Genomic DNA, 144,179 nt, shown 5'->3' with positions numbered 1-144,179 from the left:
TCCGATGCCATATCCACACCAGTGGCAGGATATTATCTCTGTTTTAAAAAATAAAGAAAGAGTAATATGCATCAATCACCTAAACAGAAAAAGAACATCTTTTTCGTGATGATAGACTTCAGTAAATAGAGAAAAAACAGTGAACCAACAATAATTTTCAAATGGTCTATTAAAAACTGTTGATATATATATTGCTCAATATAAATGTTACATTATTCAGAATCATACGAATATAGGATGTTAGGAATGTCAAAAACAGATAACATTGTCCTTTTTTTTTGCAAATGGAAATTAAGCACATTAATAACATTTGTTGATTCACACATTTCAATTTCAATCCATTGAAAATGTCATCATTTTTTAAAGAGTGCCATCTGCTTGAACAATAGATATAGGAAAAGAAGTTTGAGAATTTGACATGAAGAGAAAAATATCTCTTTAACATACCTTTATCACTCTTAGTAATGTTTCTTTTTATAAACTATTGAATTATGTTACAAGCTACTGAATTATCTACTGAATTATGTTTGAAAATACGTTTTGATAACAAAGTTGTCATTTTGTTTTTATGAACTTAACAAAAGTGTCCTTACTTCCAGGAGACAATGTCCACATTGACGCTTCACTCGCTAAGAAAATTCCTGGACCGCCCCTTCTGATACAGTGGATGAAGCGTCCGGAACATATACCCGGCTGTCCCAAAGGACTGGAATACCTCACAAAAATGGATCAACTTATCGTGAAACAGCAAATGGAAAATCTTGAAGGTATTCTATATTATATATGTCATGTAAAGCATATTTTTAATAAGGTTTAAATACATGTCTATAAAGCAACATTATAAAATGAAACGACAGTACAATAATACTCTATTGGCACTTTGCCAAAATAGAACAAAACGTCTTTAGCACATATATATAATATTAGTAAACCCCTAATTGACATTTTTAAATAATGATTGTTTTAAATACAGTCAAACCTGCCCTTGAGACCACCTTTGTATAACGACCACCTGCGTAATACGACCACTTTCTCTGGGTCTCAAACGGTCAACCCCAACACAATCTATCGTATGTATAAAGATCAATTGACTTTAAAGGCATTTCTTTTCTTGTTTCATTAGAAGGTCTTTATAAACAGGTTTGACTTTACTGCAGAAGCGTTCCGCAGCATAAGAGATATATTTCATGCATTTATGGCATCATTCAGAAAGTCCTCTGTAAATATTACAGCACCGGGAACGTAAATAATTGTGTATTATGCCAAAAATGATGGGCGAATCGCAACTCATGCCTGAAATAAGCATAACTTTAAAACAGTTCCGTTTTAAGCATCTTCCGTCACTGTTAAACAATTGAATCGGAAGGGGAGATACCTCTGTGGAAAGGATGGGCGGTCACCATTGTTGGATGCACCCTAGGGAAATATGATATTGTGTTTCACCCAGGGAAATTCGATGTGTTATTCCCTGGTCATGTTCTGTGTTTCAATTAATTACAAACTCTTTTATCAATATGAGATATAATGATATATTTTAAAAGTTCATTTCTAATTGAATATTTTACAATTTATAACAGTCTACTTAGAAACTCCGTAATAGAGCTTTAAACCCTTGTGTGCATTGTAAAGGACCCCACACCAGCCATAACACGTTTGTGATTAGCTATAGACTGAAGGCTATTACATAATGTACTAGTCTAATAGACAACACACACAACACGATAAAGCTAACAGGCTATGATACGTACCAACAATCATATTCGAAATTAATAAGGAAAAGATGAAATTTAAACAAAACAAAAACATTTACAAGCTTAAGCTAAGAGAAGAACGGGACCAATAAGCGATATTTTTTACCTTTATAAATATAATTTTAAGACCATTTGCAGAATCGTAGAATTGGCTAAGTGAAAAGTTGTAACCAACACGAATATAATGTATCACAAGGCAATGAAGCAAAGAAAGAAGTGAAAGAGAGTATCTTAAAATTATCTTTAAACTCCTTTTTTCTGTGTAAGGTTATCATAAGGAAAACTTATTTCGTGATACCTTTAAGCAGATATTTTGGAAAAGCTTTGAAATCACTGTCAAGAGAATTGTTCATTTATATTTTCACACTCCTTCATATATATCAAAACAAAGAAAATAACGTAGTTACCTATTACAAGTATTTGGAAGTCTGCTATGTTGATAGAGACAAACAAGAGTAATACCACACGTGCAGTTTCTCAGAGATTAATACCTAGATTTAATCAAAGCGATTTACCTATTTTATTTGCCGTATTATATCTTATCTCTTTAGTAAAAAAACAATCAACAAAATCAATTATATAATGTTTTGTATCTTATAACGTCGTAACGAAGGCTATGCTTTTATCTACATAAAACATCATCACAAAAACTTAATCATGTTTTAACGTTATTGACAACTCCGTTTTGTATCATTCGTTTTCAGTATTTACGGGTTGGGAGGCAGCCAACAAATACAAAATACTTAATAGCGAAGGCCAGCAAGTCTATTTTGCAGCAGAGGGTGAGTCAGACGTACCAAGATCTCTTTGTTTAATTGTCAATGTTATGACACCTCAAAAACTAAAATCGGTTAAATGGAATTTCATATTATTTTCCTTTAATCAAGCATGCAAAGATCTTAACATATTTTGCTTAGAAGCATCAGTCATAAACATTCTGCAGGTGCGTACGTATTAGCATGTAAAATGAATTTGTTAATTAGAAATATTCAATTGATCAATTAAGAACTAAGTGAGAGACGTGTTCAGAGGCTAATGGAACACAAGTTTATTTAATTATAGAAGTTGTAATACAAATGGTTTTATTTAACAACATACTCATTCTTTATTGAAATGCACATAATGATAAATATAATGTGATCAGAAAATACTCTTAAGACTGTCCTAATTTGACTTTGACAGAGTCTGGCATGTGTGAGCGGCAATGCTGTGGTTCTAACCGTGGGTTTAGTCTTCACATTACAGATAATTCAGGTCAGGTATGTAAAGATACAATCTCATGGAAGATACATCACAGAAGGGAAATAAATATTGGGCCAGGTGCAATTGCACCCAAGAGATGATCTAGTTGTTTTTCTTTCTTCTCTCGCTTTTGAATGACTCAGTATCAGCAATTGGAATTCAATCAATGATCCTTAGTTTTGTTATCAAAGTTTATGCGGACTTGTTAGGCAAGCCCTCGTGAAATATTCATCATTTTGAAAAATATGACATCATGCTAAATACCTCACGTACGAATCTAAGCAGATGTGTGTGTTACATTCAGTAGAAAATCATTACGACTGATTATTACTTATACATTTCGATCATATATTAATAATATTCTTCATATTAAATGGACACGCTCTCTCCAACGAAATGCTTAGGACTCCACCTTATAACATAAATGGGCAGTTGAGTTATTTCACATGGATATCAAGAGGATTAATTATGTTTCTATGTTTTTGTTATTTATTTTAAGTATACATACAGACCAGTTAGGGGATTTATGACTCACGAGAGCATTAATGTAAAAAATGTACTTTCATACACACTCACGTGCTTATGTTGGTAGGAAATCATCAAGTGTGCGAGAGATTTTAAATGCTGCGCAGGACTGTGCTGGCTGGCGAATTTCGATGTTTGGGCGCATGAAATAGCGGTAGAGGCTCCTGTCGGAACAGTCGTAGGATATGTACGACAAGAGTAAGTGCAGAATAGAAACGGATGCTCTATAAGTAATTATTATCATTTTACATTCAATAATAGAGAATAGCAGATATCAATTTTAGCGTTCTTGCTTTCGAGGTATATGCATTTATGTTTCAATCAGTTTTCGACATTTTATTATTTTGCGAACATAGAAATGTCTCGCGAAATCGCGAAAATATCAATACCGCAAAAATAAGCGTTTAGTTTTAAAAAATGTGCTGAAATCGACAAATTTCTCTTTTATAACTTCCAGAGCGCTAAGCTAATGATTAGAATTAACTAAACGAAAAAAAAAAATAAAAAAATCGAGGTATGCATTAAAAGGCGGTTTTTCTAGGGAACATATTAAGAGTGTCACAAATGAATATGACATGCAAATTGCTACATGTACAGTATTAGGTATTAGATACGTTTCCATATGCGCAATAAAACAAATAATCTTTGGTTATATAAATTATTGAAGTGTTTACTCGATTAAACGTGAACTAATGGCTTGAGACAAATCCAGACTAAACGTAAATTTCCAAAAAAAACTTCCCAATGCTTTATGTAAATCTAAATGAGTGTTATGATTTTAACGACCTCAAATTCAAATATTACGGACCCACATCATGGTTTCGTTGACCAAGTAGTTTGCCATGTAAATCCTTGACAGATATAATAAATACAAATGCAGTATTACCACAAGTAAAAGTATATTGTACACATATACACCTAAATCAAATTTATAAAAGATCTTCGTATCTGATCTTAGAGAGTTGCATCAATGCTATACATAAAATGATATTCATTCAGGTGCTTCAATTAAAAAATAATTGCTACCTTCTCCTTAATTACAGGCGAAGTTTTTGGACACCACACTACAGTATCAGGGATGCTGACAGAGAGACAGTATTTCATATCAAAGGCCCTTGTTGTGTTGTAAATGGATGTTGTTGGGACCAGGAGTTCGTTGTAAGTATCCTAAAATAAGGTTAAAGGCGCACTACTTTCTGAAACGGCGTTTAGTTTTTAAAAATATATGTTATTAAAAATATGTATTATATTTCCCAGCGTCGTCCTAATTACCGAGCGTTAGTTGACTATCACTGCGTCAGACGACTAAACCCGAAATGAATCTTCACTGTTAACATAGTTTACGCAAGAGATCTTTCATTTGTTTGGTATTGTTACCTCATCTTAGGCCATCGATATATATTTCCTTAATTTATTAATGTTTTAAAGAAACTTGACTTTTTTGTTTCGGAAAGGTAGTGGGCCTTAAATAGAAATGTCGGTGCTAAGTATATGGTTAAAGATCGACTACTCTATTTGGCACCCGTGTATCTTGGGTGGAAAAGCTGGACAATAGAAGCGGTTCGGTCCATCGTAAGGGTAACATTAAGGGTTGTAACACGAAATCTAATATAATAGAGAATACTTCATTGAACTAATTACTAGTAGATAGTCTATCTGATATAAAATAATCGACATTAAAATTAAAATCAACAAATGATATTACTTTGCTGTACATTTTCTATTATTTAATTATCACAAATCAATTAACACATTTACAAAATACATACTTACAATAAAATTACTAACCAGCATAATTACGGACATAAGAAACGATATCTTTGGATCTAAAAGCGTTAGGTTGCATGTGTTCACGAGTAAAATTAAAAAACACAATATACGGGAGAAGATACGGAACGCACTGATAAAATGTAATTTGCATATCGTGTGGTATCGCATGTAATTTGCATATCGTGTTGTATCGCTTACATCTTTCGATAAATAAGATTGCGTTAGCCTTTCGAATAAAAACAACATAGAAAAAAATGAACTTGATAGTTAGGCGGACGTCAGCGATTTCTTCCGCTTCTTTGTCATTTCATAATGCGTACTTTCTATTAACACGGATCAACAACTTCCGTATTTCGTATTCATAGCGAAAATTACTACGAGAGAAACATTGATAATTTAATGCCTTAGTCTGAAATGTTCAAATAAAGTTAAGGTAGGTAATGCTGACACCGCTAATCCTTTAATTACCCAATCCTGTATAAACACAAGATCATGAGCAATTATCCGTGTAGGTCGGCGCAGTCAGGTGTGACACAGGTAAAACGATTCTCAAGGGCCGAACACCGGTTCGACGAATGTTTCTCATCAGTTTCTCATAAGTCCAACATCATTGGAAAGCCAAAAAAGGCTTGTAGATATATATAGTGATATGTACAATCATGGTAAAATATTTAAAGTGATTGCTTAAAACCCTTAATAGTATGTCCTAGGTTTTTGTATAATATACTGTTGTTCCCAAGTTGATAGTAAAAAAAAAATCGTGGCGTGGTTTTTCCAGTGCTTGTTTAATCTATGTTTGAAAATGTTCAGGTTCTCACATTGACCACATCAACAGGGAGAGAATTCGAGGACTCCACTTTCCTATTACTGAAAACATTTCTGGCTGAATTGTGACGAAAGGGTTTTTTGTAGAGTTTTTTTGTGTTGTGACCTCTTGTACCTGTGTGTCTCATTGGAGTACACATGTTCTCACTGGTAACAATGTCGATTTTGTCGATTATTTTAAAGGCTTCCACCGTATCAGCCTCAGTCTTCTATACTCGAGTGTTGGGATACCCAAGGTTTTTAATCAGTCAGGATAGGAGAGATCTTTAAGGTTAACAAGTCTTTTTGTACCTCTTCGTTGGACGTTTTCTATGGTTTTTATATCTTTTTTGTCCAGGGAGACCAAACGACAGAACAGTATTCCAAATGAGGCCTAACCAGAGTCTTATACAGTGTTTTAAAGGTTTGGTTGTCAAGATATGTGAATGTTCTAAATATGGTACCCATGATTTGGTTTCCCTTTGGTGTAGCTTTGTTAACTTGGTTCGTAAATTTCAGGGTATTATCCATTGTGACTCCCAGATCATTCTCACTGTTGGTTTTCCCAAGCTGGATTCTGTAGTTGCCATCCTTTATGCAGTACTGTCTGTTAATGGGAATATTGCCAATTTACATATGCTTGCATTTTTCTTTATTTAACTTCATTCATACAATTTGGTATCATCCGCAAATAGTTTGGCGACACAATTCACCACCTCTGGGATGCTGTTGACATAAATTAAAAATAGTACACCGCTCTTTACTTTTTTGGTTTTGGAGCTTGTCCCATTTATAGTAACCTTTTGTTGTAGTCCCGATAGATATTGTTGTATCCATGACAGAATTTTGCCTCCAATTCCATAGGATTGTAATTTATGTATGAGAAGTCTATGGTACCTGCAGAAGCTGTGTTGCGCAAGACTTGCCTGGCGTAAATCCATGTTTTTCTGGTGACAATAGATTGTTGATATTTACGTATTCCATGATTTTGTCACTTATAATCCTCTGCATGATTGTACAGGGTACAGATGACAGACTAATATGACGATAATTGTTTGTATTCTTTATTGAGCCTTTCTTGTGTATTGGGCAGACATTCACTGTGGTCCATTGTTTTGGCAGTACACTTTCCTCGATTGATTTTTTGATTATTGATGTTAATGGCTTTACCATGGCGTCCTTTGTTTCTAATAGAAGTTTCGGATGATTTTCCGATCAGGTGATTTATTTGGTTTTTGTTTAGATAGTGCCTTTAGTACTATTCCTCCGTGATTTAAAAAATTTCCAGTGGACTTGGTTTATTCCTCAGGGTTAACGGAGGTATATGGGTATTTCCGTCTTTCACAAATACACTGACAAAAAATTCGTTCATAACTTCTGCTGTGTTTCTTCGTCTGTTTCTGTAAGGTCTCTATTTGGGTTATTGACTCTTGTAATGGTAGATTTTGTCTTTGTTTTTGATCTGAAATAATTCTGGAAGAGTTTTGGACTGTCCTTTACGTTTTCATCTATGGATTTTTGATAAGATCTTTGTGATTTTCGCAACAGTCTTGTGGCTTTGTTCCTGGCAATTTTGTACGATTGATAGTTGTTGTCTGTTTTGCAGTGGAGATACTTCTGTAACGGGATTGGACTTGGTCGATCATCGGTGACCATGTAGCTCAGTCGGTAGAGCACTCGGCTAGTGTTCGGAGGGTCCGCTACATTTTCTCCTCTCCTGTTACAAAATTGGCGCCCAACTAAATGGCCCACGGCGGTGGTGTTTGGAAGGGTCTCGTGTGTCTTCGAGGGCGAAGACTTCGAGAAAGGAGGGAGTAGTGTAGCGGGATAGGACTTGGTCGATCATCGGTGACCAGGTAGCTCAGTCGGTAGAGCTCTCGGCTAGTATTCGGAGGGTCCCGGGTTCGAATCACGGTCTGGCCGCTACATTTTCTCCTCTCCTGTTACACTTCTTTACAGCAGATATTGCATCTTTATCGAAATATGGTTTGCGGATTTCATTGGGTCGTCTCTTGTATAATGGTACATGTTTTTTCAATAGTGGAAGATAAAATATTCATAAGGTGTGTCCAATGTTCATCCGCATCCATATTTGAAGTATCTTCTGATGCGTGTTCAGCCAACTCTTTGTTAATAGATACATAATTACCTTTAAGAAAGTTGCATTTATCGATGTTTTGTTCCAGGTTTTCAGCATAGCATAATAGGTCAAATTCTAACATTAGGTCATCAATTTTACCTAAACCTGGGTTGACCTTGATGTTTGTAATCATTTTTCATTTGTTAGGATGAGGTCGAGTAAAGAAGGAATTTAATTCTCCCTAATTCTTGTTGGTCTTTTGACATGTTGGGTGTAAAAGCAGTTCCTTGTTACCTCCAGCAACCTCGTGGCGATGTGTACCTCACCTAAAGAAGTTGTGTTAGTATTCCAGTCAATTTCTTTACAGTTAAAATCACCCACCAGTAATATGTGCGAGAAGCTACCAATAGAGATGGTTTCCAGTAGATTTGTTAGTTTATTGTTGTTATCTTCATTACTGTTAGGGCTTCTATCAATGCAGCATATGGCTAAATTATCTCCTCTTCTCAGTTTTATTCTACATATAACATACTCGTCGAAAGTGGAGTTAATGTCTACTGCGTCATGGGTAATAGATGATCTAATATGTAAATGGCCACGCCTCTTTTTGAAGATTTTCCAAAATAAACACTGTAGTTGTCGATGGAATATAACAGGTTGTTTATGACATCAATGGAATATTTTGGATAAAGTTCCGTTACACATATTATATCCGGGTTTTTTCCCCTGTAATTTCTACTTCCAGTTCAGTTTTCTTTGATAGTGTTAACGTGTCCACATTACTGTATAAAACTTTAAGGTTTGCCAATCCTTGATAGCGGTTAAAATTCTTAAAAACTGTATTCTATGCCCTCTCTACCGTTAGTGATGTTGGTTCATCATCTGTGACCTCAGTAATTGTGGCGTTTCCTGTTGTGTCAGCAAAAGTTGATGATTCCGCATATGGGAAGGTTATGTCATCTCTATGATCTAGTAGGGTCTCTTGCGAGTATAGGTCATCTGACATTTGGGTATCATGGTTAGAAAAACTTGTCGCCATAGTTGGAGCTACAGGGCTGAAAGGTATAGTGTCTGAGGATTCTTTGGTGACAGCTCCTTTTGGGGAGGAGAAATATTTGGAAGTGTAGTCCTGGGCCCCTTTGATGTGCTGTTTGACTGTAGGTTCAGTCTTTCTCTACCCTGAATGCCTTTAGATTGACGTCTCGGTGTAAACAGTTCTATATATTTTAGTATTGTTTCAGCACTGAGAGAGAGAGGGTTTTTAGGTGCTCCTATTTCTTCTCTCTTTTTCTTTTTTCTTCTCATTGTGTTTTTGTTTGGTCACTTTTCAGGATAACCTTTTTCAAACGAGTCGGAGCCTTATCCGATATATATCGAGCGTTTTCTAGGAATGCCTTCCTCTCTGACTCTTCTATCATTACTATAAGAAGAGGTCTGGTCTTGGCAGCATTGTACTTTCCCATTCTGAATTGAGTGGTAAGATTTATGTTTTTACCGATTAAGCTTTGTGTCAGATCGTCTATATCCTTTTGGTCATTAATTTTCCTGTCCATGTTGTTCTGGTCAGTCTTTTCCGGGACATTGAACAGTATGATATTTAACCTCTTGTTCTTGCACTCCTTTAACTCTTTGTGACGTTCATCAACTAACTCTTCTGTGTTTTGAATTCACTTTTAATTCCCGTTGTCACCGATTCTTTTATACTATCAATTCCAGATTCAATTTGATCTTTGTGGTCTATTTCAAGTTTGTCCAATCGAGACTCAATTTTGTTGAAACGGTGATTGGTACTGTCACAGAGTTTCCTTTGGTCTGAACCCATCCCTATCAATGTTGGTTATAACATGGCACATGTTGAGCACGTCCAAAGGAAATTTTCAAGTTCACCGTTTACTATACAGCCGTACATGTTGACAAAAACACTGTTCACATCAAGTTGTCATCAAGTCTTGAATCACAACGCCCACATATTTCATTTTCAGAGTTTTTGGATTTTGTTTATCTGCTTATCTGTTTTTGCGTCCACCGGTCTCACTGGTAAAACTGCTTGTTTATCAGCCATGTTTGTGAATGTAAGTATCACTAATAAATGACCTGACTATATTTGACCAACAGAGTGACGAGTGTACTCCTCACCAACTCATGTTATAGGCTATTGTATATATATTGACAAAAAAGATACTGTTGCTGGGCTGATGAGAGAAAAAACCACAATATATTGATCGGGATGTAGAATATTACTGGTATAAATAAAGTGGTACTAAGCACTGTTGTGGCAGGTCAAAACCTACCTACACTTCATATGTATTAGTCTCAAATTGTTAGACATTTACTGTGACTACTGATAGTACATGCAAAAACAACACATTAATCATTTAAAACAAATGCATAGATTTCATACAAAGATCTGGTCACAGTAAAGGGTGGCAGGTAACCCCACCTACAACATATACTGATACAGCACAGTCACGTGGATGTATGAAGTTGTGTATATTTGTAAAACATTAATGTTAACTATAAACAAAGAAATTACAAGATCCAAAAAGGTTGTAAAGCAGTGGCTGGTATTTCCCACCTACTCAGTGGAACATGTCCTTAATCATGTTTACAGGTTAGTATATGTCAAAATATTCCTTATGCAAGAGTATCAATTATCAATGTGCCATTTATGTAGGTAATCTCATATACCTTATTATTGAGTGGAGAGATTAGTGACTTACAATTATCCAAGTCAGTACATATATACAAAAAAAAGCAGGGAATAATGTGGTGACAGGTAAAACCCACCTACACACGGATAATATACAATATATAGATTACATAATTAAATAAAGTCACAATCCTTTTTCGGGCTATCTCTAAAGCTGGGACCTAGTCAGACATATAGGGAAATATAGACTGGTTAGTTTGACAAATAATGCACTCACAAATGTATTAATTTCAATTTTAGATATAATGGTGGTGGGCATTACCCACCTACTCAATAGAACTTCATAGTTTTGGATTGCAGTATGTACAAAAGAAACTGACGAATACATGGGTAAATACTATATATTTGATGAAACGGGGATATATTTCTGTTCGAGGAATGAGGGGTATTCGACGAATTACGTTAGTTTTTATAAGTATGCGAAAACAACCCTGCATTTAAATTTGTCCGCTAAACCTCGACAGTTTACAGATATTTTGAAGAAGGTGTTTTAGCATATCTTAATTAAAGGAGTCAAATACAAAGCTTAAAATATTTGTACAAGTAATGTGTAAGAAGCAAATCATTGAGAAAGTGAATACAATTATAGCAATAATCAATCCACTTGTCCTATTATTTTGAGAGGACATATGTATATACAAGAATATACTAAAGCCTACGCAGTCCTATGTATTCACCTGCCTATAATGTGTACTGGCTTTAAATGATTTAAAACCTGGTATGATAATGACTAAACTGAACAACACCAAATCTGTAAGAGAAAATTGAAGGGATGATCAGAATGTGCAGTTTGTAATTATTGCCTCATTCATCCAAGAAGCTTATATCATTAGCCATTCCTGGTTTGCTGAAAAATGAAGTATTGAAAACACTGCAATTCGCTCGCTATTTCCATTGGTAGTTGTCAATAATTCATGCGTCAGTAATGGCTTTCAGCTATTGCCTTTTTATTATTGTATAATCACATAAGTAAATTTCTCTGATTATTACAGTTACCTCCTTGCGAATAGATGTTCATTGTGACGTCATTATTTTGTGAGCGAAACTCACGTCGTTTACCCTGAAAAGTACGACGTTATGCTTGCAAACACATGACGTTACAATCAACATCTATCTGCAAGGGCAGTTAACTCTGTAATATGATAATACTGAATATGAGCAAACCAAATTACTTTGTGATACTGTGTTATCTTATGGAAGGTTCAATTTCTAAATTTATAATAAGATATAGAATAATAATTAAAAGCATTACATTTCATACAGATAAAATTAAATATTATTCTATACTATGCCATGTATATCATAAGTCTATACATGCATACACCTGTATGATTTGGTACTATATTTAACTCATTTCCAGAGACAGTGAAATGCCGATTTCTCTGTCGGAGACACTGAAATGTATTGCCAGTAGGTGCAATATTAAGTCATTATGGTTTGTCGTGTTTAGATATTTAGTGAGCGGAAATATTTGCTGTTATATTAAAGCCTATTAGATATAATGAAGATCACTGCTGTAACACTCGTTTTAGTCATAAAATGATAAAGATGTCAGCATCATTTCTCTCATATTTACGGAAGTAACATCCCATTCAACACTGATGGCGCGTGAGGCTGTATCACACGGCTACGCATGCAGTACAATTTCATGACGTCACTAAATTTCTATTTTCTTCACGTATGTTAACTTTGTTTTCAGAAATTATGCTGACGTTATAAGAATGCAAACAAGGGACATTGCGTTAAAATATCATGCAATTTTCATGTATGAACAATTGACTTACAGTTGGAGTTTTTCCAAAATTCCTGAAAATGGCAGGTTATCATAAATTACATGTACTTGTAAACAAAACCTCGAGATATGAGAGAAATATTTGGATGTGAATGAAAGGGATATTCTTCCTTCGGGATCACAAGATGTAAAAATGTTTTAAATCCCTCGACAAGCTTGGAGTTTTACTAGATGTTATGACAATCACGTAGAATATCTATATCCGTTGTTTACGTTGCTGTCTATTATCTAGAGAGTCACAAACGTCTATTGAGCGGGCCTGGTCTTGGCTGTTGGCACATATTGGTTATAACTGTTTTGACACACGGAGTCTTACTTCGGTAGACATAAATAACTCGATTTCTTAAATAAATCACAATTGAAAATTTTTGATAACAATGTATATTCTTTAACTGCAACAATCACATTTCTATCCTACACCATATTCTACCAAAGCTACCACCTTCGCCCCAACATCAGATTTCAACCGGCATTTGGGGTTATTGGAGAATATTGGCCATTATTGGTGCGATTATTGGCGAGTTTACCTATTACTACTAATAATAATGAAATAGATGTGTTTGGAACTACACAGGAGCACCAATAATTAGGATTATCACTTGTTAAATGTTCATAATCAATCTACTTATAAAACTACTTACTATAAATCGTGCATGCAGTTTGATCACACCTCTTGCATTCAATAAAGTCAGAAAGTTTCGAAAGTAAGACAACGCAAACTCTGACTGAAAATACACAATACTTATTTACTTTTATCGGGAAACTAAAAACAACAACAAAATGCACTTTGATATAAAATGTATGTCATATTCATGTATATGATACTATAAGACTCTTTCATATGTGGATATGAAGGATATGATATTCTACCCGAGGGTCACAAAATGTAATAAAACCCGAGGCTTGCCGAGGGTTTTATAACATTTTGCGATTCCGAGGGTAGAATATCCCTATCGTTCTTATAAACGTATGAAAGAGTATCTTTTTCGCGTTTAATTGCAATTTTACTACTATATTTTCCGCCATTTTGAAAAAAAAAATCGAAAAAAAACTCCTGATTTCTTTCCATACATGCGAATATTCATGATATTTTCAACGCAAATCCCGTTGTTTATTTCTTTCAAAGTAAATCCAGCTTACTTTCTGCGTTTTAGATGGTTAACTTCAATGTTAATGAACTCTTGTCCCCTCCAACCCAACATACCAGCCGTGGTTGAACTGGTCGGCTGGATGATGTTACACAATGGAGATATCCTCAACCATAGACAGATCTTAATTACGTATTGTGGGTCCATTTTAGAATTGCTACCTACGGATACGAATTGGAAACTGCCAAATTAATTATTAACACGAAAACGATAATACATTATTTTGAGTAATCATCTTCCATTTATCAATTTCTGATTAATAGGGGAGACGACGATTGTTCGTTATTCTGTCTGCTACTCAATATTGATATTTTGTGAGTAATAATTGAAATATGATATGCGCTATTTATATGTTATGTAACAACGTACGAAAACAGCTTTTTGTGATTTCAATTAATGTCATGAAATACGAGTTGTAATTCACACCGTGTCAAAGCCCCCTGATCAAAATTCCAAAACAAGTATCTAATGCGTTATTTTGTCATTGTCTCTGAGCACTATCACCATGTATGGTATAACCTGATCAATTGTGATGCAGAATTCCCGAACGGACAATATGAAATACCCACAGAAATCCACCTACATGTATCAGGTGTAAACTAGTCTCCAAAGAGCTGTAGTACAACAAACCATTAAAATGTATTCAAAATAAATAGGATTGCTTCCCTTCATACTAGATATTTCAATATGATGAAAACATTATGATTGGAAAAATAAGCCAAAAGGCCCTGTGTAGATAAGTTTTCTGTTAGTCTGTATATGTTTGTTACCCCAGCAATAAATATTGCATGTACTAAATATACAGTCATCATGGATTATAAACAGAATTGTGAATACTGTACCTGAAATGCATACTTTGTGTATTCGCCATCCATACACGTGTTCATTTTTAATCAGCTGTTTATTGATTATAAGAATGTGTCGGTTTTCCTGACACTATACATGTATTGACTTATCGACGGATACATGTAGTCAGATACGTTAGAAAGAAACACGTACTATGCCTCGAAAATGCATAGTAATTATCATACTTGTAGCTCTGTTGTATGAATATCACATGAAATCAGGCTGACACAGGTGTATAGCGACAGCTGATAATTAATATACAGTAAGCATCGTAATGTCTACTAATGGTTAGCTGACTCTGAAACTCCATACTGAAAACAATTTACTAGAGATGTAGAAAGTCATTTATGATTTATAGGTTTCAGCTATACCAATGATTTCCTCAGTTATTGGACAAATCGAACGAAGAATGCCAGGGACATTGCGATGACCACCGTGTCCTACTTATGAGAAAATTGTCGTTGTATAATTCGAATATTAATTTGATACTTCATGATTATGATGCATTTAGTCCGAAAGATAATGAAAGCATACGCCTGACAGTCCAAGAATATATAAGAAATACTAATCGTTTTGCTTAATCTAACAACATTTATTGGTTGCTGAATGATAATTGCTGCTATTTCATTGCCAAGACTTGTTTTCGTGATATTTATCTAAAGACCAATAATGTTTAAATGAATTTGTAAGATATTTATTGTAAAATCATTATTATTTTAACGATATACTTATCTTGCAAATTAATATGCATACAACCGCAGATATGGATAGTGGCTTTAAATTCTCTTTTCTCTTATAAACCGGTTATGATGCTGAACAAACAAAACAAAATGTATTAAATGAAAATTGAAGGGATGATCCCTTTAGAAGCATTTTGTTTTATATCTGCATCAAATAAGTGTCAAAGACGTAATATCAACAGGATTTTCCAGATGACACGGGATCCAATCAAACGTAAATTTGTTGGATACGAATTACTTCAAATGGTAAATATGGGACAAGGAAGTAATTCCAACCGTGTGTACAAACAAAATTTTCGAGGCGATCTGCCCCTTTATCAAGACATACAAAACGAACACGATTATATGATAGGATACGAACAGTAATGCGGGACAAAGTATATATATAAAGTAATTATTAAAGGGACATGAACCTTATTTAAGTTGTTCTGTATGCTTAGATATGGTTTTCAGATGTTTATTGAATATTTTATTACAATGATTGGTTATCTAAAACGGCAGGAAAACGTGGGGAATACCTACCTCAAAAATGATAATGATCATATTCTAGTTTTGGAACACAAAACGAAAGCTGGCCGAAAGCGAGGTTATAATGAACGACAAACTTGCTGACATGACAAGAGATATTAGTTTTCCATATTTTAAGATTATTTTCTAATTTGCGATGGTTGACAAATGAAGTTTAAGCCATATTTGTTATAAAACAATTTATATATAGCGTAAGAATGATAAGTCAAAACTCAAACGAGACTTTTCATTCGACAGGGCACCGCGAAGGGAGGTTCCTGACTTATTGCACGTATGTACATCACGCAAGTATAAAGTGGGGAGTTGCTCCCGTCTCTTGCATTTCAGCGATCCATTTATGTTTACCTACTTTCCAAATTGCTCTGTTGTTGACAGCACATTCAAATGTGTCTGTGGATGCTGTGTATGGACACATCATGCACCATTTTTTGTTGCATGTCTGGAATGAACCCGTTTGCGCAGCAGTAGCAAGAGGAGGAAGTTTGCTGCTCACTACAAGGTCTTTTACATTTTTTGGTCTGCGGTAGGCTAGTGGCGGTGGCTCTTGGAAAAAACGGCTAAGTTTTGTTGATGACTCAATGATATTCCAGTGGTTCCTGAATGTTACCACACGGGAAAACAATGAGTGGCAGTTCTGGTTTGGTATATAAAGAGATTGGCTCCATCTAGGGCACGGACCTTGTCGATTTCTTGGTCGATCAGACGCGATTTGTATCCTCTAGAGAAAAGGTTGCATTTCATCTCTTCGCACCGGCGTTCGAAGGTGATATTGTCGGACACTATTCGACTGATTCGTAAAGCTTGTGCATAGGGAATGCTTCTGATGGTATGCAAAGGATGACAACTGGTGGGACGGAGGTATAGATGAGAATCAGAAGGTTTGGAATACAAGTCAGTACTAATGGCCCTTCAACTAAGGTGGATCTAGTGTCTAAAATATATTGGTATCTGATGATATATCGGCAGTGAATTTGACGGTATTGTGGAATGTGTTGGCATGTTCAATAAATTCATCGAGAGATTGTCGGTTGGAGGTCCATTTTGATTTCAATATCGTCAATGAATCTGAGCTAGCTGAAAGGTTTGGTTGGGGCTGATGTTAAGATTGCAGATTCAATGTGTCTCATGAACACATTGGCATACGAAGGAGCCATCTTGGTGCCCAAAGCTGTACTACCACTGATTTGCAAGTAGTTGTCGTCATTTAACTTAAAGTTGTTAAGGGTGAGAACAAGTTTAAGGAGATCTACTAAACTCTGGGTCGACGGATGGTTAGACACACGTCTGTCCCATGCCGCACGACAGGCAGCAATGCCGGCCGCGTGCGGGATGTTGGTGAAGAGAGAGATAACATCCATCGTAACTAACAGAGTGCCATCTTGTAGGTCATGACAAGGCGTTTTATTCAAGTAATTAGTAGTATCTTTTAGATAAGATGGTATATTTCAACAATGGGGCGCAAATGGAAATCAATAAACTAAAATATCTTTTCGGTAGGGTGGTCTATAGAGTTGATGATTGGCCTGCCCGGGTGGCCAGGTTTGTGAATTTTGGGAAGGAGATAGAATTTGCATGTTTGAGCATTCTCTGGTCGTAAAAATCTCGCTGTGTCTTCGTCAATATCTCCTCGGTCTAAGATCCTTTCTAAGGTGTCATTGACCAGTTTGGCGTGTTCCTCGGTGGGGTCCCTATCCAGTTTCTGGTAGAATTGTGCGTTAGAGAGCTGACGATTTGCTTCTGTAATATAGTCTCTCCTGCTCATTATTACAACTGCCGCGACTTTATCTGCTGGTTTGATGACAATTTCAGCATTTTTTGTAGTGAATGAAGTGCTCGGCGTTCTGATGTAGATAGGTTGTCTTTATTGATCTGGGCACGATCATTGTGAGCAGCAACTTCCTCCCTCACTGCCTTGATCTATGCTTCAAGGACGGGCTCTCGACTGGGTGGTGGGTTCCAAGCGCTCTTTTTCTTAAAGGGGTTGATGGGGGTGCAACAGGAGGTGGAGCTGGTGGTCTATCATCAACACCATCTGAGTCATCATCACTGGCAAAACGCACACGTAATCTGAGAAGCCTGTAGAACTTTTCCATGTCATCAAAGAGTTCGGTTTGGTTAACTTCTTTGGGAACCTGGCAAAAAAAAGGCCTTTGGTCAGAAGGGCAGTTTCTGCAACAGTTTGATGATGGTCAGAAAGGCTGACAACTGTGTTGCTTGTAGAAGATGGTTGTAGAAGGCTACATCAAATATATATTCCCAAACAAATGTCACTTTACATTTTTTATATTTAAATCAACTTAAATCATCTATGACAAATGTTCCTTTACAAACATGTTTATTTACATCAAATACTTCCTCGGACGAATGTCTCTTTACTCCCACGGACAAATGTCCCTTTACAAATAATTTTATTTACATCAAATACTTCCACGGACGAATGTCCCTTTACATCAATGATTAATTACATCAAATGAGTTCACAAACAAAGGTCCTTATACAAACGTCTTTTTATATTTACATCAAATATATCCTCGGACAATTGTCCCTATACAAACTAGTGATTCTTGTTTACCTCAAACATGTCAACAAACCGATTATGTCTTTGTAAAGTAACACTGATAAAAAATAAAAAAAATAAAAATTAAAAATAAAAGATGATCAGATGTCCATTTAAGAACATTTTAAACATGTAATTAAATTGAAAGACAAATAAATATGAGTAGCTTAGTATAGTATATAAATGAAAATACAAAAATAAGACAGTTCAAAGTGTTCAAAGAGATATCTCCGATGTTAAAATATTTTACTTTATAACCTTATACAAGCGAATATGTCGGAGACATCAACCGGAGTGTTTGTATGTGGCTAATATATTACCGATAATGAATAAAAAATGGGAAAATGCATGAAACAAAACTTCCATCCCCACCCCATCCGTCAACCCGTCGGTAACCAGACCTCCACCGTCAATTCATCCGTTCTGTCTCTTACTTACCAGTCAATCCCTTGTCAATATATCCGACTAATATCAGATCCACGAGCTCGAGTCCAACGTTCCCCTCGGGTCACCAGTATACACTCCATCCTCATCAGTCCATCCGGCCTCTGTCAGACCCCCAAGTTCAACCGTTCCATAGTCTGACAGATCATCAGTCACATATCATTCCTCAGTCAGTCCATCCATCCGGCTGTCAGACCATCAGTTCTAAGTCTTTCCCCAGTCAGTCCCTCCATTCGCCCGTCAGACCAACAATCTCAAGTCATGTCCCAGTCTGTCCATCCATCCATCTGTCAGACCAACAGTCCCAAGTCATTTCCCAGTCTGTCCATCAATCCGTCTGTCAGACCAGCAGTCACAAGTCAGTGCCCAGTCAGACAACCCAGTCCCAAGTTATTTCTGTCAGACCCATAAGTCCATCCATAACCCACCAGATCGTAAATCTACAGTCAGTTCCCAGTCAGTCACCTGTCTATGTGTATGACAAAAAGAAAAAAAACCGTTTATACATGTCTTACAAAGACTTAAGTAATACGCTAAAACAAGATGATTGTTAAAATTAAGTATCTGCTTAATTACCGTTAAAAAGATTATCACTAAAACAAAAAAATGGGTAAAACATACCTATACGATTGTAATAACAGAATGAGTATTATACATATTAAAATAAAACACAGATATATGTTATAGGATTGTATGTATATTCACTAATATCATATACTTGATCTTTACATGTGTCCATGTCTTCAAATGACATTGGATGTCTGCAATTGGTTGTGCCGAGCAGGAAGTTTTTTCAACTCATATGATGCACAATACACTAAAGACGTGAAATTATACTACAGCGTTTGCTGTCGTAAATGCTAAGGTACAAGATACAAGTTTTATCATCTACCTTGGTTTCTTTCTTTATTATAAAGCATAAACAAGGACGTGAAAACCACGAATAGATGCCTTAAACTAGATTGGGCAGTTTATGTTTACATTTCTTACTGGAACCGGTAACTGAAACCTTCAAATGTTTTCTAACATGACCAACTGATTAGGTTCTTAATGAAAATCAAACCTTTTTTGTATTAAAGCTAAAAAAATACCCTGAAACAATATTTGATCCTATATGAAACAAAATTTTCCCGAGAATCTGCTTATTTGAAGTGGTTTTCAGGTGTAAACTATGAAGTATAAAAATCAGAGAGTTATGCGAAGTTATCATGACGTCACAATAGTGATGAACGGATGAAGTTAAACAATTGTGCTCCAATGCTTATAACTAATTTTTCAGACTATTTGATGAAATGAAATACGTTTAAACAAACAATTCCATTGATTTTCAAATGTATTACTTTCTGATTTTTATTAATTTATTTAAATTACAATATTTTAATTGTCAAAGTTGAACAGCATACAGTCGTTTTGATATGTCATGACTTTTGGAAGGTCAATGAATGCAATGAGACTGGTTTCCATTGTCCGACATTTCACTTTAATAAATCATGCGATTGGAGTAATGGTCTTCAATAATGCCTTGCAATAATTGTATAATGTGTGGTCACATAAGAAATTTGTTTGTAATAAAAGTGGAAATATACCCATTATCTGTTTTATCATTCTTTTAGGAAGATAGATGGGCTTTTTCTGATCGCATGCTTTAATAGAAATGTACACTGTTACATCATTGATTAAACCGTAAAATGACGTAGTTTTGTTCGGGATTCATCACTGAACGTAAATTATTTATAAGACGATTGTGAGATGACAAAGGTACATGTATATGTTGCAATATCCTAAATCTTACTCACTAATACACATCCACCCGTATATAGTTTACTGGTTTAAAACGATTTTTCTCTTATAATTTACATGTGGAAAATATCCCTATAACTATTGCGTAATATTATTTATGAAAAGGGATTCTAATATTAAATTTTGATTTTGTATGATAGCATCAATCGCTTTAAGGTGGTTCTTAGCTTATGTATGTAAAATAGGTAAATATCAAATGATGCTTGCCTACATTATACAAAAATAACCAAAAAATAAAGGTCAGAGGTCGATACGCTCCGTTGAAGACGATTCTTGGGTCTTGGTTATTAACTTAGCATGTTGTTTGCTAGATCAATACCATCCGATACGAAGCTAATTATATTGCACAATATACCTTTGTATACAATGTATACATTATTCATAGCCATTAACATTTGTTTTTTTTCTGTATGGAGAACAATAAAAATAAACATTAAAGAAGTATTGATTAGCGTTTATTGTCCCACAGGTGTGACATCTGACGTTTACATACATTCATACATTTGTAGGTGAACGTTTTATATTAATATATATGTATAAGTCGTTCGTCTGGCTTTTTTGGGGAAAAGAAAAGAGACATAACAGGGATTTTGTCACAAACATTTTCTTTTTTTATTTTGATTTTTAGATCACCAGGCCTGAAAGACAGTTGCACTTTTGTCATGACGCGTTGTCCATCATCGTCCGTCTGTCCATCCGTCCGTCCGTCGACAATCCATTGTTTATCCGTCAACATTTCTTTAAATTGCTACTAGCCATACAGTTCTGCATGGATTGTAACCACATTTGGACGGAAACATCCTTTGGACTTGACTTGTATAAGTGTAAGTCCTGACCTTTATGGTGCAGGAGGGAGGGGCCTAATAGGAGTAATCAGTGCTAACTCCGTTAAATTGCTACTAGCCATAAAGTTATGTATGATATCAAACCACATTTTGCCCAAAAATGCCCTTATGGGAAGGGTTGGGTCTAAAAGGAAAATGAATTCAATCTAGGAGGAAATAAACACCGAAGCTGTATTACGAACATTCGGCATAACACACCATATATGATAAAGGACCAATTTGGTCAACTCATTGATTAGTTATTGATGTAAAAACAATGTCGAAATGGCATGGAGTGAACCCTGGTAATCTGCGATCATTTGGTCATAGGGTGACTATGCTTATAGATTGTACGTTTTTGAACACTCAAGCATTGTACGTCCGTCACTTGGCATTTTTAGCCATTATGAATGCCAACTGGACAAAGGCAAATTCCATGAAGCCCGGCTTCATTTACATGCTTATACGTTAGATAACAATTTTATGATGAAATCCGCAAACATTTTGCATCTATAGTGAATAAAAAATTCATTATTCTCAAAAACGGAACAGCCTTTTGAACAGACATCTTCTGTAATAGCTGGCACGGCAATTGTGGCATCTCCATGATAATGACGTCACAATAAGCAGATGGCAGTTCATAGACTGATGAATACAAACTGTGCTTGGTACGGTTACGTAGTAGGGTTGTAGTGAAAAATGTAAATATATTGATTTATTGCTCTATTGCAAATGTTGCGATTGCCGTTTTCTATGAGCTCAGATAGCTTATCTGTGTGTATTCAACATCAACCTAATGCTGATTGCATAACGTTAAGTGCAGTTAAATTTGAATGTACATTACTGACATTAAATTTGATTCCTCAAACGTTGTGGACATTACTGGAGTTAGCGATGACGAAAGTACTGTGTTCAGTGTTACAAAATTATCTTGAACTAAAACATGCCATGTTAACAAAATACAGGATATCACGTTTTATCCCCGTTTATTATATATCTACAAGTACATACCATCAGTAATGACCATGTGTAATTATAATACAAAAGATTTAACGCGGTTTCGAGGACATTGATGATAACTACCTATTTGGACGGAGAAACGGACAGAGGGACTCGTGTTCCAAAATATCTAAGACGAAAAGAAAATAATTTTCCAAGCTTTTATTGTACAAAAAGAAGACACACACAATATGACACAATTTAGACATGTGAGAAATAGCAAATATTGTTAATAACTTTTAAAGTCAGACAGTTACGCAAGTGTTAGATGCAAGCTACTGTTTTTGTCTTAAGGTTACATGTGCCGTATTTTTCATACCCATGAATCATGAAGCGCTTTTCATATTTTTTCACCACCAAAACGTTACCAACATGAAAAGTATTATAGCCTTTACAATGCATTGCTTTTAACTAAAGTACAAAATAAGTAGAGCTGAAAAATCACTATAAGAGCTTAAAATCACTATATTTACATCTACAATGTACAGTGCATTGACATGAGTACATAGGTCAACCAGGTAAAGACGCTAGGTATGGACTACAATTTTATTTCAAATGTTATAGTGTTAATAGTAATTGTAAAGTGATTTCTGCAGGTATGTTTCAATCTTAACATACATAAAAAGGCATAAAAAACAAGTTTTTTTTCAGCAAGTAAATTACGTGTTCTAACTTACGTTCTTAAGGCATTATGCATGATTGTCTGCCCATTTTATTGATTTCCACAGCTTAATTCATCAAACCTTATGATTTTCAATAGATTAATGAGGTAGAGAATTTTCGCCCAGTAATGGCACATATTTTTTTAAAAAAGAGAGTATCGTTTTATCAGCGAAAAAATCTCATAACAAACATTGTTTAGAGATATCAGACATCATTGATAAAAATATATTATCACCGCTAGGGTAGGCGAACCAAAATTACTGGTTAGGATTTTTTTTTCAATATATTTAACACCAAAGATACCTTAGAACGTACTTCTTTACTTTTTATTAATCTTACTTCTCCCCTACATGATCCTTGCTGTCGATGAGCCGTTCAGTTCAAACAAAGTAATCAATACCACAATTATGTTTCATGAAGACTTAGAGTTAGACTTAGAGTTCCCTCCCTTAGAGTTCCCTCCCTTACTCCATCGCATAATCATCGTTCATTTCATCTCTTCTTTTAGATCAAAACTAGTCTTGTTTATTACTTACATATGTGTACCTTGCATTATTGATATTCCTCAGCAATATCTATCGGGTAATGTTAATAAAGTATAATGTATTCGTTTTACGCAATTACTTTTGCGTCAATATTCCAGGGAAGTAGGGGAAATTAAAATATTTTGTCTGAAATGTCAGTTACTGCAAAAATGTCTTCACACTGAGATCATCTTTTTGTTTGATTTTACGCATTAAAACATTGCGAATGAAATAGGTTATAAAATATGATTTTGTTTATTGGGGTATGGCCTTAAAAATACAGTTTCATGGTAAGGGAGAAAACTAATGATTACTTCATGAGTTATTTGAATTAATATATATGTTTTAAACTCTTCAAATTATTTAAACACCAATCATTGATAACCTTATCAAGCTTACATTGCTATTTTATGTTGGTAACTATATATATAATGATTATATATTATTATTTATTTTTAAATCAAAGATATTGAAACTGTTTTTTATATTTACATGAAGTTGATACATACCAATCTAATTAAAATTAGACGTGTAACGTAGTTGTTCTGTATAGCTGTAGTTGGTTCTGTGAAAATAGTTAAGCCATCAATAAGGTTCAGAAGTTTATTTGGTTATCATGTTTCATAATTCAAAATATACAATCGAAATCAATCAATCATAATTTACATTGTAGTAGTTTGAATACAAGTTATTTTTTAAGTGTTGAAGTGATGATAATATTGAATAATTAATTCTTTCGTTTTGGGGAAACACTCATAAAATGGGGGAAATATTTTTTAAAAAGGTAGAGTACATAATATAAGCTTTGCGAGAAAAGGAGCCGACGGGAAGATTAACAATAGTAAAAATTAATTAAAAGTAATTAAATAAATTGACCAACTACAGTAAAGGAAGATAATTCCTTAATATGAAATATCCCAATAATAGCAAAATGCACAATGATTATATCTTTATTTATGAATAAAATTGCTAATTCTAAAACAATAACCTAGTTCTGGCTAACACATACATGACTTCAACATCTAATAATTTAAAATTAACCGCAAGTGTTTAAGGTAAATAGTACACGACTATTGTCTCAAAATATATCATGTCTGTTCAATACGATTCACTTTTCAAATCCCAATAATCTATATTCCAATACAATAATCAACATATGCCGATAGCATTATAATTTTCTAATTATATTTATAAACTACACATCGAGTTTAAAAATACATTGTACAATCATATAACTTGATAAATCACACTGTGTTATTAAGTAGAAAATAAGAATTAAAAAATGAACAATTAACAATTTGATAAAATATACAAAATGAGTAAGTAACCGTAGTTGTAAATAACATAGAGTGTCTTACCTGGAATAATAGTCAAGCCATCAATAAGGTTCAGAACTTAATTTCTTTCGCCGTATGGTGCCAAAAGTGTAAACAATATACTCTAGGACAATATGATAGCTTCCGCTATCATTTAAGTAATCTATCTATTTAACGTGTGACTTCCTATGACTGACATCTAAAGATGACTCAAACATCCGGAAGTAAATATCTCTTTTAATTATACATGTCCTTGAGAACAATTTAATTCGACTTCAAATATATTGTAGACTAACTGATAAGCTGACGTGATATTTTTCTCATATTAACTCTAAATGAAATGTGTTACAAACACCGATAAAAATATATACACAATATCAATCTAACTATAAAAATTTACTTTTCAAAGTTCAATATATTTACAAATAAGCATTAGTTTAATAAGGGTAAAATATTCCTTATGATATATTCGTCCTCAGACCATAAGTTTCGAGTCAGTCCCAACTCAGTTCATCCGACAGCTGTCAGATTCATCAGTCAATCCGTTTGTCTCTAGTCAGACCCCGTCAGTCTTCAATGAGACCCCGTCTGTCTCAAGTCAGTCAATCCGTCCGCTTATAGATCTCTTTCTCATTAGATTCAATATTTCCCTTATTGCCTCAGTAGGGCGATCAAGTTTTGTGTCTGTTAATCCGTCGTTCTTTTCTTAGTTCTAAATTTCGTTTTTCTTGTCCGAAGTTGCATGAGAATATACTTCGTTTTACGAAACTGAACATTTACTTGGATCAAAAGGAAAACACTGGTGTACGCGTTGACGTTAAGAGGGCAATATTATTCCATCGATAGCACAGACCCCGGAATCTTTTGAATAATTCAAAGACATCTTACAGGTTCTCTTGTCACAGTCAGAAGTCATGTGGGTTTTGTAAAATTGGTTCGAAGGCAAGATGTAAGATGCCCTTTATACATTTCTAAAAGTAAGATTATGTTCATTTATTGATAGCTGAGTATTGGTTTTGAAAATCAATCATCCTAGATTACAGCAATGGATTTTTTGGAACATACATATGTGTTTGGTATCTCTACCGAATCATCATTTTCGTCTCTTTTAAAGGATTAGCTGCCACTTGTGGGTCTGGAAAGAACCTCCACCGAATAACCTCATCATCCATAGTAGATTTCCTAAAAATCCCATTCAGCTGGGCATGGTAACAGTTGTTATGCCACCAACCACTTTTGTAGGATTGACCACAGTGTTTAGGAGATTTATCGTTGTCCCTATCCAACGTGCTGAACTGACAGTTATTACTGAACGCCATGGCATCATCTAAACATGAAAGATATATGTTTAAAAGTGAATGATAAATCACACGTAGACTTGTCCTGAGAATTCGATGGATATTTGCCATCTAATGTGCGATACGGGGCACATTGCTCAAAACATCAAGCATTCAACATGTTTGAATAATTTACTTCTTCATTAAGTTATATTATAATAATTCCACCTTAATAACATCGTGTTCACTGCGCCATACAAAAGTTGAGGACAATAATGTTGAATATTTCCCCAAAATTTCCTTTTTTTGAAAAAGCAATAAATGTGGCTAATGTAAGTATTTTAAATTGAAAACATGACGAATGTTAACTTACACGTTATGTTTCCGGAAAAGCCATTCACAAGCAATTTGTAATTTTGAGATTCATCATCAACCTGAAAATGGGAGTACTCTGCATATGCCCTTTCCCCAGTCAAAGCTACAACTTGCACACGCAGGATCTTAGAGATTCTTGTAAGGAGGTGAAGGTTATCGTTACCTGTAAAAGTGAAGACCACCATTTAAAGGCTTTTTAGGCTGGTTCCCGAGACAAATACTGATGTCAATATTAGTATAATACACAAGTCGTTTTTCACAAGCTCATTGCTGGGCTTGAATTGACCTTTCGCCCTTGTTCTGTCCCCTGTCCGAGACACATTCATACGTTTTTAAGGCATATTTTCTGCTCCTGTTTACCACTCAACATAAAAAAGTAGAGCGACTGTGTTTGCCCGTTGTCAGTATAATGGGATTGGCGGTGGTGTGTTTCATTGGCCTCAGAACAATGACAAGAGTTCCACGCACTTCACATACGCAATACACCGTTTACTTGGACGACTATTTTGAAGTGATCCTGATTGTTAATCAAATTTAATACACCAACCATTCAAGCAACCAGCATCATTCAAAAAGTCATATGGAGGATCCATGGGTGATTTGACACTATAGGAATTCATAGAAAAGCAGTTAAAAAGTAAAAATTAGCTACACAATACAATCATCGCCACTCACCGAGCCAGAAGTCTCCTTGGAGATCACCAAATCCATTCTTGTAATCATTCCATGGACGATAAAAATCGACATCTCCCTTTGTTCGCCTTTGGATCACCTAATTAAAAAATGTAAGTGCATATTTACTAACAAGAAAACAGAAGCCCGTTTGAAAGGCTTCAATACCAAGTGATTGACTATTCCATGATAAAGCTTTTTTAGACTATCGAGCAAGTCGTAATGGTGACTGGCGAATATTTAGCATGTATCTAGATATATAATCTGATGCAATTGAATAATTAAACGTATATATGATAGCTTAAAGTTTTCTTTTCAAGCATAGTTGGATGAGCTGAATGTTCATTTTGGCATTATTACAGGATTGTATCATACACAATGCATAACAGGTATTGCAACCATTTTGGCCGATTTTGTCTTTACGCAATATAAACATTGTTATTTTCCTGTGATAATCGATACTTTTCAGTCGCCCCTAATGAATACTAATTATGGTTTCGGATTGGTTGAATAGATCCATACAATGTATGTTGTGTATAGGTTCATTTATAATACATGTACAAGTTCTACAGAACCAGGTAACACATATCAACTATGCACATCAGATAGTAACGCCTTTTCATGTACAATGTACCAAAGTCATATCGCGATAGAGAATAGTGTCCATTTTAAATATCCAATGAGTTCATATCGTTGGTTAAAGTTTCATATGATACGTGTTTTATGTTAATCATACTCACAGTCCATGGTCCATCTTCAGTATCCATATCACAGTATACAATGGGGCCCTCTTGTCCTATTTTGTATACACCAGAGTTGTCTCCAATCAGGTCTGCGCAACTGTTAATAATCACTGAAATAACGAATTCGAAAGGGTTACCATACTATTTATATTCAAAAACATAAACGTATGATAATTATAATTTGAAGGGTAGTATGTAACAATGTTAGAGTAACTGTAACAATATTGCATTCATAACATATTCAAAAACTTACAATTAACCAACATCTAAAAGAGGAAAATATTATTGCCTTCCTCTTTTCGTTGTGTAGTTTCAGGATTACAAAGTGTAAGAAGTGGCTAGTGCTGTGTAAAAGCTAAATTAAATAGATACAACCTATTGATAAATAACTTCGTTATTCCCTAATATATGAGGTATAGTTTTGGAACAGATACTTTGAAAGTCAGCAAAAATCCTGATCTTTTTAAAAATTTCTCCCAAAATTCAAGAAATCCCAAAAATTTCTATTGGTCCCAAATGTGTTTCAATTCTGAAAACCTTTCTTTGTCTCAAGAGTGTCTCTACCGAAATGATATTTGGGATTTATTCCTCCCAGGAGGGGTTCTGCCAATATTGGTTTTGGGACCGATCTTAAAAATCTGTCTTGGTCCCAGGAGGATTTCTGCCAAACTAATTCAATGTCTTAAAATTAGTTTAAGCTAAATAAATTTGAAATTTTGGGGTCCTATGCAGTCTTCTTAAGTTGTTTCTTGCTTCTTTATATATAAGATGTATTATATATCTGCAGAATTTTTCACGAATGGATAAGTAGCACTTTCCTATCTTCAGTTCGCCCTGAAGCAATACACGTAATTGATAGTTTAAACATGTATCGTCGGATACATATTCGGATGGTTTTGATATCAATATTAGGTAACTATAATTATAAAATGCAAATTTGTGAAAATGGACAATCTTAGATAGACATTAAACATTCCGAACACACCGAGACATTCACACTTCATCAGTTTAACAAAACTTAAAATTATGATATTACGGTGACACAGGCGATCGCATCCGAATATACAGGGAGCCTCAAGCTCGGAACTTCAGAGACGGGAACAGTGGTGTTTGCTTTACAGAAGAAGGAATAGACATTACGTGGTGCGGTGCTAGGTGCGTTCAGTTACAGTGTGTGTCATAGGGTATGCGGTCTACTGTGTCACCTACTCTATATCAACAATGTTAGCTTATATATATATATATATATGTTATTTTGTTACACTATTTAGTTTTGTATCAGATATAGCCTTAATTATAGCTTTAAAGAAATGCCGAATCAGTTTTACAATGTAAATGTAATTCTTATGATGACATTTCATACAAATACATACCTTTATACGGACATGCGGGTACGAGTACTTCATAAAACGATATATGTTTTGTAATTCTTATCATAAATTTAAACCTTGATATTCTTCATCATCATTTTCGTAATATATTTGCGGTCATTACATATTTCATCATTCATGTATTACGGGAGAAGACGGAGTATAAGTTATTCAACTTGTGTCTGATCCCATTTGTATATATGCAAATAAAATATGTTTAAATCAAAACAAAACTGCATGGAGCGCAACAGTGTTAATTATTCATGCTCGCCAATACCGTAACACACTGCCGCTTTGAATTCTCGCTTGTCGCAGTTGTTTGCCAAAAATGACGACACGAATATGACGCCACCTGGTTATATCAGGGGCCATAAGCAAAGTGATATTTCTAGACAAGAGTCGTCACGGACTTCGTTTCAAGCGCATTTCATTGCGCTTGCGTCCAATGCAACCAGTGTTTTTATCATAAAAAGCATAACATTAGATAAATACTAACACATAAATAGTATATTTAAATTATGTTTTTATCAAATTTAAAAACAATAAAATGCGCATTAAATGCTATTGCCTTAAATACTGATATAAATTTGCAATTCTGGTAGATTATGTTTCTGTTTCAATATATCAGGCTTGATAATAAAGTAAAATAAATGCCTAGTATGTAACCAACTACCATGGCATATTTTATCATCGATAAGTTTTTTTATTTGGTTCGTGGAACAAGAAAAAAAAAAACAAATCTTAATATACAATGCACATTAGCAAATTGATATTATATAAAATGTGAAAAATCTCAATCAATTCTAATGCACACATGTGTTTGAACGTGTATATTCCTTGTTTTTACAAATGATATCATGAAGAAAAATATTTAAAACTTACCTTTGTTAAAGTACAACGTCCGTTGTGAGATTTCAGCATGTGTTGACCTTTCAAAAAAGCGGGAGTAAGTCTCACATGTTGAGTCATATGTCGTGTACGAAAAAGCAAAGCATTGTTTAGTTTTGCAATATTTGGCACAGATTGCATAATTCAAAATCCCAGAAAATGAATCAAGTTTGTATAAACTTTGATTCCCTAGTGCCACACGAAGTAGTCTTTTGCTAAGTTGCGGAAATTCAAGCCTGGTGAAAGATTCTACTGTTGAAATGACCAAAACTAAAATGCGTAGTTTCAAATCCATTGTTGCCACGTTAATCAATGTCTACCCAGCTATTTTCCATCATTCATCGTGGTGAGTGGCTTCTGGTTATACATCATACACCTCACAATATACAGTCGTTGTTTATCTTTGGCTCGTCGACTCTCTGATGACTCCATTTATCACAGAACACTTGAAATAGGCGAAGTACTCTTTAGCTCAGGTTTGGAAATACAGCGCTAATGATAGACTCAACTGTTCATCAATCTTTTTTCATTGTAAACCTCGTATTTCATTATTTACTCGTGCATTTTCAAAACTGAAAGCCGGTGAGTTTATTCTGAATAATTTACACTTCAATACAGTGTATTATTGCAATACAGTTATACCGTAGACAAATTATTATTGCTGGTCGGTGAAATCCTCTGTCTGAGTCAATGCCAAAATGAATACTCTTCTTATTACAGAAAATTCCAAATAGGCGTGGTTATATAGTTGTAAATCTCTCACCTGTAGCCAACCATAGTCATTGTTATACAAGCGGTTACTAAGCAGCCAAAGATCAAGAATGATAAGTAGTATGTGTTGCGACACATATAAAAAATGCAACCTGTGTTTCGATATATATATATATATATATATAAATACACTAACATACCGTGAAGTTTGTTTTCTACCTAACTCTCATTCTTATGAAGCTAACGTGTTGAAATGCAGTGGTTTTTGAGCTACTCATTAGAGCCGTGGCGTGTTTATCGGCGGTTGTCAAGGTGTCCGACCATTTGAAATCTGGCCGTTTTCCGACGTTTCGGGATACCTAGTGACATTTATACGGCAGGATATACATGTATATTGTATGATAGACCACATTAAAGATAAATTATCTGTCTTCCGTCGATAAAGAGTATTCTCATTGTCACATCTTATATAGTTTGTTGATAATCATATTTTTCTGAAATTGGTAGTGTTGTATAGCTAGAACAAATAACCCGGCAGGGTATGAATTCAAATCTGTTACCGATAGTGTTGCAAGCCACGATGTGATCCACTATACAGTACCCCTCGTGCAGCTCCCATGACCAAAACCTTACCACTCAATGGACCGTTCTTTGTCGGTTTTAACACCACCGTGGTGAAGGTCACTCTTGAGACACGCGTTCAATGACACTTTAACGTAATTTACCGGATTGTGGCTGGGCATGTATCAATGCTTAACATGAATAAGATGACTTGTTGATCCACGTGTTTTATGTTCCATCGTCACGTTTCTGTATTGATCAACTGGATAGAATATTATTGTTCATTGACACAATACATAATTAATAATGATTTTAAGATGCAAAAAAGACTGACAGATGATCATGATGCGATATATAGTCAGTTATTGTCCATAAACAAAGCAGTTATGCCCAATTGTTTATTCCTTCAACGGGTCGAATAATTCACAATATACAAAATACGAAAAAGAAATAAAAAATACATATTGCGTGCGAATATGGAATAATATATTTTTCATTAACTATATATCTGGTAATCAATTGGTAACATCCACAAACTAACAGCAGTCCGTAATAATACTAACAGAAGGGGATGAATGAGAATGAATGCATATGTCCTGGGAGCGAGTGAAAAAAGGTTTAAATAGCAGAACATATATCAATAAATTTAGAAAATAGTACTAACGAAAAATAAATGAACAAATGTACGATGATGAATTGACTTCGTGTCAGAGGCACGGAATATAATATAAAACGGATAACTATTATAAGATTAACAGAGCAATCTGACAAATACTAATTCCGCTGTATTAAAGATTAAGCAATGTCATTCAATTCTTAAAACATTGGTATGATTTTGACAATGTTATGTATAGATACATGACAAGCGCCAACTCTACTTACTTACTTATTTTCAGCAGTCCAATATGTAAACTGTAACTGTTAAATATATATCTGTCAAATACGTCCATTCGTTAGCGTAGTTTAGCTACAGGTAAACTAACAGTCACAAGTAATCATGTATTATTAAAAAAACCAATGGATGATATCATAGCTGAGTTTTAATACAAATATATATTATTAGCATGCACTTCCACATGCACGTGCATGTGAGTTAACATGTGAATTAGGACTTGGCACATGTAATTCTACACTGTTCTCAGGATATTTGTAAATGTTAGAGACATTTAAGTTGAAAGTGTTTCAAACCCATGATTAGTATCATGTATTTTGTTCCTACCATCATTTTGGATACCCAAGGGGTTATTATCACTGTCATCATATACACCCCTGGTACATGTCATAGTAAATCTGAATTCATTTCAGGATAAATTATTATTATTGGCATAGCTTGGCGACCATTTTGACATGCTATTTTTTTCATTAGTTATCTAGGTCTTAAGCTGTGAAAATCATTCGAAGACAAATGTGTTGTAGACGACTAAAATGTCAAAATTCCCCCAAAAATCCCGTAGTAATTCAGATAGGCATCTTTCAGTCACAATACCATTGAGCGAACAAAAAAGGTCTTATTTTTACAAGGTTTACGCAGGCAATGTGAATTTCTCCAAGATGTTGCAATTGAGATAGTGGGTTATAAATTAACACATTCAAATAATTACTTTCCACCATAATCCTTAAAATTGACATTTAATCGTAAGATCAACAATCAAGAAGTCTAGAGAGCCTGTATCGCTCACCTGGTTTGCTATGCAAAGCCCATCACTCCTGCACCAGGGGGTCAAAGCCAAGATTTACACACACTCTGTTCCAACGTCACCAACCGAACTATATGACGTGTAGCAATGTAAAGGAGGGAATACTGTTAACCCATATTTAGCCCTACCCACACTGTCCATGGAAAAGGGGGATGTTTGTTTTCAGAGCCAACAAATTGTGTAACTCATCCCCCAAAATATGTTTGAATGAATGATACAATACCTACCAGGTTACACTCTGATCATTTCATTTTACATTGTTTTTGTTTGTTCACTGTCATAGCAGTTTCATGAGAACCTAGATCATGTATATCGAGTATACATTGTATGCGGGTGAATGCATATTATTGTGTAATTTCTAAGATACACGTATCATTGCAAATATATCTGTTTCCTCTTAACAAAACAATTAATGAATTATACTTTTCAAAAAAGAAACACATACTGAATTTTGAGGCTGATAATAAATAAACAGAAATGAAAGAAAAACGATATTTTATATAGAAAAGGTAATTGAATGTCAAAACAATTTCTTAATTTCAAGTTCATTGCATATTTTGCAGTTCATGGTCGCTTAAAGTCAATATCGTGTATGCCCAGCATTAGCATCAATAACTGATTGACAGCGTTATCCTATCTATGACGTCAGATTACAGATGACTTGTTGTGAAATGTTTGCCCTCTCTGCCCGTAATACATTCCGGGCGGTGCAAGATGTCTTTGTCTGACGCGTCTGTCTAGTTCATCCCATGTTCAATGGGGTTCAACTATGACAAAATCTCATCTCCGCCGCTACTGTGGCCAAACTCGATGAACCCGAGTCTATTGCAGTCTGGTTTGGCGATGGCTTTGGATCTAAATTGCACGGCGAACATGACGTCTGGCTCGTATGTCAGCATCTCGCACACAGTTCCGAACTGTTTGGTCTGAGATCCTACGCATCCCATGAATGGATGATCGCGTAAATGTTGAACTGATGTAGCGATCCTGAGCTGCAGTTGTCAACATTGATTTGCATGACCTTGGAAGGTCACGGGTTGATCGATGCTGTCGATACCTTTCCAAAGGCGAGAGATGGTACTCTGGGACACGTTAAAGGTCGTGGCTACTGCTGTCTGCGATTTACCTGCTTTTAACCGACCGACGTAGCATAACTCATCCGTATAGTTTTATATCATAATCAAAATTGAAACTGATTTCAAAACCGAGAACTTCTGTCTTCTATAGGCTGTCTAAGTTTTATGTGAAATACACGTATAATCAATATATACATGCCGCCAAGCGAATCGGGAAAATCAAGCAAAACCAAATTCTGCCTAAATCAAGGACAGTCCCCGTAAATGACCTTTAATTAAAACCGGTTCGTTTTAAATGACATTTGGGTATTGTCCTAAAACTCACACATAACAATTGAAATGAAATAAAAAAAAATCATTATTAGAAAAATAATTGAAATATTTACTATGTGTTTCTTTTTTGAAGAGTATATATTATAATGATAATTGTGTTAACATACTCTGATCGTAGTTCCCCTTTTCTTAAAACTGTTGTTATGACATTTCGCCAAAAATTCGTATAATGGCCCCAATCCTGTCGTCTTTGAATTAATAAACCAAAAATAAATTTCTTCTTACACATTACTTAAACATAAATCTTTGAAGTTTTATATTTGACTCCTCTTACTTAAAGAGGTTAAAACAACATGTCGCAACTATTTGCAAAAGTAAAAGTTCAGAGATAAGAAAACTTCAGAGATAAGAAAACTAACATTATATGGGTACAGGATGTTCATTTCACAGAAGAAACTACAAATCATATAAAAATGAATGTGGTTATCAGTGCTTCTTTTTTATTTCTTTTAAACCTAATTTTACTTAAAACAATTTCTAATTCAAGATTTTTTTAAAGTTTGGTAAGAGATATGTAATTCTCTGTGGAGATTTCATCTTGCTTTTAGACACTTCAATGTAGTAAGGATTATGACAGACCTAAACTCTATGGCAAGAGAAAGGGTACTGGAAACCGTAAAAAAATAACATTAGTTGACAATGAAGATCATAATGATCTGAAATGTGGAGAAAAAAGATCCAGTTAAGCAGGCACGTATTTATGTTTTTATTTGTTTGTTCTTTTCATTTCAGAAACTCTTCTTTCTATTATAGTAACATGAAATTTCGAGGCCGGCTGCAGGTCAGACCATTTATTTTTAAGTAAAAATATCTAATACAACTTATAGATTTTAAAGCTAAATGGGGGTTTGGAATTAAACAATAGCCTGTTAAAAGATGCGAATTATATTAAACTAATGAAAAAGCTATGTATTATGCTTGATGAGGGAATTCAATTTGCTACAACTGATCCTGTCTTTCTTGAGACATTACTTGCACATACATGTAATTATACAAGGTGCAATGTAACTCAATGCATGGGTCAGTTATTTAAGGATAAACCCAAAGAAGCACGAGGTAAATTACATAAACGCTTCGCGTTTACGTAAAATTTACCGACTGCTCCATTTGGTTTATCATCTCATAAACAAAACAAAGTAAGAGGTTAATCCTTATATTTACAATATTTTCTTTAAACAATAAAAGCAACAACAACATCAGATACAATCATTTTCCATGTGTTATTCGCCGTCAAAATTATACTGCCGTCATGTTTATCCATGCACAACTGCCATTCATAAAAGGCGCGCTGTTGACTGACAGTTTCATCCACCCTTTCTTCTATATGACGTCACATAAAATAGTTCTGATATTTTAGTTATTTTATTCAGGTCAAAAAGCAATAACACATTAAAAAATAAATTTGTTTTATTGTATTTCTCCGATTATCTCGTACATGCGTTATTTGTAAACATTGACACGTGATTTTGTGGTATGTCAAAGAAGTCCGTTAATATTTGCATGTATCCATTCGCACCGAATCGGGTCACGGCACTCAAGATATTGGGGAATAAACATATCTGCTCCAACTTAGTTTATCGATAGAGAAACAGTGGCAATTGTATATGCCAAAATAACGCTCCTGCTACACCAACAACTCCCCACGGACTTTACAAGGTAACGTTTATTTCTCCTAAGGGCGACATTACATATATCACGTGTGTATAATAAACTCTAACTAAAGGAAGTAATAAAATACATATGCCAAATCAGCAGTATTATTTGGTCAGGAAAGTAAGTCGTTATTGACGATTGTGTTCAATGTTGATGGTAACGTTACAAAAAAAAAAAAAAAAAAAATTGTACGCTTTTTTAGAGAAAATCAGGATTACCGCTAATAAAACCATATTCACACAAACAAGCACTCACTCATGTACCTAATAAAACAAGATTAATAAACATACTTATCTGGTGACAAAAAATGTTCCGAATCTTGTGGACTTACTAAACTGAAATTTGCATGTTTTGCATATGGTGCCAAAATTTATAAACTGTTTTGCATATGGTGCCAAAATTTATAAACAACACAACAATTTACAACCCAACAGTAATAACTTAGGCTTGCTAAAGTTGACAAGCAGCATGGTAATATACGAATCAACCGTAATACCTAAAGTTAAGCCCGATGCATTTACTTATTTATGTTCAAGTATACATTCGAAGTGATACACTATATATAGGGATTGGATTTCGTTTTTATGTTAACCATGCTTGTATGGAGCAATTCCTCTAAGAATATATTCTATGGGGCGCGTTAGCGCCCCATATTGAATATATTCTTAGAGGAATTGCTCCATACAAGCATGGTTAACATAAAAACGAAATCCAATCCCTATATTTACACTCACACGACTTTTTATTTATATTTTATGCAATAAAATCGTCATTTGAAAGTGACGTAATTATTCAATAAAAGTCGGTCAAAAGTGGGAGGAGCTTACTCATTTGAACAGCGAATGGTGACGCTTCACGTAAGGTAGAATTATTCATCCGCGACGACAAAAAAGTTCAATATTTTAGTGTAAAATAAACATGACAAACAAAGTAAATTTCAGAGATAATTTTATTTAATCAGATCAGAACTTTAAATATATATTCAATTTTGCTAAAAGTTAATATATAGCGTAATAACAAAGAATTTGTACACGGCCACATGTGTGAACTCGGTGACCGTTATTGTGCAGCGAGGCGAAGCTGACGCACGCTTACACACTTTAGTTTGCCGAAGTTGGCAAAACACCGATTTTCAAGTAGCTCAATGTGTTTGAGATGTCGTCTGACTTGACGGTATTACATCCTTGGGAGCCATGTGATTATATAATCTACGCTTAGATCCATATCGCCATCGATAGATGAAACAAATTCACTTGTGTTCGATGGCTACAATGTATTTGTGGTGACGCGGAACTGTCAACACGTGGATTATTAGCGGTGCATGTTTTATAATACACATGATTAAATACTCAAAGAACAAAGACAAGAGGATATGTTTATAACTGACCTCTATCAGAGGGTCTCACACCCGTCCACCCCAAAGGCTCGATCGTAGGACGAACATAGGCACAGAGGTAATGTTTACATTTGACACCCATCATTTTTAACAAAAATGAAAGCACGTCGCCCCGGTCGGGATATTTTTCCGTTTCTTTATACAATTGTTAATTTAAAAATTGTTTGAATCATATATAAATATAAAACATGTATATATTGTTTACATTTTTCCAAAATTCTATGAAAAACAACAATATACACGTAATGTTGCGTCAAAATGTAAACAAAGCCATGTGTTTCTTTTTAAAAAAAGTAGTCCTTTTACGTTGCACAGAACATTTCCTTACGCAAGTTCAAAGTTCAATGTTACCATGCAGTTATGGTAAACAAAATCGGCTAGTATTAGCGTATAGTGACCAAGCCTAGCAAGTGTAAATATATAAGCATACAAAATACTACTAGTTTTTTCATGGCCCAAAACCTTACGGAAGATGATTTATGAATACTTTAGATGCTAGAAAACAATACTTCCTACGTTATCGACATGCAAGGTTTGTCACAGAATATCAATTTTCACCAATTCACAACGTTGAACGATTGACTATCGCCCTTATTTATATATATAAAAATATATAAATGCTGGAAAACAATTCTTCAATGTTATTGACATGCATGGTTCGTCACAGACTCTGGCCAGTACATATGCCTATTTTGGCAAACCTCGGATGTATCGAATACCCTATATTCCTCGAACTATGAACCGGTCCCCTGCAGTTCGAGTTAATGGGGTTTTACTATATGCAAAATCAATGTCCGAGTATAAATGAGATAGTATACACAGTATTTTGCTAATGTTTTGGAATTTCCATGGAAATTTTAGTGCATGATATTTAAAAAACAATATTCCTAGAATGCCTTAATTATATGATAGATTTTTGACTTGGAATTTTTATTGATAAGGTTTTGAATTTCTTTGTTTTTGGAATCAGAGTAATAAATTGGATTAAAGTATCTCCTTACACTTGGGAATTTAGATATTAAGTTCGATGTTAATAAACATGAGATTCCCTCACTGAATTTTGAAAAAAAACCCACTTAAAACAGCATTTTGGTCTGATAAAACAGATTGGTGGAAAGTGGTAAAAACTGTATTAGAGCTTTATCTGTAAGAAATTGTGATGTTTTGAACGAATACACACTTTGTATTCTCCCTTTCTCTATCTACTCCTACCTACATATTCAATGTAGCGCGTAAAGCGCTACATGTACATGTAGAATATATCTGTATCCCATTGCGTTCATACCACCTTTAACGCAATCAAAACACTGTTCAATCTCTATATTTACATAAATAAGGGTACTTTTACTTAAAATTTAAAACGGTGATGGTTGCTAAGTTGGGTAACTACGGTAGTCAGGATGACCGAAGATATAGTTCCGATTGTTGAATGTTATAGCTGCAATTTGATTTCAAATATAACAATGACACCTTTAAATTATTTTTAAATTATGTTTTTTTTTTCAATTTGATAATATATCAATAATGTCCATTTCGGATAAAAATTGAAATTAGAGAGGCGGGACAACTATCGGTATGTATCGTTGTTAGGGTAGTGATATGCGGTCCGAAGTGGAGCGAGCCGCCATATTTGATTTTCAACGGAGGAAAGTAACTGTGATATAACCTATTGATGGGATGACCATTGAGCTGCTGAATGTTTGTTATGTATGTGTCGGTCTACGAAAGCGAAATAGACTAAAATCTATATAGTCATGACTCTTATTTTGTTGTACGGAGGATAGGCAAGTGTTTGCATGGTGTGTGTAGGCCTATTTTGTTGTACGGAGGATAGGCAAGTGTTTGCATGGTGTGTGTAGGCCTATTTTGAATGCAAAGACGTTGGGGGGGGGGGGGGGGGTAAAGCTGATGATACTGTTTCGGATAGGGTATTAGGCCTACCTGTTATGTTTTGTAATTTTTCTGGAAACCTGTACATGACCTGTTAACCTATTGTTCCCTTAGACGACCCAAGAATTGTTCTCCGGCAATCAGATGTTCTGTATATTTATGTGAGATGAGTGACCTTACACACATACTGACGTAACTACTGTATGGAATTTCCCCGAACATTCCCGAGGAAAGCCCCACGGTTGTAGCCTTGACCAGCGATTCATTTGGTTGATTATTACCGTTACAATGCCTTAACACATCTTTTGTTTTGATGTCAAATACATATATTTAATTAGATCTAATAGAAACTCTTTATTGTTATTTTGAAATCCGTCAAGACTCAACTTATGACGCAAAATCTTATCGAAGCGTGAACAAGAAGTAGTCCGAACCTGCACTGCGTTTGTGTTCTTACGCCATTGCGATTACGCTAATATGAACGCATCTACCCTCTCACTGACTATATAGAGGCATATGTATATATATATATAATATGTATACCATCCATTTACTCAATACAGCCCTTTGAAATTTCTGATTGAAAAGTTTTTGTGTGTAGCCGCCATGTTAGTATTTGTGAAGTACAATTGTTTTCTCGGCGTTGATTGGTCACTTTATTTTCAAACGCCAATCAACGCCGAGATACACATGTGTCATAAGTAAATGCCATACGTAATAATACAAGAAATCTTTCGAGGAAATCGATTATAACTTTTTGTGAACGGACAAACGTACAGACGGGCATATGCACGAAAAAAAAATTAATTGCATTCTTTAAGAATTTATTTTTAAAGAAGAAGACACATACAGCATATAATACGTATAAATTCATGTTTTCTATTCAGACAGGCGAGACATAAATTCATATTGTTAATACTGCATAAAGACAATCAATTAACACAAGAGGAAGGTCCGAGCTACTGTTTTGTTTGAAAGTATCGTTTTATCAGCAAAATAACATTTTATAGCAGACATTGTATGCAAATATCAGATATTATTACAAACTTAGATATTAGTTCGTCTAAACAAACTATTCAATTGATATCTGATGCAAACTGAAAATGTGGAAAAAAATGGATTATTAAAAGGAAAAACGTATTTGGTCAAACTAAAAAAAAATAGAGACATCATCACCGTTAGGTAGGCGAACTCAAAAAAGACAAACATTAAAACGCAGGAGACAAACAATATGTTCAACAACGAAGATGTTTTAGTACGCACTTTTTACTTTTTTATATTAAGTACGTTAAAAAAGAATGAATCCTTGTTGTTTTTAATCTAGAAGTTTGGCACGAAATGATCCTGTCTATCGATGAGCCGTTAAACATAAACAAACACACAAATCAATCAATATTACAAGTTTGTTTCATAGAGATTAGGAGTTCACTCCCTTTAGATGTTTAATCTTTCTCCCTCGCATAATCATCGTTAATTTCATCTATTCTTTGTATAATTAGAAAAACAAACTGGTCTTGTTTATTATTTAGATTTGTGTCTGCATTCTTTTTGTTCTTTTGCAATGTAAAGGAGGGAATACTGTAAACCAATATTTAGCCCTACCTACACTGTCCCTGGAAAAAGGGGATGTTTGTTGTCAGAGCCAACAAATTCTTTGTTGTTTGATTAACGCATTTAATCCTTGCGAATGAAATATTTTATAAATAGCGTTTTTACCGTATTGTGGGCTGACCTTAAAAATGTGGTTTCATAAGGGAAAAAGTCATGATTTCCTCATGCAGACGTTGAATTATAATATATGCCTTAAGCTCTTCAACCATTTTAACACCAATACTAAATAACGTTTTCAACCTTTTATTGCTATTTTGTGTTTTATCTATGTAGTAATTGATACATATGTTTTGTTATTAATTTTAAAAATAAATGTATTGATATGTAGGTTACATGATTATAGGCGCAGCGGATTCAAAAAATAAAGGGAGAAAACTCTATTAAGACCCTTACCAATGACATATAAGTGCTTCTATTGTGCTAAAATGCTCTATATTGAACAACCGTTTCTTGCAAATTTTTTGAATGCATGTCAATTTCATTCTGTATTTTTTGTTACCATTTAATTTCACAATTTTGATCTATTTTCGTTTTTGTGATGATTTTTAAGAACATCTTTTATACCGCATCACCACAAAACATTAAATATAAAGAGAAATGGAATATTTTTTTCTGATAAAGTAGTTGACATACATGTGTATATCATATCTGTTAAAATATGTCATAGAATATATGGTTTAAGATTCTTATTACATGTATTGAACCCAACACAAATATCGTTCTATATTAAATTTATATATGTGTCAACCCACAAATGTCCCTTTACATTTTTTTCTCAAATTTTCTTCAAATACATATCCACAGATATAAACCCCCTACAAACATTTTATATCTACATAGAATAATCATGTATCAGCGGACTGAATTTCGCTTGCAGTGTCAAATGGCGTCAGAACAACATCCGACAATAGAAGCCATAATTCTACTAATCTAATGGTATTAGTTTATTAACATGAAGATAGTCAAATCAAACTGAGCTTTATATCAACATCACTTAACATGTCCCTTTACAAAACTGACATCAAATATAATGACGGACAAATGTCTCGAACTGTCAAAAATGTAAAATCCATAAAAAAGGGGTATAAATCGAATTAGTCTATCACTAGTAATAATTGCTATTTTAATGATATTCAATAAACGACATACATGGAGGTAAATACATGTATTTAAGTGCAAAGCTTCAAAATAGGATACTTTTAAATATGAAGTTTACAATAGTTTTTAATTATAACAGGTATGGTCTAAGGACTGGAAGGATGAAGTAGGGAAAATCAGCAAGAAATGGAGCGGGTTTACGAAGGAGCAGTATTCAGAGGTGGACAGCTTCGGCATTAACTGTAAATATTTGTGGTACTTTTCTTCTGCACCCTCGCTTAACTACTATAACAGTCAAACTTGTCTATATAAAATTACAAACGGAGAAATAACGAAACGCTCTTTATATTCTTCGTTATACACAGGTCAAAATATAATGTTTGGGACCCACAGATTTGTTATTAAACACATTATCGCTATACAGTGGTGTTCAGTAAGGCTGGTGAATTTACTACATAATAAACAACACATGTAGGTTCACTGCAAGTGTTATTAGTTATAATGATAAAACCTATTGTTTATACATATATTTGATTTTCTATCCATTTTTGTAAATATTGTATCCGTTTTGTTGTATACCGTGTAAAACATTATGATCTTGTTCCCTTTCAATCGATAAGCTATCAATTATCACACTGATGTTCTAAGCTCGAACTTTTGTGATTTTAAACATTGGCTATCGATAAAAAAATCTTTAGAATTCCTAAATTTCCGGTCCAGACAAATACAGATGATTGGTAAATAAGGAGAGCTTTATATATTGATATTTTTCCACTTTCTAGTTCCCCTGGATCTGGATGTCAAGATGAAGGCCGTCATGATGGGAGCAGTGTTTCTCATGGTATATATATTTCTTATCTCGAATACCTTACATATCTGGAAATATGTATTCAGATATCGATGGTAAATTCAATGTAAACTTGTAATCGGTAACTGAGAATTATTTTTTAAAATTAAAGTGATTTTACCCAGTAATCGCTAGTATACATGGTATCGTATTGACTGAATGTAAGTAGATCTATTTCGTGTACATTTAGTTGTAATATATAATCAATCCTGTTTATAGGAATTAAGTCAGGCAGTAATTTATACTTGTACCTTGATTAATTCAAACACTATTTTTAGCGTTTAGCTCTTCATTAAGATGATGAAATGGAAATATGTTACAATTTATTTCAGAATAATACATCAATTTCAAAATGGCAGACTATAACTAGGTTTATGTTGGTTGTCGTTTGGCTTAGTTAAACTTATTTAAACTTAGCGGTATTTCAAATTTATTGAGAAACATAACTTAAAATGCTATGGCCGGACGATGCATTATTTCAAAATTATATCTACAAAGGATTTAATTTGTATTTTCAGGATTTTATATTCTTTGAACAGAAGCAGAACTTACACCATTGAGGCAGCAGCGATCTTTATAAGTATAAGAATGATAAGGGAAAAGGCAGTGTGAAAGAACATTAAAAGTTGCACATATATCGGACACAAAGAAGTTATAATGGAAGTTAGACTAGTTTGTTTTACTGTGATATGCCAGAAAACACACCGTGGTAAACTATACGTAAAATGACCGAACTCGCTTCCTGTCCGCCATTGCATATTGTGGTCGGACGTCTTGTGTGGCGACCTCTGATCATTGCCTGAGGAGTAAAGCAACATTTGTCAGGAACTACTCAAATCGCTATTGAAATAATGCCAGGTGCATGCTCCTGTCTAAAAATAATTTCATCAACTCCTCAGTGGTTTTGCATTGCAGTTGTTTAACGAACGTGGCATTGGATACGGTTTACATGTAGTGCCTGTTTAAGCGTATTGCTATACGATTTTAAAATTCAACGGTATCAATGAAAATACTTATCAATGTCGTGATTTTTTTTCTAAATATTTCTTGTTATATGTTTCATTAGGAATGTCGAACAATGCATTTATGTCATATTTTGCTTCATGGTTATGTAACAAAATTAACCTCACTGAATTATCCCTTTAATTACAAAGATTAACGTTGGTCGACAATATCATTTTGTAAATGTTAAAGTACATTTGTGTATTTTTGATAACAAATAAGTTTTAAACAAGTGACTAAGGTGTACAAAGTGCTTGAAAACCTATAAAATATCAAACCCGATAATTTAGAAACGTTAGTACTAATCATATGTTTTTACGTTACATTATGTATATATGCATACTTATTTTGTCCGACTATTTACAAATAAAGGCTATTATATTGGAGAGACACTCAAGCATGTTTAATAGACGTCAAAAAACTCTCATTCTTTCGAGTGTGTTGTTCTGTTATCTTTCTTTTTTTCCTTTCAATTTAAATATCAAATTAATAATGAATTTGACAAAATATAAACAGAAGAAACTTTTAGAATGATCCAATGTATACAATTAAAACAGAAGGGTCAATTAGATCGAATTAGTAATAACTTTGATAAAATGCGGACTTTAATGCAAAAAAGAAAAAAAAAGAAAAATAAGTAAATAAAAAAAAAATAAAAAAAAAATCACCACAAAAACAAATACCTACTGAGACTGTTTCCTCAAATTGTTGTCACTAATGGATGGAACGAGTTACGTAAATATAATGGTAGCAGGCAAATTTTCAAATTCACAAAAACAACCACATCGACTTCATTATTTTCCTCTTATGTGGCAACATTGTGTTCTGTGGACATAAAATGAACTAGACCAAGTTTTAGGTGGACTCTCAAAATCCACCACATATAGCCCAGTTTGGTTTGTGACACAAAAACCTTTTTATAGATTTTCTGATAGTTTGACCCTATCAATGTTGGCTGACACGCGTTTTACAGCCCTCCGCAAAGCTGTTTATCTACTTTAAGGGCAGTAAGGGTAAATTGCTGCGGCTGAGAAAACTTTAATGAGCTAGCCGGTCTACCAACGCGTCATCCGTTTCACCATGCTCTGCTGTCTGCTGTAGATACTGTATATTTATAGAGAAAAACTACAGAGTCTTCTACTATTTTTTGTAAATATCTGCAGTGGAAAACAATGACAGGGATATCCCTGCTTTGGGCTTTGTTCTGGACATTATCCCATACCAGTTTGACCCTTTGATGAACACTGATAATTCTATTTCTACGGAGAAGGGGGTTAACATCGCCAGATGTTTCAGATACTGATCAAGAGAACCAAGAAGGTAATCCAGAGGATCGGTTGACAAACACAGTATGGTTTGTAATACACCTATTATTGTTTTAATTTATTGGCATTAAATATAGATGTGGATGCCATTATGGGTATTCATCAGATAATTTCTTTTTAATATGTGGATATAATCTGTAATATATCTTACATAATTTTTTTTTTTTACATCAAAATCATCCATTGAGAACAATTAATGACTCCTTTTATTACATTATAAATGCATTTGTATGCTACACCAATTTTACATACCTACATATACATTATGTAAAAACATACATGTATCTCAATAAAATGTCTTTTATTAATTAACATCAATGACAACAATGTGTGATATACTTTATTACTATGTCAATAAACAATTGAAGAATTCAGTAAATAAGGATTATATTCTTAACAACAGAGGAATGTATAATAATGACATTGGTTACTACTGTGAGACAAAGCTAATTACATGGTTCAATTACCAAAGTCAATTTTTCCATTTTATGTTTTGGATACATATTGAGTTATCTTTTTTTTTTTAATTTTCAACAGGTGCTCATGTGGTTTCTGTGATCCTATGGTTACGGAATTGGAATCTACGGTGTGCTGTCGTGAGATAAATGCTGTCAATTAATAATTAATCTCTGTAGAAGGTTTATATTGTTATTAATTTTACTTATTGCTATGCTTATTATTTACTGAATGTTAATTTTGTTGCAAAAATTTATATACATTTCATCTATCCACTTCTCTATATTATGTATTTACATGACTACATAGCCAGATACTATTACTGATATTATGCAATTATTTATCTAATAATGTGTACTGTAGCATTTGTATGAGTAATTAGTAGCAGACAATGGCGATGATAAATTTTCCTTAAATTGTTACAAGCAAATACACGTTTAAAACACGTACATTCCATGTATAATGTTTACTAACAAACAGAGCTAAGTAAATGTACAATAAATACCATGATCAGGTCATACATAACAGGTCAACTTTTCAAACATGAATTAAATTGACCCTGAAGTAATTTAATGCTTCCATATAAAACCCCATTCACACAAACGATGATTTTCTGTCAACTCAAACAGGACTTTTATGTAATGCAACCATGCATTTTGAATACTCTTCTTCTTTGGGAAGCGAAAAAACTTGTTTTATTTTAACTTGTTTTATTTCTGTGATTCTTATAGCAGCCATAAGCAGCACATTGCACCACACTGGATTCATAATGACAGTCTGTAATTATTTCATGTGACACAAAGATAACTGTAAGTTTAGGTGTTTAGCTCTATGCTCAGCAGCGGTGAGCCAGTCGGTGAACCAGTGACGCATGCTGGCCAACAGCCTCGTTATCGCAATAAATTTTTGCATATCGGTCAGCTGCCCAGATGGTCCCATGTCTAGCCTGGTATCTCGGTGTGTGTATTTGCCATCCCCATGAAGTGGGCTATTTCGGAGAACATAAAGGGGGCCCAATCCATAGACAACTTATCACTTTTTGTGTCACAAAGACCTGGTTAATCTAAATGTGATATATAACGGATATCCATTAAATAATAAATGTGTATTTTGTTTTGTTTTGTTTACTTGGCAATTAAAGTACTTGTGGCTGCTAAAAAGTCTACTGTACCGGCTAATTAGACCTTTACAATGTTAATTTTAAACAAGCAAATTAGACTCCTCAACACGGTCCGTTTATATATTGATTTCGCAAATTTGATAGACCGATCGTCCCGATCGCACAGCTGTGCGCACGATGTAAAAATTGTTTCACTGGGTAATCAATCCTCTGGCATATAGCTCATATATGAATTCCTTCAAATAAGTTAGTATTGTGGAAAGCACGATATCTATTAAATTGAATTTGTTATCATTCGATAATCCATATCATGAACATAGACGCTGTATAAACTAATTCCAGGCAATTCCAGTTTAGTTTGCTGTCTTCTGATTTATGAGTTATTCAAAACCGTCAAAGAGTACATTCGAATTTCCTCTCTAGTTCCAATTGCAATTGAGTCATGACCGTACCTGTCAATCGAAACAATCCCTTGTTTAGATTTCAAACCAGATCTGCTTTTTAAAGGATCTTCTGTGTTCCACATAATGACTCCATGAATCTGATACACGACAAACACTACGTTATCTATAATGCACATGTCGATAGGATCTTCAGTAAGCGTGATCCTGTCTAGAACAGTTATCGAAGTAGGCTTAAGCTGTTCGTTGAAGGCACGGACTACGGTTTTATCTTCGGGTTTTGAAGACTGATTAATACACAATACTACTAGACTTAACGACGAACTCTCAACGATCTTTACGGGGTGCAAAGGCTTGGCCGAAAGGAAGAAAGATGATTCTCTTTGATAGGTGTGCATAAGTTCACCTTTCATGGTATACATCTTAATATCATCTTTTGTTCCAACTATTAACGTTTCCTTTCTGGTAACACATATCGCTGTTGGTAACTGCTTAACAAAGAAGCGTAAGACGATAGTATGAGGAAGCATGGCTTCTCTGATGCTGTGGTCCTCACCAGAAATCCAAGCTCTACCTGTAACAGGGCAGACACACAAGTCGGTGATGGTAACGAGACAATCCAGACTGTGAAGTACCCATCCTGATTCAGAGAGTCGTCGTATCGATCTCTTGTCTTCGCTCCTGATCCAAAACGATCCGTTTGGACTAGCGCGCAATCCATGTGGTACAGATTCGCATGCAGCTTTCGATTTTAACTTCAAATGAATTCCCCCTTTCTTTATTTTATGCTGAAGTTGTGGCGTTTCTTTGACTGTTGTAGGCATCGCTCGCTCAAGCATATCATCAACACCCTTGATGGATAGATGACCACAAAGAAGTTTGATTTGGTCATTTCCATCAGTGCACGTTTTCAATGCCAATGACGAAAGCTTGGGAGAAACAGGAAGAGCTGGAAGTGAGGTATCGGACCTCATCTTTAATACCTCAATATCAGATCCCTGAGTACACGTACTTTTACATTTTGATAGGTAGCTATCGACATTAGTCTTTTGTGACTGTATCTGAGATCTATATCTCAGTAGAATATCCACATTATGTTTCCTTGTGGCGAGACAACGGGCGACTTTCCCTTCTGTAATTTCATCAATCAACCTGTTATTTTCATTTTCATTGATGTTTATAGCTGCCAACACAGACTTTGTTTCCTGCTCATTTTGAAATATTTTGCGGGTAATCTGTTCCTCTTCGTCATCGATGTGTCCACATACATCTTCAAGAAATTCTATATGTTTAAGAAGTGTACCTTTTCTCTCGATTACACGAGTGGCCAATAGATCCAGGTAATGTCCCTTGTGAATGGTAGTGACACATTCAGTACACGCAAGAGGCTGCTGTGTCGATGAACAGTCTTCGCAAACGTAGGTGAGCGATTTTCCGGTATGATACGGACATCCCAGAAATTGACTACCTGGGTCGGCGGATACAGAAGCAGTAGCCATTATGTAACTGCACTTTTACTACACAGGTTAACCACACGCAAAAACTAATATAGAAAAACATTACAGAACTGACAGTCATGATATGTTATACAAAATGTCTATGTCGAGCACGATAACATTTGATTGACCTAATCTAGAGTGCACTTTAACCTGATAGATAATAGGTACCCTATGTTGACGTAGATATCTATCAAGCGGTCATACATCCTACTATTCATAGTAAATATGATCAAGGTGACTCAGAGGCGAAGATAAATTTAGAAAATCCTTACAGACAAAAAGTAGTACAAGAAATGACAAATAAAAGCCGATACATCCTTAAGCGCTGTTGCCGTGTCTAGACGGCTGTTCTGAAACTGTTTATCACGTCATTACTTATGACGTCACATTACAAGAAACTATCATTACATTTGGAGAACAAATCAAATATACGACAAATAAAAAAAAAAAAAAATCAATATTGCGTATGTCAAATTGCATATGTAGAGACAATTAAGAATGAACACTACACGTATTTGATGATGTGAACATTTTACATGTATGGATTGAACCGAAGGAGTATTATTCAAAGTGGGTTTAAAAAGTCTGATTTAAAATTCTTTCACCTGAAGTTTGATTAAATCAGCACTATTCGTTTGATAAATGGCGGGATTTCTATAATTTTTATACAATTTTGTAATTCGTCTATATGTTTATTAACAAACAAATCTCAAATGATCAGCACGTATTGTGGCATTATTAAAAATGCTATAAACCAAAATTCTGAGTACATCGAGGTCTTAGATCCAGTAAACCTGAAATCCAGACCAATCGTCGGTGGCCCTAGCAGTATCACTCGGCGGCGTAGTCATTTTTGGATACAATATTAATTCAGTTAAAAGCTAGATCAACATCTTCAGAGGAGGGTCAAACCTAAATCAAAACTTACAATGCCATTGGTTTCAATGTGAAATGATTCCTGACACAGAGTGTCTATGAAAATAAAATGTATTAAGATGAATTGTTGCACGGAGTAATGAATATCTATAGCTACATGCTGGTCTCGTATCCTATAATTTATAAATACGAACATACTGTAGTCATTCTTAACATACACGTAACACGCCGCATCCACAGGTGACCATCCTTGAATAACATAAGATGTCTTAAGGATGTTCATCTATCAATCGGCCAACCAACCATCTGTAATATATTAAGGTATCTGAGTATCTTATTTCGTTTTCAATACGGAAAAGTCATGTTAATCGATAGCTAATGAAAGTCTTTAAGGCCATTTTATCTAGAGAAAGCTTACAGATATATTTCCCGAAACCGAAAATGTTAGTAATTATTAAACAAAAGAGCACGGCATGGTACGAGTTTGCATTGAAAGGGTTAGATAAGATAAAATGTGTCAAACGTGATTTGTTTGTGTTTAAGATGATACTATTGAGGTATTGTTTGTTCATGGCTTATTCGCTAGTAGAACAAAATGGCTTATGTATAATTGTGATAATTGTAGTATTGATAAAGAGTATTTAGTAGCTTGCTCAAACACTTTTACAGTCGTAATCGTTCCAGACTCCACACCGACACGTAATCATGCTGCCTTTACGTTTTGCCTGTCTGTCCGTGTTAGGACAAATTTATTGCCTGAATGTCGCTGGGGAAAACAGAGGTACATAAACTAAGCATATGTTTATGATCTAAATATCATATAATATTTTGTTTCTGATCGTTTAACTGTTGCGGAGGTAACAATTTGATGCCTCTTTGTGCATCGGTCAAAAGTCTGAGGAAAATTATTTTTTATTCGTCGTTCTACCTGACTACTAAGTAACATTTGATACGAGTACTGTAAAATTGCTGATACTATTACTGAGTACCACCATACATGTTGCTATGATGTATAGAGTCGTGGAGTAAAATCAATCTTGAAGAGACAAAAATCAAATATACTGATTATAAAATTACAAAACAGTTTGTAAGTATTCATTTTGCTTTTAAACTCTTATATAACCAAATATATTATTTTGATTATGAGTAACCTGATTTGTAGTCATTCCGCAGTTCCTACCCTGAAGTTCATTGGGTCATGTTACTCGTCCAGACGAGACCTCCGGTCTGTGTGCCAGAAGAGTTCACCCAAACATTTTGTATACACACAACAATATGGGAGACGGACCTAAACTCTACGCCATTAGTTCTCTTACTGGCGAGCCAAAGGTGAGCTCAGCATTAGGTATACTTCTAATCAGCTCTGATGACATCTTAACTTTACAGTTAGATTATATTTGACGTTTTCTTTTCCAAACTATCTTGTAGAAAAGACAAATAGATGCTTATTTACAATTTACAAAATAAAACAAAAATCAAGGGAAAAAACCGAAAACGAAACGCTCTGTGATATTAAATAGTAGATATGGTCGATATTTTCTTTATCGAACATGTTGTGATGCTAACAAAGGCATTGAACATTCCTTTTATCTCACAGAAAGTTATCCACCTGTATGGTGCTCATAACCATGACTGGGATGATATAGCGTGTAGGCCGTGTGACGTCCTTGGTGGACACTGTATCTATGTTGGTAGGACTTTAATTACCCAACAACCCGGTTAAATATGATACTGCTGCCTTACCACCGCGTCCTATAATAGCCATTTCAGGATGAGCCAGGTTGTACAAGCGGAACTTCGATCAGTACCTGGTTTCGTGGTTATGTGTCCGAACACCTTAACGACTTGTCCACCATGCGTTCCAAATATGAATAAAAATACCAAACTATATGTTTGAAAATGAATAACTTATCATTCTTTTACACATTAAATCCATTTTTAATTCCAGGCGATATTGGAGATCACTCTGGTGCCCGGAATATTATTTACAAAATTCGGGAACCAGCTGTGATGGATTTTCTAAATGGAGACATTACTGTCAATGTAGAGCATCAACTTCGTTTCATGTAAATACCATTGCTGAACGTCACTTTCTTCATTGTTTTAATTGATTTCATATAATATCGTGTTACTGAACCAACGATACTTTGCATTTTTATGTCATCTGACCCGAAGGGTCCGAAATCCTAGATGGCCGCCACAGCCGCCATCTTGAAAACACATTTTGAACTTCTTCTCAAGTTAAACCGGTGCGATTTGGCTGAAACTTGCATGAAATGATCCTGACATGATCCCGACAGAGTGTTTTCATTTTTCGGGTCGATCCGAAATCTAAGATGGCCGCCACAGCCGCCATCTTGAAAACACACTTTGATTTTCTTCTCAAGTTCTACTGGTGCGATTTGGCTGAAACTTGCATAAAATGATCCTGACATGATCCCGACAAAGTGTTCTTATTTTTCGGTTCCATCCGAAATCCAAGATGGCTGCCACAGCCGCCATCTTGAAAACACATTTTGAACTTCTTCTCAAGCTTCTTCAGACAGCTTTCAAATCAGCTATATCAATTAACAATTGATGAAGTCATATACAAGGCAGAAAGATATATGTATCAGATATATACGATATTTTGTTACTGATTTATTTTTCAGTTACTGAGTGATATACGTAAATACATATACATCGTTACGCGTATTAAGCACACCGTGTTATCATTTTGTACAAAATAAACCTTATTTTTTTTAAAAAATGCGATTTAAAAAAGATATTTTAACGATGCATTATTGGGGTATTCTTATTAAAGAAAGTCACGGAATTACATTTGTCCGTTAGTTAAAATTTTTACTTTGATTTAGGGGAGATTATTAAAACATAATTCATATACTAAATGGTGTCGATCGAGGTAATTAATCGCAGTTGTAAAGGACAAATTTTACATTTCATTATCAAAATACTGTACCCCGTACTGTACCTCTTATATATTATATTCGGAACCTCTTGGATGTGAGCGCGAGTCTATTTTAAGAATCACAACAATAATATAACGACAAGTAGCTGCCACGACGAAGAAATGTGTTACTCCAACTTGTAGCAGGTATTTACTTATGAATCGATCTTTACGTCGTGCATTTGACCCTTTATGCGTCTTCTGTCATGTGTGCTGTAAAGTACCAGATATATTGTGGACAAACTGTTAGCTTTAGTGTAAAGATAAGAGGATGGTTAGGATATAGGACACGCTGATGTCGGGTTTATACGATAGCGTCCTTTACTACTGTAGTACGGTGTATTTTACTTTAATATTCAAAAACCTGTTCCACAAGGCAAGGTAACCTTAAGTACGTACTGCTTATGTAAAAAATAAAGACATTCAAAGCTATACTTACGCCAAGTATGATTATCACGTAATGATTTGTTTTTGTATAACAATGAGAAGTAAACAATGCTTTTAATAGGACTGATCAGCATTTTCTTCTTCTTTCTATTCTATGGACAGACTGAAAGGATTTAGTGTGCTTGACTTTTAAAGGAGACTAGAACAATGGCGGAAAAGACAAGCAATCTGTTCCAGATAGTACAAGACGGATTCACCGATGTAAGTATTTAAATCAAATAAACATCCAGTGTAATTATGATGTAGTGTTTTCAATTCTACACTGTATGGAGTATGGTCAGCTTAGTTAATGTTCAGATAATTCATAGTATTGGTAATTTAATACTGTTCTGCTTAAATCTGCTTAATTTTAAAACATTAATTATCAATGTTTTTTAATGAGTAATAATATGTAAGGTTCATTCGTTTTGTAGTAAGATTCAGAAATTGATTTCATTGTGTCTAAGAGTTATAAAAACGCTGCGGCTCTGGGATCGGGGCTTGTTAACTTGATTTATACGGGAGTGTTTCCCTATGACTTGTAGTTTATATGTAGGACTTAGTAGTTAGCTTTTCGAGGAATTAGACAGAATCGGCTAGGATTTTAGGACGTGTACTTCAGATTCTTCGAGTTTCTTATAAGTTCGTATCGTATATACCACTTTAATTGATTTTTGTCTGGTTTAAAAACAAAAGTAACGAATGGTGTCAGGAGTGGTGCGTTCTGTGTATCAGAAGATGGATTCTTCTGAACACACAACGCAAAAATGGTTACAAATACACCATAATATTCAAAAGCATACTGTTTTCAACCTCTGGATTTCAACAAACAAGTTTTACATGTTTGATATATTGTAGTTTAAATGTTTCACTTAATATCTGATAGCAATGTCATAAATTCATGGTCACGGTATCCTTTACATGGCATGAATATGTAACTGCATGCATCCAGACAGAATTAAAACCTCCGGAAAAAGTATAGATTTTTTTATTTTTTTTTAAATTTCGCTGCATCCTTCAAAGAATGTTTAATAACGAATAACTGAACAATTTGAAATTACTTGGTTTGATTCATATTTCACAATTTGTTTAGTATTTCACGGTGAGCTGCCTTTAAAGCTGACCTATATACATGAAGCTACCACCAACATATTGACATCTGTACGTCTTATCAACTGACAGTTCATATAAGGACGATCTTACTTTTAAACAATGGCGACAATATCTAAGGGCGACCTCCATAGTAAAAAAATTCAATTTTGTAACGAGCATTTTCAATGGCTTAAATATGAATGTATCGCTTACGGAGGGAAACATTACTTTGCCGTTTGTAATATCCCTTCATCTGATTTGCTGGTAAACGTCGAAAATGATTTCACTGTTCCTAAATGAATTTGGGAATTTTAAAGAGATTTTGACGTATAGTAAATTGAATTCTGTGGATTAATTTGAATACAAATTAAAGTGATATACCACAAAGAGCGCATTATCATCCTAAACTGCATTACATAATTACATAATTTAGGATCTACAAGTATCTAAATAAGGAATCTAAGTAAAGACGTTTTGAATTCCCCAAAGACTAAATATTCAGTCAGTGCATCCGGAGTGGAGCTACAGTCTCTAGAATATTAAAAAAAATCACCAAAATTTGGCTTGGTCATTTTTGTCTGATTCTAGAGGTTTAAACTAGGGGGTGATAATCTAGTAAAGAACTCTGCTGAGAAAGTCTTATCAGCAACTTAGGGTCTGGTGGCCAGTCTAATACTTTCCAAGCAAAGCTGGATTAAAAACACACTAATTCCCGATCTCTCTGAAAAGTAGGTCAACTGGACAACCGCATACAGAAGTTGTCTAGAGTTTAGGCTATTTTTGTACATAGAATCCCCTTTACACTAATACAATTCCTTATTGGTTACGGCTACTTAGCCAAGTGTCCTCTAGACCCAAACAAAACGGAACCGACTAATTTAACATTTTTTATTGGGATACAATCTAGACAATATGAAACTAATCCTAATTACCAAAAAAAAACTTTTTTCTACGTTCTTAAATAAATAACATCATGTCAAATACATATATTTTGTGTTCAAATTTAACTTCATTTATTTCTTATAAATACCAAAATAACATGCATAGCGACCAATACATACATGTGCCTGTGTGTCAATGAGTACACATCATGCTGTTACTTATAAATATACACAATTTCATGTTTGATAAACTTATTTATATTTTGCTCGTGGCTAAACATATTTGTCTGTATACAGATTTCATTTCATAGCTAAAGTTCTTAGTATCACTCCTTTTGTTAACATCCCTTCAGGGGTCAGGTTTGAATGAACTTTCGAATTAGCCAATCAAATTATTGCTTCCAGAAACAGTTTGAAAGTATGTAGTTTTCAAATGGAATAGAATGTGACTACTTATGGGATGTTGACATATCCGCTATTAAACGGAGTGACAGATCTACATATTAATCAGATTGAACTTAAGAGGTCAGCCGCCATCTTGAAAACACATTTTGAAATTCTTCTCAAGTTCTACCGGTGCGATTAGGCTGGAACTTGCATGAAATGATCCTGACATGGTCCCGACAAAGTATTGTTACATCTCTAGTTGATCACAAATCGAAGATGGTACCATGACACTATATCTAATTAATTTCCTATATGTTAAGGCCCTTGGCCCTCTTGTTTGAAATAAAATCTGTTGAAAGAAATTCAAAATGATCCTGACATGGTCCTGACAAAGTGACACCATATATAATTAATTTTACTATTGCCAAGGTAGTCCGATGACCGTTAAGGCCCTTTGGGCCTCTTGTTTATCATTAATTTATTAAAAACCATAAGGTTTGATGAATAAAGCTGTAAAAACCATTCAAATGGCTTTAGATGACTTATAAACGTTAGTTATAACACAGAAATTTTGTACTGAAAAAAATGTTGTTTATGCCTTAAATATGTTTAAATGAAAACATACCTGAAGAGGTCACTTTATAATTACTAAAAACAATGTAAAAATGTGTAATGAAATTGTAGACCACAATTTGGCTTCATGGTCTCACCGTATGTACTCATTTCACTTCACTATTGATGTAAATAAATAATTTTTGGCAGTACTGCCAAAAATCTTTTTCAGCTCTTATTTGCACATGTAAAATTAATACCTATGCATTGAAAGCACTGTAATTTTCAAAAAGTTGGTAATTTTTGGTGATGAATAACATATTAAAAGCTCATCTTGATTCGTGAGTATGAAAAATACGGCACATATAACTTTAACCAATATAAAAATGTATGATATTTAAATGTTCTTTCTAAATAGTATTATTTTTCTTTTGAGTATAGGGATCACATTATGATAAATACAGACCCGATTACACACCGGAAACGACATCAGAAATTTTGCGAATGTTAACCGCCGAAAGCGTATCTAATACAGGTGGGTAAGATTGAAAATAGCCTGTTCTATATGTTATATATATTTATAATTCAATGCTGCTCGTTACGATGGTCTTCAATATTTATGCTATAAACTAATAACGCAGAAGATAACGTGAACGTTTGTTACGTTGCCTCTGATTGATTGATAACTAATGTTATAAAGCATCGATCATGAGTGTTTGGCAGTCCATTTGAATGGTTTTCGCGACTTTATTCATCAAACCTGAAGGCACTGGATAACTATGGCACCTATGATTTTAATATTAACTGTTTATGTTTATTTAGAGTCATTTTGAACTTTGTGTTTTATATACTCAAAAAAATCAAAGTAATGCTGAAATAGTTTTAGTTTCTATACTTACTATTGTATTACTTATTTATTAATATTTGATTGTCATGACGATGAAGTAGAGGAAATCATTCGTTCTGTTTCAGATGGAGAATGCGACATTCTTGAACTAGGAGCAGGGACTGGTAAATTAACAAGACACTTATACAAAGCATTACCAACTGTAAGGACGATAATTACTGTCCAGTCAATCTAAAAATTAGTATTTGGTATTCATAAAAAACCCAACTATCATCGTATAGAATATAATACACACTGAATTTATAAATTTAAGGATATTTTGCTTGCTTAACTACATTCATGTGTAACAGATTAATGCATCAGATAGTACAAAAGCAAGAATTAAGAGTGATTAAACACCATTGTTTTTGTTATAAATTATAACAATATTCATAATTTATTCATCTAATATGGCCATCGTTTTAACAGAGAAAATGTAGCATTGCTCAAGACCATGTAACATTCAAAGTTGGGACCTTAGTGCCAGCCTTCCAAAATGCAAACCATTGACACAATACTTATTCATTCCATAACAACATCGTGTAACAATAATACAACATTTCACTCACTCATTCTTTCATTATATCTTTCTATTTATTGATCATGAAGAAAGAAATATATATCGAGATATTCCTTGTTTCTGCATGGATAACAGGTATATTTCATCGCGTGGGATGGAAAGCACGAATAAAAAACATCAAAGTTTCCACCTCTTGAGATAAGATATATGACATATATTTTCACCATAAAACCTTATATTTACCAGATTAAAAATCTACTTTTATACAAAAATAAAAAACCTTTGAATATACACTATAAGGCAGTTAGATGTGTTTTGTACTTGATTAGTACCATCTAGATGTTTAAAACCGCGTCGATGAAGAGCAAATCTGTTTTAAATGGTATCAAGTACAACAGTTCAATGTAAATGTAATTACATATAGGTTAAAATGCCTAACCAATATGCACAAACTTCTCGAATTTACTTATTTCCTCGGGCTAAAATTGTATGAACTTTAACCAATAGAATTTGAAGTTTGTGGCTAGTGAACCAATGGTCGATTTCCTGACAACATTACGTGACCGATGTCCAGGGGTTTCCACTATCCAGTGCACGGCAGACTCCTTACCGTTTCCCGACAACTCTGTACAGGTAACATATATTATAGATAAACTAAACTGTTGATCAGGTCGTGATTTTTCCAAATTACAACCGTTTTCATATTCATCATGTTTGTTGATTAACAATGAATGCAGATCTTGGTTACTAATGTTTTCGGTTCTTCATATTTATTTTCTAATTTACAGGGAATCGTGGCAGCTCAATGCTTCCATTGGTTTGCAAATGAGGCGTCTATGCGTGAGATCACCAGGGTTTTGAGGCCTAATGGAAGCTTAAGTAAGTTTTATACAAACTAGGTGGCAGATTCCGTCGTATATCGGAAAAATGCATCCATGACAGGTACCAAAAGAATATATATTTTCACACTACATTGGAAGCCAAAAGTACGATTCATAAATAACATTTCCAGCAACATATCTATCAAACTGCAAATATGTTCCATTGTTATTAAAACATGCATGCTATTTCTTGCGATAGTAACAAGTTGTCTATCGTAATGATTAATGAAACAAACAGTCTGTCTATGTATGGTCACGATTATAGAAATCCGACATAAATCTCATCTTCATATATCAGATATGCCGATTTTCCTATCTTTGTATTACTTAAAATACATGTATTACATCGTCACGTGGAGGTCGGTATTTAGCACATGCAGTCGTTATTTCAATTTTGTCAGAAACACCGAGTTAGTATTTCTAATGTTTGACGTCACAACCGTGTTAATAAACTCACATTGCCCAACTGTTGAGTTCTTCACGGAGCTGTCGTGAAACCATTGTTGAAATTACCATCAACATAAATTTAACACACTGCGACATACTATTCTACAAGGCGATAATGATGCATCAAATTGACCTCAACAAAGATAAAAAAAATTGATAAGTTTCCGAAGGCAAAATGTTTATTCTGTTATTTAATTTCCTTCTCACTAGTTCTGGTATGGAACATTCAAGATATCCGCGTTGACTGGGTAAATGCTCTGACCGAAAAGGTCCTTAGCTATTACGCAGACGACGAACCGCAATATATAAGATTTTGGTGGAAAAAAGCTATAGACGATTTCAAGGGACTTCGACTCAAAACAAGGAAAGAATTAGACTTCCCTGCTTCTGAGGTAAAGGTCATAGTATTACAACAGTGGTCAATTTAATGCAGACATGATGTAAATATTAATTAGTCTATTATAGAATAACAATATGTAATCAATTATTTGATTAATGTAATCATTTATTTAATTAAATGAAATAAATTATTCTGGATGACTTAGCCGAGTAAATTTAATTATTATTTTACATATGTTTTGATAATTAGATTTAATTCCAATGTGGACAACACTATAACACATCAATTTACATGGCATTGAAGACAAGTAAACAAAACATTCGTATAGTTAATATATTGTTAAACCTCTAGATATGGTATACCATATTTTATAGATACACACATATTCACTAGGCATTGTATAAAGACGATGGATTACAGAAGGCAGATAATAGGATGGCATTATATTTACTTCATATCAAGTAGTATATAAATATCAATCATGGACCTTTGTTGAGGTCCATATCATGTTTTATCGCCCGAATAGAATAAATTCTGTAAGGGCGATATAACGTCATATGGACCTCAACAAAGATCCTTAATGTTAATATTACATATGTCGTTTCTTCAAAAAATGCCAAAAGCAATATCTTATGTGCATATTAATTAGAACAAAGGCGTTGGTCAAAGAACAGAATGAAGAGTTTATTCAATGAAGTTCACAAGGGAATTTTGACTCGGTGTTAGTAAAATGGAAACACCGAATCAATATGCTATATGTAATTGAACGTCACGTGACCATGTAGTAGCCACTGAAAATAGTTAAAAATCTAAGCATATCTAATATAGACAAAAACGTAGGTGCTTCCGTTGCAATAATTTGCTGTTTTTCTATTCTATGGCTAGTTATATTTACAGTTCTTTGCCTAGGTGACTGGTCTATTGAAACAGTACATGCTAAAGAAGGAAACAGCATAAATATAATTATAAATCAATGTTTTATGAGTTACAAACAGAACGATGTCATATATTTTCAGTACACTACGGAGGACATAAAGACTTTCTATTCGACACTATCTGCATTTAGCCGGATGACGGAGGACGACCAAAAACAAGCCTTAGAAGAGTTAATTATGATTGTGAAAAACCATCCTGCAACAATCGGCAAAACTACAGTAGCATATCCGCGAATAGTCGACCTCTTTCAATACGTCAAACAGTGACAGTATTTACGCTAAAGCGTGATAAATACATGTATACAGTCAAACATCAATTATACGGAAAATATGTATGTGTCATTTTGTTTTTTTTATTTATCTCGTTATAACAAGATGACGTATCTCCTTAGGACAAGATAGTTATCTCGTTATAACTAGATGACGTATCTCCTTAGGACAAGATAGTTATCTCGTTATAACTAGATGACGTATCACCTTAGGACAAGATAGTTATCTCGTTATAACTAGATGACGTATCTCCTTAGGACAAGATAGTTATCGCGTTATAACTAGATGACGTATCACCTTAGGACAAGATAGTTATCTCGTTATAACTAGATGACGTATCACCTTAGGACAAGATAGTTATCTCGTTATAACTAGATGACGTATCACCTTAGGACAAGATAGTTATCTCGTTATAACTAGATGACGTATCACCTTAGGAGAAGATAGTTATCTCGTTATAACTAGATGACGTATCACCTTAGGAGAAGATAGTTATCTCGTTATAACTAGATGACGTATCACCTTAGGAGAAGATAGTTATCTCGTTATAACTAGATGACGTATCACCTTAGGAGAAGATAGTTATCTCGTTATAACTAGATGACGTATCACCTTAGGAGAAGATAGTTATCTCGTTATAACTAGATGACGTATCACCTTAGGAGAAGATAGTTATCTCGTTATAACTTGATGACGTATCACCTTAGGAGAAGATAGTTATCTCGTTATAACTAGATGACGTATCACCTTAGGAGAAGATAGTTATCTCGTTATAACTAGATGACGTATCACCTTAGGAGAAGATAGTTATCTCGTTATAACTAGATGACGTATCACCTTAGGAGAAGATAGTTATCTCTCATTATAATGCACAAATGTTAATATATAAAATGCATTTTATAAAAAAAACAAACAGTTATGTACAGCACATTTAAAAAATACCAGTAAATACGCACTAATGCTGATTATAAACATTTTATCTAACACCAGCTTTACACACGCTAATATCAGTAAAATACGCACTAATTCAGGTTAAATACAATTATATAGAATACGAGTTATATACACACTAACGCCAGTAATGCAGGCTAAATGTGAAAATAAAAGACTTTGACTATGCCGAAGCAAACGACCAGAAATACATAGATCTACATTTTTGTATCTTCGGTGTGATATCCATTTATAGTATCAACGAATTACAGTTGTATGTTGTATTTTATATAAATTGTTATCTTAGTTGTTCACTTACTTCAGTTCAATACACGAGCTTTTTCTTCCGTTGAAGTGTTAGAGCTCTAAAATACTGTGCAATTAACACTGTAAATTCAGAAACGTTTTAATTGAGAAAAATTAATACCATACATGCATGTCCTAGTAGTGCCAAGGCTATTGATAGAGGTTAAATTCGTTTATCAAAAGTCTAATTGCTTTTCAACAGTAATTATAGAGTGAGTTATGATAATATCCCTATCACCATCAACGCAATTATTCTGAATGACTATCACCATCAATGTAAGAAAGTTAACACGAAATACATTTGTAAGAACTGCAATATTTTTGTTTGTTAATGTGAAAATGACAATATTGTTTATGCAACAGTGATGATTTTCATTTACAACAAGAGGCCCAAAGGGCGTTAACAGTCATCTGACCATTAATATAATATAGAGTAGAACTGATATACACAGTTAGTTGCACGTTTTAAGATTTTAGCCTTTTTGACCCCTGTAACCTTGAATGAAGGTCAAGGTCTTTCATTTGAAAAAAACTTATTAGCAATTCATCCCAGCATGCTACAGGCTTCAGGTTTATATACCGCTTATTTCTTCATAAGAAGTCTTTTAAAGATTTAAGCCTATTTGACCTCTGTGACCTTGAATTAAGATTTCCAGGCCCCTTAGTTATCCACAATAGGTCTTTTAAATATTTTACCTTTTTGACCCCTGTTACCTCGAATGAAGGTCAACTTCATTTATTTGAACAAACTTGGTAGCCCTCATCCCGGCATGTTACAGGCCCAATATCAGTATCAATTGTTTAGCTTTTTTGACCCATGCGACCTTAAGTATTAAAGGCAAGGTCATTTAAAGATTTAAGCCTTTTTGGTCAGAACACATAAGCGGATAGCCTATCGTGTCGAGAGGATAATGCAGTTAGTGTAATTAAAGTTTAGCACAAAAGTGTAGCGCTAAAATATAAGATATATGAACAGCTAGAAATAAAACATATAAATATTTATTTTGGGTTATACTCAATGTGATTGGTTAATCTTAAAAAAACAATCTACTGTCTTAATTCAGTGTTAAAGAAATTCTTTCATGAAGGTGAAATAAATGAGTATTCTATTTACATACAGAATAAACCATTTCTTGATAAACGTACCTCTCACTTAATAAGACAGGTGGCCTAATAATAGATAAGCTGTTCTATTGGTGGGAAATTGTTATCTATGGATTCCACTAAAGTACAGAACCCGTCATGTAACAACATTATCAAACATCATCAAAGCAGTGTCTTCTGTTGGAATCCTTACAATTTCACGGTATCAAGTAATCCTGGTTCTAATGAACTTATTTCCTCCAAACAAGAGTAAAAGTAGTTCCTGTCATAAATATTTTCGCATCCATACAAAAGGCATATCATTTACGCAGACAAACGATTTCTTTGCAGCATATTCCTGATGATACAAGTCTTCAGTGATATTACCAATTTTGGAACAAAGGACATAACTTCCTTGATTTCCTGGATCGACAGGATGCCGTGTTCTCTACGGAGACGTTCCCTAATGAGAGAATGAATATTGACACATCTCCATTCATACTGGGTAATATAGCATTTTGCCGCCTCCAAAATGCACCGCAATAATTCAAAAAGTTCCGTCTGAAGCTCAATACATCTTGAATGGCATTGCTCACTATACATCTGTAACATATACCGTACTTTGGTCAAGATCGTTCTGTAACGTTGGTGAAATGTCTCTCCTGCCATCCAAGAAATTCGGTGGTAAGCCTCTTCTTCTTTTGCATTCAATTGTAGATCAAATCTTACTCTTTGCGCATTACGGACATACATGAGGTACCACCGGTCCTTGATTTCGCTCCGACAGTTTGGGCATATAGGCCTAGCGACACACTGATAACAGCGATGCTTCAAATATGTGTCTAGCGCAACAGTGTCAAAAATGCAATTACATGCACATAGTCTGATATTTCGTGGATTTGCGATTTGAGCTATTTTTCTCTGTAGCCCTCCATTCACCTTTTCGCTTGAGCACTTACAACACCAATGAGCGCCATTGTGACCACACATTAAAAGTGCACAAAGATGCCCACATCGAAGTTCTGCACGACAGCGGCAATTGCATTGCAGCCTATTGCACGGTTCCCAATATCTGTATCTACAAGCATGGTGCTGACATTTTAATAGACGTCTATTACATTGACGGTTCCAGCGTGCGGAGACACAGCTTACCATTATTGTGTGACCACAGAGTAAGGTTATCGATTCATTTTCTGTATATTTTCTATGAAAATGTCCGGCAAAACACGAATGACAAGATCCTTTACACATATGGCCACACTCTAATATTGCGTTACATTTCACATTACATCTGTCGATACAGACAGGGTTATTCCGAGTATGACATGTTGTCTGTATTACATGCCCACAATCTGCGTTTACCGTCACAGGTACTTTACACTCATCATGTATACTGCACGGTCTACCACATAGTTTCTGACAGCGATGCCGACACTGAAGTATGGTTTCACATTGTTTCGTACAAGGGAAATGGTCTGGATTTTCGTGACAAGGAACAGTCACTGCATGACCACAGTTGGGTAGCGTCTTCAGTACTTTAATTTGACAATGCGCACAACCGTCAAGGCACTCGAAACACCTTGATTGGCATTTGTGTCCTTCAGGACATAGCCGTCCGCACACAGATAAACACAGCCTTCGATCGTGGTTCGGGTCATCTGAATGGCATTTTAGAGGACAGTTATGCCCACATACAAGTCTTGCGGAACATTTAATGGAGCAACCGCCGTTAGCAGCCTTTTGAAAATCAATTGCGACTGAAACGTGAGTTCTTTTTTGAGGGTGGTTTTTGCAGCAAAGTGTAAGCGATGGACCCATAAATCCTTTTTATTCTGCTTTGTCAAGTATTTTCCTCCAAACCTCATTATTTTCCCGCAATAGTGTGCAATTCCCTATATTTACACTTGTTAGGCTTGTTCACTAAACGCAAGTACTAGCCGATTTTGTTTACCATAACTGCATGGTAACATTGAACTTTGAACTTGCGTATGAAAATGTTCTATGCAACGTAAAGGGGCTACTTTTTTAAAAGAAACACATGGCTTTGTTTACATTTTGACGTAACATTACGTGTATATTGCTGTTTTTCATAGAATTTGGGGAAAATGTAAACAATACACCCTCTGACAGAGCCAGGTCAGTTATAAACATATTCTCTTGTCTTTGTTCTTTGAGAATTTAATCATGTGTATTATAAATCATGCACCGCTAGTAATCCACGTGTTGACAGTCACACGTCACCACAAATACAATGCATCCATCGAACACAAGTGAAGTTGTTCCATCTATAGATGGCGATCGATATAAGCGTAGATTATATAATCACATGGCTTCGAAGGATGTAATATCGTCAAGTCAGACGGCAATCTCAAACAAATTTAGCTACTTGAACATCGGTGTTTTGACAACTTCGGAAAACTCCAGTGTGTAAGCATGCGTTAGCCTCGCCTCGCTGAACAATAACGGTCACCGAGTTCACACATGTGGCCGAGTACAAATACTTTATGTTATTACGCTATATATAAAATTTTTAGCAAAAGTGAATACCTATTTAAAGTTCTGAAATGATTAAATAAAATTATCTCTGAAATTTACTTTGTTTGTCATGTTTATTTTACACTAAAATATTGATTTTTTTTCGTCGCGGATGAATAATTATATCTTACGTGAAGAGTCATCATTTGCTGTTCAATTGAGTAAGCTCCTCCAACTTTTGACCGACTTTTATTGAATAATTACGTCACTTTCAAATGACGATTTTATTGCATAAAACATAAATAAAAAGTCGTGTGAGTGTAAATATAGGGATTGGATTTCGTTTTTAAGTTAACCATGCTTGTATGAAGCAATTACTCTAAGAATATATTAAATATTGGGGGCGCTAACGCGCCCCATAGAATATATTCTTAGAGGAATTGCTCCATACAAGCATGGTTAACATAAAAACGAAATCCAATCCCTATATAACGTATAGACCAGCTTTGGCTCTAGATAAAGCCACACATGTTCTATTTGGTTCTCCTAAAAAGCCGATGCTTTCTTCAAAGTTACTTCTAACAAGCGACAACAAGATGATGTTGCTTTCTTCTCCTTGGAAATTGTCTACGGTTGTCACAACTGCACGTTCAACCTCCTCGTCGTGATATCGACCAATCCTTGGATTGGAGTCATTTTTGCTGACATTATTTTGGGGTTTTGTGTCGGTTGTGTATTCTGGTTTGTTCGTAAAAAACACTTCCGTATTTTCGATGGCTGTGATAGCATCTTTTAAAAGTTTCTCCTGTTGTTTGTACGTTGTAAGTACAGTGATGTCCCTACTACCGTATCCTTGAAGACGCAAGTAACGGTATAGCTGAGAAATGAATTCAACTTCGTGTTTATTTTGACGACTTTTGGAATAATGTTGTACATCTGTACTCTCCTGATCCTTGTGAGTTAAGAAATACACATTATGTTGCATTCCATTGACGTCAGGAATCTCCAAAACACTTGTGTGGTTTTGTAACTCAGGGTATATGGTTGGCGTCAACAAATCTGCAATTTCAGGTCTCATCCTGTGCTGGAACCGTAACTGTTGAAATGGAAGTCCAGCTGTGACAAGACGCTCAAAGACGGACACATTCAATCCATATCGCATGGCGGTTTTGTAGTCATTGTAGCTTGGCCTGAGCTGTTGGTGGTCCCCAATCATCACTAGGTGCTGAAGAGAAGGAACCAAACAGGCCAGCACGTGATGGTCAGGTACCTCGGCGGCTTCCTCAATCACCATAATCTTTGGTTAGATCCTACGAAGAATATCATTGTCATTCGCAGCTCGTGTTGTTGTCATAGCTATAATTTTTGCCTGTTCTAATATTTCGGTGTCTTCAAAATGTTGGCATTCTTTGAGTCTCCTAAAAGCGTTCTTGAACACGTTTTTCGTGACAGTCATGTGCTTTTGCAAGGCTTGGAGGATTATGTTAATCCAACGTTTATAAAGCCGCCACCGGTCATTAACAGTCAGATCCCAGACATCTACAATTTTACTTTCTTCTGTTTTCGACATCTCTGAAGTCTGTATGATAAGACGGTTAATTTTCTGTAGAATATCTTTCTTTTGACTTGGTCCAATTCCAGACCAGTATTTCACATTTTGTTTGTCATTTGTTTCAGTTAATAAAGGTTTTAAAAATTATCATCCATCGTAACTGGAGTATCTTGATCGAACCTCGCTTCCCTACCTTGATTGCTGTATTCATCTCTGTTTATTTGCCGTTGGACAAAATCATTGTTAAAAATGCCGAACCACCGGCAAAGATATGTTCCATCACTTGGTAACGACAGTAGTTTTAGGCTTCTGAGGGAGCGGAAGAGGTGCTCTGGAATAGCACCATTACTCTGCAGGAATTTTTCATGGATAAGTGACATTTGATATACTCTCACAGCATTTGCAATCTTGTTGTGTCTTTTAGCTGCGCTAAATACTTTTGAACGTGCAGAATTCATATTTTCTTTGTGTCTTTTCTATGATGCACAAGATTATATTTGTCTATACGTTCGGTCCTCGACTGCGAGCCAACTCTAACAATATCTGAAGTTGAGGCATTATCCAATATAGGCATAACGAGAACACCCTGAATGAACTGGTCCAGAACATGATTTGTATAGCTTAGCAGAACGATTGGTCCGATGTCATTTTTGTTCCAGAGAGCTTCATTATTTAGGAAAAGTTCCAACATCTTCAAAGCGATGATCGTTTTCCCCGTACCTGGGGGTCCCTGAATCATGATCTACTGGTGATTTTAAACAATCGGATCCCTCACAAGACGTTTGGCGTTTACTCGACTGACTTAGTATCAAATTGATTGGATAATCTGTTCAAACATTTCTAAAACGTCTTTTCGCTGAAAAAACTTTTCTTTACTCAAAGCGTAGAAGACTCTTCTAACGCAATGTCTGTAAGGTGATTGGCAGATATTGTGAAGAATAGTTATAACTTCATGTTGTCTTTGATCATTGTCAATTACATTTTTCATTTTCACAGTCAATTTATCTTGATTGATTCCATAAAACAAAGCAGCATCTACATTTTGTTCACTGTCGGTCCTCTTGCTTCTTTCGTTCCTTTTCCGCCGTCCAACTATTTTCCGCTTCTCACTTTCGAAGTTTTTCGTTACAATTCGGCTATATCGACATTGGTGTTTTTCAATTTTTCTTCTCGAATCAAATTTTGTGTCCTCTTTTCTGACTATGCTTCTACTTTTTCTTTTTGTTGCTATCTTTTGACTTTTCCGTTTTCGATTTCTTTTAGATCTCCTTCTTGATGCATTATTGAACGAACTTGTTTCGTTACTTTTCATTTTGAAAGACGTTTGGCTATTATGAGGTTCGGATATCTTTGGTTTCTTCACATCTACCACAGATGTGCCATCTCCAAGGGAGGAATGTCTTTTCCGTTTCTGTTTATCCATTTTTTATTTACGATTCTGTTACACCTAATGCTCCTTATCTCACACCATTGCATTTCTTAACCCCCTGGAACGATATAGAAATAACTTGGATATAAAGTTAATCTAATGAGATAATGATAGTATTACACATATAGAGGTGTCCGTATAACTATCGGGGGTAAACTGCACATTTGATACCAAATTCCTGAAGCGCGATAGCAAATAAATGGAGATATCCATTAAGTATCCACACGACAAATAATGAGGGAACTAACTCTACAGGGAACAACCAACTACATGAAAAAACAAGATTGAGACCACCAGGATAGAATATTATCCCGGCCGCAGATTGGCTGGCTAATTATGAATTTCCAATATAAAAATGTTTTCTGTCAAGTAATTATTCCTAAATATTTCCATTTGCTCGGGACTGACGCTATATAACCTTACCAACCAAAAGGGGAATTTATGAGATCATAATTCTCCTATAATTCCCGTTGGTGTAGTGATATGTATAACATGTATTGTAACGTCGTTCTGAGCGACGTCGTAATGACGTAATGACGCAATGCGCAATTTGTGTGTGTACTTGCGTACTACTGGAATGAAAAACCCCTATTGTTCTATGTTATTCGCAACAATATTTGTAGTTATGATTTTAAAATGTTGAATATCATAAAGATGGAACATATTGATTAAAATGTTGGAAGTGTACTGATGATTTTATTTTTTTACCCATGGACTAATTTTTTACCGCGAATGACGTCGGGAGTTCTCATGACGTCGGAGGTACTTATGACGTCACAAGAAGAGGCTCCATTGACGGGGGCAGCGGGGAATTTGATTTGGTAATAGCGATTACATTGTATATTACAGGTTGGCTTAAAAATGATACAAACCAGAAATATAAGCATTAAATTGCCTTCTTGGGGGATTTATGATCCTATAATTCTCCCAGGGTTGCAGACAAATTAATCATTACGCGCTAAACGCGCGTTATTCAATTTGTCTGCAATCCTGGGAGAAATATAGGACCATAAATCTCCCAAGAAGGCAATTTAATGCTTAAATAACCATAATATAAATTTGGAAATTCAGATCGAGATTTAGGTTTAAAATACCAATTTTGATAATGAACAGGTAAAAACATTAGAATTTCAAGATTTTTTAGTGCAAAATGCGCCTGATTTCAACATGGCTACCGTGGTTGGATATTGAGTTGAAGGACTCAAACATTTTATCATCTATTGTTTATGAGAACATAGACTTTAATTATAGAACACAATAGCTAACTAATACTCCTTTGTTTTAATAAAACATTACAAAACTTTAACAAACTTCAAAACTGTGGTCTATGTAAAATTATTTAGCTGGTTGTTCTATATACAGCAATTCTTACCTTTCAGGGATATATATAGCCAGGTGTCAGTTTCAAAGAGATACCATCCTATCGTCGATGCAATCAGAACAAATCATCGAATAGGCCTGATTATTGTCAGCTCTGAACCTAGTAAAAAATCAAAATAAATGTTAGTCATTGTTGTTAGTATATGTATCTACAGTGACTGATTTGTGTCATTTCGTCTCTTACTGCCGTTGAACCCTATCTTTGAACGCCGAAAGTGTAATACAATTAAGTACTCCGCGGCGTTGAGAATCAAAACGTTTTCGCATTGGATGGTTCGTTTACAAGGTGGGCGGGGCCAAATATGACTTGAAGGGCACGTGGATTTGTGTGTATGTATCAGCGAGGATCGATGATATGTCAACATAAACAATTATAATATTCTAAGATTATTCAAATTGTCGTTTGGGTTATTTTCTTTATTAATTAGTACCCGGCTTAGTTTTCATTTCCAACAATATGAATTCGGGAAGGTCAGGAAACTCATGGTCTATACACAAATAAATGTAGAAATCTTCATCTTACATCTCTGGTATTTTTGGTAAACTTTGTCTATTATACTGAAATGTGAACATTCATTATTTGAAAAACTAACAGAGCTGAGGTATGTGACCTTATGAGTACTTACATATGTATGTGTAATATTTTAAAGACGCTCCATCGCCGACAGTGCATACACGATACTTTACATTTGAACAATAATTGGTGTTAATTGTATATATATATATACATGTTTAATTAACACAAAAATTAATATGAAATAATTTATTTTGCTTTTGATGCATTCGCAATCAGTACTTCATTCCATATAAGGCATAGTGCCGCAGATTTTTTTCATGATGCAACTTAATATTTCAAATATTTTTGTCGCGAAGTAAAATAAGAAGCTTAAACTTTTCAATGGTGGTAATGATGTAAAGTAAGTTACTTTTGTAACTGAAGAAAAATACTTATGCGTCTGGTCCTGTTTTCGATAGCTAAAATGACATTTGTCAGCGGTGGGGCATCTAAAGCCCAAAAGGGTGAATTCCACATTCACTTATGTTTCTTGCATATTTTTCTAGTATTTGCTGGTGGCGGGGCCAATGTCGCTTTAAAATTTCTCTTCGTCAATTATACACGAGTTACCTCCCATTGGGCATGCACAATCGATCAACCCAGAATTCAACCTTGTTGGAAATGTGTTTGATGGTCTTTCATATATAGATAAAACTCATAATTCTGATAAAAGATCGAACATTTGTCTAACTCGCTATAATATATAGTGACTAATATTACAAATACTAATATAATGAACCTGGCAAATTCTTGATATCACTGATACTAGCTATGATTAGGAGTACATAAAAAAGTCACCATAGAGTTTGATTTTTAATGTGTTTTTTTTTAATGAATGTAAAATGTACAGGGGATTTATAAACTTAACTCTGTAATGCTCGTTTGTTTTCTGTAATTCACGTTTCTTCAGCAGGCGATGAAACTACTTTTTGTAGTCTAATCTAATCAGTTGTTGATTAATCCTATCCGTGTACGATTTCTGTAACTTCGGGTTAATCAATTCCGGGAATTACTTGTAGGTCAATATGAAACCATATGAACCAGGAAAAATTTTGATTTCCGGAAATATCTGAATTGGACATTAAGTTTAAGCTGTATTGAGGCTACTGGCATTTTATCATCTCCATTCAAGTATGATTTCTTTGTTGAAAACATGTACATGTATCGAACTGAAACTAAACGAGTAAATGTATTTATCCTAACAATGAAAAGCATATATAATATTTGAAAAAGCAATGAACCGTATATAAAGCAGAACAAATAAACCCATTCTAATACACAATTGTAATCTATACATTCAAATAATGTACAAGTAATAAGTCATTTTTGTTCGCCGTCCTTTACATTTCCGAAACAAAAAATAAAAGTTTCTCTAAAACAACGATAGACAATATATATTGATGGCCAAATGAAAGTTTTCCTGTGTAAGCTATGGAAATGGTGAAGATTCATTTCGGTGTTTTGTCGGCAGTGATAGTCAACTAACCCACGGTAATTAGGATGACAGCGGGAAACATAATACGACCCGCGTTATGAAAATTAATATTTCATTTATTATAATTAAATTGTTCAGAAGATGATGATACTTGCATTATTAACGTTTATTTAATAAGTTTGGCGACAATACAAAATTATCGATCACGTCTTACATTCCCATTTTTTTAAAAATCAGAAGCCGTTTCGGAAAAGTATGGGCCTTTAAAAAATAAAACTGCGTTCGGTGCTTATAATTTTTACTTTCGGTTTCGATTTCTCGGGTGTGTCTGTCGATTTCTGTTTTCAGAAAAACACGAGCAAGGTCACATCGTAATCCGGGTCAGAACAAATATTTCCCTATCCTCACCTTCCATTGATATTCGTATTGATCTAAGAGGTGTATATGCGTAGTCACACAATGTTGATTGTTTAAACACGCTTCGTGATCACACTGGTTCTAGTACTGAGGTGTGTTCTTTGTGTCTCACTAAAACATATCGAGTTATCTACATGGCAATAGCGGTGACAAAAAGGTTATCGTGTGTAAATATCAACAAATGGCAGCTACCTGGCTCGTGTTTTTTAAATGACATGTTCTTGTACATAATCTCATATATCATAGGTTAGAGCATGTTAATCAACATCGAACCAGTTATCTGTGCTTTTATGAAGTGGTAAATAGCATATACAGTATCACTCAGTGTATTCCACCAATGTAGAGTAGATGATTTTATTACGTAAAGCAAGGGGTTTAAATTACGCATTATAGGTAGTAAAAGGTTGGGTCAATTTATCGTGCATATTATAAATAGTTTTCTACGCTTCCTTGTTTCTAGTCAGACCTTTTAAAATATGAATTTTCAATATGAGTATACTATAAAAAGACCGGTAGTACGGTCATTAATCTTTTCTAACTTTTTTTATTTAATGATACATAATAATATAATGACAAATGAAATAAGTTAAACGTTTTTTTTTAGATTTTTAAATTTTCGGAAAAAAACCCACACAAGTTTTAATAAGGGAATACATTATAATACATTATATTGATATGTACCTTTCCAATTTAAATTTTATTTTACGCCCAAATAATGCGATGCGTGTATTTTCCTACTAAATTCCAACTGTATGTGGTCTTAAATATCAATAGAATTTGAAATAAATATAACTCCCATTTCATCCGGATTAGAGACCAGCCAAGGTTTAGACCATTATTTTTATTTAATGTAATTACTATATAATCTGCTGCTTTTAAAAGTCACAGAGGCGTGTCGTTTGCAAGCAGTCGAGAGGCCCATTCGAATATTATCCGCATAACCTGATCAGAAATAGTACGAGACAAGTAATGAACTTGTTGAACTCCGGCGTACAGCTCAGTTGACGAATTAGTGTTTTTGAATACCTTTTGAAATCGATCTGATAAATAGTTTTCTTACAAGGAAGATACCACATTTACAATCCCATATAATTTTAATTTTGTTTGTTAATCTTTGTTCCATTTTTCGAATGCTTTCGAAATATCGCTAAATACTACACATGAATTTTTCTTCGTGTGCAGTACATATTGTGGTAATACATATTTACAAGTAGATAAACTACAGAATGACTTACCATAGGCACGAGACCCGACTGGTGATTGTAAAGGAAATGCAAACATTATATACAGCAATGTACATTGTACAGATTCTTCTAAATTAATCTTTCAAGATAGCGAGACATGCTTGTAGTTAGAAAAAGAGTGTCCATCACCGTAAGTAAACCCCAGTTTTTTAAGACATGTTACAAGACATGTAACACAGAATGTCTAGTAAAAGCAGTGTTTTAGCATGTGGTGACCATCCCTGCTCGAGGCCTTAACAGGATTCAGTATACAATACTATAGGACCCTTTCATATGCTTGTATGAAGGATATTCTACCCGAGGGTCACAAAATGTTGTAAACCCCAAGGCTTGCCGAGGGTTTTGCAATATTTTGTGATCCCGAGCGAAGAATATCCCTATTTTTCATATCCACTTATGAAAGAGTATTTTGCTTTCACAACTCGACGTTTTATTGCAATTTTACAACTATAATGTCCCGCCATTTTGAAATAAATTCGAAGAAATCCACGACTGAAAGTCAATTTTTCATGAAAAATTACGTGATATTTTCAACAAAAGATCCCTTTGTTTGCATTTTTTTTTAGTAAAAACAGTCAAGTTTGTGAAAAAAATGTTCCAATTTTACCGAGGAAATAGAAACTTTGTTGACGCCGTGACGTCACGAGGCTTTATTGCATGGGTAGCCATATACATATATGCTATACAGCCTCAGGCGGCATAAGTGTATTGCCCTAGACCATCCAGTATTACACCCGTAGGTATGAAAGAAATATGTGTATTGGCCTATCATGTATCTCAGAATTATTGTGATTGATCACATTTGCTTTTCAACTCAACAATAGGTTTGACAGTTATTTTCATCTACTTTTGTTATGCTGCAAAATGATTTTGGAATAATTCGACTTAAAAAATGAATCCACTAATAAATTTATTAATAATGCTTTTAATCATTAGAGATTGACTGAGACAAATCAGTTTTCCTAAGATTTAATTATGATCTAATATCTTATAAACAGAAATGCCATGTCATTTTCAAAAAAAAACCAAATGATACGTTTTGAACTTCATTGTGTTAAATAAATTTATTTCCATCAACTTGGTTGACCTTGTGATTTATATAAGCGGTTTATGGAATTGTCAACAAACATGATTAATCATTAGCTATTTAATATGACAAAAATTACCAAATTATGTCAATTTGTTTTCAATTATCCTGACTTCAAAATTCATATTCATGAGGTTTTCAGTTTGTCACAGCTGAATTTACATGTACATTGTAAGTGAGAAGTATGAGATCACATGCTGAGCACTTGTTTTCCCAGAAACTCCCATTTCATCTTACAATCTTACATAAAGGCCCCTCATGTCTTACTGTAAAATAAAGTGTAATCTAAACGTTTGCTTTCAGTAAGTTAAACATTACTGTAAACGTCTATGTGTCGGCTCTATATGTCAAAACGTCGGGGTTGAGATACTCAGGTTAAACACACCCTTGCAATTTCTTTAAATATTTGGATGAAAAATTGATATGAAATTCACATACTTTTCTGAAAACAAAATTCGTTAACACTCTGGCATCTTTTTTTGTCTTACTCATTGTCACTCCCCCTCAAGTATAATTTCTCCTCGAAAGTTCAGTATTACTAAGATCTATAACTATATGGTAATGTTTGCTCCCCTTCCAGATTCCGGTATACTTCTTAACGATACGTGTTTTATGACCAATGCCGCGGTGGCCGAGTGGTTAAGATGTCCCGACATATTACCACAAGCCCTCCACCTCTGGGATGCGGGTTCGAATCCCATGTGGGGCAGTTGCCAGGTACTGACCGCTGACCGGTGGTTTTTCTCAGGGTACTCTGGCTTTCCTCCACCAACAAACCTGACACGTCCTTACATGACCCTGGCTGTTAAATAGGACGTAAAACTAAACAAACCAAATTTCATGACCAAATACTGGAACTCTATTCGGTTATTTTTTTCGTTTTCCTACGGCTACTCAGTAGTTAACGTTATTGTGGCTTTGTCTTAAAACAGCTCGTGGCTTACATGACACTTGTCTCTTCTTTCGTTATCCCTATATTTTACCCAGATGGTTTCAATTCTAAGGTATTATCACATGTTACATCTAGTGATATTTGTATAGGCCCTACTAATATGCAGCTTAACAGAAGTTGATCAAAGGTGGGACACATCATGACTAACCTTATGTATCATTGCTGACTAATAATTCGCTTTGTAACTTGTAATATTTCACAATTTATTTAATGATTTATTTTCTTATTCATTCATAAAGGATTACATTGTATTTGTACTTTTTGTGTTCATAATCAATCATGCTAACCTTGTTCAATTTTTTCTCTTCCCTCTTTCTATTTCTCTTCCTAATCCCAAATAAAATTATATGCACGTGGTGATGTAGATATACATTATATTAGATTAGTCCTGCTCTTTCGATGTATAAATTAACGAGACAAATACAACAAAATAATCAAAGTTTCTCTCTTTTATTTTTGATACAATATCTGATTATGAAATACATCTGTAATGAATCTGTATTTCTAAAAGACAATCTTACCTTCATAAAAACATTACAGCAATGATTAACATACTTGTATTAAAGTTATATATGGATATGCTATTTCTATGCAAAAATGTTGAAATATTATTTTTTCTTCAGTAATATATTGAAAATCATATGGTTTGATGATGTGAACATCATGCAGGCAAACATTTATGATGCCTTATAAAGGTTAGTTACAACACAAAATTTATGTACTTTAAAACTCTTGTTTTTATGCCTTCTGCTTGTTTTCATGAAACATACCTCAGACATCACTGAACAATTACTAATAACACAGTAAAATGTGAATTGAAATGGAAAGCCACCACTTGGCTTCATGGTCTGACCTATGTAGCCATTTCATTGAACTGCATATACACTGCAGTACTACCAAAATTCATTTTAAGCTTTTATTTTTACTTGTGAATGTGAGTCAGTGACTTAAGATTTTTGATCTAATAATTAATTTCATATAATATTAAAGATGACCACCGCTCATGAATGGAATTTTTTTTCTATCAAAACATGAACAGCGACTAAGTATTTTTCTTCAGTTAAAAAACTTACTTTCTTTACAAAATTATCACCATTATAAGGCTTCTTATTCTACAATATCTACTTCAAGATAAAAATATTAAATATAATTGTTGAGTGCCGTTTATGCTCTGTTGGCGGTTGATCATCTATTAATTATTCAATTTTGCTTGTTACGAGCATTTTCATTGGCTTAAAAATTTACTTTATCAGCCCATAAAGGAAAAAATGGCGTCGCCGTATGTGACGTTGCTACTGATTGGCTGAGATGACGGCGTAATGATTTCATAGACAAAAGAGTCCCAAAATGAATTTTGAATATTGAAGGGCTTATCTTTAGTAAATTGAATTATAAGGATTAATTTGAATAGGTTTTTTTATGTTATGGAGATATAACACAAAAATCTGAGTGTACTCTCATCATAAACCGCTTCGCGGTTTATTTAGAGTACACTCAGATTTTTGTGTTATATCTCCATAACATAAAAAAACTATTCAAGTTAATCCTTAAATAGATCATAGTTATAAGTTATTCAGTATACAACAAATATTATAGTTATAAGTTTATACATTATACAAACTCTATAAATAGATCATAGTTATAAGTTTATACAGTATACAGCATCTGTAAATAGATCATAGCTATTAGTTTATACATTATACAAACTCTATAAATAGATCAAAGTTATAAGTTCATACAGTATACAACATCTATAAATAGATCTTCAAACTCATACGTTGATGAGATTTAAAAAATAATTGATAATTCATATTATCACAAATTACATCATCAAACAATAATAATTTTCACAATATGACGACCATTCACAAGGCCGTGAATAATGCAAATACACATCATAATAATACTATAACCATAGATCACAAACGTGATGCCATCACAACTCGACTACCATAATTCATATGCAGTCATTTAAAAATGCAAATACATGTCAAAATATAAGACTCCTTCATATTTGGAGAGGAAGGTCAGATAGGTATGTTCTACTCAAGGGTCACAAATATATACATTATACATATATTACAAACGTTTATGATGCCATAACTGATATTTTACATTTAAAGTTGATAAATATTAAGAAAATAAAAAACATATTGATGATAAATAGGAAACATATTTTCATAATATACACAAGTCCTATAGTGACGTTTTAAAGAGGTATGGTCACTTCCCGCTTGCCACGACCTATACGTGTAAGACGGATACAGTCCCCCCAAAAATACACTACAGGTAAAATGTCACGTGACATATCATGGATCTCTTAGGACAAAAATAGAATGTCATATTATATATCAATGACCGCATATCAAAGATATGGCAGTAGTATTATGGAAAAATGAAAGTGCGTTTTTTACAACTTACCCCTGTTTCCCTACGTGGACATTATTTACAAATGACGTTGGATATTAAAGGGACAATTCGGTCTAAGACTACATTAAAACTTGCACGTATTTCGGAAACAAACCAGTTCTGATGGAAATTAGATTAGTTGGTTTTACTGTGATATGCCAGAAAAGCCCACTGTAGTCAATTGTATGTGAAATGTTCAATCGCCTTTACACATAGCCTTGTATGCCGGACCCTGACCCTTGCCTGTGTAATAAAGAGTATTTGTCGAGAACTACTCAAAACGCTCTGACAGTTGTGTTAACATTATAAGATGCATGATCTGGTCTACAAATAATTTCATCAACTCCTCAGTGGTTATGTATTGCATTTGTTTAACGTGCGTGACTTTGACTCGGGTAAGGGTACAAAGAAAAAAAAATAAAAATAAAATAAACAGTGTCATGGTAACGAGTCGAAACATGAATTAAACATTCCGATTATATTATGGAGACTCAAAAGTATGGGCTATGCAGGGATAATACTTCAAGCTGTATTTTATCACACTGAATGAAACGAGCCATTGTAATCTGATGCGTTCTATGACAAAAAGTAAATTTCAATCATTGAAAACCCAGACCAAAAGTCACAAGTCGCATTATACATGAGATCACTTTTATGTTACATGTAAAGCAAATGTTTTCAGAGATATCATAGTTTGATGGTTTTTTTATATTGAAAATAGCCGCCGTTAAGTCTAAACGGGTCGACATGCGTCATACCTATTTAAAAAAAAATTCGGAACAAAGATAAAATGCCAAAAGAAAGAATGCGATACGGTATGTTGTTGCGAAACAGTAAACACCAAACTAAAATGATTTCACTTCAAATAGCACACAATGCACATAAGATCATTAAATTAAAAACCATGACCAAAGATTAAAAACAAGATGAATGATGTTTCAGTGTACCGTAGATAGAAAAGCATGTATTTAATATATGATGATACATCTAGATTTAAAATTAGAGAGATAATTGCATAACCTATATTGTTTCTTACATATCCATGTAGAGTATAGGATTGGATGTTTCATGTAACATTCTATAGATAGATACTCATACAACATACATCAAACAAATAAATGGGCTATACGTCATCAGAATAACAGGTAGAGTAATACCAGATCCAAACAAATAAGTGGGCTATACCTAATCACAATAATAGATAGAGTAATACCAGATCCAAACAAATAAGTGGGCTATACCTAATCACAATAATAGATAGAGTAATACCAGATCCAAACAAATAAGTGGGCTATACCTAATCACAATAATAGATAGAGTAATACCAGATCCAAACAAATAAGATGGCTATACCTCATCACAATAATAGATAGAGTAATACCAGATCCAAACAAATAAGAGATCTATACCTCATCACAATAACAGGTAGAGTAATACCAGATCCAAACAAAGTCTATACCTCATCACAATAACAGTTCAGTAATACCAGATCAAAAAAATAAGTGGGCTATACCTCATCACAATAAAAAATAAGTGGGCATATTCACAATAACAATTCGAGTAATACCAGATCCAAACAAATAAGTGGGCTATACCTCATCACAATAACAGTTCGAGTAATACAGATCCAAACAAATAAGTGGGCTATACTTAATCACAATAATAAATAGAGTAATACCAGATCCAAACAAATAAGTGGGCTATATCTCATCACAATAACAGGTAGAGTGATACCAGATCCAAACAAATAAGATGGCTATACCTCATCACAATAACAGATAGAGTAATACTAGATCCAAACAAATAAGATGGCTATACCTCATCACAATAACAGGTAGAGTAATACCAGATCCAAACAAAGAAGAGATCTATACCTCATCACAATAACAGTTAGAGTAATACCAGATTCAAAAAAATAAGTGGACTATACATTACCTCATCACAATAACAAATTCAGTAATACCAGATCCAAACAAATAAGTGGGCTACACCTCATCACAATAACAATTCGAGTAATACCAGATCCAAACAAATAAGTGGGCTATACCTCATCACAATAACAGTTCGAGTAATACCAGATTCACACAAATAAGTGGGCTATACCTCATCACAATAACAGGTAGAGTAATACTAGATCCAAACAAATAAGTGGGCTACACTTAATCACAATAATAAATAGAGTAATACCAGATCCAAACAAATAAGTGGGCTATATCTCATCACAATAACAGGTAGAGTGATACCAGATCCAAACAAATAAGATGGCTATACCTCATCACAATAACAGGTAGAGTAATACCAGATCCAAACAAAGAAGAGATCTATACCTCATCACAATAACAGTTAGAGTAATACCAGATCCAAACAAATAAGTGGGCTATACCTCATCACAATAACAGGTCGAGTAATACCAGATCCAAACAAATAAGTGGGCTATACCTCATCACAATAACAGTTAGAGTAATACCAGATTCAAACAAATAAGTGGGCTATACCTCATCACAATAACAGGTAGAGTAATACCAGATCCAAACAAATAAGTGGGCTATACTTAATCACAATAATAAATAGAGTAATACCAGATCCAAACAAATAAGTGGGCTATATCTCATCACAATAACAGGTAGAGTGATACCAGATCCAAACAAATAAGATGGCTATACCTCATCACAATAACAGGTAGAGTAATACCAGATCCAAACAAAGAAGAGATCTATACCTCATCACAATAACAGGTAGAGTAATACCAGATCCAAACAAATAAGTGGGCTATACCTCATCACAATAACAGATAGAGTAATACCAGATCCAAACAAATAAGTGGGCTATACCTCATCACAATAACAGGTAGAGTAATACTAGATCCAAACAAATAAGTGGGCTATACTTAATCACAATAACAAATAGAGTAATACCAGATCCAAACAAATAAGTGGGCTATACCTCATCACAATAACAGGTAGAGTAATACCAGATCCAAACAAATAAGTGGGCTATACCTCATCACAATAACAGGTAGAGTAATACTAGATCCAAACAAATAAGTGGGCTATACCTAATCACAATAACAAATAGAGTAATACCAGATCCAAACAAATAAGTGGGCTATACCTCATCACAATAACAGGTAGAGTGATACCAGATCCAAACAAATAAGATGGGCTATACCTCATCACAATAACAGATAGAGGAATACAAGATCAACAGAAATAAGTGGGCTATACCTAATCACAGTAACAGGTAGAGTAATACCAGATCCACACAAATAAGTGGGCTATACCTCATCAGAATAAACAGATAGAGTAATACTAGAACCAAACAAATAAGTGGGCTATATCTCATCACAATAACAAATAGAGTAATACCTGATCCAAACAAATAAAGTGGCTATACCTCATCACAATAACGGGTAGAGAAATACCAGATCTTAACAAATAAGTGGGCTATACCTCATCACAATAATAGGTAAAGAAATACCAGATCCAAACAAATGAGTGGGCTATACCTCATCACAATAACAGGTAGAGTGATACCAGATCCAAACAAATAAGTGAAGCTTTACCTCATCACAATAACAGGTAGAGTAATACTAGATCCAAACAATAAGTGGGCTATACTTAATCACAATAATAAATAGAGTAATACCAGTCCAAACAAATAAGTGGGCTATACCTCATCACAATAACAGATAGAGAAATACAAGATCCACACAAATAAGTTGGCTATACCTAATCACAATAACAAATAGAGTAATACCAGATCCAAACAAATAAGTGGGCTATACCTCATCACAATAACAGGTAGAGTGATACAAGATCCAAACAAATAAGAGGGCTATACCTCATCACAATAACATGTAGAGCAATACCAGATCCAAACAAATAAGTGGGATATACCTAATCACAATAACAGATAGAGTTGTATCCGATCCAAACAAATGAGTGGGCTATACCTCATCACAATAACAGATAGAGGAATACAAGATCAACACAAATAAGTGGGCTATACCTAATCACAGTAACAGGTAGAGTAATACCTGATCCAAACAAATAAAGTGGCTATACCTCATCGCAATAACGGGTAGAGTGATACCAGATCCAAACAAATAAATGGGCTATACCTCATCACAATAACAGGTAGAGAAATACCAGATCTTAACAAATAAGTGGGCTATACCTCATCACAATAACAGGTAGAGGAATACAAGATCCAAACAAATGAGTGGGCTATACCTCATCACAATAATAGGTAAAGAAATACCAGATCCAAACAAATGAGTGGGCTATACCTCATCACAATAACAGATAGAGGAATAAAAGATCCACATAAATACGTGGGCTATACCTTATCACAATAACATGTAGAGTAATACCAGATCCAAACAAATGAGTGGGCTATACCTCATCACAATAACAGGTAAAGAAATACCAGATCTAAACAAATGAGTGGGCTTATACCCTCATCACAATAACAGATAGAGTTATACCCGATCCAAACAAATGAGTGGGCTATACTCATCACAATAACAGGCAAAGAAATACCAGATCCAAACAAATGATTTGGCTATACCTCATCACAATAACAGATAGAGTTATACCCGATCCAAACAAATGAGTGGGCTATACTCATCACAATAACAGTTAGAGTAATACCAGATCCAAACAAATGAGTGGGCTATACCTCATCACAATACAGATAGAGGAATAAAAGATCAACACAAATACGTGGGCTATACGTCATCAGAATAACAGGTAGAGTAATACCAGATCCAAACAAATGAGTGAGCTATTCCTAATCACAATAACAGATAGAGAAATACAAGATCCAAACAAATAAGTGGGCTATACCTAATCACAGTAACAGGTAGAGTAATACAAGATCCAAACAAATAAGTGGGCTATACCTCATCACAATAACAGATAGAGTAATACAAGATCCAAACAAATAAGTGGGCTATACCTCATCACAATAACAGATAGAGTAATACAAGATCCAAACAAATAAGTGGGCTATACCTAATCACATAACAATAGAGTAAACCATCAACAATGGCTAATACATCACAAACAGATAGATACAGATCACACAAAAGTGGGCTATACCTCATCACAATAACATGTAGAGCAATACCAGATCCAAACAAATAAGTGGGCTATACCTAATCACAATAACAGATAGAGTTATACCCGATCCAAACAAATGAGTGGGCTATACCTCATCATAATTACAGATAGAGGATTACAAGTTCCACACAAATAAGTGGGCTATACCTAATCACAGTAACAGGCAGAGTAATACCAGATCCAAACAAATAAGTGGGCTATACCTAATCACAATAACAGATAGAGTTATACCCGATCCAAACAAAGAGTGGGCTATACTCATCACAATTACAGATATAGGAATACAGATCCACACAAATAAGTGGGCTATACCTAATCACAGTAACAGGTAGAGTTATACCCGATCCAAACAAAACAGATTATAATAGGTAATACCGGAAACTGGTACATTCAAGATGTATACCTTATCCGAAATGCTTATTAAAATGATAATATAAATTAGTTTGAATAGTTTGTAGTGTCACAAAAGACGTTAGTTTGCCATTATTACTACACCTATCCTCATATTTATTACAATTTAATTAAAATTAGAATTAATCAAATTGCCATTACAATAACCGTCTGTTTCCTGCCGCCGTCATATTTACCGGGTGTTTAAAAAGTATATTTTATTCATCTTTCGATACATGTACATTAATGTACATATAAAACATTGAACATTTGGGATCTGAAAACAAAGCCAAAACTTCTAGCAATTAAACTAATTTTCACCACTTGAAACACGGATTTCCTTACGTTTTTATTGATTTTAATTTTTTTTTAAATTTTTGCTTCGAGTAGTTTGCATTTTAACAGCAGTAACTACGGAATACCGTTTCTCTGATTGACACACGATATACGTAAATTGGTTTTATTTTTGTTTTCTTTCTACAACAAGGGGCATTTTAGGGCGTGTCAAGTTGAAAAGATTGAGGGAAACCGAAGTACCCGTAAAACACCGACCAATACTTATCGTGACAATCTATTATTGCAACCACATTATAGGCATAAGTAAAACTGCTGGCACTCAGCCTGGCCACCACACTCTTAAGACCTTTTCAGCAAAGTTCTTTACTAGATTATCTCCTCCTAGTCTGCAACTTAGGATCAGACATGCATGTAGAAGAGACAAAAATAATCAAGCCAAATTTAAGTGATGTATTCAATATTCTAGAAACTGGTGGCCAGTGCTATACATTCACTGGAAGTCAAATACGAAAGTAATTTGGTGTTAATATTTAATATTGGGACTTACAGTCTGTTAGATAACCGAAGTTTCATCACATCTAAATAACTGAACTCAAAATCTCATCCTCGATAATCCAGGAGTTCTCATCACTGACGTTATGTTCATCCCTGAACTATTTCATAGTAAAACTTGAGGCAGTTCATGAGAAAAAACTCTGATCAATTACAGGGTTGAAGGCACATCCTTTGAAAATGACAGAGGGAGCGACGCCCAACACAATCAACCAAGTATACCGTTATACATTTCCTTTTATGCACATCAAATAATCTTTTGTTCTCTCCAGCGTTAAAGATAATACAAGAGTTTATAAAATGTCATTTAAGTAACCCCTGGAGTATCGAGGATGGTATGTATTATTCATGTTAACATTCAGGTTTTTTTGTTATACACACTTTTAAATTTCAAAAATGAAATATTTCTTTTTTCATCACAGGATGAATTATATGTGATATTAACATTGACCATGTGTGTTCCTTTTGCGGATTCGAGTCAGTTTTACTGAACTGATACGACGATATGGAGGCATTCGTGTAAGAGATACGCTTCGAATTCAAAATTTAATTATTTTTCGAATTTATGGATTAATTTTGCGAATTACGGACATAAAAGCAATACAATAATTAGTTTCAAAATGCATTGACATACATTATAAACCGAATTTCAGTATACATGATATACCTTGAATTTCAATGACAAATGATATACATAAGTGCCCGCTATATTGGATCCAAGTGGTACCTAATGGATTAATGTTTCAAAAATTACGCTTAGAAAAAACATTTGCGGTTAATTAAAGGGCCTCTGCATAATTAGCGTAAATGTCCCTTTTCGTATAAATAATGATCTATTCTCCATTCATTATTTGATACTTATTTTATTAAAACAAGTCAGTAATCGTTATGATAAATCTATTGGATTGACTATTATTTCGATAACATACTTCGAGTATATTTCTGCTTCTTTGAAGCGTTTTGTATTTAAATAACGAGTATTAAACTTATCTATACTCAGAACTCCTTTATCAGTCATTTCAAAATATATTCCGATATAACCCTATTCTACTAGTAAATGCATTGCGTCCAAAAAAATCTATATTTTCAACACATATAAATGAATTTGGTTAATGTTAGAAAATCTTACCCTATGAATACATTTACAATGACCATACTGTATGTGGTACAATCGCGACGTTGGCAGTATAATGTGAGCGGGTGTGCTGGGCTTTATTTGGTGTCTTCGACAAAAGTCCACTTTCACATGGATATATGGATATTCAGCAACCTCCTAAAATATCTATTGTCACACTGCGACTGTTAATTACACGTCAATCCTAAAAAAAAAAAAAAAAAAAAAAAAACTCAACAAGATGCGTAGTATATTACATGTAAAACACCCCCTCCGGGCAAAACCCTGTATGTCTGTATGTATATTTCTTATTTTGCGAATTGTATTTGATACTAATCTTATATCATGTCTTCAGTATCTAGCTTCTCAGAGGAAATATATGAATACATACGAATATATGGTTAGTGCAGTATACATAACAAGGTTTATTTTGGTGTTGACAAGGCAAGCCGACTTTTCTTTTCGCGCCAAATTTACATTGTAAGATACTAACCGTGTATTGTGTTTATCTTGCAACCACTGGCTTACAGATGATATTAAAAAAACAAAAGCAAATTGACTGTAATTTACTTGATTTTACTTGATACGAGACGCTGCTTTGTCACATGATTGCGGTTCTGAATGGAGTTTCAATCACCGGAAAGTAAAAATCGTGGTCAAGTTGGAAAATGTTTCCGTAAATGTGGAATAAAACCATATGAATGGCATTGGCGGATAAGCAGAAGTAATCGGTTTGTATGGCGGGAGTTGCATAATAAACACTATTAATATAAATACAAATTACATTTTACCTTTATCCAAGAGTAATCTTCTCCACGGATGATTCCCGAAGTTCGTGTATCCTTATGTAGAAATGTTGTCAACAAGAGGCCCCTGGGCCTTAGCGGTCATCTTACTATTGGTACACTACAACATCTCAAAGAATTCAGTAGTGGCAAACAATTAAGGCAATACAAAGAAAACTTTAATAGAAGAAGTTGAGTTTTTTTATATATATTTTTGATGAATTTGACCTTGAATGAAGGTCAAGTTACATATAATTAATTTTACTATACACGTTAGCCTTTTATGCCAACCTCCCACAAGTCCAAGATCAGGTCTCTAGACCTCTTAGGTATACACAAGTCGATTACAGATTTTAGCCTATATAACCCATGTGACCTTAAATAAAGGTCAAGGTAATTCAAATTTGGTAGCCCTTTATTCCAGAAATTCGCATGCGCAATATCTAGGCCTCTTAGTTATTCACAATAAGTCATTTAAAAATTTCACCCTATTTGACCCCTGTGACCTTGAATGACGGTCAAAGTAGTTCATTTGAACACGATTGGTAGCCAATTGTCACAGCATGTCACAGCCTCAATATCAGGTGTCTAGGCCTTTTCGTTATTAATGTTGTTTAAATATTTAGCCTATTTAACCCGTGACCTTGAATGGCAGTCGATGTCATTCATTAGAACACATTTGGTAGCCCTTCAATATAAGGTTTTTAGTTATTCACAAGAAGTGACTTAAAGATTTAAGCCTGTGTGACCCCTGTGAACTTGAGTAATTATGAAAGTCATTCATTTCAACAACCTTGGTAGTTCTCCATCCCAGCATGCTATACAAGACCCTGGACTTTTCGGTTACTGAGAAAAATAAAAAGTTTACAAACGGCGCACCACGACGGACGAAGCATGATGACTATAGGTCAACATAACCCTTTATGTCAGATGATCTACTGATTAACTTGGGGGCCAAGCCGGTTGAATACTGTAGGCCGAAGAACGATAACACGTTGGTCGGCGTCACCAATTTCAAAATCATCGTCATTGACAGGACTTTGGTTATTTTCTGTTTGACTTTCAAGGCTACTACTGGAATCATTTTCACATTCATGCAGATTCCCAGGCATTTGGACTGAATTAATTGTCGAAAAGTCAAAACCTAGTGACGCCGCCAGCTTTGAAATAAAGTTTGCAAGTTGTCGGCATTCCTGAAATGAAGCAATGCCAGGTTTTTTTAACCTTTCAAGCAACCGATCGAGCGTAACAGCATTTCGCCTCCCGACCGATTCGTTACCCTCAACAAATGTACTCATGATCTCTATAAGTGTTGCAAGCCAATCTAAGAATGATTTCCCTCTATAAGAACTGGGTCTAGATCTTTGCCTCCTTAGCATATCAGTTAAAATGTCTTTTGAAAGACAACGGAATCCTATTTCTTCCCAAAGTTTGTCCAGTCCTTCAACTGAGGAATCACATTCATTGATACGATTCAGTTTTGATCTTCGAATGTAGCTATAGTAGCGCATGTTTGTGATCTCCTGGCCGCAATTTGGACAACGTGGTCCATGCAGAGACGACGCATGCAGTTGCATCAAATGTCTGTCCAATGCCTCCGTTTCAAAAATGCACCCACATAACTGCAGCCTAATATGATGAGGGTTTCTTACGTTCAGTCGTTGTCTTCTTAATCCACCATTCACAGTGTCTCTCGAACATTTCCGACACCAGTGATTACCGTTATGATCACACAATAACAGTTCGCAAACGTGACCACAGTGAATTTTTTCCGTACACCGCACATTACAAGGTTGTCTTTCGCAAGGATCCGTGCAGGAGGATTTGCATTGCTTATGTTCACAGCACCAAGTACATTTCTTCTCGCATTTTAATATCGTCCCTCCGAATATGTTGTCCCAATGTGCCATTAAACAATCTGTGGTAATAGAGTGGCCACAATCATGTTTGTATTGTTTTTTTTCACGACATCTTTGATGGACGTTTCTAGCGAAACATGAGTGACAAGTTCCCTTACACACGTGACCGCAATCAAGTAACGTTTCACATCTGACATTACAAACAGGATTGATTTTAGCGTGACAAGCTGTTTGTATCGTATGCTCACAAACGGCTGTTACCTTCACGAGTTCATTACAGTTGTTAACTGTATTGCAAGGCTGGCCACACCGTCTCTGACACTGATGTCCACATTCAATCATGTTAGAACAAGGTTCAGTGCATTGAAATGTATACGGGTCTGCATCACATGGCACACTAATAGTGTGTCCACATTGTGGGAGTGTTTTTAACACTTTGAACGTACATGGCTTACATCCATCACGGCAGCTGAAACACTTCGATTGACACTGATGACCCAAAGAACATCGCTTTTTACATCTTGAATTACACTGCGTCTGAACATGATCAGGATCATCAATATGGCATATCCGGTCACAGTGATGGCCGCACGGGAGCTCTGCAGAACACTTCAACAAACAGCCTCCCCCAGGAACCTTTTGAAAGTCATTTGCATCGGAAACGTTAGTCTTAATCTGGGTATGGTTCCTACAGCAAAGAGAAAGCGATGTTCCAAGCAACCCTTTTGCTTCCGCTTTGTCAAGTATCTGCTTCCAAAGACCGCTGTTTTCTCGCAGCATTGTACAATTTCCAATAACGTACAGGCCTGCTTTTGCTCGAGATAAAGCAACGCAAATTCTATTTGATTCCTTCAAAAAGCCAATGGTTCCTTTCGAATTGCATCTAACTAGTGAAAGAATGATGATTTTATTTTCTTCTCCTTGGAAATTGTCAACTGTTGTTATACGGGCCTTTCCAATGTGTTTCTGTGTTTCCGTAACGTCCGTCGGAATAGTTGCTTTCATAAGATTGACGGATGAAGTGTCTAGATCGCCTAGCTCAGAAAAATGCCTGTTATATTGAGTTTTCGAACGTGTTAGCATCTCATCATCTTTTTCTAAGGTTCTGATGGTTAATTGGAGATATCTCTCTTGCTCCTTGTATGTCGTTAAAATAGTGATCTCCTCGCTGCTGTATCCTTGGAGACGTAAGTAACGATAATACTGCGCAATGAAGTCTACTTCGTGCTGATTTCTGTGACTTTTCAAATCCTGATGTAAGCTTTCGTGTTCCTCTACATTATGGTTCAGAAAATACAAATTGTGTAGCACCCCCAGAACGTTTTCCATACCTAGAACACTTGGGTGGTTTTGTAACTCAGGATATATGGCGGGAGTCAACAAATCCGCAATTTCAGGTCTCATTCTGTGCTGGAACCGTAACTGTTGAAATGGAAGTCCAGCTTTGACAAGACGCTCAAAGACGGACACATTCAATCCGTATCGCATGGCGGTCTTGTAGTCATTGTAGCTTGGTCTGAGCTGTTGGTGGTCCCCAATCATCACTAGGTGCTGAAGTGAAGGAACCAAACAGGCCAGCACGTGATGGTCCGGTACCTCCGCGGCTTCCTCGATCACCATGATCTTTGGATTGATACTTCGAAGGATGTCATGATCATTAGCAGCACGGGTTGTCGTCATTGCAACGATTCTTGCTTTCTTTAATATTTCTATGTCTTCTGACTGTCTGCATTCTTTGTATCTTCCGAAAGCACAACGATACATTTCTTGAGGTGAACCAATATCATCTTGTAATTTTTTGAGAATTTTACGAATCCAGAGAACATAGAGTCGCCATCGATCCTGATGAGATAGTTTCCATACATCTTTTATTTTACTTTCCTCTTGCTGTGGCATCGGTCTAGTATGCAATATACGACGTTTCACCTCTTGCAGTATTGGCGTCTTCTTTTCCTTTTTGACATTTGACCAATATCTGATCCCCTTGTGCAAGTCTTCTTTCGTTTCAGTTGTTATTATGGGCTGAGCCATTTGCATATGATCCTTTGATGTCATTGTCTTCACTTCGAAATCCTCCTTCTCAAACCCTAAACCTAGCATTTCAGTTGGTGTTACCTCGTCAATATCCCCTTCCGATGACTCTGAATTTTCATCTTTTGTTCCACGGCGAGGTAGGAAATCTTCAGAGAAAATTCCCAGCCAGTTACAGAGGTAGGTTCCATCAGCTGGTAATGACTTGATCTTTCGCATCTTCAGCGACTGAAATAAAGTTTCTGGAATCACTTCGACTCTCCGCAAACACTCTTCATGTACTAGAGACGTAAGATAAATTCTTATACTGTTTCCAAGAATATTATGGGTTTTCGCTTCTTCGTGAAGGTTTGTAAGAGCTTGCAGTCGCGTCATTGTTTTGCATTCCTTTCTACGATGAATTATATTAAACTTATCTAAACTTTCTACCTTGGATCGCGATCCGACTCTAACAATATCCTTAACAGGCATTGCATTCACTTTCGGCATGCGCACTATTCCTTCCAGAAACTGATCGAGCGCATGATTGGTATAACTGAGTAGAATAATCGGCCCAATATCCTGATGGCTCCAGACACTGTCGTTATTTAGGAAGAGTTCCAACATCTTCAAAGCAATGACCGTTTTCCCCGTACCTGGGGGTCCCTGAATCAGAGCCAATCTCTGAGTTATTCCGTCAGTAAATGCTCGGTATTGTGAAGTGTCCATGCCTAGATCAGCAGGGGAAGGCCAGCTTTCTGTCCTGAAAACATTATGTCCCAGCTGGTCTGCACAAACTTTTGAAATCATTTGTTCAACAATATCTTCAACGACAGCAGCGTCACTTCTGAGGTGGATGTCTTCGTCTGTTTCTGGAAGCAAACATTTAAACGAAACCGTGTCTTCATTGTCAAATTGTGCCAAGTACTGTGGAGGTGCGGAGTTTGGCTGATGATATACTAACTGTTGATCAAAGGGAAGTTGCTCGTTATCTTGTAACTTCATTTGAAGAGTAGCAAGGGCCCCTGCATATGATAAACTGTTACTTTTACTTTCCACTAGTATAAGGGTACGGCCCGTCTTCTGTTGTTGAAAACTTTGTTGAAATGCTATGGACACAATACCATTCTTTATCAAGTCATCTTCGTGACAATTTTCCACAACAGTTCCATACACGATATCTTCGCTGAAAAAATCATTTGATATACAAATCAATGTTCCATATTTCAAAAGACGTCTTCCCCTGTTCATGATGCTTCTGACCAATGGTTGACTGATGTCCAGCTGTACTTGCCATACCAGCCCATCCGAAATACTTGCGAAACTGCTAATGACCTGAGAATCTCGGTACACACGGATATCATCATCGCGAAACTTTTCAACATCTCTGTTTGTTATTAGAAAATCCCTCAACCGTCGCAAACCACGGAGAAGTGGCCGAGTGATATCCTCTTTAGAGAGATCAAACGTTCTCTTGAGTAAGGATTGTGTGCTTTCAAAAGGGTCTGTAGCATAACGTTTTCCGTAACTGACTTTCCCATATAGAGCTGCCATACCAGGTTCAATGATCACATCGAGAAGGCAATCAATTGGAGATCTAGCTATTCCAGCGCCGTTCGCAATTTCGGGGTGACGCGTTTTTAACTCGCTTAAATGTTGCTCAAATCGGTTTAAAAGCATTTGTGTGGCCTCGTCAACGCCTTTGGTATCGCAGAGGAACGAATGGTATGACTTAATTACGAAAGCCATTTGAATCCCGTCTTCTTCGTTGTCAGTGTTTATAGTTTCTGTGTTAAGGATAGAATCAATCATCATTTTAACATCGTTCCATATGAAGACCTTATCATTGAACAATACTTCGAAGACACTTCTAACGCAATGCCTGTTTGGAGACTGACATATCTTATACAGTAATTGGACCAGTTCCTTCCGGTTCCTGTCAACAAGTACAATTTTGTTTAACTTTCGTCTCATCTCGTCTTTGTCAATACCGTATGCTATGGCATCATCTGTTGGTCGGGAGTAAAATACGTCATTACTAACCCAGTCATTGTCGCGTTTTCTCGCCAACCCCCGTCCCCGAGGTTCCCTCGATTTACTACCTCTTCCGCTAGACTGACGACTCCTTCCTCTTCCTCTCCCTTCACGTCTATGACCCATTTTCCGGTGCTGGTGCTCCCATTTGCCATATCCCCTCATGTGCTGCTCGTTCCTTTTACGTTGTTTTGGGTTCTGATGTGGCTGATCTCGCCTATTCGGAAAAGGCCGTTTACGGGTATACGGCTCCATCGGTGCTAACGTCTGAAGGCTACAGCGGCTGCATTTTGATAGAAACTGCTGAATCAGTGTACCAAAGGCCGTTGTCTGCAAAAAGAAAGCAAAAAATGATTATACTTAATATGCCACATTTATGTGTATAATTTTAAATAATCCCAAAATAGAACCGTATGAACATTGCGCTGCATAATTATCATACAGTACTGTATAGGGTCCTGTCTAATAATTTGTAAGTATGGATAGTGTATTAATTAGTTCGAACACTGACTAATGAATATGGCCATACTGTTCTATTTATTGAGATTACACATGGGTATAAGCAACAACCAATCACTGTCATGTTTTCAAAAAAATGACGCATGCGCAAAGAAAGACTAGTTACAAAAATGTACAGTTGCGGAACGACGAAAGAAATTCGGTGGTTGAACTCGAGTCATGCGCATAACAATTTCCTGTTATTGTGCACAAACGCACAACATATAACAAGTAAGTTTGATCACACTTCACTACGGTTACAGCCCTCGCAAAATGATATCGGAGGCATGGACATTATTCCTTATTTGGAAATGTCCCAACTTGTCAGGATTTAGTTACCTATGAAGACAAATTAACAGATGATGTTAAATTATGAAGATACATTCCCTAGAAATAAGTCACCATAGAAAATGAGTATAACGTCCTGAAACCCTAGTAGGTACACGACCTCTGGTGTCGGTTTGTGGCACTGGTAGATATGTTTAAGAATCGAGCTAAGCTTGATTTAAACACATTTTATTGCAAAATTGCAAATGATCGGGCACAAGTTGTACAACTTGTACAAATCCGTTCCAAAAAAAATAAAACATTCAAATGACATAGACAAGATGGCATTTACAATATAAGATATACATAAATATAAAGTTGTATTTTAGACACAGACAGAGCGAGAGAAAGAGGGAAGAGAGAGAAAAAGAGAAATGGGGGAGGGAGAGAGCTTTTTATAGCCAGTATGATCCTCGAGGTAATAATTTCACCTCCCAATATACTTTCATTTTAAAATCTATCCATCCGATAAAGGCGACAGAAGTTCTAAACCACTTTTCATAACTTTCAACTTATCGATGTTCATATTATCCTTTCCTTCGTTAGACTTTCTCCTGGTCACTCTAGGTAGAGTATAGGCTTCCTTTGAAAATTCGTTTCTCTTTTGTCGTCAGTATCGGAGGGTTATACAAATATAATTTGCGTGTAAATACAAAACCAGTAAGATGTTGGGAGTAAAGCAGATATGAAAATATTTGATAATAATTGAAGGACGAAGTTAAAATCTATGAGTATCTTTGATATATTGCTGAGTGTGCATGAAGAGTAATTCGTTTTCTTGTGTACATATGTTCATATCTCCAAAAAGTAATAAATTGACAGAGAGTGGAATATATGAGTTAAGCTGTCGAAATAGAATGATTCTTTGGTCAATATATGAATTACAATTAAAAAAGACATGGATCTTCAACTAGGAAGCCGCAATGCCATTTTTGATCTGTTACAATATTTGCTCTGAAGAAATAACTACGTAAGGAACTTGAACGATTTCTTAACTTTGTATGTATTATGTTTAATTTACGGTCTCCAAAATAAAAAAAAAAATCGAAAAAGCTAGTGTAGGGCAATCAATGGCTCCGACGATGATAACTAAAACATATCAAATACTGGAAAAGGAACTTCAGGTTATTGAATATCGCTATTAATTGACTAAATGGATAAAGTAGCATGTCGTAGAGTTTCGGGTTAGAAAGAGATTTTACGTTTTAAACTGATTTTGAAAAAAATAACTTGTGACTGTCAAAAGAACTACATATGTATTAAAGTCCCATATGTTTTTATGAATGCTCTTCAAACTAAACATCGATGATCCTTATAAATTAATCTTTACTTAATTTTGTTCAAAAATGTACAGTTTCGACTAAAACGCATATTAAAAATATAAATGAATAGAATAGAACGTAAATGCGTATGTCTGAAAATAGCCTCTGTGCCTGAACGTACATGTACCCGGATGATCACCAGGTAAATCCCAGCGACACCACGGGTAAATGTAGAACATATTTACATTTATTTAATGTTTTACCATGTTCATCCTTATAAAAATTGGTTCTTCTTTCCAAAATAAAAACACAATATTTCAGTATGTACGCCAAAACTACCAAAAAGTGAAATATTACTGTATTGTATGGTCTCGTGCAAAACTGTTTGTTCGCTTAATACTTGCTCATTCCCAAGTAATTGACTTTCCATGATTGATACCCTAACTATTTTCATTTGACTAATCTCTGATAATAGTTTTTAAATGATTTAAAGATTTTAAGTAAGATTTTAATTAATGTTTAAAGTGACTCATTTATAAAAACGACGAAAAAAGATGACAATGCATATAGTACTGTACTGTTTACATAATATTGATATCTCTAATTTACATATGCCCCTATATAACAACGGGGGGAGTTGCGTTCAAATAGCTAAACGCAATGACGTATGAAACAACCAGTGCAGGTTCGGATACTTTAGTCACGCTTCGAATTTGCGTCATAATTGACGGTTTAAAATAACATAAAAGTTTTATTAATCAATAATATGTATTTGACATCAAAACAAACGTGTTCAAGCATTGTACGGTAATAACTACAAATGAATCGCTGTTCGGGCTACAACGGGGGCTTCCTCATGAAGTTCGGGACCATATACGTCGTGTACAGGTGTACGGTCACTCATCCACCTAAAATCAGACATGATTGTCGTGATATCTGCTCAAGCGAACAAAGTAACAGATCATATACAGTTTCCAGAAAAAAACTACGTAGCTATCCGAAACAGTATCATCAGCTTAATGCCCCGTCTTTGCATTCAAATAGGCCTACACACACGCAAACACTTGTCTATCCTCCGACAAAAAATAAAAGTCATGACTGCGAAAATTTAGTGTATATCGCGTTCTTAGACCGAACATACATGACAAACATTCAGCAGCTCAACGGTCATACCATCAATAGGCTTTATCACAGTCACTTTCCTCGTTTGAAAATCAAATATGGCGGCTCGCTTCACTTTCGGACCGCATCACTACCCTGACAACGCTACATAACCGGTAGTCGTTCCGCCTTGGTTATCTCAATTTTTTATTCGAAATGGACATTATTAATATATATTATCAAATTGAAAAAAAAATATGTTGAAAATAATTGAAAAGTGTCATTGTTGTATTTCAAACCAAACTACAGCTATAACATTCAACAATCGGAACTATATCTTCGGTCATCCTGACTACCGTAGTTACCCAACTTAGCAACCATCACCGTTTTAAATTGTACGTAAAGGTAGATTTATTTATGTAAATATATAGATTGAACAGTGTTTTGATTGCGTTAAAGGTGGTATGAACGCAATGGGATACAGACATATTCTACATGTAGCGCTAACGCGCTACATTGAATATGTCTGTATCCCATTGCGTTCATACCACCTTTAACGCAATCAAAACACTGTTCAATCTCTATTTATTTCCTTACTGTACTGTGGCACCAACGTAAACAGAGTATACATGTAAAACAACGGAATCGCCCATCATTGCTACAATCCCGATTAACTTCAACATTTTAATTAAGAAATATCGCCATAAGGATATTAACTCTATCATTTGACGAAATTTGATAATTTTATTCGATTAAATACATTACGAAAACATAATATGAATGGGACTTTAATGTTTTATGTATATAGTGTATAGTTAAATTACCGGATAGAGAATGAGTCCCAAAACTATCATCCTTCGGCACTTGTATCTCTGTGATATCATATACATGTAGTTACTAAAACATAATGTACATGTATCATACATATGTATGCACATAATGTACATGTATCATACATATGTATGCACTATGAGCTATTTATCAATGAGTATACTGCTAGAATTGTGGAGTAAGCCCCAGCCATATCGTTATTGTTAGGATTACTTTCTTGTCCCGTATTGGAAGTAATTCGTACCCCACAGACATAATGTTTGAAAGGGTCCCGTGTTACCCGGAATATAGCGTTGGTGTTACTTCCATGATCCATGTATGATTTGTGAAATTATGTACAGTATACAGGTTTATTTACAAACAACAGATACAGGTTCTAGTCCAAAGTCTCTTGTCATTTGTATGTATGCGTGTACATGTATTGATAACCGTGATATCTATAAGCAACATGATAAATATACCAATACATGAGAATTCGGCTTTAGATATTATATGAAATAAATATCGCTTCGAAGGTATTAAACAATCATAAATTGTTAAGATTTGAATAGTTTATAAAACATTTCTTGCTAAAAAAGAGCATTCCTTCGTTTGGAAAGAGTTGAAATTTTAAGCATAAATTGATATATATATATAACATTCAATGCACTTAGTTCGATTTACAGCTTGTATTGTTCTTTGTATTAAAGCCGCATAATCCGTATCTTTCAGGGTCCGTATCTTTCAGGGTCCGTAAAACAAACTTCTACTTCTACTTCTAGTTGGTAATGACCAACTTCAACAAATTGAAGATAATTTCATGACTGAGATAGATATGGAATTTGAGTTGATTCCGGTAAAGTCAGTAGATAATGATATGTTTATTTTAATATTGGGTATATACTGACAGGAGAGCAGACTTGAATTGTTCAGGAGTGGAGCAGGACGATATGATATGTGCTGGGATCTTATTAGGGATGGACGGACTAGTGATTTGTATGCCTGGGACTTAACTGATGCTTATTTTGAACCTATTTTGATGTTTCTTCGTAAGAAGCCCAGTGTGGAATTGGCATTTGCAGTGATGTTTTTATGTGTGAGTCCCATTTAAGGTTTGATTGTATTATTATGCCCAGGTACTTGGCTTGATCTACGTGTTCTAATGTGTGTCCATGGAGAATGTAATTATGTTTGATTGGAGTTTTCCCTCTGTGTACAGACAAAACGTTGCACTTACTTGGGTGGAAGGACATCTTCCATATTTTTTCAAACAATGACAATATATGGTGTAATAGCCCTAAAAATTATGAACTTTCCCCAAATTACAAGTCTAGAAAGTTATAAATATACAAAATTTTATTTTAGACTTATGCGCGGTCCGACAGAAAGTCAAAAGTTAACGCCTCCAAAGCTTAGAAATGCTAATTTGCGCATGTCCGGAAATATAAGTTGCATTCAACTGCTGATTGGAAGTGAATAAGGAGATTATTTAAACTAAGAAATGTTGAGAATTGCTGAGAATATTATATGGAAACGAATTCGAGCTATGACAACAACTATGATTTGTGAATGATCTACCAAAACCACATAAACTGACTTCTCTTCGTCTCTATAAGGTGAGTGGGGCCCCGAAAGGGTAACAGTTATATTCTATAAGTGTTTGGTCGCTTTTTGGAATTGGTACCATAGTAAAATAGAGATTAGAAATCAGGAAAAGAGTTGATAAATTGGGGAACATATAACAGATTTAATCTTGGATTACAACAGAAGCATTAATAGAGTCGTATTATACGCGTTTCCTTAAAAGATGTACATTAATGTACGATATACATGTAGCTACTGTTAGAGGCTTACAGCATCAGGAGTGTGATATCTTTTCCGATATCTATTTGTGAATTTATGTATATCAGTGATATATATCATTTTTCTGTATGCTATTGATATTACTGTATTAAAGAAGCCACTTTCAAACTTACTTCATCAGTGCTCGTATATGTAAAATTGTAATTTTTAGACTTACAGTCACTTAGTCACGTAGTCGTTATCCTATCTGCTGGTCTTAATTATATAAAATTAACACCAATACATCCTAAGTGGTGTAAGTAAAGAATTGTCATTGACTTTTTACAATATGTATTATATATTATGTCCAATACATTTAGGCTACATAAATTCTGGCACTAATTAGTACCATTATTCTTCACATGAAAATGCCTAACTTAGTATCTAGTGAGGTTTGATTTTGATAAACTTGTGTTCAAAAGATGTGTAATTGTTATAAATTTGTGTTTGACAGAAAACAATTGGAACTAGTTTGTTTTACATGTAGGCTTACACTGAAAGATTATGTACATGCATGTATACAGTATTTATCTATGTACATAACTGACATTTACTCCATATCTTCTTTATAGAATGTATGGGACCTTCAACCAGATGACAGAAGTGCAAGATGTGATGGCAGCTCACCCAAAAATAAAAAGGAAAAACAACTATTTGTATCTCTGAGATCAAAACTGACAGTAAAAAATAAAGTCTGTTTGTAATGTACCTATTATGAACCAGACAGAAATTATTTTCAAGAAGGAAGGACAGAACAAACCTAGCATAATTCTTTACTATTATCACCGAGATATTTTCAAATTATTTATTTCTTCTTCACACAAATGGAAAAAGGAATAATAATAATTATTGCATGTTTACATACCTAGTAGTATATAACTTTTGAATAATTTATGTGGGACAAGGAAGTAATTCCAATTTATGAACAATAAACCAATTAAAATAATATATGTCATTTGTCTGAGTTGTTTAATTATGTAGTGTTCATTTTAGAAATGTTCAAATACAGAAAATAAGTAGCAAACAAGACTGGAGTTAGATCAAAGGTTATTTGGGTCAAAAGTCAGTGTCAAATCTCAAGATTTTGGCTCTATAAATATAAAGATATCCTTATGTGTAATAAAAAAAAGTCTTGTTGTTGTGTAATACACAAATTGCACATAAAATAAGAATATCCATATATCTGTTGAGATAATAGCCTGTGATGCATGTTGTTAAATTTCATTATTCATTATTGACTATTTCAAGTTGCAAAGTTTTGATTGAATTAGAAAGGAATAGACTGACAATAACTTCTAATTAGTCCAGGTCAATCAAAGTCTACATGTACAAGCTCTTAGCAACTTCACTTAGTGTTTGGAGCAAGATCACACTAAAGAAATTAGAATTGCTTGAATAAACTAATAAAGTTAGATTTTCCACCAGGTTAGACTATATACATACTAGAAATGAATTTTACTGCAACTACTCTGATGACATGATAATCACATGCTATGGTCAGCTTATTTACTACTGGATGCTATTTTGAACTCCAGTCATTTTTTATTGACTTAAAATTCAATGCATCATATGTGTACATGTACACTATACAATGTATATGAATGTGCTATTTGTGCATGAATATGATTGTATAAGAAACACCTAGGTCTTTCATTATACATGTCTCTGATTCATTTGATTCAGAGGAAAATGCACGGCTGGACATCATATTATATGGTAGCTATATGGTTCATTTGCAAGCTATCATGTACATGTACATCACAAATTTAACCAAGGGAGCTGTCTTCATTATCTACACAGAAAATATATACACAATTGCATGTTAGACATTCAGAACTTTTAACACACATTATACCGCCTTATTGCAACCTCAACCCCATACTTTCTTTTAATTTTTTTTTTAATTTTCTGTAATCCATAAAATCATATAACCAAATGTTTATAGTTTCACCAGAAATTCATCATCATGTTTTTAACGAACAGAGAGATTTTCCAACATAAATATCAGAAATATACATACAATAACATGTATTAAAGTGTACACGGAACGGAAAATTATATTTTGATATGTTATTCTGTTTGATCTCCTGACAAGAATGTTGAAAACCGCATCAAAATCGGCCGCTTCAGTACCGAGATACCGCCCTCCGAAGTGCCCGATTTTTACCTGTATATCGACTGCTGATTTGGGGAATAGCCGGATGTGACGTCACGAGGACAACGGCAGTGAGTTATATGGTAGTGGGGTTATAATGTAAAAACGAGCGGGTCGGTGTGACTTGTACATAGTTTTAAATACGGTCTCTTTCACTCAGCTGACGGAGCATGCTTCTTTGGCTCAGTCGGTAGAGCCGTAGATTTCCACGCCGGAGACCTGGGTTCGATTCCTGGTCGGGCCACTCGACAGGAATGTGTATTTCCCTGTTCCTCTACATTGGCGCCCAACTAAATAACACATGGTAGGTGGTTAAAGAGTCTCGGGTTGAGATTTAGGAAACCTCAAGAAAAACAGGGGAGTAGTGTAAAAGGAGCGGGTCGGTGTGACTTGTACATAGTGTTAAATATGATATCTGTCACTCAGCTGACGGAGCATGCTTATTTGGCTCAGTCGGTAGAGCCGTAGATTTCCACGCCGGAGACCTGGGTTCGATTCCTGGTCGGGACACTCGACAGGAATGTGTATTTTCCCTGTTCTTCTACAATAGCACAAATGTGGACATATATGAATTCCTGAAATGGGCTTACGAGAATTTTACATGTATATATCAGAAACATATATAAATATTCTGATTTGGATACTTAATTGGTATCTACAATTTGGAGTAGACATATGCATAGACATCTTCAGTCTCATTTTTTATCGCCTGACCCGTGCATGATTTTTTTCCAAGTAAAGACACTAATGAATAACCTTGAGCGAAATATCAGCAAGTCGTCGGATGCATTGTAGAAGATTCTATATGAAAGCTGAATGTATTTTGTTAAAAAAAAAATTGATCGAAAAATATCACGTCTGCTAGATAATAAATATTTGTAATTTGACGGTTCTCAAAACTTGGTATATAAAATTAAATCCGCCAAATCACAGTAGAATTAAATGACAAACATATACATACTGATAATTAAGCAATGGTATCAAATGTACAGTAATTAAGTCACACAATCGATTTCAGACATAACGCAGTTAGTAGATGCATTTACATATATGAAGAAAAGAAAAAAAAAGAAAAAAATCTGTTTAGAACAAGGACTTATAAATCCTTGGTTAAGAATCATACCTTAATTCGTATGGGCATATTTTATGAAAAATTCAGAAATTTGTAAAGCGGGTTTGACCATTAGACATTAGACGACCCGAGTTGGGTTTTGGATGAAATTATCAAGAACATATATATATACGTCCTTGATACACACGTATAATATTCGTGTACATGTATATGTGATTCCAAACACCGCGGATATACAAGGTACAGGGATTATTATGTACATTTTATTGTGTATAATTCTGCAGTAATCGCACAGAGATGTTCATTTATCTACGACAGGTACATCAATATACAGTATATGTATGGTATAAATCTCTATTTCCAAGCGTATTCCAATCTCTATCTTTGATTGAGGATAAGATTAAACATGTATCGGACATGTACACAGGTATTTGAGTCTTCAAAATCGATATTTACAAACAGGTAGTTTATATTAGATGGCAGTCACAGAAAACTGTCACTCTAACTTATGCGAGTAGATCCTCGTGACGTCACAGGTCGGGTCAATGGCTTGGGGCTTCACGTGTGTTCTAGAGAAACGGCGTATTATCTCTAATACCGTATTCGCTATGAAACTCGTACTTTCGCCACTCTAAATTTCATCCAATGACGCATTTATAAAGCCTTATATACCAAACTATTCCGTGTACACTTTAAGTTTTATACTCGTTTATGGTGGTACATGGTGATTTTTAACTAATAGATATGTATGTATACACATATGACATCGAACAAAAATGCATATTACATGTATGTCAAGTTTGCTCTTCGTGCTTATTTTACTTGATTTTTTATTATATTTCATTTGGACCTTTATAAAACAAGTTATAGTCGTCTCTATATAGTACGATGTGTCTTGTCTATTTCATTATTTATCAATACCATTTTTTATATATCTGGTACATTTTTGTACAATTTATTATCTTGTCTAGTACGATGTATGGTATCGCAACACGTATTTTATACGAAGTTTAAATACCGTTCCCACAAAAATCCCTCCGGTGGCCCCCGGAAATTAGGCAAAGCATAGTCAACCGATCGCCGTATTGTAAACACTCAAAATGACCGAATGGAAGTATTGTTTACACGACGATAATGTATATATATTGTTCTGGGGGACTCTTTAACTTCATCACATAACAAAACATTCACTTGTTCATGATAAGTAACAAGTTCTTCCGTAGAAGTTCCTGCTAACATGAACGACACACTTTTGACTGGGCACGCCATTTCGTTTGGTTTGGAAATGCATTTTAATCATTAATTTCTTTTCAACTCGAGACTTTTTGGGTGTGTAATTAGGGGAAAGTTGATAACTTTTTATAATATATGTACCCTAATTTTCTTTTGTTGATTTACGGACCCTGAAAGATACGGATTATGCGGCTTTAAAGATGCTCCACCGCCGACAAAGCATAAATGATATTCATTAGTTGAACAATAATTGTTGTTTGATCATGTATATATATGTCTAATTAACACAAAAAATAATATAGAATGCTCCATTTCGCCTTTGAGGCATGCGCAATCAGTACTTCCTTCCATATAGGATATAGTGACACGGATTTTTTTCGGGATGCAATTAATTATTTTTCATATTTTTAACTTGAAGTAAAATTAGAAGCTCAAACTTTTCAATGGTGGTAATGGTGTAAAGTAAGTAACTTTTGTAACTGAAGAAAAATATTTAATCGTCTGTTCCTGTTTTTAATAGTGAAAAAATACCATTTGTCAGCGGTGGAGCATCTTTAACAGTCGTGACCATTTAAGAACGTGTCACGCGACCTTATTTTTAGTTTGAATAAAGAATATTTTAAAAACGTTTTGGTTGTTATGGGAAAAAATAATTCGTACCTTAAAATTGTTCTTCTTTATTTTTTTACCATCACAAACTCTCATAATACATATAATTTGTGAATATCGATGCTTATAATTCATGATATGATGGTTCAGATCCATGAAACCACCAATATACTATTGACATAGCGGTAAGTCGCGGGAAATATAACACGTTTTGAAACAACGCCATGTTTCAAACTTTCGGATAACGTGGGAAACCGAGTTGCATCACGTACACTGTAGCCGACATCGGCAATACCCGTATAGATGGGAATCGAACCTCCCGAGCCGTATCATGTAGTCAATATCGACGTCAATACCCGTACAGATCGGAATAGATCAGAACAGTTAAATATTTTAAATAAATTAATTGTTAAATAGCTTTGCGAATATGAACTTCACAAAAGTCGGCAAATACCAAAAGTTTAAAACTTAGAGAGGCGGAGAAAAATATGTAGAACATTGTAAATACTTTTTCTATGCCAAAAATGCAACAAGTCACAAACCATACATGTTTAACAACGCTTGTATCGAAGAAATATATCAATTTAATAATGAAAACAATGGCCCATTGTTACAATTCATAATGGATTGTGCATGTTTTTTTACCAGGTGTCTCTGGTGTGTGGATAATGCTAAAGGTAAATGACGAGGAGCCCTGTAGGTAGGGCGTTAGAATTGTACCTGCTGCCCCTATTGCATGATCGTAAAAGGCGACTAAATTTAGGATTTTATCTTTTCTGTCTAACTGACTTTATCTTTCCTAATGCCTTCCTTGGCACCGCCTCACTTTTGGCCTTGCGTTGAGCGTTCGCCCCTGTGAGGACATCCTCGATACTCCAGGGCTTCCGATCACTTACGATCTCTACACCCCTGGACTATCTCATAGTAAAACTGGAGGCAACAGAATAGAACAGGTAACTTAGTCATTTGATGTACATCAAAAGAGCCGTATAATGGTACACTGTGGTTGACTGTGTGACTTTGATGTTAGGCGTCGCTCTCTCTGTAGTCTTCAAAGGAAATCTTTGCTAGCCTGTGATTGGTCAAATGTTTTCAGCTGAGCTGCCTTCAATTTCACTATGAGATAGTCCAGGGGTGTAGAGATCGTAAGTGATCGGAAGCCCTGGAGTATCGAGGATGCTGTGAGGAAGGCTCTGGGTTCTTTCCCCTGGCCGAGACACACCAAAGTCTATAAAAGTGGTAGTTTCTGCTCCTGCTTAGCGTTCAGCAAACGGGGAGTGGGACGACTGGTTCGCCCGTTGTCTGTATAATGTGACCGGGTGGGGTGTGTTGCTTGGTTTCTTCGGCGGCATGCTTCAGTGATATAGCACTATAAAAAGGGCAATAGTTCCACTATACAAGAAGACATAACATGAATTTACCGCAGTCTCCCAAAACACGCACCTCGCACAACATACACGCAACACACCGCATACATGGGAGGCCGTCCTTACATGACCATAGCTGTTAATAGGACGTTAATTAATCAATCAAACAAACGAGGTGCCCCGAGCATACATGTACCAACCTTTCGTTCCAGTCAGCTAATGAGATTGAAGCGGAGGTCTCGCATATCATAATGCATGAGAAAGTGGCACCATGAATTTCCACGACCCGATTGGGAACATTTTTGTGTCATTTTTGTTGAAACGGTACAGCACTATGTAAAGTTGTGAAGGATGATTTTAATGGCAAGATATCGATATTTCCAATGATGATAACCGTTTTTGTGAAGACTTGCTCAAAATGTAAGTTTTTAGCCGATAAATCTAGGTGGGGTAGAAGTTTTGTCTCGGGAGCTTTCCGTCCTTTACGTGTACATATTTATGATATAGAATATGATTTCTACCATTTTTTATCTAGACCCATAAAACGTATAAAATGGTCATGTATATTGACACTATAGCGGGCATCCTCGATACTCCAGGGGTTCCGATCACTTACAATACGTAGAGACCTGTGAACAAGCACTGGCACAATGAGCCCTCTAAATTCACTCCTACATGTTTTTAATGTTACTTGATTGGACAACTATTGTATACAAGGATACGCCTCCAGAAGCCATTGAGCTTAAAACGGTGTTAATTTACATAATTACATAATTACATATGATCGGAACCCATGGAGTATCGAGAATGTCTGGCGACTTAAAGCTGACAATGCAAGTTAAAAACATGCAGTTGACAACGACACGTGTGTGTCCTTGATAGTTGTCGCTCGTTCGGGTCAGGTACGTAGTCACGTGTATATGGTCAGTTGAGTGCGTCGGGTACGATGATATACGTGGAGATATGTGGACGGATTATTTTATTTTGAGAAACATCTAAATGACAACTTAGAGGAGTTGACATGTTTTCTTGCTAAAAATAGTTCCATATAGTTTTACAGGTGAGGGTTTTGTTTACCTATTTGTAGGTGATATAACCTGTGGACTGCTAGGTGTATAGGTACATGAATGAGCGCGCGTGTGTCGATTCACGCGCTTTATATAGGGGTCGGTGAGTCGTCGGAATGTAAAACAAAAATGGCTGTCCTCAACCGGGGAATGTCTCATAAACGATTCATGGAAAAACGAGCATACTTATTTTTAAAAAAATCATGTTAATAATTTTAACTTGCATTGTCAGCTTTAATATTGATATAAATGCACTGTAACTAATTATCAGATCCTTGTCGACAAAAAAGGCACAAATTATGCATAGGACTTCATTTTATATCATACATATTAACTACAATAACTTACCTTCATTCATTGTTGATTAGAGTCATAGATTTGGAGAGTTCCATGTCGGTCTTATCGACTCTTGTATCGGGGTATACCATGGTACATCAGATGTTTATATATATCACTATATAGTATTCTCGGTAAAAAGCTGCGCCACAGGTTGTTCAGTAAAGGTTGTCTTAGTGCCTTTTATATTTGATTTCACGGTAAAACGTCATGTGACCAGCTTAAGTATTTTTGGTTTCGTTTTCTCGCTAAACTCTAGGGATTCTCGGAAACATTTCAATTTTCAAAAAACAGGGTAGTCGATGTGTCTTAAAATTGCTTAAAACGTCAAACAGAAGTTTAAAACACTCCCCGTAAGTTGTTCGGGTGTTTATTTATCACAAAGATTAAAACATACTCGAGTGCAGAGAATAGTATGGTAACGTTCCATTATCTGTTCCACTCATGTGAACCTTTCCCTGCGTCCTAATTATTGCCCTCATTACCGGAAGAAGGTCATTTTACAGTGTGTATTATTACATATCACCCAAGGTTATTCAAATGTTTGATAGAAATACATCTTTACATCACTGTGTTATATTTTTTCATTTGCTGATTATTTCTAGATGTTTCGTGTATCATTTAATTTGTACAAGGGAACCGGGATAAAACTCGTGCAAATATTTCGCACCCAAGCTGCCTAGCTTTGATATAATATGTGATCAGACGGGTAGGGCCTTATTGGAGATTGGATCATTTTCAACACAATGGAAACGTGCATTAGTTATTCCAATATTCATAAAAGGTGACAAACAATATCCTTCAAACTATAGACCTACACATATATTTCATTATCATGCACCATTGGTAAAGTATTTGAAAGACTAGTTGAAAAATATTTACATAATTAGATAATTCGCTTATTTATAAATACCAGTGTGGTTTTCAGCCTGGCCATTCTACTACTCATCAACTAAGCGAAATTTTTCAAAATATATGTGATAATTTGGAAAAAAAGACAGCCAACCTGTTCAGTGTTCTGTGATATTTCTATTGCGTTCGACAGAGTGTAGCACAGGGGATTGGAAACAAAATTAAGTAGCTATAGTATATCGGGAAAATCATTGATAAGACTAGCTAATTTTGTTAAGAATAAGTATGTCTGGGGAATGCTAAATCTGATGTTGAAATTAAGACAGTCTGTCTAAGCTTTTCACTTATGACACTTCTCTTCTATGTACTGATAAATCCTCACAAGTAATAGAACAAAAAATAAATAATGATCTGGTTATAAAGTAGCTCTCTCTCTCTCTCTCTCTCTCTCTCTCTCTCTCTCTCTCTCTCTCTCTCTCTCTCTCTCTCTCTCTCCCCCCTCTCTCTCTCTCTCTCTCTCTCTCTCTCTCTCTCTCTCTCTCCGCCCCCCCCCCTCTCTCTCTCCCCTCTCTCTCTTCCCCTTCACTCTCTTCCCCCTCTCTCTCCCTCTCTCTCTGTCTCAAATAAGTTTTATATATGATGCATTGCTTATATTGTAAGTATCATCTTGTATATGTACATGTAATTTCAATGCTTTAATTTTTTTGAAACGGGCTATATATAAGTTGTTCAACTTGTGCAAAATCCCATTGCACATTTGGCAATGAAATATGTTTAAATCAAATTAAAAACGGGTAGGGCTCTAATCGGATCACCTCAGAGAAATTTCCGACAATATTCTAAAATATTTCCGAAGATTGGCGGAAATTACTCCGAATTGTTGCGATTGGTTAGGACTCATTTCTGGAAAGTACCGAAGGTTTCCGATTTAGGAAGCACTATGTCATATTTTATTACGTGTACCACACACAACGCGCTTTTTTCTCTCCGTGATGAGCCCAGAAATCTGTTTTTAAATAGCATAAACACTGCAAGTACAAGTGAAGGCATGAAAAGAAATCTGTGACTCCCGCTCTTTGGGAAAGTATGTAATCTTGTCGTTGCTTAAAACATTAAATTACTACTCTTATGCAATATTGTGTATTACGGTATTCGTGACTTTGATATTAAATTCAGAGGATAAAAATGAGCGGTAAGAGGACTCGAGAGGACGGCAAGACCCTTACACTATTACTAAGGTTACGTGTAACATGAAATGTTCGTTTGTAGTTTCTCTCGTGGTTTTGACTTTTGATACCATTACTGAATAGTTCTTGGTTAGCCGATGGAGCAATGGTGACAATAACATATATTGCCGTTTTTATATTCGTTGTTTAATCACAGCAGCCACGACAATAACAAAAGCTTCTGTACAACGAGCAATTTTATGTTATAGAGTATATAGGGTATTTCATACACAACAATGCCAGGATACACTACAATCAACATAGTATTGTTACAATACACAATAAAACAACTACTTCAACATCATTCCCGTTGTCCAATTGGCATTCATCCTCCCATATAATTGTCAACAACTGAATGGAGATTAATGCATCTTTGATAACGATTTTATAAGAACATCTCACATATCTACATATATAATAAATAGGTGTGTTATTATCGTCATAGACGGAGCAGACATTTCAACAGCCACCTCCCGTGATCGTTCAAACGACAATCGTAATGTCACAATCGTATTGACGTCAAAAAAGCGGCTGACAGTCTAGACCTGAACGACACCAACTGACGCTTCCCTTCGTTTCGTATGACCAAATTAAAAAAAAACCCTATAAAATAAATAAAATAAATGTTTAATAGAATTTTACAATGGTCTTTAAAGTGGACAGGGATATTTCAATCCATGTAAACGATTTTGGCCGGTCAGCACGAGTATTGCCGAGTGTTGGCTTACAATCTTTTTGCATGAGGCTTGAGATATCTACGGAGGCTGGGGCGTGGAAAAAATATAAATATTGCGCGTGAACGCAATAGATTGCATGTAAAAGCAAACATAGTTGCGTGCGAACGCAAAACTATAGCGTGTGAACGCAATAATATATCCCTGAGTAATTGACAGTTAGTTGTCAGGTTTACTATTGCAGTGGCGTAGGAAGATGAAACGTCATGGGGGGAGGGGGGGCAAAGGTCCTCAATATTTTGTAACCCCCCCCCCCCCCCCCCCCCGCCACACCTACAGGAGGAGATTAATTATACTCCCAACCATATAATATATGCTTTATGTACATTTTTTCATATATCACTAAATCTAATCCTTGTACACATTTATAGACGCAAATTGGCCAAATTAGCGTGTGAGCGTCGAAGGCGCAAGATTTTGGTGTTTTATTAGGGGTCTGAGGGTGACCCCCGGAATGAGTTTTATGTATTTTGATGATTTTGCGATCGCCCGAAAGTGCGAGAAATTTAGTGTTTGGAGGGTCCGGGGGTCTCCCCCGGGAAAATTTACAATTTAGAGTGGCTTAGATGAGTCAACGATGCATTTTGATGAATTTGCGAGCGCCCAAAGGCGCGAGAATTTAGTGTTAGGGGGGTCCGGGGGTCTCCCCTGGGAAAAAATTACGATTTAGAATGGCTGAGATGAGTTTTACGATAAAGTTTAATGATTATAAAGCGTTCTTAACATGGTAATTTTTCGATTTAAAGCTACCTGTATTTAGAAATGATAATTGTGTCGTCATAACATTATGGAACCCTACTCGATCTGAATATACCGGCTTCACACCATCGGCACATTGTTGTGTAACAGAAAAAAAATGAATTAATTGTCTCGCTAAGACATATAAACAAATTGATCTTTTAAGAGACATTTTTTTAATAGTATAATCCCTTGATGGACATTTTTAGTCTAGTTTGTGTGTATTGAATTTTTACAATTAAGGTTTGACATTATGTGCTTGAACCCTTTAGGAAATGCGCCGCGCAGCGGAAAATTTTCTAGAATGAAGTACGAAAAATGTGCAGGAGGACCCTTTTTTCTTTCAAATAAGTTTTTTAGAAAATTTCAGTCGGCGAAAAAGGGGGGGGGGGGGCAAAAAGACATGTTCGTCCTGGGGAACGGGGGGCAGTTGCCCCCCCCCCTGCCCCCCCGCTTCCTCCACCCCTGTATTGCGTTCACACGCAATGATTATTGCATAAACCCACTTTGGTATTGCGTTCGTATACAATAACCTTTTATTTTCCATATCCGTTCCCACCCATCGTGGATATCCCTGTCCACTTACAAACCCATGCTTGATTACTTTTCTCTCATTGTCTTACGCGTTTGAGCTGCCTTATACCCCCTGTGTAAGATAAATTTGTTTACCCTCCGGTGGGTGACACAGGCGAACAGGAGACAGGATTCTTTTACTCTGTCACCAAACGTAATGGTAATTTATATGCATTTTTTAAAAATTTAAATTTATATGTTTTTTAATTGAGATTAATTATCTTAATTAGTGATCTTAATTATAATGTTATACGTTTAATGTAATATTGAAATAATGCACAATTGTTAATAGAAAATACATGCATTCCAAGTGATGTTAGTCCATAAAATCTCTGTTTTAATACATTTCTACAAGGACCCATTCCCTTGGTAAGTGCATGTGAGGCGATCAACAACTATCTCGGCATTTTCTTCATTTTTTAATATTGAAAAAAAAATCAAAATAAGTTAACTTAAGTTAATTTTACTTGTCAGCGTATTTTCATTACTTCATGTACGTCTTATTTTGTTTTAACTCGTATTCATAAAGGGTTAATTAACACCACACCGTAGCAGTTTAAGAGGCGAGTGTAAAACGATCACTCAATAGACTTGTTACTCAACTCAACAACATGTCAATACTTTCCAAACACAATGTGATAAGTGAACGCTTTGCCGCTATAACAATTACACAATGCAATGCCAACCCCATCATGCATTTGATCAATCCAACAAAGGACATAATCATTCAGATCCCCCGCCAATGGAGATATCAAAGCTGAAGTAAGTTTGATTGTGGAGACTTATGTGTATGAAAAAAACCCAGGAAAAGGTAAAATGAGCTAAAGAAAGATGGAGTATAATTCAAGTAGAGCGGGGCTGCAATTGTTGAATCAGGTATACAGCCTTGACATTTATATTAGACTATATACACAAAGATGGGTGGAGTTTGGCAAAGTAACATTTACCATTTACCATGATATTTTCAGCAATGTTTCCATGGTAACGGAAAAAGTGCAAATTATGAAAACCTTAAAATAGGTACTACTAGACCATAAAAAGAATGTGTCTATGAAGTTTCGTGGAAATATCTCTGCTGGTTTTAGAGTTATGCTCCGGAAATGAACCTGCTACAAAAATATGATATTTTCAGCAATGTTTCTATGGTTACAGAAAAAAGCACAAAAAGTGAAAACCTAAAAATAGCAAAAGGCACTACTAGACCATAAGAACAATGTGTCTATGAAGTTTCATGGAAATATCTCTGCTGGTTTTAGAGTTGTGCTCCGGAAACGATTCTTACACAAAAATCTGCCATTTTCAGCAATGTTTCCATGGTTACAGAAAAAAGTGCAAAAAGTGAAAACCTTAAAATAGCAAAAGGCACTACTAGACCATAAGACTAATGTGCCTATGGAGTTCCGTGCATATATCTCAACCGGTTTTCCAGTTATGCTGCGGAAACGAACCTGGTACAAAAATATGATATTTACAGTAATGTTTCCATGGTTACGGAAAAAGTGCAAAAAATGAAAACCTAAAAATAGCAAAAAGCACTACTAGACCATAAGAATAATGTGTCTATGAAGTTTCATGGAAATATCTCTTGCTGGTTTTAGAGTTGTGCTCCGGAAACGATTCTTACACAGAAATTTGCCATTTTCAGCAATGTTTCCATGGTTACAGAAAAAAAGTCCAAAAAGTGAAAACCTAAAAATAGCAAAAGGCACTACTAGACCATAAGACCAATGTGTGTATGAAGTTTCGTGGAAATATCTCTACTGGTTTTAGAGTTATGCTCCGGAAACCATTCGTACGGACGGACGGACGGACGGACGGACGGACGGACGGAACCCATTTGTATATCCCCCGCCAACTTCGTTGGGCGGGGGATAATAACAAGTTTTAATAACCCTTCAACATGCAACTTAAATGACCCAGCAGCGTGTTGCATTTAGAAAACATAATGTCCTATTAAGCATACATCGTACCATTTCAACAGAACATAATGCCATGGTTACGCAATACAACATTATCACCTATAAACATAACAGAACTTATGCTAGGTTTACACTGTGTTCCCGGAGACCACGGTAGCCCCGTTTGCCCGAAACGTGGTGCGCCGTGGAATTTTGGCAATTTTTGTATCTGTATTCAAGTTGAGCTAGGTCTTGTGAAGTTTTGCCACGGTCTTTTACGGATTACGTGGTGGACCGTGGATACAGGGGAAAGTGCTGTTCCCGAAGAATAAAGGAACACTACGACTTTAGCACGGTCTATCAAGGATACCACTACGTTCTCTCTAGGCCTGTTACGATCTGGTGAGGTCTGCTACGTTTTACACGTTTTGATCGAACTCCAATACGTTTTTCACGATCCGCCAAGGCTTACTAGGATGGAAGTCTGATGCCGGGCTTTTTGGAGCAACTGAAATAACATTTATTGCCGAAAATGTCATTTCAAACACGTTTGTGTTTCTACGCAAATATTTTTTGTGTACTCTTTTAATCTGCTTTTTGCAATAATAGCTTTGGTATAATTTGAGGGTTAAACGTGTCTGGTAGTGACTATTTCTATTTATTAATACAAATAATTCAATGAAGTAGCAAATATGTACCAGGAGAGGCAATGGTACTCCATCATATTTTGCTTGCAACGTAAGACCGTAATAAGACGTAACAAGCCGTATCACGTCGGACTTTCAACCGCTACAAGCCGTGAGATGCCTTGACAGAACGCATCAAAACGGTTTTCATCCACCTTGGATTGCCGTAAAAACCTTGACAAACCTGGACAAAACGGCACAAAACGTGCAGCCAATCCGCATCAACCGTGATAAAACGTGGAAAAAATGCAACAGAACGTCACAAAACTCGAACTCACCGTGAGATTCCGTGGAACGTGCTTGCTGCCCGTTCCACCACGGACCGTGCGCACTGTTACGTTTTGTTACGTCAATCCCGTTTTATGACGTCCTCTGGCGTTCACCATCTGTACCGTGACTGCCGTGGCAAATTTTTTGACAGTTTAAAAATCTGGCATGGCATCCACGGTAATCACGACCGCTCACGTTTGTCTATCACGTCCTTCTGCGTTGTCTCACGTTGTCCCGCGGTCACCACGTTTTGTCCACGGTGGGCTGAAACGGGGCTGCCGTGGCCGACGGGAACATAGTGTAAACCTAGCATTAGTACTTCATGTGACAAAATACGGGCTTCTGATTGGCTACACACATGGATACTCTGCAGTAATAGTTACCGCAGAAGTGGCGCAAGGATGAACGTAAATAAATTGACGCCTTAATTATGACCTTAAGATGGAGGACAAACGGTGTGGTACGGAAAAGGACACACACGTTCTGCATAGAATGGCGCCATGATTCAGTGAGATAGTTCTAAAAATGGGAAAACATTTTCACTATTACTGAGAGACACAACATGGATATGTAACGCAGTTTCCTAACATATAAATTACATACTAGATGAAGGTCATTCTTTAATTACCCTGACTGTTAATATACCGTACAGTTTAATCCACCAACTAATACTTACACAATATGATAAAACATGTATAGTGTTAGTTTTAACTTTGCTTAAAGAACATTATTATATTTTATTGGTAACGTTTCATCATCGCAATGTACATATACCAATAATAAACTAGAATTTAGAGCCAGAAAGATGCATTTTTATATGTGATCCGTGAGCTACGGCTTATTATTTGGATGAGCAAGTGCATGCCAATGTCATATTGATAAGCCAAATTGTGCCATAATTTATTATAAAGTGTACCATAAACTTGATATATATTTTTGTCTCCCATGATAATGTCCGTTGTCATACGCGGATACAAGTTTTCTACTGAATGGTTTCAATGCAGGAAAAGTCCATATCCAACATATGTAGAACATACCATCACATGAAACAAACCATTGCTTAGAAGGAGAAAGATAAAGTAAAGACACTAAATGATGTAAACATTTGTCGTAAGTTATCAACCTAGTATATTTAAATTGAAAAAGCGTAATAAAAAGATAAGATAACAAAAACGAAACTACGTCGATGAAGTTTTTAAGTCAAAGATAACCATGAATGACATATATTCGTTATTGTAATGCATGCAAGTTATTAATGAAAAACAAACATATTGCAATGCTAATTATAGCATTTGTCTTTATAACATATATATTGAGCAACTCTACAGCATGACGCTACAAAGAAAGAACGACAAATGGATAAGAAAAAAATGTAAAAAAAATATATAAATAAATAAAACTGCCCCCCCCCCAAAAAAAAAAAAAACCCATCAAAAAACAAAAACAAAAACAACAACCAATCAACCAACCAAACAAACAAACCAACCAATCAAACAAACAAACAATCAACTTAAGTACAGAAGCAAGTTTTGTTTTGTTTACGATATTGTGTTTCGGTGCACAGTCTGCACATTTGCTTATTGTAGCTTAGTTTTCAATGCCTTTTAAATGAGCAAGTTGTTTATAATTTCTACACAAATGGATGTCCACCTCCTTTCTTGAAAAAAAGTCGCTGCCTACACTTCGTAAATTGTTTATTATTGTGTACTCAGAGATACGGCATATTCATCATATTATAAGTATCAATCAAGGTGTTCTTGTATTTGACATTAATGACCAAAATGGATATATATGATTATAAAGACTTCTCGCGGTGAAAACTCATCTTTCTCCGGATAAATCTTCCACGGTTGGGGCTCAATATCATTCTTCCTTGAGAGGTCTTCCAATCTTTGGGTAATGCGCTTTTCAGGGTAAAGTCAAATCATGAATGGAAAACGACCTAATAAGGAAAATTCCCATCTCCAACTTTTGAGTGTGAGTCTTATTCAATTTCAACCTTTATCGTTGTGGTTTCCTCGGGGAATACATATTTTAAAGAAGCATGGAATTTTGAATTCTGGTCATTTCTCTTCTTACGCGGTTATCCGTCCCCTAGAACAATGTCACATTCGTCGTTCTCTTCTTCATCGTCCTCCTCCTCCCACCGTCCTCTGATGTGTCTATATAAAACGGGTAAGTCTCCTATAAAGAATAGCAAAGGAATGGCTCCGAGCAGGATACTACCGACCACCCCAATATTTGTGGCACTGGCGCGACCATCGTATACACTAATCAGTGTTCTGAGGTGTTTATTGGTACTGTTCTTAATTACAGTAAGTTCGTCCCTAAGGTGTTGCAGCTGTTCCTGAAGCTCGCTGTCAGTATATGAAATTGTTTGATTGCTGTATTTTAAACATTTCACCCCTTCTGTTGTTTGGGCTGTGACAGCCGTTGTTGGCACAACCGTTGTTGTCGTTTGTTGAACGGTTGAAGTAGTTTCTGTCTGTGTTGTTGTTTCTGCTGCCGTTGTTGTAACCGGTATTGTTGTTGTCGTCAAGGAAACGCAGGATGTTGTTGTGACTGGCGGTGATGTTGTCGATGTTTCACCATTAACGGCAACTGAAAATAAATATATTAGATTTAGCCACATTAATACTTTCGAGTAGAAGAAAATAAAATTGTGTTTATTTCTTTTTAATGATATTGTGTTCTTATACTTAAACATTACAATATTATGCTATCATTAAAAATGAAAGCATTCAGGTTGACGGTGATTTATTTACTTATCCTTGGTATTTGAAGATCTTTAACAGAATCACAAGCTTTTCAGGCAATAAATATTTAATAGATTTTATTGTTTCGGATTGGTTTCCGACACATGGGATTTTCTATCCACCTCTTTATACATGGGTATGTACCTTGTCTTTAGAAGTATGAGACGTTTCCTCAAAATAATTGGAGAACATTTTTGTTTTGTGTTTAAGTAAAATACTGATCAATGTGTTTTCTGTACTTTTTGCAGAATTACTTCCACGAACAACATGTTAGGCTATGTTTCATCATTCACAAGACTACACAATTATGTAGAAAAAGTAGTCGAAGTGATAGACAGACAGGATGTGAGGTGGAACCATATTGGTATCAATGATACCTCAGGCAAGAAACTGAGCCATGTGGCGATAGGTTGTGGGGGGATGGAGGGGGGGGGGGAACTTATGTACTTTGTACTTGAAAGGGGTTGGCAAATATGTGGGGAGACTACTGTATATACAAAAGATGCTGTAATCAGTAAATGTAGAGCAGATCTGGAGTGTGATGATATTGAAACAAGGTAAAGTAAGGCAGGTATTCTTATTCAGAATATCATGTTTATAAATCATCTAAGAATTTGACTCCCGATAATTTAAATTTGTGTTCGGATATAAAATCTTCGGTTGCGCTCAAATTTAGTTACAAGTTAATGTCGATTTATTAATCATTTTTAACAATTACATAATTCTTTTTTTTATTGTTTTGTTATCTTGAAAACCTGGCAAGCATTAAGAATATAAACTTTATTTATTTTACATCGATTGCGAAACAAGTTATTCAACTTATACAAATTACTTTTGGTGTCCCGGATGAAAGCGCGCATGGGTTTTAGAGTGGGAGGAAACCGGAGTGCCAGGAGAAAAAACACATGATCGGGTAGGTGACCCCTGTCCTTTTCACGTCCGTGCCGGGGATCGAACCCCGTCCGGCTAGGTTAAACGCGAGTGGCTTAACCACACCCGATAAACCCATAATTACAACCATTACTAGCCTTATATCTTATATATTATATAGTCAAACATATAGGTCTCGTTGAGTGGTAAGCCATGCTGATGCTCGACCTTTGAAGGTGGCCAAAGGGGTCCACATATACTTTCCCATAGCAATCTTATTCAGATTGAGAGAGAAATAGGGTTTGAGCTTGAAGCCGGAAATTGGGATTTGAGGCCAAATGACACATTTCGCTACAAAATCAGCTGTATACAGTCTCATAGAGTTGAATGCTATGCTGGAACACGACTTTTGAAAGGTGGCTACAAACGCAGTGCTTCACATAGAATATTCCAGCCTTGAGCTCCTAGACGGAAAGTGGATTTCCAGACCTGTTATCTTAAATTACCTTCAGCTGTCGATGGTTCCAGAAAATCCAATGAAATTCTTCCATAGCAATCTTATTGATATTTAAAGGGGAACAAGTCTTGAGCTCGGAGCCGGAAAGTGGATTTCCAGGCCAAGCGTATTGAACAGCTAGTTTAAATAAGATCACATAATTGTGTTGATAAAGGAGGAAGGACAATGTCTCGAATAGAGATTGTAACCAAAATCTTGACTATAAAAACCAACAATTAATCGATCGAGTGATACTCGACAGGAATAACGACACCAGACGGAATTACGTCAAATGAGTCCCGATCGCAGAGCAGTCGCCCGAGCCGGAACGGAGTCGAGTACATATGTACCCGCAAACTGTATGCTACGTGCACAAGTAATTTCAATAGATTAACATAAATTTGACTATATTTAACATCCTGAAGACTAAGGCTGAATATATCTCAACGCTTCAATAGTAATTAGAATAAATTAATAAACAACACAAATTTGATATTTAATATCGAAGCATCCGTCAAAAGAGATCACGACGTTTGAATAACCAATAACTATCTAACTGTCTACGGTTGATAAACGTATTTATAGCAATTAATGATGGCTGACTAGGAATGACTTCTGGACACTGACACGCTGTGTTAATTATATAAGCTAAGTACATGTAATTATAACTCACACACACACACACACACACACACACTCACACACACACACACACACACACACACACACACACACACACACACACACACACACACACACACACACACACACACACACACACACACACACACACACACACACACACACACACACACACACACACACACACAAAAAAAAAACGTTTCTTAAATTCAAAATGAATATATATACGTAAATCATCGATAAACATTGACAGACGTTGACATAATTCAATCTTTGTTCTTTCAAAAGCATAACGTGTGACTGTCAAAGTTTGTTTTAAATACGTATTTTGAGACTGATAATTATGCATCTGTAAATACTTCCACAGACACGTACATTATGTATGTAAGAGGTAATCTGTTTACTTTTTTCAATTATCTGAAATCGACCGGTCACATATTGTTATTCTTCCATAACCTTATTATTTGAAAAGAAAAGGCAATCCTTATAATCTAGGTGACGTTAGTATTTGTGAAGCAAATATTTACTCATGTATACTTACATGTCCCAACTTTGTAACCGAGAAAATAATCGATTTACATACAATTATGTAACATAAAGAAGATCACGTATTGGGTTAATATTACCTACAATATTGATTTTTGGATACTATTAATAAAACAATTAATTTTCACGGCCATAACTATCGCGTTTTCACATTTAAACGTCTATTTAATCGTAATATTCAATTAATTGAATCTTAGTGGAGACTTTTTACGTCGATTATTCGCAATTTACCATTGCCACAGCGTTTAGTACGGATGATTGCATCCGATGTAATAGTTGTATTATCTGCTTTATCTGCCAGATATTTGTCTGTGGTGTAGAGTAGATGGCAGACGTCGGAATTAGTGCTGTTGGTTACGACAAACCAGCATTCTAACTCCCCAATGGTGGAGGTTTGACACGCCTCCAGACAGGAAGCCAAGTTGTTGCTTGATTGCATCCTTATGAAAATGTTATTAAGATCCAGTTCATTTCCGCTTTCTGGCCCCCTCACGAAAGCTTTGTTACTCATAGTCTCAAAGCCACACGTACCTGAAAAATATACAAGTATACATATTTTGTTTTCATTTTAAATAAGTCTTTCGATTCTTTGCTTTCCATTGTTAGTTATATAGTCAGAGACTGACCCCCTATAAAGGTATAGAGGGTCGGTAAGTTTTATAGGGGGCGAAGGCGTAGCCCGAGCCTCCTATACGTCTTACTGACCCTATATGCCTGTATTTCATCAGGTAGTTTGTAGTCAAGTAGTATAGAATATTTGTTTGACAATTGTCACGAAGATTGAAAACAAAATGAAAAAAGTGACATTACTTTTATATATTTAGACTACTTGAGAAAATAAGATATGTTAAAACGTACGGTTCCATTGATTTTCAAGGGGTACATTTTTCAAAATCAATACGCAAAATCGAAATCTTTATTGTGACAGAAAGAACAATTATTTATCTAAAAAAAAATTGGCGTTAACAAACGTCATATCTATTTGTGTGAAGAAAAATGTTACCGAAGAATGGAGGGTTTTAAGCCTGAATGATGTCTGACATCATATTAATGACTTACCGCTAACTTTCATTTCATTAATTTTATGGATGTTAGATAAATGTATGATTATTTACCTCTAGTGAAAAAAACCCCAACATAAATCATATTATATATATATATATATATATATATATATATATATATATATATATATTACTAATTACATTTTAAAATATCATTTTAAATAAGTCCCCTATAAAACTTACTGACCCTCTATACCTTTATAGGGGGTCAGTCTCTGACTATATAACTAACAATGGAAAGCAAAGAATCGAAAGACTTATTTAAAATGATATTTTAAAATGTAATTAGTAATATTATTTTAATATTATTTTAAATACAATGTATTTAGAGTGGTACAATGAATATGTGGACAACTACGGGACTAATTTGGTGTCGAGCAAAGAAACGACACCTTCGCGTCAACAACAACAAAAGGATCAGAAACTACGTAGAATGACTGCAAAAGATAAACTAGAGACAACAGCAGAACCGGAAAGTCCACTTTTTTATTCCGATGCTGTTAAATCACCATCTCCAAGGCTTAAGCAACTTAACAATACCAGATTAACAAAACACCAAGCACCGGCAAAGAATACATGTACTACACCAGCATCTAAAAGAATCCTTCGACCAAGGAAAAAAATGGAGAAGTCACCGCCATTGTCGCTTCCGGTTACAACAGATGGTACGACATATATTGGTAGAATTTCGCGACGTTCTTTTTTAGAAAAGCGCCATCATCAAATGAAAGGCGGGGGAAAAACCAGGACTCATTGACTGAACAGGTACTACCAAAAGTTATCAATTTGTCATCGCGCAGTTTAACGGAACATGAAATTAATTTGCTTAAAAAAGGTCTCAAATTTTGTCCTACTCCAAAATCAGATAAGAAAGAAATTAGAATGCGATGTTTTGCGATTTTGTAGACAACTTAGATTGGAAGAAAAATATTTTTCTGACAATTACGATCAGTCCACAGAAAATTTACCACTTGTGAGAAATAAGTCTACTTATAATCCACCTAAATGTGACGATATTGTTTTAGAAGAAACCATATCTAGACTAAAGAAACATCCGCTTCCTATACAAAATAGAAAAAGTAATTTGTCTTATCAACTAAGAAAAGCACAAGAAAATTTAGCACAAGACAAGACAATAATTATTAAGGAGGTTGATAAGGGTGGCGCTGTTGTTGTCATGGATACTGACTACTATGCTAAAAAAGATTAGGGAAATGTTATCCAACGAAGAATTTTATAACGAATGTAATTCTGAACAGGATGAGATGACTTTTAAACAAATTGTAAACTTGGTTAACAGAGAAGGCGGTGAACTTCTTAAAGAGGAAATAGATTACTTAACAAATTTTTCATTTAAAACTAGTTACTTTTATGGTTTACCAAAGATTCATAAAAGCAGTCAAATTGCTAATGCTATAAAAGAACAAAATTCTGAGTATATTACTATACATTGTCCAACTGACTTAAAATTCAGACCTATAGTCGGTGGATCTAATAGCGTTACACAACGTCTAAGTCATTTTTTAGATATCATTTTAAAACCACTTTGTCCTACAGTACCGAGTTTTGTTAAAGACGATTTTGACTTTTTAACAAGGTTACCAAAAAAGGTTGTACCAGGTAGCAAATAGATTTCGTTTGATGTGGTTAGTTTATATACAAACATTCCTACCGAACTTGGTTTAAAAGCAGTCAATTTTTGGCTAGAAAAACACCCTGCTTTAATTCACAATCGAGTAAGTAAAAACTTTATTTTGGAAGCTTTGAAAATAGTTTTGAATAGAAATGTGTTTTATTTTGATAATTCATATTATCGGCAATGTAAAGGTACAGCGATGGGGACAAAGGTTGCCCCTACGTATGCTACTTTGGTTCTTGGTTACCTAGAGGAAATGCTTTACACAAACATCGGGAAAATAGACAATGAACAAGCTGATTATTTAAGAAGGAATTTCATCAGATTTTTAGACGATTGTTTTATAATCTGGCAATCAGATAAAGATGTAAATACATTATTTCAAGAACTTAATAAGCTACATCCTGATATACAGTACACAATGGATTCTAGTACAGTAAAACTACCGTTTTTGGATATATCTGTACATAGTAAAATGGTGAAATCACTACTGACTTGTATTGTAAACCGACGGATTCGCATAACTATCTTGATTTTTATTCAAATCATGCAAGGCATGTAAAGCTAAATATCCCATTTAATTTAGCGTCCCGTCTAATCACAATCGTAAGTGATAAAAACTATTTTAGCTGAACGCTTAGAGAACTTAGTTTTTTATCTGCGCAAACAGCATTATCCGCAAGAAGTTATAGATTATCGAATTGAAAGAGCAAAAAAAAGAAGGACATATTCATTTAAGGAAATCGAATAAAGTGGAATCCAAAAGCAATATAATACCTTTTGTCAGTACTTTTAATCCAAACAACTACAATATTTTTCCAATTGTAAAAGGTTGTGAAGATTACATGAAAAATAGCGACAGAATGAAATTGATTTTATCTAACAAGAAAATAATAAATTGCAAGCGTCAACCTAAAAACCTTAAACGTATTTTATGTGCGTCAAAATTTGATTCGAAAATGCAAGATACTTCTGTCACTAAATGTATGCAAAAGCGTTGCAAAACATGTGATATTATTATAGAGTGTAAAAATTATACATTCAAAAATGGTTTTAATTTCAAAATTAAAACTAATATGAATTGTACATCCAAAAATGTCATATACGCACTTATTTGTAGCAAATGCTCAGATTTTTATATTGGTCAGACAGGAATGGAATTGAGAAAGAGAGTTACATAACACCGACAACAAACCAAAACAGACCATCTCAGATATTTAACAGTAAACGAACATTGTCATATGTGTGCTAATGATAATTTTTTTTATTTTACCAATATATCAAATGTCCAATTCAGATCTTTTAAAAAGAGAAAATAAAGAAATGTATTTCATTCAACTTATGAAACCTGTGCTAAATTCAGAACGGGACAAAGGAACTTCATATTAGTTTTTATTTCGTCCTCATGTTTTTGTTATTTTCTTCCAGAACCATTCACAATATCTTTATGTACCATGTCATGACGTAATCTTACTATGACGTCATTGTACTATGACGTCATGTTTTACAAATAAAAGAATTCAAACCCCTGAAGACCGGCATGAGCCGAGAAAGCGCTAGGGAGAAAAAACTGTTTTATAGTTGTGTTTTTTTTATGTATATATATATATATATATATACATTGTATAGAATATATAAAAATAGAATGTCCTTGTGACAGAACAAATTATAAAAAATTAAGTACCAAAAAAATCTGCCTTTCGTTAAAGCAAAAGCGCTAGGGAAGGATTGTATATATATATATATCTATCACAAAATTTCCCTAATATCCAGTGACTTCGTACATGTACTATTTCTAAATATGTCACTAGTTTAATATAACCTGAAGAGCTCTTAATCGACTGAAAATTCAAAGTGACGTCATTAATTGATGTCACTAAATAATAACGTGATGTCAGGATACCAGGATGTCGTGACAAAATGGTGGCATAACTGAAATAAATTTTAACAATGAGATTCTTTGATAGTGGGTTGCTATAGTTATGTGATAAAAAGTATTCTATGTTATGTAAGTTCATTATGAAACTCTATTCGTCAAGGCTCGCAAAAATAAAAAAAAAAATCTTCTTTGACTCATATAATAAAATCTCATATGAAATTAAGATCACAAATATTTATTTCTTGTGATAGTGTATGGGTGATATTTACCGCCAATATACTCGCAGACAAATCCATACTGTCTACTGCAGCTGATGGTCTTCCATTTGGATTGGGATATCCTTATGCATAGATCATCGGTGCACAAGTTAGGTTCTGTGTACGATCCTACGTACCAATCTGACCAGCTCCCTAGGGGTTCTCCGTCATCCCATTGGTATTGAACCGTATCACATGAAGCCCCTACGTCTGTGTGGAGCCCGAACCAAAGGTCAGCCGTCATACTAAAACAAAACATAGCTGGTCAAATAATGTAATTGTACCACAGTGCCATAAAGTTACCGTGCCGCTGTTTCTTCGTATTATCACAATAATTTGCGGCTGTACACATGTGTGTGTTTTCATAGAGATTGAAAGTTAGAAACTTATCGTTATTAACTATGCAATACAAAATGTAGCCTACTTAAAAACTGTTTTAATATTTAAAAATGCGGAAGTACTCGAACTAGTCGAAAACATGTTCCTGTCATTTAGCGACTGAGTAATTTAAAACCCATTGCCAGATCTGATATCCTGTTCAATCATCAAACGGTATTGGGTCAAACGGTAAGACTACATTAGCCATCACCTAATGACGTCATTTTGCTAAGGTTCCTGATTTAGGTTCTGTATGGTTTTCGTTTGAATGTTACAAATTCTTCAGAGTAGGTAACTCTGTATCAAGATTATCATTTTAATAAAACCCATATCTTGTGGTTCAAATTTACCATTGAAGACCACTTCGTTTTGAATATTCCCCTTGTCTTTTTACTTCTTCCTCTACTGGTACTAATAAACATGTTTGATTGTATTATACATCTCATCATTGAACGCAGTAAGTATGCTATAGAACAAAAGAACACTTGGTATTCATGTATTTATATTTATGACATTGTAAGTATGCCAACAGATTCTTTTGTTCACAAAACAGGAACACACATCTAATCGATCTACATAGAAAGTTTCATTAAGCTTTGTACATACAATGTAGTTACTCACATTACCGTGTTCACAAGGTTCAATAATTAATTAGTATTGCAAAGGGCAATAACTCCGTAATTAAGTTAGAGTTGATCAAGCTTATTTTCAAACTTGTTCGAGATCTTTCCAATGTTAGTCTTCATATAAAGTTTCATTAAGTTCAGTGCATATTTACTTAAGTTATCATATTCACAAGATTTAATTATTATAATTGCAGAGGGCAATAACTCTGTAAATAACGATCTAATCAGGTCGATTTTCGAACTTGTCCAAGATCATTCCAATTTTAGTCTAAATACATTGTCATGAAGCTGAGTGCATATTTATTCAAGATATCGTATTGACTAGGTCAAATAATAATTATTAATGCAAAGGGTAATAACTCCGTAAACTATAGTCGGTTAAAGCTCATTTTCGAACTCGCCTAAGATATTTCTAATGTTAGTCTATATACAAAATTTCATTACGCTTGGTTCATACTTACCCAAGTTATCATGTTCAGAAGGTTAAATGATTACTATTGCAAAGGACAATAACTCCGTAAGTTAAATCGAATCAGGTCAATTTTCGAACTCGTCCAAGATCTATCCATTGTTAGTTTTCGTACAAATTTTCATAAAGCTTTGTTCATATTTATTAAAGTTATCGCGTTCACAATGTCCAATAATAATTATCAGTGCCAAGGGCAAAAACTCTGTAAATTACTGCTGATTTTCGAACTCGTCCGAAATCTTTCCAATTGTTAATCTACATGAAAGTTTCATTAAGCTAGGTCTATATTTACTCAAGTTATGACGTTCACAAGGAAATGTTAACGGACGTCACACGACGGACGACGGACGACGACAGACAAAAGACTATCGCAATAGGTCACCATAACTATAAAATGAGACCTTATTATGATACATACACTCTATGGTTCCATGATGGTAACGAGTCCATGTAAATGAGGTCAGCTCTCTTTTCATGGTCCTGGATGGACAAGAGCTTTCCACCTCCCTGACTGCAGACCTGTCTGGCATCTGCCCAGGACTTTGTCTCTTCATGTAATACCATAGTGGTGAGCTGAGTGGTAGAGTACTGCTTGAGCTGGCTTAACACTGTAGACAAATATGGTAATATCTCAGCAATATTTACATTTAATCAATAGGAAGCAATTTAAGATACGATATTATGATAAATAAACATAATGTACATGTACATGAATTTTCCGTCGTGTAGAACGTTTTGTCGTTGTTGCCATGAAACTACGAATATACCACAACAAAATATTTTTTTTACATTATTATGATCATGGTTCCATCGACTAACCACAAATATGTCAATCGGGGAAATACGATTTAAAACCTTCAAACCAAAGTTCCCACAAACAATTCACGTTATCGTTTATCGTTATCTTATTTCAAACGAAGAATAACTGGAAACATTTCTAACGAAACTTGAGAGATGTGAATATTACTTTTTTATTATTTTGCCAAATGCCCAATTTAAAAGTTATCAAAAAACGTCTCTTATATTTTCTCTTTGTTATACAAAAATTCTCGCGTATTGACGTTGCTTCATGAACAAGCGATTTGTTCTTGAGGTTTCGCTGTATTTTCAAGCTTCTACATTCCAGCCTATGGGAAGCTTGTGTATCTTTGGAAAAGTGTTCGATTTTTAATTTGTGTTTTGGAATGTCAGCGCTATAGAATCTTGTTGAAATCTAGAGTACTTAAGTCCTTAATAAAAACCAGCGAAGAAATTGCTGATCAAAATACAGTTATCGTATATATACAGAAACAAAGATCGATAATGGTGTCAATTCTAATTTTATTACAACACAAATATTTGTCGGTAAATAGTAAAATTTTCTTACCTTTAACACCGGTAATGGGTTACATTAAATATTTATTTTGTAAGTATATACCTACGTATCGACTGTTAGAAAACGTGTGCAGAACTAAAATCGTCGATAATTATGCGTGCAGCCGTCCTCAAGTCAATTGAAATAGGCTACATTGACATTATAATGACCTATGACTCCTTTAAAAAGGATCGCCATTTAAATGAAAAATAAAATAAAATAAATAAAATGATATAAGAAAACTAAATAAATACAACAAAATAATAGAATAAATACAAAAAAAAAAAAAAAAAAAAAAAAACAGTAGAATCTGTATAAATTATTTTTTTTTTTTTTTCAAAATAAATGTTTATTTATAATAAGCATAACAACAAAATACACATCTGTCCTCTCACAGGAGGAGACTTATTCGTCGTTCGCACTTTCAATCACGCACATACCTTACGTTCATAAATGGTATTATGTAACCTTAAATGTAAGGGAGATAATAGACTAACCGGAAGTTCATATTTTCACGTGGGCGTACATCTCCCACACGTGGCCGATAATACACGTGGAAATATTATCAGTGTTTGGATGGTCACACGTGTTTAGTCTCTTTACAATACTGCTATTTTTGGTAAGTACACATTTTTTTTACATTTTTAATTGCTGTTGCTGAATCCATACTATCACAGGGACCTGGGAAGTACGTTTGCATTGCCGTGTAAAACTTTTACAATGAAGGCCTAATGTGTAAACAACGACTCATTTCAGTTCCAGTGTCGGTCTCAAGCCTAACAAAAATCGGCCTAAAATATACTTTACCGACACTATAATAGGATCATAACATATAACGGATGCAACAGACTTCCAGGTCTCTTTGTATACAGTATACGTATGAATTCAAGTTATTTCAGCGTTTAAACAATTTTCATCTGATTATGTCATTGATAAAGCAATGATAGTTGCACATTATACGTCATATCTTAGATAACAATAATTAATGCAAACTACGTAGATAATTAGATAAATAATATAATTATTTTTCTAAATAATCAATGAGATGTATATGTCAAATATTAATTTAGTACGTTTTTGTGTACTTCTGTTTATACCTGTGTATATACATGTATATTAAGTAGCATGCACCAATGTCATGTACATGTACCTGGTACCTTATAATTGTTATGTACTAGGCCTATACCAAAAAGAATGTATTTTGTATATTTTGTATGCTGATTTGTTGTTATTATTACTTTTCAGTGTCCAAAGAGGAATATTATACATTGTGGATTTTATTAAAAGTCATTGTTTGAAATTTTCCATGGATCTGAAGAAAGAATAGTTAAAAGAAGAGAAAAAACAAAAACAAAGCTGCTGAACACTTCAGAAGATAGATTTCCCTAAAGGACATGGACATTTTTTTTTTTTAAATTGTGTGTCATTTTTTTTTTCATAATTAGTGATTAACTAATATGTTTATTTGTTTTTAATTTTTACACTTATTGTTGATGGTGTTTGAGAAATTTAGTATAAAAGGTTAGATCTGCCATAAACATATTATAAATATCTAGACTCTTTTGTCTTTTTTCACTGACATAAAAAGATTTATATATGGTGTACCCTGCTAATGCTAGCATAAAGTTAAATTGTTTCATTTTTTTGTTTCCCGGTTTGTATCCAATAACCAAATATTTTAATTTTCTAATATTTATAATTATTCCTAATTTATGCATATTGATTGTTAGGGTATTCCAAAATGTTTCTACATGGGCGCACTCGATGAAAAAATGTAAGTTATCATCAATCTTATTACAATATGGACACAAGTCTGAATTTTCTATCCTCCATCTCTTCAGATTTTTTCTAGTTGGAATAATATTATGAATCAATTTCCATTTGAAGATTTTCAATGCATTATCATGCAAGTTTTTGAAGATGAATTTAAAATTTTCATGGAAATCTTTATTCCCAGCATGGAATTGATTTTTCCACTTTTCTATCAGACTTGGGTTTTCTTTTTTAGATTTAATTAAGGTGTTATATATAAATTTATTAGTATACCCATTTAACATTGCAATTTCATCTTTATTTACTTCCACTGTTTCTAGTTCCAATTTCTCAACCCATGATTTTGGTATAGATTTTTTTATTTTCATGAGTTCAGCAATCCAATTAGCTTTACTTATTAATTTTGAATAAATGGTGGCATCATTTAGTTTTCCAGCTTCATCACATAAGTCTTTTATTGTTATTATACCACTGTCTATCCAGTGTTTAAATATAATAGATTTACCCCCGCATGTGATGTTGGCATTACCCCATATTATTTCATTTTGAATACTTGTAGGTACTTGTATATTATTTGTATTTATATTCTTAAATTTTACCCACGAGTCAAGAATATTTTTGTAAAAGGATGGAATTTCTTCTATGTTTTGTACCATTCTTAGAGATTGTATTCGCATTCTGAAGATTAATAATTTCTTTCCAAATTTGTCAAAATGAAATTTTGGTATAACTGTCCAGTTTGAAGATTGATTTGTTGTATCAAAAAACCTGTTTACCCATGTTATTCTTAACATTTCAATGTGTGTTTCAATATCTCTTATTTTCAAACCTCCTTCATCTAATTCATTTATCATTACTTTTCTTTTTATTTTATCTGGTTTATCATCCCATAGATATCCATATATAATTTTTTCTAAAGCCTTAACCTGTTCAGTCGTTACATGCTGCACTGTTGCTAGGAATGTTATTTTCGGTATTATCAATGCATTTATTATAGTTGTTTTTCCAATTAATGTGAGTTTTCTTTTTTTCCATGTTTTTTATCAGGTAATTAATAGAGTTAATGTTTTTTTCCCAGTTAATCTGTTCCACTTCTCTTTTTTTAGTACCAAATATCACGCCAAGAGACTTTATATTATCTCGTGTCATCTTTATCCCATATACATCTTTTTTATTTTTGTTTTTGCCTAACCAAAGACCTTCAGATTTTTCTTTATTCAACTCAAGTCCAGAATGCATACCAAAGTATTCAATTTCTTTTATTGCATTTTTTATATCATTTGATTTTAAAAACAGTGTTGTATCATCTGCCAACTGTGAAATTTTCATTGTTTTTCCTTTAATTGTAACTCCTTTAATGTTGTTGTTATTTCTTATTTTAATTGCCATTATTTCAACTGATATTACAAAAATCAAACAACTTAATGGGACAACCTTGTCTTATTCCTCGAGATATTTTGTATGAATCTGATATGAAGTTGTTGTTTGAAATACACCCATATATATCGTAATACAGTGTGCGAACCCAGGATATGAAAGATTCTCCAAAACCAAAATATTTTAGCGCATTAAGCATAAAATCCCATTCGATGGTATCAAAAGCTTTTTTAAAATCCAAAAATATGACTGCACTATCTGTTTCAAATTTTTCTGCATAATCTATTATATCTTGTATTTGCCTTATATTAAACCCAATAAATCTGTTTTTGATGTATCCATTTTGATCAGAGTGTATAATGCTTGGCATAATTTTTTTCAATCTTTGTGCTAGCACATATGCTGCAATCTTATAATCTATATTAAGTAAAGTGATTGGCCTCCAATTTTGTAAAGAAGTTTCATCTCCTTTTTTGTAAATTAAAGAGAGTAGGCCTATTTTCTGTGACTCTGACATTTCACCATCACGATATGCTTCATTTAGTGCATCTATTACTAGATCTCCTATAATACTCCAGAAGTGCTCATAGAATTCTACAGTAAGGCCATCCAGACCAGGGCTTTTATTTTTTTTCATATTTTTAATAGCAATTGTACATTCAATTTTTGTTAGGACTCCATCACACTGGACTTTTTCAGCTTCATTTAGTGTACGTTGAATATTTGTATTTTCCAGATACCTCTTTATGGATTCTTTTTTGGGATTTTTACTTGTGTATAAGTCTTCATAAAACAGGCGTATGACATCAAGAATTTTGTTTTCATCAGTTACTAAGTTATTATCTTTATCTCGAACTTTATGTATGACTTTTTTGGCCTGTCTTTGTTTTTCTAAGCCCAAAAAGTATTTATTTGTTCTCTCCCCCTTAGTTATGTATTGACATCTAGATCTTATTTTTTCTCCTTGTGCTTTATGGTCATAATATGCTTCTATTTCCTTTTCTAATTGTTTAATCTGTTCATCATTAATTTTATCTGGTGCATTTTCATTTATTTCATAAAGCTTTGTAAGTTTTTCTTCTAGATATGTAACATCATCTTTTCTTTGTTTACTTTGTTTTTTACAGAAATTTATTGTAGCTTCCCTTATTAGAACTTTAATATAGTCCCATGTTTGTCTTTTATTTAGGTTACCCCTTTGGCATTCTCTTTCTGCTATTTTAATAACATTTTTTATTTTTTTATTGTAATTATTATCTGTAAGTACACTGTTATTCATTTTCCAATTTCCCTTTCCCCGATTTTCGCCTACATTTATTAGTTTAAGTGATACAGCCATATGGTCAGTTGATCGTATCTGTGCTGGCCTTATGTCACATGACTTTATCCTATTTATGAAATCTTTTGTTATCAGCCAGTAGTCTAATCTGCTTGCTTCCCTTCCATTTTTTCGTCTCCAACTAAATTGCATAATCTTTGAGTTTTTTTTCACGCCAGATATCAATAAGTTTAAAAAATTTCATTAAATCTGTTAAACCGAAAACAGGTTTTCTAATTTTGGCATTCCTTGATTTTCTGTCGATTGGCTTCAGGGTTTCATTAAAATCACCCCCTATTATATTTATACCTACACTTATTTTATTCATGTTTTCTTTTAATTTTTTAAAAAATGTATTTCGCTTAACCGGATCATTTGGTGCATAAATATTTGTTACGGAGTATATATTATTATTTATTTTTAAGACTAACATTAAAATTCTCCCATCGTCAGACTTGTATTGGTCTATTAAAGTATATTGTACATTTTTATTAATATATATTGAAACACCCCTGCTATCACTTGTCCAAATGTTATGATAGATTTGTCCTTCATACTCTTGTTCTAGCAAGGGAAATAACTCTTGTGTATAGTGAGTTTCTTGTAGAAAAACCAGGTCACATTTTTGTTGCTTTATGTATTGTATTAACCGTTGTCTTTTTGAACCATCTCTCAAACCCTGTGCATTCAAGGAGATAAAATGTAGATTTTTTATGCTATCCATAATATTATTTGTTTGTTTGATTTATAATTGTTATTTTTGTTTTCAATATGTATACTATTGATGTTGTTTGTGTACAGTCATATGAGTGTGATAAATGTTTACATGAATTTTGTTTTTGTGACCTATACCAATGATTATACATGTTCATATACAACTTTATACATTCTGTATATTTTACATACATATTACTTATATACATGTAGATATGCATGCCAATAATATTTTCAACTTCATTTTTATACCTGATATCTTTTAAACTCTCTTTCTTAATATGTGTCTCACATACAACAGTTACACTCTCATACACACAGTTTACAGACTCATACTTGTACTGATACACATACGTTTCATTTTTTATTAAGTACATGTATATGTTGTATTGGAAAAATATTTTCATTGAGGATCTACATGTTTTTATATAGGCATACATTCTCTTTACATATACATATGTATACCTAAACATATCCTTTACATATAGGATTCTGAATTTTTGCATATGATGTAGTATTGATTGTACATGCCAAAATTCATAAACAGTTTGTGCATTCATACCTGTTTTGATGATTTGGTGTAACTTACTTTGATCATAACAATATGTTTTTATTAAGCAAAAAAGTATAGTATACATACTTTCAACCATACTAGTACTTGTGATTCTGAATTTTTTTTTTTTTTTTTTTTTTTTTGCGCTATACATTTTTGGATATACATTTTGTACTATCAATTCAGAACTCAAAGGTACACTTGTATTTTCACATCCATGCATGTTTTTGTAAATGTACACTTCTAAACATTGCATGTAAGAATATAGTTTTACAGCATGCATGCGTATTGATTTTTTACAATTTAATATACATAGTATTATATTGATAATAAGTTTTTGTGTTATTATTATACAGATAGCATATATACTTATATAAATGCATTTATATGCTTTACTCAAACATGCATATATGCATCCTGTGGTGCACATCAAGCTTATACAAAACAAAAACCTGAATATGCATTTAAAATTGAATAAGTCATAATGAATATTATTTCTTTTTTCTTTGATTTCACTATATTTTTTCATATTACACATATATATGCATATGAGAAAAAATGAATTTATTGTTTCTTTGATCTTAATAATATTGTGAATATAACATATGTATTCACATGTACATGTACCTACATATATTGTACATTTGCGTAGGTCATTACATACTAAAAGTATTTGTAATAAGTATACGTGAATTATAACTTTAATGTAAGTAGAACACATCATGTTTGTTTTTCATTTTTAATTTTGTTTGAATACATTCACATACATTCTTCTGTATGCATGTATCTCTGTTGTTCGTTTAACAATAAATTCTTGTTTAATACAAGTTTTATTTGTTATTGAACTTTTTTCACTAATTGATTTAGACACTGACATTGTTTGAAAACAATTACTTGGGTGAGTGCTTTGTACCATTTTCATTGTCCCTGTGTACCTGCACATGCACCTGCAATTTTGTTTTTTTCTTAGGGGAACCATCCAGTGGAGTGGGTGGTGTTCTACCCTCTTGTTTCTTATTGGTATTGGAGTTTTTTGGAGTGTCTTTACTCAAGATCATAAATTCTTCAAGAGAAAAGCGATTGACTTTCCCTTTGGACCGTTTTGCTTTTCTCTTTGTACGCTTCTTTTTGGAACTCGCGCGCGAGGGAGTCACATCCGTCTTTATCGCATCATCATCGGATGAGTCACTGTCTCTGTTACCATCTGTACACGTACATGTACTTGAGTCTTCATCATGATCATGATCAGTTACTGATCCTTCACGATCAGTTTCTGTATGCTCTTGTCGCGATCCGCTTTCCCCCGGGGGAGACGGTTTTACTTCTTCATAGTTTCCAGAGAATGCGTTTGAATTTGTGGTCTGAAGAAGGGAAGGACAGTCTATCATTCGATGCCCTGGCATATTGCATTCCCGACAAACCCATGAATTGGTACAGTCTCTCGTCACATGGCCAGTTTGTAAACACTTCTTACAGTTCAAATTATTAGGATCAGATATCGTTTGGCGTGTATCTGATTTCGGCTGTTCAGCATGGAAAACCGTTGCGTTGTATCTGCCGATTTTCATATTTCTTGGGAGGGGGGTGTTAAGTTTGTCTGTTATTACAATTCTATCCCCTGTGTCACAATTCGTAAGTTTGTTATCGACTCTCAGTTTTTCTCTGTACATCGATTTTATTACACACTTGTACATGGTAAGAGCTCTCTTGATTTGCCCATCATCGGCTGAAAGGGGTACATTTGAGACACGAATTCTGCTTGTGTTCTCTGGATTGTTATCAGGGCGTCTGGGGTTGGTGGCAAGCAATTGGACTAGCTTTTTACGAATTACAATACCTGTAGTCAGCAGCTTTGTCCGATCCATGATATTGTCCACGTACACCCTCCACATTTTCCCTGTTCGTTGTAGGCCACATATGTGGTTTGCCTCAATCTTCTCTCCGATAGATTTGTAAAGTTCCTGGTGCGTTAGCCAGTCCTTGCGTTGGGGTTGCGTCAATCCAAAGATTTCTCTTTCCATGATGAAAATTGGCTTTGCTGACCCATATCCTTCCGGTATAATGGTTTCTGGTTCAGAAACAACAACATTGGCAAAAGTTCTTTCGTTTAACTCACTTCCCGCCATATTGTCCATTGTCTGAGAAAATTCCAGCGATATTTTCCAATTTCTTTAAAACTGGAATTGTTCACCACTTATTTTTCAGAAATCTACTTTCTGAAAAATGAACTACAGCTTGTAGTCTGCCTATATCAAGAAAAGTAGCACTTTTCGTAGTATTTTTCAATAAAATACCCGATACATTTGAGTGTAGAGAAAAAACCCGTCACCTTGGTTCAGGGGCGATAACTCTCCTGTATAAATTATTTACCGTAAATACACTTATTTTCGTGTTCAAACATTTTGCGTATTTCGCCGGCGGTGAAATCGCGAAAATTCATCTTTGCGAACATGTCTCCTTACAGTAAACGTAAATGACTTTAATTCGTGAACATAAATCCCTACGAAAGAAATAAGTCGCCACGAAAATTAGTTCTTTTGTAGTAATTTGACAAATTCTCGTGGGTTTTAAAACTATGAAAATTGCATTTGAATTTTTTTTATGTTTACAAGTAAATGACAATCTTTTCATCTGAAATCAAATACCAACATATTTTTTATGGCAGAAACGAAACCAGCAGAGCTTTGACTCGAGCCTAAAAAAGATGAAACAATAGCTTAATGTTATACAATTGCACATTGTATTTCTTTGATTGTTTTATATCATAGAAAATAGAAGCAATAACATATCAATAACCGTGTTAAAATGTAATTGAATTGTACACTGTTATTTCGAGTTCGTGAAAGCCAGAGAAACTGCTAGATTTGTAATTCTTAAATGTTCTGTTTGTTATATTTTCTTTTTAAATCGAAAAATTCGTACATATTGTATATCGAAGGTATTGAATTGTCAAACCTAATTGGACGTAACAACGATCGTCGACAATTTCATTTTAACGCTAATTTCTACAGTGAATGTATTGAAAGCGCAATAATAACAAATTTATTGGAACTAAGGAAGATACTAGGATATATATAGACATACTTCGTTTCATATACATATTACAAACATGATAATTCTATTTGTAAAGGAGCCTTGGCGGTCGATGAACACCGCCGTTTTCACCATGGATACGTGTTCAGCGTGATTCACCTAACACATAATAATATATTTGACATATGAGCAGTAACCTGTATGACGGTTTGACGCGTAGTAACCCTTACTTTATTTTTTTATAAATTGTAGTTTACTACCCGAGAGTTGTTGACCTTTGTAGATTACTGCTATAGAAAAAAAGGAACATTTTATCCTAATGTCAATTTACTCGTAGTAATGTTCTAGTTCCGCTTATAATCCCAGATTGGTACATTGCCCTATATTCACTTATATGAACTTCAAAGAATTATCTAACAATACTGTCGTCCCATCAAATACGCCCCCGTATTGATGAAAATACAATAAGCTGTATGTCGATCAATAAAAACTGTTGAATTTCTAGTGGAGATATTTGCGGAAGTCATTACCAAACAATGATTTGTTATGCATGATTGTTTTACAGTTAAACACTGCGGACATATGAGGTTAAATAAAAAGCCATTGTTCACCGTCAAGATCGCTATAGCGCATGTCCATGACACTAGTAGATTATCAAAGGCGAGAAGTTGTTATGGCAATAAGTCTTATTCATTTCCAAGTCACGTTTCCGTTCATGCGATTAGTTTCAATGGTAAATATATATATTCGGAAATCAATATTTGTTATTATACCAAGTATTCCGAGATTATGAAACCAACATTCACGTGTTGCTTTTGACATTGACAGCGCTACATTACATGTATTTCAAAAATATATTTTGCACTTATATTATGTGAATATGGAATTTCAGAAAAAAATGAAATGAAATTGCTCCAATTTCTGTTACTTTTTTAATTCACATTTTTATTCCGATTTCGACTAAAGATGTTTTACCGCCGACAGAGCATAAACAATACTCGTCATTTCAACACCAATTGTTGTTGAACCATATATTTTTATGTCTAGTTAACACAATACTATAAATGTACAAATAAAATAATATATTTTGCTTTTGATACATACGCAATCCGTACTGCATTCCATATAGGACATATTTCCATGAATTTTGGTCGGGACGCAATTAATTATTTTTGATAAATATTTATCTTGCAGTAAAATGAAAAGCCCAGACTTTTCAGTAATGATAATGGCGTAAAGTATGTAATTTTGGTGATTGAGGAAACATAATAGATTGTCTGTTCCTATTTTAGTAGGGAAACAATACCAATCATCAGCGCTGAAGTATCTATAAATTCATAAAGAAGTACGAATGTTCATAATATTAATGTTACTATTAAGGTGGCAGCGTACAGTAGATTTAATAAACCATCAAAATAAAGTGCAGAGTTCATTTTTTGTGGTTTTGTGAGCCTGTAAAAAACATGGTGACCAAAATCGTTTTTTATTTTTGGAAAAAAATAGAATGGGGTTTTAACCAAAAATTACACCTCTTTAGGAGATTTTTTTATCCTTGAACACCGTTTAAAACCAAGCATCACTGCCGTGATAGCGGAACTGAGCCTATTTCGACATAGGTATAACATTAAACATTTGAGCAACATTAACCTCGCACCGCGGTTATGAATTTCTGCTGCTACAGTTTTTTCCATCTTAGACGCACATTATGCAATGTGAAGCCTACATATAATTGTCTAGATTGAATTCACCAATTTTAGGACATATATATTTTTTAATTTTGTATGCATATAATAAAACAGGGGCTTTCTGCTTAATAAAAATATCACCTATGGCCCTTTCGGTCTAACTGTACACTTCTACCTAAAGAGATTACAACAGATAAATCCATAAAAGGTAATAAATGAAGCTTAACAAAATTGGTCATCTTCATAAAAATGTTAAAAACGTTTCTCAAACTTGTGATGGTACTTGTCGGAAGAAAATGCATGCTGGCACTGTAAGGTGTAACATGCGAAATTATAAGAAATAGATAGAGGCATTAAACACCACAGAAAATTACATTTACGGGAAAAGAAGTGAAAATAGTTATGGAAATTAGTGACATTACACACGACAAGAAGTGACATTATACAAGACAAGAGGTGGCATTATACGGGACAAAAGGTCGCATTATACGTGACAAGAAGTGACATTATACAAGACAAAAAGTGACATTATCCGGAACAAGAAATGTCATAATACGGAACAAGAAGTGGCATTATACAAGACCAGAAGTGACATTATTCAAGACAAGAAGTGACAATATACAAGACCAGAAGTGGCATTATACAAGACAAGAAGTGACTTTATGCAAGGCAAGGAGTGACATTATACGGGAAAAGAAGTGACAATATACGGGACAAGAAGCGGCATTATACAAGACAAGAGATGACATTATATAAGTCAAGAAGTGGCATTATACAAGACAAGAGATGACATTATATAAGTCAAGAAGTGGCATTATACAAGACAAGAGATGACATTATATAAGCCAAGAAGTGGCATTATACAAGACAAAAAGGTGACATTATACAAGACAAGAAGTGACATTATACAAGACAAAGAGGTGACATTATCAAGACAAGAAATGGCATTATGCAAGGCAAGGAGTGACATTATGCCAGCATAGAAGTGGCATTATATGGTGCAAGAAGTGGCATTTTACGGGACAAGAAGAGATATTATACAAGACAAGAAGTTGCATTATACAGGACAAAAGGTGGCAAGACAAGAAGTTGCATTATACAAGACTAAAAATGGCAATATCAGTACAAGAAGTGGCATTATACAAGACAAGAAGTAGCATTATACGGGACAACAAGTGCTATTACACAAGACAAGTAGTGCCATTATACGGGACAAGAAATGGCATCATACAAGACAAAAAGTGGCATAATACAAGCAGGAAGGGGCATTATACGGGACAAGAAGTGGCATTATACAAGACAAGAAATGGCATTATACAAGACAAGAAGTGGCATTATACAAGACAAGAAGTGGCATTATACAAGACAGAAAGTGACATTATACGGGACAAAAGGTGGTATTATACAAGACAAAATGTGGCATAATACAAGCAGGAAGGGGCATTATACGGGACAAGAAGTGGCATTATACAAGAAAAGAATTGGCATAACACAAGACAAGAAATGGCATTATACAAGACATGAAGTGGTATTATACTTGACAGCTAATGTCACTATATATGCACAATGCCTATAACACAGAGCAACGTAATACGCGTAGGCATCAAGACGTTTTTTGAGACAGGTGGTGATACCAATACGGGATGACTGTCGGATTTATAGGGAGCAAGAGACGGTATTGAACCCATTGAACTGCATTCAGGTGGCAATTAAGATAGAAAGAGTGTCAATTGGGCAGCGGCAAATTCAATGAAACGCGCTAGCGCTTCATGTTGAATGTTGGACGAATTTACATTTGATGAGAATTTCATAAGGAATTCTCAAGAGATATTGCATCTAAAATGAATAAAGAATTTAGCATCGTTAAATCAGGAAAAGCGATTTGAACAGCCATATTCTGTGATCGCTCGCACGAAACATTGACCTCACAATGATTATGAACGTCATGGTAAGCGGTTGGCAGTTCATAGACTAGAATACTGTAAACGTACTAATGTTTGATCCACCATATTCAGCAAAATCGTCTTCTTTTTAACATACCGGTATTAGCTGTCATGAATTCGCGCGTTCGAAATGCATGTTTTACGTACAAATTACAAAAATTACAAAAAGCGCAACAATATTTTAACACAAATTGTCTAGCGAAACAAGACGTATCTGGCGGCTATTGACGGCATTATACGGGGCGAAATGCGGCATAATTTTAGGAAACTGAATTTTGAAAACGAGCCAACGGGCGGTGTAACACAAGAAAACAGACGACATATTTAGATGCAATTGGCAGCTTTATAAAAGTCATTGAAGGCACTTTACGAAGTAACTGATTCATGCGTTATGGTAAAAACATTAAGTTTTGCGTGTATCAATTATTAGCATCATACTGGTCAGTACACAGGCGCACGCAGTTTTGTTTTAATAAAGATTTCATTGTATATGTCTTTGTAGTATTCTATAGTCGTCAAGGTTGGCAACTCGGTCACGTACCCTTCAGCACACTATTTCACTTTCACTCAATACTGGTATATAATTCTGATTTATAAGCATTTATATTTTCCCTTCTTTATTTTTGATTTCAGAAGTTTTGATGAATGAAAGAAAATTTGTTTCTAAATTGTCGTTCACGTTAACATTAGTCTAAAGCTACCGATTTCCTCGTACAGTAACTCCGCAATCTGAAGTTGGGAACTCGGTCCCGTGACCAATGGAAACCACTTCACTTTAATCGATTAAAAAGCACATTTATTCCAAATAACATGTTACCAATTATACTCGACTGTATTTCGGAAATATGGTTGTGTATAATTTGTAACATATTAGTTGGAATAAATGTGCTTTTTAATCGATTGAAGTGAAGTGGGGTGCCGTAAGTTACGTGACCGAGTTGCCAACCCAAGATTGCGGAGTTACTGTACGAGGAAATCGGTAGCATTAGACTAAAAAACCGTTAGTATAGTCCGGGACAGTTTTTGCTATCACACACGGGATAGTATGCCGCTCGAAAACTACAAAAACATGAGGAACCGTACAAATAAGATAACATAAAGCAGCAATAACATGTTTCATGTTGGTCAATGTGAACGTGAATGATATTTAAAAATAAACTTTCTTTCATTTATCAAAACTTCTGAAATTAAAAACAAAACGAAGAAGGAAAAATACAAATGCTTACAAATCACAAGTATATACCAGGGTAGTAACGAGGGAAGCAGAACTGTGGTTGGAAACTGGAGTACTCGGATGAAATTTACTAGTTAGGGATAGGACAAGCGTAATATCAGCTCAATCAATTATATTACCAATACATCACCCAACGAATTAATTGTATATATGTATATATATAACAAACTTGAAGAAAAACCCTTACGGACGAAATCTATAAGAAATAAAAACAAGAAGGACTGACTAGTGAGCGCTTTCGCCCCATTGGATTGTTTATATATATATATGATGTTTATTTTATATTTTCTTTGGTTAAACCATTTGTGTGGTAGGTATGGCAACATTATCCCAGCACAATTGGTTTTAAAAAAATCAAATTGGACGACAACTGCCCATTTTACTTTATACTTGCTTTGTTCTTTGGGAATTTCTTTTCTTGAAAAATCAATTTCGATATATGCTTATGAATGATAAATAGTTTTTCCCCAAGATATAAAATCAAAAATATCATTATTAACCTATCAAATTCATACTTTACATAGGTTGCTATATATCCATGGAGGTAATTTAATCACTTACCTATGAGCAAACTGAAAACCAAATAACTCGGAAACATACACCGCTCCATCACAGTTATATCTGGAAGATGGAAGTTTAACAGAGTATTTGTCCGTACATCTATTTCCAATAAATAATGTTGTATTCCCTCGACGTGCTCGAACTCTGTACACTGACGGATCTCTGCTCCCTTCTATAGCCACAGACTGAACATGGGAATGATTACGGTATATGACGTGTTGTTTTACACTCTTTTTACTTGGACACGGGGCGACAGTGTAAAGGCCTTTAGAAAGAAAATATATCTATACATGTATTGTAACAATGGAGTATATATCCCTACGCCCGGTGATAGTATTTATTTAGGTATTGATCACTCCTTATGGAATCTTTGCCGTATTAATAATTGACAATCGATACAATCAAATGTGATCCGGTATCATGAAGGAAGGCCATTTTTTATAGCGATGAAATGTTTTATTCTTTTACATTTCAATTTGCATCGTATTGATTATATGTATAAAATGACGTATCCATGATGTATTTGTCCTATCCCCTGGACCTGACAACAACTAGCAAATCAACTAGGGTATATCAATTGATATCAGTCATATCAAAGACGACAACAACAACAACAACAACAAAAAACTAAATATAAACAACGTAAATATCCTCCTGACATACTCCTGTGTCATTTATCGAAATAAATACTGCATTTTACAAGTCCGTCACAGTTGGAGTATACTAAATTATTTGTGGAAATATTGATTTCACATTTGATGATAAAATCTGATAAATGTATTAATATTTAATCTGAATTCATAGGTACAGGTTCCATCTATCACAATAGACCAGTGTAATGCAATATGAATACAATAGTACTTCAATAATAAGTAATTTCTCTCATTTACTCATCATGATATACCTGATGCGATGCACTCATGTCTCATGAGGCTGTTTTAGATGGTTACATATACATTACAACATCGTCACATAGCAAGACGTTTTACAAGATACAATCATTTTATTAAACGTCGAATAATAAGTAACAAACAAACATTAGCTCAGTAGAGCTATTATTGCGACAGCTTGAACAACGTTATTATTTGTTAACGTTATTACTATCGAGAAGGCTAACAACGGGCTATGGGTTTAAAATATTACGCAATTGTCATGTATGGATACTTCTTGATTTGCAGCTGCGGTTTTCCTCTGAATTATTTCTCCAAAATTCTAAAACATGACAGGCTGTCGTAGTTGTAAAACTGTAATAAAACGTCGAGGTATGAGAGAAAAACACTCTTACTTTCTTATGTGGATTTAAATGATAGGGATATTCTTCCTCCGGGAACACAAAATGGTGTAAAGACCTCGGCAAGACTCGGGTTTTTCTACATCTTGTGACCTTCGGGTACAATATCCCTATCGTTCATATCCACATATCAAAGAGTATGATGATACATCACTTCCGACATAATACAATATGTAGATACCTGAAAATGACGACAGCTTCTTAGAACGAAATTTTCGGTCAAATATTGACCTGACCACAATGAAACTTAATGGGAAGTCAAGTCAAATTGTTTATCTGAGATTCATGATTATTTTAATGACCAGTTTCACGATTATTACATAACTTTAAAAAACTTTAGATTTTCCATAAGAAAGTATTACAGAAGTTGAATCCTTGATTTCAGATTGTTTCCATAATTTCTGTAATATTCTCTTATGGAAACTTTTAAATCAAAGAATTCCTTCAAGTTAAAGAATGTTTATGAGATTAAGGCAGATTGTACTTTATCTTGACCTTAACAAATTTCATTAGAATTTCAGGTCAATTTTAGACAGAATCATTCTCTCTGAATCGACATTTTTTTTATTTATTTTTATTATTTGTTTTGTGCAAAACTAAAAAAATGTAATTTTGCCTATATAGCCTTCTCCATACTGAGACAGAAGTACGGTGGAATTAATAAAAGTGTTAAATAGATCAGTAGATGTGAAAAAGACGAATATACCAACAGTATGCTTATCATTTTTTATATTATCATCAAAAGTGATATATGTTTAACATAAATTGTTCTCTTTTCTTTATTATATTGTATGAAACGAGCATACCTGATGAAATTTCTATCGTTGATCGTATATCTACATTATTGCTGTTTCCTTAATATGACTTTCTATGATTCCATTGCCTGCTCGTTGTTCTAATATTAACAGTATTATTGTCTCTAATATTTTAGTTGTACCCAGTAGTCATATATTTCAGCAATAAATTGTTAACAGACTGGACATACAGTTGATGTGAAGTCCATCCGGAAGGAAGATAAAAAGAATGGTACACGATAGGGCGCCATGAATGTTTATCTTTCTAAATCTAGTTCAACACAAAACGATTTGAAACAAGCGAACAGATGAAAACTATGCGATGATATTTTGTCAAAATGATAATACTATTGGATTTCAAAGACAGCACAACTTTAAAACAACTCTTTTAATTATTTGACCGTTATGCATAGGCGTAAGTATACGTTGAATACATTGTCAGTGACGCGGCGGAAACGTCAAATATGCATACGCTCGACCAGATTGGAGTTCATAGCCTGATATTGCATATCGGGTTCAACATAGACCAAACGGGAAACTGAAAGTAGAAGAAAATGTACATTATACTGCGAGACATAAGAAAATTGTTAAATCATATGTATACCCTTAAGGCCAGATCGCGAATATTTAATACCGCTAAAATTGGATTTTCTCATTTCTCAACATTTATTTATTAATGGCATCCCTTCGATAAGTCAGAAAACGTGGAATACCTGTTTGATAGGGTTTTATTCATTCTAAACACTCTCGGCTCTCGGTGTAGTATAAATATTAAATCCATTTGTTTCACATGTTATCAACTCTGTCTATTGAAAGATTTGGTTTTCAGTAACATATAAATATTCATACAAAGAAACTCACCATAAAACCAGCCATCCTGGTCTGACGTTGAATCGATGATTTATGTAAACAATTAACCGTATGTGATTTTAAGAAATAAAAACAATTGAAGGCAGATATAATGAAACGACCTATTTCATATAGAATTGTCCCTTTTATAGAAACACAACAATGACCAGAAATATAGATTCCGAAAGACAATGGTCTTGTTACAATTGTGACTTATATTGTTTTGCGATGAAAAATAGCAATATGGTCATGTCTATTTCACCTATCTGTACACTTTGATTGGGTATGAAGTTGTGGTTTCTGTGACCAATCAATAACCTCGTATATTTATCATGCACAATATATTACTCAAAAAGCGTGAAAATGCTTGTTAAATTGGCTTAATCGTCTCAGTGTATGTCAGTTCAACCTAAATTCCAAAATAACATGCACGTACGTCCATATACAGTAGATGCATGCTGCAAAATGTAGTTTTCAGTTGATATGTATATGCACTACAGAACAGGAAGCATAAATGACACCAGGGCGTGACTGCAGATCTAATTTTCGACTGAGGAATAAAACACTAAACCATTTCAAATAAGATCCTAACGTCAAAGCTAAGTATAAATATTTAATTTTTAATAAATATACAAATTATATTGTATGTCGATCATAAATCACTAAACAGCTATTATCATATCGAATATTAACTACGTATTTTCTGTAAAGTATAGGCCTGCAAAACAAGAGACAGCTGTGTTATAAGCATCATCATTAATGTGAATCTAATGTATATTCCAAGATTAATTTGTGTCTGGTGTTTTCTACTTTGTTTGGTTTCGATAGTTCTTTATTTACAGTTGTTGATTTCAATGCTGAAGCATACATTTGGCATATCCATTTCCATAATAACATGTCAATATCTCGATTTACAGTTGTAGGGGTTTTACTGTGTATTGTTTCCGGTACATGTATTTAAATTATCTAAGGGATTTGTTAGTACTTATCTACATGTCTCTTTAACTATTTGTTTCAGATTAAAATGAAATATCCTCTTTTCGTTTTAACGATTTGATATTGATGATTCGTTAGAAATAAATGAGGTTCATTCACACGAATATATCACTGACAGAATTTGAAGGAAACCCATTCTTGTATATGTCATGTAATTTTTGTGCATTAGAGAGGCTTTGTAGCACGTTTTGAACAGCTAATTGCTTTATTGAACCAGTTATATTCCAGTACACCCTGTTATTTGACCACGTATTTTCTTTCATAATAGACCATGTCTCAAAATCGATATACATGATTGAGTTTTTTGTCTGATGAAAGTGATTTTGTTGAAGATCTTATCAATTTTTAATGAAATTTGCGTACATATCTCTAAGTTCCCACAACATATGTCGCTAATTTGAATCAATCTTTTAGATGAACAGACGGTAATCTTCACATTGTATACTTGATATTGTATCAGCAAGCATTGGATACAGTTATCTGTCCAAAACAATGTAGAGTTGGCT

At 34.7% G+C, this 144,179-nt stretch overlaps 5 protein-coding genes and 1 pseudogene across 8 annotated transcripts in view; 2 read left to right on the top strand and 4 right to left on the bottom strand.

The window, feature by feature from the left end:
* The window catches only part of LOC138317219 (phospholipid scramblase 2-like), a 46,733-nt gene extending 1,109 nt beyond the window's left edge, over positions 1 to 45,624 (top strand). The window contains exons 2-9 of the mRNA XM_069258774.1: positions 600 to 767; positions 2,456 to 2,533; positions 2,934 to 3,010; positions 3,586 to 3,716; positions 4,562 to 4,676; positions 42,554 to 42,656; positions 43,197 to 43,255; positions 43,780 to 45,624. Coding sequence (XP_069114875.1) covers positions 600 to 767; positions 2,456 to 2,533; positions 2,934 to 3,010; positions 3,586 to 3,716; positions 4,562 to 4,676; positions 42,554 to 42,656; positions 43,197 to 43,255; positions 43,780 to 43,821 — 773 coding nt within the window. The 3' untranslated portion in view covers positions 43,822 to 45,624. The remainder of the gene's footprint in view (positions 1 to 599; positions 768 to 2,455; positions 2,534 to 2,933; positions 3,011 to 3,585; positions 3,717 to 4,561; positions 4,677 to 42,553; positions 42,657 to 43,196; positions 43,256 to 43,779) is intronic.
* Positions 22,622 to 31,225, bottom strand: LOC138317209 (angiopoietin-related protein 7-like). The gene is made up of 5 exons (XM_069258763.1): positions 30,383 to 31,225; positions 28,128 to 28,240; positions 27,391 to 27,487; positions 26,714 to 26,878; positions 22,622 to 26,390 (listed from the first exon to the last, which is right to left on the bottom strand). Exons 1-5 carry the CDS (start codon positions 30,681 to 30,683, stop codon positions 26,146 to 26,148), a joined length of 921 nt encoding a protein of 306 aa, XP_069114864.1. The 5' UTR covers positions 30,684 to 31,225; the 3' UTR covers positions 22,622 to 26,145.
* Positions 45,625 to 52,936: 7,312 nt separating the features above from the next.
* LOC138317184 (uncharacterized) lies at positions 52,937 to 60,573 on the top strand. Of its 3 annotated transcripts, none has more exons than XM_069258740.1 (8): positions 52,937 to 53,034; positions 53,437 to 53,535; positions 56,667 to 56,760; positions 57,198 to 57,274; positions 58,139 to 58,264; positions 58,420 to 58,510; positions 59,170 to 59,351; positions 60,316 to 60,573. In XM_069258740.1, the coding sequence occupies exons 2-8, from the start codon at positions 53,482 to 53,484 to the stop codon at positions 60,499 to 60,501; spliced, it is 810 nt and encodes a 269-aa protein (XP_069114841.1). In that variant the 5' UTR covers positions 52,937 to 53,034; positions 53,437 to 53,481; the 3' UTR covers positions 60,502 to 60,573. The 3 variants fall into 3 exon arrangements, with proteins under 3 accessions (XP_069114841.1, XP_069114855.1, XP_069114848.1); XM_069258754.1 differs by lacking the exon at positions 52,937 to 53,034 and adding an exon at positions 53,133 to 53,268; XM_069258747.1 differs by lacking the exon at positions 52,937 to 53,034 and adding an exon at positions 53,135 to 53,278.
* A 4,391-nt stretch (positions 60,574 to 64,964) lies between these two features.
* On the bottom strand, positions 64,965 to 69,786 carry LOC138322682 (NFX1-type zinc finger-containing protein 1-like; annotated as a pseudogene).
* A 9,529-nt stretch (positions 69,787 to 79,315) lies between these two features.
* LOC138317169 (NFX1-type zinc finger-containing protein 1-like) lies at positions 79,316 to 105,781 on the bottom strand. 2 transcript variants are annotated; one of them, XM_069258734.1, is made up of 5 exons: positions 105,615 to 105,781; positions 86,027 to 92,253; positions 83,195 to 85,440; positions 82,862 to 83,029; positions 79,316 to 82,718 (listed from the first exon to the last, which is right to left on the bottom strand). In XM_069258734.1, exons 1-2 carry the CDS (start codon positions 105,618 to 105,620, stop codon positions 86,956 to 86,958), a joined length of 5,304 nt encoding a protein of 1,767 aa, XP_069114835.1. In that variant the 5' UTR covers positions 105,621 to 105,781; the 3' UTR covers positions 79,316 to 82,718; positions 82,862 to 83,029; positions 83,195 to 85,440; positions 86,027 to 86,955. The 2 variants fall into 2 exon arrangements, with proteins under 2 accessions (XP_069114835.1, XP_069114828.1); XM_069258727.1 differs by having other exon boundaries at positions 82,862 to 85,440.
* A 7,583-nt stretch (positions 105,782 to 113,364) lies between these two features.
* Positions 113,365 to 139,972, bottom strand: LOC138309515 (uncharacterized). Its single transcript, XM_069250739.1, has 5 exons — positions 139,744 to 139,972; positions 124,617 to 124,806; positions 122,738 to 122,970; positions 118,121 to 118,420; positions 113,365 to 115,180 (listed from the first exon to the last, which is right to left on the bottom strand). The coding sequence occupies exons 1-5, from the start codon at positions 139,790 to 139,792 to the stop codon at positions 114,663 to 114,665; spliced, it is 1,290 nt and encodes a 429-aa protein (XP_069106840.1). The 5' UTR covers positions 139,793 to 139,972; the 3' UTR covers positions 113,365 to 114,662.
* Positions 139,973 to 144,179: the final 4,207 nt, after the last annotated feature.

The sequence above is a fragment of the Argopecten irradians genome, chromosome 1, assembly GCF_041381155.1.
Source record: "Argopecten irradians isolate NY chromosome 1, Ai_NY, whole genome shotgun sequence".
Classification (NCBI taxonomy): domain Eukaryota; kingdom Metazoa; phylum Mollusca; class Bivalvia; order Pectinida; family Pectinidae; genus Argopecten; species Argopecten irradians.
This window is presented reverse-complemented; position numbering and strand designations above follow the sequence as displayed.

What these genes read in the sequence shown, in the direction of transcription:
- LOC138317209 (XM_069258763.1), bottom strand. Translation starts at nt 30,683, where the DNA reads ATGGATTTGAAACTACGCATTTTAGTTTTGGTCATTTCAACAGTAGAA. An exon ending in GACGTTGTACTTTAACAAAG is followed by an intron (nt 28,241 to 30,382) that starts GTAAGTTTTAAA and finishes TCGTTATTTCAG; the next exon opens with TGATTATTAACAGTTGCGCA. An exon ending in CCAAGGAGACTTCTGGCTCG is followed by an intron (nt 26,879 to 27,390) that starts GTGAGTGGCGAT and finishes TCACTTTTACAG; the next exon opens with GTAACGATAACCTTCACCTC.
- LOC138317184 (XM_069258740.1), top strand. Translation starts at nt 53,482, where the DNA reads ATGGCGGAAAAGACAAGCAATCTGTTCCAGATAGTACAAGACGGATTC. An exon ending in TACAAGACGGATTCACCGAT is followed by an intron (nt 53,536 to 56,666) that starts GTAAGTATTTAA and finishes TTTTGAGTATAG; the next exon opens with GGATCACATTATGATAAATA. An exon ending in TTCCCGACAACTCTGTACAG is followed by an intron (nt 58,265 to 58,419) that starts GTAACATATATT and finishes TCTAATTTACAG; the next exon opens with GGAATCGTGGCAGCTCAATG.
- LOC138309515 (XM_069250739.1), bottom strand. Translation starts at nt 139,792, where the DNA reads ATGGAGCGGTGTATGTTTCCGAGTTATTTGGTTTTCAGTTTGCTCATA. An exon ending in GGTTTTCAGTTTGCTCATAG is followed by an intron (nt 124,807 to 139,743) that starts GTAAGTGATTAA and finishes ATTTGTCTACAG; the next exon opens with TGTTAAGCCAGCTCAAGCAG. An exon ending in CCATCATGGAACCATAGAGT is followed by an intron (nt 122,971 to 124,616) that starts GTATGTATCATA and finishes GTTTTGTTTTAG; the next exon opens with TATGACGGCTGACCTTTGGT.